Below are 141125 nucleotides of genomic sequence, written 5' to 3' on the forward strand. Positions count from 1 at the left end.
TTACAGGATGATAGCGAGAAGGATGATAATCCTGACTTTTTGTCTCATTAGCGGGGTTTGGGTGTTTTAGAATTCACGCATGTTTGATTCTTGCACAGAGGCAACGTTGAGCCATCATATTATGACAATCTGAAAACAGTTCTGTCCGTGATTTGAGGTGCTTTCACACCTGAAGGGCTGGACTAAGGATCCGGTTTCTGTTTTTTGATGTTCTATCCAGTTGGATTTGGTTTGTTGATGCATTTGTCCAAGCACATTAAAGAACATTCATCATGACATATCCTGTCATCGTCATTTATGTGGGCTGTGTCTCTCCATACCCGACGATTGATCAGCCAGAATGCAGTCCTGGGACCAGTTGGTAAGCCTGTCTTGTTTTGACTTGGTTTTGTTCCATAAAGCAAGTTCAACACAGTTTAAGTTCAGTTTCTGAAACACTGACCTGAGAGAAATGTTGATTTCTCATTGAGATCATTTTTAACATGCCATATTTTATTTTACTTCAAGAAACACAATCAGTCAGAAAATCAAAGTTCTGGGAGAAAAAACAAAAACTTTTAAATGAATCACAAAACGATGAAACACATTGACTGAAACTTTTGAATGAATCCTTTTAATTTCCGTTATTTTTCCAGTATTAATCCATACTGTAATTTGGGGGAAATTTCACTAAAAGCCACAAATGTTCACCTTGTGGTGGCACAGAGAAAAGTCCCAGTCAGGCAGATGCATCCTGTCGGGATAATCAGAGTCTGTTTCAATCGAACCATGTAGCTGTTTCAGACTGGACCAAAGGTGTTTTCCTTACATGGTACCCACAAACAGAACAAAGTATTTGCTTTGGCTTTGAACAAAAACTTGAGCATTTCTTTCAGCGTAACCTCGGGCTACAAAAGGAATGCAATGAAGCACACAGCTTCTCTTTTCTCCTCAAACATCTTTCATCAATTCTGATTAATTCAAACCTGTCTGAGTGAGAGACGCTGATGACACAGCCTACGCAGAGACAACTTGACTTGAAAATCTTGACAATGATAGATTTTTTTTTTTTTAACTATCCATCCAGCCATCCCCTTTCTTGTAGAGGAGAAACGCAATCATCTCGTCTACAGCTGCTTATCCGCCTTGTGGGTCGCAGATGTTGCTGGAGCCTATCCCGTCTGACCACGGGAGAAAGGTGGGGTACACTCTGGATGAGACGCCAGCTCATCATGGTGGCCACACGAAAGACAAAACAACCATTCACACTCACACTCACACCTACGGGCAATTTGGTGTGACCAATTCACCTAAGCTGCATGTTTTTGCAGTTGGAATTTTTATTAACTAAACAGTTTTTGAATCTTAAAACTTTAAACCTGAAGGCACCCAGTCATGGAGCCACTCAGACCGGACTGCCAGTCGAGGCCCTGAGGGCTAAAACTGCAGAAACCACATTTAGGACATGGTGAAGGAAGGGATTGCATTGAAATAAATACATTTCATTTTTTTTTTTTTTTAAGTCAATATTTTCACTGGAGGAAAAACCTCAGTTTGGCAAACGCACAAATGGTTCCATCCAAGATTTTTCCAAATGGATGTGTGCATTTTTCTGAAATCTCTCAAACCTGATACTGCAGATTAAGGGGCCAGACCACCTTTTGTTTCATGTTTCACAACTCCCGCAGTCCCTCACCACCGCTCCCTATTTCAAGGCTGTCGCTGAATATCCAGCAAACCCTTTCCTGAAGCGCCGAGGTCACTGGATAAATGATGTTTTTCATTTGACAACCTCGGGTCGCCATTAAAGGCGGGTCTTCAGAGAATGCTTTTTTTGAAATCGCAGTACTGATGAAGCGTGAACAATTACAGGCACTTAGGAGTGATTTCACAAGCGAGCACAAGAGCGCAGCGGGACCACCCCCTATGCAGCCTGGGTGAGAGGGAGTGATGGCAGTTGATGCACAAAACACGTAAACAGATTTGAGTTTGCAGATGCGCCATGCAGAGGATCCCCCTTCGAGGATCTTCAAATGCATATCATGTGTACGAGATTGCTCACATGTGTGCGTGATAATAAAATTGACCGTCAAGTTTTAAATATACAGTAGGATTAAATGAAAGTCATATTCAGGAGCCAGCGCTTGTGTTTTTTTCACTGCTGGAGTTATCCTAATGGAGATCATGTCAGACAGGCGATGCCGGAGGGCCACTGGTCCCGCTCCACCCTTCCTGAGAGAGGGCTCTTGGTCTGGATGAGGTTGGGAGGAAGGCTCCGGTTTCTGCCTGACTCTTCGCTAAATCAGCGCAATGTAGAGTCGGTTTGGACCTGAGCCTCAACAATGATCTATCCCTGGAGCCACTGAAGTGCAATCATTTTCATCATGGCCTATACTCCGCTCTACCTCACAGCTGGAGCTCCCTCTCTCCTTGCCTGTATGAGATTTCAAACTGCCATAATTTCATTTCGCACTGACTACTTTGCAGATTTTTAAAGGCTGTGGCACCAGTCTAAGGCTGAATCATGTAATCCAACCGCTCCCTGCTGTAGCACCGACCCCAGAGATTGCAGAGCCCCTCATTCAATAGGGAGTTTTCTGCACACAACAGTGTTTTCTTGCTTTTCTGCCATAGAGGTTACGCTCAAAGCTCTCCCACTGTGTCCCTCTGTTTGCTGTCTGTCTCTGTTTGGATTCTGTTTGAGCCTCTCCTCCCTTTTTACAACCTCTGTCCAAAAGTGTCACTCACCTCCAAGTTGAGCAGCAAGTGCATTCATACACACGCACACACGCACACACCTACACACACACTCTCCCGCTGCATGACTTCATGAGACTTTGTGTGTGATTTAATGAGCGCTCCACATGGAGACCCGGTCATGTTGATGTGCAGCAGTGTCCACCGTAATTCATCGGGTCCATCCATGCGGGTTTCATTAAGGGGAGTTTGGCCTTGCGCTTTTTAGCGCTCATTTTTAGCAGCATTTGTTCCTCCATCAACTGCGCCCACGTACAAAATGACAGAACCCACGAGAACCGGCGGATCGCGCGTCCGGAGCCGTAACCTCCTCAAACACCACGTAGATCAGCTGATAGGAGGAAACACACGCACGTCACACGAGCCCTCAAAATAAATGTTCCATCAATTCAGATCATGTTCTTCGTTTTGTTTTGTTTTTTATTGTAAAATGTCTGGTTTATTTAAGGGTATCGCGGGGTGGACGGAACCATCGTGGGGGTCGCCCCCCCCCCCCCCCTCACATTCAATTTAGAAACACGCAGGACGCAGGTATTGAAACACCTGTGCAAATCATGAGCATTGGCGTGCATCAGTGTTACGCGTTGTTGTGACAACCAGCGTAAGTTAGTCACGTTCAAAGCGTCAGTTAGTGGCAGACGTATATAAAGCTGTGGAAACCTGCAGACTCCTCAGTGTTGGCCAGTGGAGCAGAAGGTCAAGAAGCACAGCAGGAGAGAGAAAGAGAAGAGAGATGGAGCCACAACATGTGTGGTGAGCGATCTCTGTCTGGTGATGCGCGTCGGTACCGCAGGAGAACGACGCGCTTCAGTGCGCGGCTCGATGGACGCGTGAAAAGTCTGTTGAAAGTGAATCGCATCACATCAGAAGTGATCTGATTCACTTTCAACACATCAGATACGCAATATTTTTCAAAAACGAGGTGCAAAGTGAAATGTTTGGGTGGTGACTGGGTCAATATTTGATAACAACTTTGTTTTGGATGTTATTAATTGTGGATCAATAAGAGTTTATTTAGATTAAAAAAAAAAAAAAAAAACGTCCTGTCCTCCTGAGCAGTTTATTCAGGACAACGTTTCAGTCCAAACATGATTTCATTAACGCTGTTCCAGAAATGAGCTAACGCTTGATGTGTGTTGCCGGTTGCAGCAGCAAAGCGCCCGAACACGACCTCAGTTATGAGACTGAACAGTCGAAGCGTCCGGACCCACAGAACCAGAGTGCAGACAGTGTTTCCCTGGAGGCGGTACTGAACCTGCTGATGGAGTCCATGCAGGAGGGGGATCTGTGCACGGCGGCACCCAGCAGTGACCCACCAGAGGACCAACAGGGTGCAGCGTGTCCCCCGCAGAATGTCCAGAATGCGGTCCACAGTGACCCCCCCGCTACTCCACCACAGGACATGCCGGGTCAGTTGGGTGAACAGAACCTCCCGACACTGGAGATGTCCAGCAACCCTCAGTTTGCTGCTCCAGAAACAGTAAGTCCAGCCCCAATTCATTTTCTTCTTCTACTTCAATGTAAATGTTTAAGGGGGGGGGGGTAACCCAGGGGACACCTTGGAAGCTCATCTAAGCACCATGTTCTTGCTCATGCATCCAGGTTCAGAACCCCCTGGTGGTGAACTTCCCTGGATTGATGGACCTGCCCATTGTTGGAATGCTGTAAGTGCCAGACAGAAGAATGAAGGCAAGCCGCTGACGGTCTCACGCTGCTTCTGTGATCTAACGCTTGTCTCGTCTCTGTGAAGGAACGGAGAACCGCTCTATGCGCTCCCACCGAACATAGTGGAGCAGTGCTACCGTCCTGCTGCCCCTCCACAGAACCTGTGGGGTCAGTGCCCCGTGCAGAGCATGCCAACAGTGGAGCAGTGCTACCCTCCTGCTGCTCCTCCACAAATGAAACGCCAGGCCCCAAAAACCTCCAAACGGTGAGTTCCCTCTCTCTGGGAATGTTCATCCTGAATGGACTCTTCTTCATTTTCCAATTCAGACTAAAATGTCTTCTACCAACACACGTTGTGAATCATTCTGTTGACTTGGGCGCCCTAAACGCGTGACATGATTCGTACCTACAGCAATTTGGACGACGGCCGTCCCTATGTGAAGAGGCCTCCAAACGCCTTCATGCTCTTCCTGAGGGAACAACGGCCGTTTGTGGACCCCAGCATCAGACGCCTGGGGAGTGGCGCCGTGAATGCAGCGCTGGGGCAGCAGGTAAGACGTTTAGTTTAGGACGTTTGGGGGACGCTCACCTTTCATCAGTTTCGTCTAACAGCGAAATACGCTGCAGAAATGAAAGCCACGGTTTGGACAGAGGCTCCGTCTGCATCCGTGCGTTTTGTAGCGCTGAGCAGAAATGAATCTTTTCCTGTGTTCGCTGCATCATCGCTGCATCATCATTGCGTGTGCTAGTGTGTGTTCCGCGTTATGACCGACTGTGTGTGTTTGTCATCCGTCCACAGTGGAAATCGCTGTCATTGGAGGAGCAAAAGAAATACTACGCTCAAGCAGACGGAGAAAAATTACTGCACCAGCAGCAGCACCCTGAATGGACAGGAAAAAATAACTACGTGAGTAGCGTCACCTCGACGACAACATCGACACCGGTCGTCTGAGCCGAGATCTCACTTCATGTTTGCTTCTGTGCAGGGCAAGAAAATGAAGAGAGAGAGACAGGGAGTGGAACAGAGCAAGAGACAGAGAGTGCAGTGACTGCAGTCTTTAAGCATGCAGATGTAATTCATCTGCTTGAAGACACAACTGTATATAGTCTTTATTGTATATATTCTTTATTGTTATTTGTAATTTTTTTAAAGATCATTTGAAATAAATTTTGTTGTTAAATATTTAAAATCTGGATTTTCCCATTTACTTATAATGGAGGGTATGCATTCAAATTCACTCAGCAAAAATCCCGGCCATAAAGGGGTCCGAGATGCGCTATCATGAAAAATGTCTTCCGGATCTGATCCAGAATGAGGTCAGGAACAAATATTACATTTATTACAAGTCCATTTATTGATTCAAAAATCAGTTAAAAATACACATCAACACCCGATTCACTTTTACATTTTGTGGTTGGTGTATAAAGATGCCGAGAACAATTTAGAACCTTTTGGTGACGATCCAGATCCACCATGTGGATCCAGGAATGTTTAAATACATGACCGGGTTATTTATTTATTGTACCTTGGTGGAGTTTTATCTAACACGTGCTTTTCTACTTATGATTATTGATCCCTACTCAGGAAACACAGGTGCTCTTTCCAGACATTAAATGTTTCTAGCTGAGCTCAGATTTACTGTTGATGTTATTTAAGGCTTTATCTTGGTAGCCAAGCTCTTCCTCCACCCTGTTTGTGTTTATCTACTGATGCACCCCCCCGGCCCCATTCCTAAACCACCATCCACTGCTATCAGGGATATGGAGCAACTTCGTGACTCAAACGTAAAGATGGGGACTCATTACAGAAGGCGTGGTCCCGTTTTTAATCAACATGCCTCATTTTGTCTGCAGTAAACACACACTAAATACTAAACACTTTTTATTGATTTGTCCCTCAGAGGGAAATTTGGTTTACAGCAGTTACAGTCTAACTGTAGTCTGCTGCTGGTCGCCGCGTGCGCATGCGCCCAGGCAATGTGGGTGAAATGTCTTGCTTAAGGACACAACGACAGTGTACACATGTGCCTGAGCCGGGGATCGAACCGCCAACCTCTCGATCATAGGACGACCCAACCACCATCGCCAAACTAAAAAAATGTTTGCACACTCAGAGGCTAAACTGAAAATGTGCTCACATTTTTGAAGAATGTTAAATAAGGGGTTTTTTTTCTTTTTATGTTTGGTTTTATTTTGTTAATTCATGTTGAATCGTTTTACTATGAGGTATGAGGTGAAACTTTGTAATCCGTCTTTGGCCAACTTTCTTTCCGTCCAACATCTCGGACATCTCGTATCCGTTGCTGCTGTTGCGTTTTGTTGGCTGGACTAATGATCAGGAGACGCAGGAGGGAGCCAGAATTGAATACCTGTTGCTTTCATCTTCAAATCTGTAATCTACATTAAGATTTATGTGTTTATATTATTACTAGCTCCAGACCTGGATCCAAACGACTCCCCTCATCAAGCCTCTGAATCACCGGAAGACAACAACACATCTGGCCTGGCGTGCTCCTGGCGTGCATGCGTAAACGCTGCGATACTGTAGAAACGTCCTCATTGGCCGACGCCGTGACGCATTTACCCCTGATTGGCCCAAAGTTTTGGATTTGATCTGAAGTGCCGACATTCTGGAGGTCCCATATAAACGATGAGCGCACGGCTCCGGAGCTCAGACTGAGAGGACCCGCACCGTGCTCGCTGCGTGTTTGGAGTTTTTCGAGATGGCGCTGTGCGTCACAGGTTCCCTGCTGGTGATGATCGCCTGCGGGCTCCCCATGTGGAAGGTGACCGCCTTCATCGACTGAAACATCGTGGTGGCGCAGTCCCTGTGGGACGGTCTGTGGATGTCCTGCGTGGTGCAGAGCACCGGTCAGATGCAGTGCAAAGTCCACGACTCCCTGCTGGCTCTGCCGCAGGACCTGCAGATGGCGCACCCTCACGGTCATCTCCTCCGTGCTGGGGGTGGTCGCCCTCACGGTGACGGTCGCCGGTGCCCAGTGCGCCAGCTGCATCAGGGACGAGCTGGTGAAGGCGAAGGTGGTGAACGCCGGCGGGGTGATCTACATCATCAGCGGGCTGTTCGTGTTGGTGCCGCTCTGCTGGATGGCCAACAACATCATCATGGATTTTTACAAGCCGCAGGTGCCCCCCGTCCAAGAAGAGGGAGATCGGGGCGGCCATCTCCATTGGCTGGGCCTTGAAATCACTCCCGGTCCCTTCTGTTTTTGGACTCTCAAGGAAGCCAAATGCTATTTTTTTTACACTCTTTATAATATTTATAATATAAATCTGTCTGTCTCTCTGGTAGCAACATAACTCGAAGCGTTACGGACGGGTCTCTGACTGCTTTTCTAGTTATGTACATGTAAAGATGCGTCTGCAAAGACAGAAGAGGAAGAGCCTGGTCTCTCTCTCTCACACACACACATACACACACACACACACACACACACACACACACACACACACATGCACACACACACATGCCAACTCTTAAAGCCCTTGATAATGGGATAATCCCGGTAAGATCCAACTGCTGCAAGTATTTGCAGAACATTTGTGACATTATTTTCTAAAAACAAGTTTCATTTCACTAAATTTGGCAGTGACTATGGTGCCAGTTCTCTTATTTTACTAATAGAACAAAAGAATGTTGAAGTATGCCTTTAATCATGTAATCGCCCCGTTTGTTTTTCCGTCAAGATACCTCAAAAGGTTCTGGACGGATCTTGACGAAATGTTCACGAAATGTTGCAACTGTTAGCAGTTGATTACTGACCGATGTTTATGGAATTTGGCACAGTCATGTAGGGTGGGGGCCTCTATCCTACCACCGAGCTTTATCCGTATTAGATCCGGAATGAAGTGCATCATGCATCAAAGCCCTGCACTCATTATCATTCCATTGAAAACCTCATTTACAGATTCAAAAATCTGTTAAAATACACATCAACTCTGATTCACTTTTACTTTTCATGGTTGGTGTATAAAGATACCAAGAACTATTTAGAACCTTTTGGTGATGATCCAGATCACCATGGGGACGGTGTAAATCTAATTAGGAGGGGAATGAGCTGCTCGGCGGAGGCCTGTGCTCTCTGAGTGCTTTTGTAGTTATTCATGTCTCAGTTCTCTGATTAGATGATCAATCACTTTATCACTTGTCTTGCACAGTTCACTGACAGAAATGCTCAAATAATGACCTCATAAAACATCATAGACTAGTCTCCTCCAACACAGAGCTGTGCATTGATGGCAGGGATACGTCCCTACCGCTATGTGAGTGAACTCTTTGCACTGTTTTGGGTGAAGTCATACTTGGCTTAGTTTTTAAAGCTGCACTCTCCCACTGGCTCGGTCCAACAGTGTGTCCACATCCGTACCAGAGACCAAGACTGTCTCTGTCCACAGATGAATGGGGAAGCCTTACTCTCACAGACATCATTCACATGAGCACACCTTGCAAGAATGCTCGCAGCTAGGTGCTGCCCAGTGCCCATAACATAATACTTTTTAAAAAAGCATTCAAAGAGATAATATGACATTTTGGAAAGTGCTTATTCACGTTCATAGTAACAATGATCATAACAATGATAGTAACAAGATTATCTCATTATGAAAAAATGCTGTTCCAGCAGCTCTGATGCTCCATTCTAGTCATCAGCTTTATATTTAATCATAAAAGGGTAAAGAAAGTGAACTGAAGGGGAACATCCAAGCCCATGTTTCCATGCTTTTATTTTGTTAAGGTTTAAACCAGACAAAGTGATCGTTGCTGGTGTTGGATGTGGATGCTGTTACCGTTGGCTAACTGCTACTGCCATGTTTCCAGTCTTTATGTGGAAAGCTAAGATAGAAAATATTTTTTCATCTTCAGCCTTCCAAAAATGAGAGTGGTGCCAATAAGCTCTTCATTTCATGATCGGCGAGAAAGCTTTCAAAAATTCATACATTCCAAAATGATTATTAACTGTTCCTATCGTGCGCTTGATGAAATCTGTGACCCTCTGAGACTCACAGAAATCTGCCTTTTCAGAAATTCAGAAAGTCGAATGCAGCACGCAGCCGAGGCTTAATGGGTTGTTTAGCGTACTTAGATGGTCTTAACTGCTCACATGGGACTGAGCAGTACATTAAACTGTGTAGTCAAACTTGGATTCGGAGCCAGGTCCTCTGTGGGCTCCTGTGATTACTGCACCACTTACCTCAGCGCTACATATCTGTCTCCACTTCTTACCCTGCTCCATGTGCACACACACACACACACACACATATACAAAACGCACGCATCAAAGCCCTGCACTCATTACCACTCAGAAGATAAACACGGACAGCCCAGCAGATGGCCCGGCTCTCGGATAGAGGTCTCTCTCTAAATGTATACTCGTGTGAGTGTTTGTGAGGAGGTCTCCTGAAGCCTGCTGGAAAAAATAGAAGTGTCAGTAAAAAAAAATAATTCCATCCAAGAGCAGAGCAGAGAGCAGGAGATTCTCTAAAGGAGCCAAGGACTTCACGGCAGCTCTTATTCACACGCAGGAGAACATTTGAGCAGAGCTGGCCAACTTTATTTGTAGCACTTTGCAGGGATATCCATGACTCTCCCGCAGCTCTCTGGAAGATCCTCCACATTATTCCAGAGCGGCGGCAGGTTAATGGAAGCCAGGTGGAGCCTCCCTGCGTTTGCTCTGGCCGGGAACGCTGGATCGACAATGAGTTGTGGTTGGCGAATTTGAGTTTAAGCTACCCAGAATCAGGGTCGCGATGGAAACGTGGCAATTCAAGAGCGACAGCGGCTTTTCTTAGCCACAAACGAAAGAGCATTTCCATTCACCTGCGAGACTGCTCTTAATTGGAGCGTGTGGATACGTGCACTGACGTGCGTCTGGCTTTTCTCTCCGCTTAGTTGTGGTTAGCTGTCTAATGGTTAAATGGTATTGCGAGTCACCACTTCTTCCAAAGTTGAAGCCTGTTTTTTCCACGCTAAGATGAGGGTGTCGGTGAAAAGCACCAACTGCTGTAGACTAGGTGGGATCTTTAAGAGCGTACCATCTTTTTTGTGTGCATTTTGAAATAGTGAAATAAATAAAAAGAATATTGTAGAAAAGACAAAAGGAATGATTTTCATTATTTTATCATTCTAAATTTTGGGAGTTAAGTAGAACTCTTATTTAATTTAATTGCTTGCTGTTTTTAAAATGTTTTTTTTTAACGCATTTGCTCTCTGAAATTTTTAATCCCTTGACAATTACAACACAATTTTCTTCATTCTGGAAACAGAACTCCAGTCTCCTCAGGCTCATGATTAGTGATTAAGAAGCTACACCAATTTAGAAATAGCCTCTAGTATATTCAGTCCACCATGTTGTTTTTACAATGTTCCTACAGTGGCCCAGAATGGACAAACCAACCTCTGGCTCTGCAGATGGTCTTTTCAGTTTATATGTTGCTGGTTTCTCCTGTACTCTTCGAGAAAGAATAACTTTTAAAAGATGAAGCACTTAATTGTTCCTCATACGACGGTGGTGGCGACGGTGACACCGGTGGTTGAGCGGGTCGTCCTATGATTGAGAGATTGGTTGGCACATGTCCACTGTTGTTGTGTCCTTGGGCAAGGCGCTTCACCCACATTGCCTGTGTGAATGTCGGTGGTGGTCAGGAGGGCCGATGGCGCAAATTGGCAGCCTCGCTCCTGTCAGTCTGCCCCAGGGCAGCTGTGGCTACAACAGTAGCTTCAGTATGGAGTGAATGAGTAATGCACAATGTGGAGTGCCTTGAAAAGCGCTATATAAAATCAATGCATTATAATTATTATTCTACATGAGAAAAGTCGAATTTCAAAGCAATAAAAGAAACTCTTCCTCAGATTTTACAGTTAATTTACTGCCTCTTTGAACAACATTCTAAAAATACTTTGAACACAGGTGTTTTACTACACTGATGAAAGGAGTAGTAAAACATACTGTGTTTATTGAAATGTTTATCAGGGACATGCCTGAAGTTCAGTGGCGTATTCTCCCTCACAGAAAGACGGTGGAGTTTGCATGTTCAACGGAGGCAAATTTGTGATGCTAAAATGTGACCCGCGTTTTTAAACGCTAAGCGCGTGCACGCGTTTTCATTCCCGGAGACACGACTGTAATGTTAACGACTTGGCAAAAGAACATGACACCCAGAGTGACGGAGGGATTACTCATACTATATTTAGTGTTTATGTACAGGAATATTGGCAGGACATCTCTGGACACGTGACACACACACACACACACAGCTATACAGTGATAATAACACAGATCTCCAGCACAAAACACAATTTACAAGATGGGCTCTACAGCAAACACTGGCTGAGATACACAAGGGAAAGTCTGGACTACGACAGCCTCCTCATAAAACTGGAATTTCCTCGCAATCGTTATTATTGTCATCAAAAAAAAAAAAAAAACAGACAGTCAAAAAGAGAGAGACAAAAAAAGTATAAAATAATTTAAATTTCTTCCTAAAACACGTAGTGAATATGCAGCGAGAGATCTATACAATGCGGCTACTGGACCTCCTCCGGTCGACGCGATTTCAAACATAAATATGACAAGACAAGCGCGAATGTCGTGCAGCAACGAAGAAACGCACAGGACGAGAGATGATCTTCTTTGAAGTTCTGCCTCCCCAGTGGCACCGTGGTGTCAAGAAGGACGAGGCTGGCAACAAAGCGCCTGGCGCCGTGGGCCGCCCGGAGGGGCCAAGATGAAATGTAAACATAAATATACAGGTGGATCTCTCTCGCTCTCTCTACAAACAGTTCAGTCACTGCCACAGGCCCCTCCGCTGTGTGAGTAGTCAGTCTGTATACACTCTTTAGTAGAATATCACTTAGAGTTAAATAAACTTATTTCATATATATATATATATATAATAGATTTATCCTATGCAGAGTCGTTTAGCAGTACTTCCTTGTTTTGACCAGTTTGCTCTGGTATTTCACCGAGTGGCCGCTGTGTCCCACCACGTAAACGTCCAGCAGGTAGCTCTTGCCCGGCTCCAGACCCGTGATGGTCTCTGTTGTTACGGCTTTCTGCAGGTTGGGGCTGTGGAAGTACTTGCACAGGACCTTTTCTGACTTCCTCCGGGTCTCTGGCCCGGCGCACTGGTTTTGCTCCCGCCGTCTCTGCTCCTCGCCGTAATTGTCGCCCACCTCTTTGCGGTAAATGCAGTATTTGTTGCGATCCTGTGTGCCCAGCCAGGCCACGGTGGCGGAGGAGCAGGTGCGCAGCTTGTCAAAGGCCTTAATGCGCGTGTCCTCTGGAAGCGACGGGAAGGGGTGTTTGCTGCTGGGTCGTGTGGTGGCGAGCATCTTCAACGTGGAGGCCCCTTTCCTGCTGCCCCGCAAACGGATCAGGTACTTGGCTTTTGGCTTCCCCCTCAGCTGGAATTGCCGTACGCCCTCCACGTTCTGGGAGAGCAGCAGCTTGCCATCGCGCCTCACCTGCACCTGCACGGCATCCAGACATGTGTGGACATAAAGAGTGACCCTTTGATGGGAGGACACCGGGGCAAAGCGCAGAAACTTGGTGCCCTTCCTCTTGATGAACACGTCGGACACTTTGCCGTCCTTCAGCTCCACTGTTTTCTGGCGAGCCTCCTCTTTGGTGCGGGCGAATGTTCCCACGTACGCTGTGCTTGTATTGGTTGCCGAATTCACGGCAAACACATCAAAGTAGTATTGCGTGTCTGGTTTCAGGTCTGAAACGGTGAAAATGTTCTTATTGCCAATACACACCTTCTGAATGTCGGAAGCTTTGGGTCTGACTGTGTAAGCCCGTGAGATTTTGTTACTGGTGAGGCCTCGGTCTTTGCCGAAACCAATGTCGGCGGGAACAAAGCCAAAGTGAGCAAAGTCAAATGGGCTGAAGTCTCTACCGGGTTTTGGAGCCAGCATGAAGGCATCATCAATGCTCATCTTAGCTTCGGCTGCACACATGCTCTTGAAATTGTGCTCTTTGTTGATCACTACACAGTACTGGACAGGCTGTCCCATCAGAAAGCCCGTCGGCGTTGGCTTCCAGGCCAGGGTGACAGTGGTACGACCCAACGCGGTCACATCCACGCGAGGGTCGTAGGGCAGCTCCGGGTAAGGCTGGTCAGACTCTGGGGTTGTTGTGGCGTACACCTTGAAGTTGCTGTCTTTCTCTGTGGACAGCAGCTCCAGCTGGTAGAGGCCAGAAGGCGTGCTGGTCGCCACGTAGGACTCCACATCGTTACCCTTGTAGGCAAAAAGCTCCGTCCCCTCGTCTACCGTCACCTGCTGCCTCTGCTGGTCCAGCGGCTCAGGCTCTCCTGGAAAAGGAACACAAAGAGGCACAGCATGAGCTCTTTGATCAAGGTAGTACATTTATAGAGCAAAACCTGACCGCTCTGGTATTGTGGCCTTTAAAATATGTTTCTCTGTTATTTATTTTTTTATTTGTTGCTGTTGTTGCGTTGATGAAAAACAAATGTCCACCCATGTTGAAATTTTCAATTTATTGATGCTTATGAGGCTATGATAAGGTTCTACAAGCCTTACAGATGATTAGCCTCTCGCACAGCAGCCATGTTTTCACTCCAAAACACGCCCGAAGATCACAGGCCCGCATTCACTCGGCCCTTCTAGGGAAGCTGTGCAACAAAGGGGTGCCTTGTAAGCTCCTACGTGCGAGAGACAGCCAAAGCGTAATATTATTTTTGTCAACCAGAGAGTGTGCTCAGTGGTGTACTAAAAATGAATACTCCAAAATCTACTCCCACAAGACTAACAAGAGCAAGGAAGACAGGAAGAGGTTCACTGGTTCAGCTATTAATCCAACACCTCTGTTCAACGGCGCTGCGTGCGCCGGGTCCAAATCGGACATTTTGTCCTCTGCTTACGGTTGAATTCTTTTCTCTTGAGGCAAAGCCCACGTTCTTCGCCAGTTTAACAATGCCATAAATCATCGTGTGGCATTTGATCTGACAAGAGCACAGACGCGAGTGCAGGTGCTCGGGTATTGATATTCAAATACATAGCTCACATCACACATATCTAAAACCACCACACTTTGGTCATGCGGCAAGATCTCCTGTGCTGACGGACGACCTCCAGATGGTGAAAGTTGAAACGGGGCATAGGAAAGAAGAAAAGAAAAAAAGGAAAGGATGGGAATAGGGAAGACAGACAGTCAGAGCGCATCAGGATTTACCTTATGAAAGGCAAGACAGCTTAAGTAAAGGGACGTAACGTCTTTGATTCAGTTGGGTGACTACTACAGCCGAAAGGGGCCCCTCTTTGAAATTATAGACATCAGGCTGAGCCAAGTCAGACACATCATAAGTGGTCAGACTAGACACTGCGACTGTGACTTAATTAAAACCCACCCAAACACAAAGCCTAACATCACTGCGTAGCTTAATTGTGTGTGGGGAATCGTGATATTTCCACATAACGTGTCATTAACCTCTTCCACTATACCTGATCCCTCCCCACTGGCCTCCTCTGGCAGCTCCTGAAGGGTGAGTTTCCACTCCAGGGGCGCATCACAAGGTGTCACAGTAACAGACAGGGGTGTGTTGTCTTCCTCCACCACAAAGTAGTACCTGTGGAAAATAACACGTATCACATTTCGACATTATCCAAACTAACGTTGGGGGATAAGGCTGAAAATAAGGCACACCATTCTATTAGTGCTACTTACCTTGAGCTTTCTCTGAGCTAAGCAGAGAATCAAGGACTCAAGCAAGACCTTGTCATTTATTATTTAGCTTTGCACCTACCTAACAGCTCGCGTTACAGAGCAACATGCGATGCTTCCGGTCTATTTACAGGAAATGTAAATAGACTGGAAATGTCTTACTCTGAAATCCGCTCCGTTCTGCGCTAAAATATATAGACAATGATAAGGATGACGTACTTCATTTAGTACTGCTTGACTGACCTTTTGGGCGTGTCCCTAAAGAGGTAGCCGCTGATCTCAGCTCCATCGGGAATGACAGAGGAGTCGTGGAACAGGGACTTGTCTCTGATTTGCATCTGGAATAGTCCTTCATCTCTTGTGGGCAGCTTCTGGGCCACCGTTCCCAAACCCAGCAGCAGCAGCAGCAGCACTGCCACACTCCAAACTTTATACTGCCTCATTCTGGAAGACAAAAAAAAAAAGATGCCTCATTAAAGAGCGTGTTTTTCATTTTTAATTGAATAGTTTTTGAACATTTGACAAACACTTTTATGTTGGATTTGCTAACAGCTCGCCTCGCTCGGGGAAAAGTCTGGCACATAGCTATACCTAGAACCACATTTTGTCATTGCATCTCTACTTTTAATCAAGAGTGAGATTTAGAATAATAACTGGCCAGAGCTGTAGGTGCACGCTAAGATAAGTGTAACCGGATGGGATGTAATTAGGCAGGCAGGTGTGGGAGGGAGCACCTGTGGCCCATTTGCCACTGATTGGGGGGGGCGTATATAGGTGCTTCCCTTCCCTCGATCCTGTCTTTGTGTTTTCCCCGTCAAAGGCAGGTTGGCCGTAGACTGCCACTGCCTTGTCTCTCCTTTTCTTCTGTTTGTAGAGTGTTTTTAGAGCGTTAAATAAATATTTTGAATTGTTGAGTGCCGTGCTGGTCGTCACTGTGAGCGGACCTGTGGTTGGGGAAACCCGCTAAAACGAACTGGGGACCAAAGGAACAAAAAAATAGATCTTTAGGTTGCAAGTCCTAAAGTGGCGTTGTCGGCAAAGGTCGGACCGTTCGGCCCCATATTCCCAACGCCACATAAGCTAATACAGTCCTGCAGAGGGATATGGAAGTGCTGCCAACCTTCTCATCTAGCTCTTAACCAGAAGAAGACCTCAAACATAACTGAACAGTAAACGCAAACAACTTTAGCGGTCCTGGCATTGTTAAGATCCAACTGTACGGTTTGTTCAGACGAGGTCATGTTTAGACGCGGGGAGTCAAATCAATCGTCTCACGAAAGTTCTTTAAAGAAAATAAATGCTGTTATTCTCAAAGTGTCTTTTTGTGTGATGATAAATGATCAATCAGTGCATCGGTGTCGTAAATGTCTGTTTTTGGTGTTGTTTTTATTTCCTCTTTCCCAATTCATTTTAACCTGAATCAACATTTCACATAAAAACCGAGTGGCAGCACAGACGACGTCGTTCAGGGAATTGCTGTGAAGACGCGGGGAAGGTGCAATGAGTGCACCCCCGCTCTGATGAGGAAGGGAGCTTTAAATGCTGAAGCACAAGACATTCCTAGAAACTCCAGGGAACCACACGATTTCATAAAGCTCTTCATATAAAACATCCCCACATCCATGCCATTTAAGTTTTATTGATGCAAATACAAAAATGCTGAGTGTTGTGGTCCACAGATGGAGCTGTGGCCCACGATGAGGTGCGGCTGACCGTGGCTGAGTGCCTCTCACGTATCCCCTGTCTATTGATTTTGCCCCATTGATTGCAGCTGATGGGAACACCAAATCCCTTGTGATTTAATCAGTGTAATGATGGCAGATTAGCCAGATACTTTACTGCCATTTACTGCAAGCGAGGTGGTGTCCTTTTAATGACCCCCCTCTCCCTTTCTCTGCTCGCCCTCCCTTGTCTGTCTCATTCCCTTGATGGCAGTTTTTCATCACAGCAAACACAGTCTTTCACAAATATTACAGCCTTTGCACTTTACTTTGTGCGCCTCTGTTCCCTCCACACAGGACCCAGGTTCAAAGCTCCACCCGACAAAAATGGCTTCGTTGCTTCATTACGTGTCTTTAAATTACGGGACCAGGGGGAAAAGCCCTTTGCGGTGTCTGTCAGTGTATCTGTCGCTGCTCTTGTCTGAGCCCAGCCTCCCGTCACACCGCCAAACTTCAGAAGACTAAAAGAAAGCCATCTAAGTGGTACTTTGAGGTTTGACTCACACGGAGAGTGGAGATTCTTATCGCCCCGGCGTGTCTCTCCACTTCAGAAGCGTGTCGGTCGGAACAAAGACATGCCTATTAATACTCAAGGCGGCGCTGAGGCTGCATCTGCAGAGCCATTCAGAGCTGCCTGTCATTACAACATCCCCAAACACCACACAGGACCAGCGAAGGTCCCGACCCCCCCCGGCCCCCCCGGCCTGCTCTGTCCACCACATTGATGTCATTACACGTAATGTCTGCTATCACTCCCACAGTCAGGGTTTTATCGCTACCACCATTAGCACATTTGATGTGTGCTGTCAGGGCACTCCTCACATGGCTGAACTTCTCCCACATTCACTGAACCCCTCAGTCTATTGACAGTTCATATTGCAGAGAGATGACAACTGAGCATTGGCGCGGTTGTGCTGCAGGGCCGGTGCGGTTGCACGGACCAGCGCAGAGTCAACATGGTCACAAAAGGCTGCATTGGATCCGCTTTCACATGCGAGGACTTTGCCATTCTCGTGCCACAGAGTTCCCTCACCGAAATAACACATCAAAAAGGCTGCATCTGGAACATATAAAGGCTGATGTCTAATTAGAATGGCAACGAATGTATGATCGCAATGTCAGGAACGGATCATTTTGAGGCGAAGTCTCCCACATTCATGTCAACTTTGTTTAGCCGTTGTTGGGTTGTTGTTTTTTTATCTGATTCTTTTTGCATTCAGAGTTTTTTGTTTCACTTTTTGTGGACGTTGCCAAGCATTGTGGGCTAAAGACATCCTGTATATTCTAATTCTAATTACAAACTGTGCACGGTGTAATGGGATTAAAGGACAAATACCGCTTTCAGCGATTTCACCGAGGGAGGAAATAGCGATGATCTTCTTTCCCATGACTGTCTTTTAGGCTGTCTCAATACCACATGCATAGATTTCGATAAGTCCTAGTTTAAAAATATATATATATAATTCATACGCCTTTTGGTATCATGTTTAAAAAAAATCAGATACACAAAATAGCAATGTTTTTTTTCCTTAAAATAATAAATAAAAATACAACCTACAGAAAGATTCACCAAACATTGATTGTTGATACTTGTGCAGCTTTAGTTCTGTTTTTTTATGGCTTTGGTGCTTTTATTACTGTCAAATGCTGATAAGGTATCACTTTGAGCATGTGGTATTATAAAAAGGATTGAAATATCATTACATCTGACAACATCACCAAAGTATCGACTAAATAGAGAGTTGTCCGGCCCCTCTGCATTCCTCTGTGAGGACTACATTTCAATCACTGAGCTAACAGCTTCGACCCACTAGTTCGGGGTCATCACAAAGTAATCATGAGCAAAGCCGAAAACCAAATGTTCACGCTGTCTTTTACCTCTCCCAGATGGACGCAGTACATTTTCTGTGACCTCAGTCAATAGCGTAATTAAAATAATTCACAATGTACTCATGATTAAAGCAAAAAAATATATATGTTGCATGTAATAATTCAGCCACCTGATCAACCCATGCGAGTGCGCTTTCCTGCAGGAGCACGGTGATTATAAGTGCTCTATTTCCATGCTTGGAGATGGAACGCAGGACATGCATGTATCCCATGCCCTGTCGTGTGCATGTGTGTGCACCAAGAATGCCCTGACCCCCCCCCCCCCCCCCTTTCTCTCCTCACTTTGTTTAACCGGTCTCCCGCTCTCCTTCCCTCCAGCTCCTTGTCAAATCGGATAAGGCTCCTGCCTTCTGCCACATGGAGCTCATTAGCAGAACGGGAGGGAATAAAAGACAGTTTAATTTCAACACAAATAAAGAGACATTTCAGATTCCACCCAACAAGACGCCTGGCGGGGCCCGCGGGACCGAAGCCTGTGTGTTTTCTTTGAGGAAGTCTGAAGGCAGATTTATGGTGGGTCCTCGGTAGCAAGCTCCATCACTGCAGTCACTTCAGGGCCAGTGGTGGGGATTGGAGTGGGGCATATACTTATACACGGGGCTATGAGCCATGCATGGAACCAAACAGGACCTGTGCTATAGGCAGGCCAAACCAAAGCTCTGGTGCTCTTGGACGGCTGAACAGCTCATTCATTAATTGGTAGGGACTGTGGCGAGGGCTTGTTTCCAATGATGGATATTTTTATCTGCTGTGTGTGTGTTTCCACATGTGGGTGTGATTCCAAACCCCTCACATTCCGGCATTCCACTGTGTATATAAGTTAAAACCATCACTCGGGACCTCGCCATCCGCAACATCACTCACAGTTTGAGTTTCTGAGCCGTCCACATCTTCAGAACCACGAAATCTGGCACAGTAACATGACAGAGAATAGAGCCCAGTTTCCTTCTGCCCCGCCCCTCCCTCCTTTCCTCTTTATAGTCCATCTCTGGAGCTCGCATTTAGCCCGCATCCTGGAATGTCTCTGTGAGGAGGGTCAGGTCGCAGGGCCGCTTTCTGCCTTAGAAAAACCCCATTCAGATAGGAGCGAGGATGGGGGTGGGGGGGTGGGGGGGGGTTGTGGTGGCTCTGACTGATGCGCAGGCATTGTTGGCTGCAGGGGTGATTAAAGATTACAAGAGAAAATGCCCCATGGGAAAGTCATCCACCCACTGCCCATCATCCGGGGCACACATGCCACCAGGCCTGGCGGCGTCGTGGGAAATGAGTCAATCACGCTCCGTGATGTTGTGTTTGGAGTCAGAGAAGGGGAAGCACAGACAGAAAGCCTGTTCAGCAGCCAGTGTGAGGGTGAGCCGCTCCGGCCTCTGCCTGTTGTCCATCTGAGGCAGCATAATGGGGGGCTTTGCAAAATGAATGCGCCAGGATCGGGGAGCAGAGTGTGGGTATGATGAATAATGTAACAAGGACATAAAAACTCGCGTCCTTAATCTTCCAGCAGTGACTTTGGGTGTGTGGCACAAAGGCGGCACGGAGGAGACAGTATTTACACCGCAGCGTGTCACTTCTCTGGACGCGCACGGCTACAGCGACGCTGGCGGAGTTCTTTCAGCCAGCGCGTTTTCATATGCAAATCGTGGTTTAGTTACGGTATGCCACGCAGACCTTCCCATTTTTAGACTTTTTTTTTTTTTCATGATTCGTTCTCATGAGAAAGTAGCAGGGAGGCAGCGTGCGTGGCGTCATCGTGCTACTAAATGCATGTTATTCCAATCCCGCTCCGGGTATGTCTCATTAAACACAGGCTGGGATGAGAGCGCCCACATGGACCGGATGAGGAAAACAACTCCCAGCACGTCATCAATCTGTCTCCATTCATTTTTATGTTTTTTTTTATTGAGGAGACGGTGCACTTCCTCTTATCAGGCGCTCCTCCGCTCCGAAATGCGCGCCTGCGCTCCTACAGGTGCGTGAGAGCGCCCGAAAGGTGTCCTTGCGCGTTTAAACTGTGCGCTATCCTTTTACGCTTTGCAGCAAAACACTTGGATGGAGAGAACACACTGTCGCCCGTGGGAGCATGGGAACCGTTTTGGAGGGTTTTTAAAAGTTCGCCGGTTTGACGGTCCTCCTCGGCGGCGGCGGACGCGATCCAAACCACAATAAGGTCAGATTTAAGAACCACGCGAGTTCGGGCTTGATTGAAATGTGTTGGAAACTTCTGTACTTCCCGGAGTTGTAAACCGCAAAACCTCTTCCCCTCTCTTTCTCTTTCTTTCTCTCTCTCTCTCTCTGGCAGACGCTTCAAAGGCATCACTTTAATCCCTCAATTTATTCGGAGCGCTTGGAAAAATAAAAAGTCCGAGAAAAGTTCAAATAAGTAGAGAGACGTTTTTTTTCCTCCCACCTCCTAACGCGCGCTGGATCAGACGCGCCGCTGCACCCCAGATCGATAATGCGAAACAACAACAACAATCTTTACGTGAGACGTCTTACCTCTCTGCGGACGTGACGGCCACGTTATCTGGAGGATGTTTCTTGCTCCCAGTCTCTCTGCTATGACCCGAGATTAAAAATGCGCCTCACAACTCAAAAGGAAAAAAAATCAAAAGTTGTTGTCCAGTAGTTCCCTCAGTTTTCACTTCTATTGTCAGTTCTTATCAATCGGATTAGGCGCAGCGCTGGTGCGTGTTTGCAGTTTCCTTGAGGATTTGACTGGTCTCCGGTGGGCAGGAGTGTGTGTGAGTGTGTGTGCGTGTGCGTGTGTGTGAGTGGGTATCCTGAGTGCTGGCAGTGCGTCCCTCCCCTGCCGCGCTGCTGCTATTGAAACCTCCACTGGATTGGAGGCAAACTGGTGCGAACTTCTTCCCTGCGCTCTGTGTAGGAAAACTCTGAGACACAGAGCCAGCCCACCCCTTCAGCACACCACGCACACACACACACATGCGCACACACACTTACGCACACACACACACACATTTAGGACCGACTTGCTCCAGGGTTTGACTGGCCCTTTGGAGCAGGAGTCCTGCATGCAGACAGCGTGGAGGCACCGGAACATACATCTAGAGGCGACCGGCTTTCCCCCCCACTTACTTTTTATTTCCTCTGTTTACTCCGAGGCTCCTTGAAATTATTACTTAGGGCAGAAGCCACTTGGAGAAGTCACGCAAGCCTGGCGGCTCTGTCTTGTGGGGGCCTGAGAGCTGGTTGCGCACGAAAGCATCTGAATGCGCGCCCTCTGGGTGAAAAACCGCTTCCTCAGTGACATGTATTGGGGCCCCATTGCAAAGTCCTTGACTATCAGATGCTTAACAGTTAGGTATTAGTGTTGTTATCTCCTGCCGAGGAAGCAAATGTTTACCCGCGATAAGAACCAATGACTGTCTCGGAACTGAATGGCCCCAAATTTATGACTTGATGGGGGGTCCGTGTAGGATGAGCAGACTATCGAGATTTAGGGGATGCTACCGTTTCCCCCGCCAGAAGGACATGACCTGCTGCAGACAGCATTCAGATTGATGCAGGATCTGGATTATTGCGTCTTAATCTGCTAATTAGACTATTTATTAAATGCTGCATTCACTTGGGCTCCCAAATGAGACATCAAGTAGTTATATCTTGTTTGAAACATGAACAAAAAGCGGCTCATGTTAATAATTAAATGTTAAATTTACTGTTTAAATAGAGCTGTTGGATTAGAAGTATAGAAGACACATCTTCATTTATATGTTTCAGCAGGAAGTCGTGGTTTAGGGGGCAACATTCTTTAAAACATCGAAATACAGCAGCCTTCTAGTCGCTATTCAATAACTGCGTTAGTACATTCACTGAACTTCAGAGTGCTGCACAGTGTTGGTGCAAGAGCGCCATCTTGCGTCTGATGCGAGAAGCATTGAAGAAAACGGATTATTTGATATTGGCATGCACATTTCAGATTAGAGATGGTTTAATATTGACGTCACATGATTGACTTGTTTTTTGTATTTTGTAGCATTATCTCGTGTGTCTTGCCCCCCCCCCCCCCCCCCTCACACACTCACACACACACCATCCCTCTGACAGCAGAACCTTTTAAATATATATACAGACAGGGAGTACTGATGCATTATTATTATTTTAGAAAGCAGCACACAGGTGAACACATGTTATTGATGTCTGGGTTCATGATCGATGCCATCCTTGGGATTAAAAACAGATCAAACTGAATTTGTTTTGAATCAAACCAAAAAGCTGTAAAAAACAAAGCCACTCTATATCCTCAATAATAACACACACACACACACACACAATTACTGAAGGATATTTTCACTAAACGTTTATTCAACTGAGACACTTGTGCTCATTTCTAGCAACACACGTTCTCAAGTTTAGGAACCCATATTATTAAATTGTTTCCATGTGTCCTGAATGCAGCTAATCTTGAATGAATGTAAAGTAGCTGTGAGGTAACGATCATTAATTGACACCCATCAGTCATTGACTAATCAGTCGCCAAAGTTGGGCCACTGGACATTTGACCAGTTGGTATTCACCCTGCCTTGATTCATGCATTAATAACATTCTATTAGCGAGCGCTTACGTTTAGAACTATGATTTTACTGCCTTGAGCACTGGCTGCGGAAACAGCCCCAAACATTGACAAGTGAAATCAACAATATAATCACCGCCTGATAAAAGACAGTATTTTTCTCTTTCACAGCTATAGTGCCAAGTAACATAAATGTATTTTGTAATTTGAGTAAAGCGATCCTTTTTAAACTAAGCAAAGTTCAAAGTTTAAATCTCCTGAATGCCGTTAAAGCTTTATCACCATCGTGAAACCGGCCGACTGTGAGTCTGACTTATTTGCTTTTAAGCTTGTCCTTTATCCTGGTTGTTTGCAGCCATTCCTAATCTGAACCGTCAGCAGTGTGTTTGCTCGCGTTTCCAGCTACATTTGTCAGCCTGGTGGTTTGTAATGAATAATGTGCACTTATCTTATGGATTCAATAAGTTATAATGGATATAAATGTTACAAACCCAAGCGAAGCACGTTAGGTTATTCAGAGGATGTGTGCATTTTATTTTGACTTTTCCTGAGCAGAGGCACTCGTCTACAGAAAAAGATAAATACAGCCATCGGGGAGTTTTAGATGCTAAATTGCTGCATCCAATGTTTCCTCATCTTATTTTGGATGTTTTATAAACTTCTGATTTAACACAAAAATGGCTCAATTGTGCTCCACATTTATGTAACAAACTGGGTCAACCACGAAATAAATTAAAAAAAACAGCTCTGTACACGAAACGAAACATTCAAAGTCTGAATGATGTTCAACCACTGAAGACTTACTGGACACCCTGCTGAGCTGCAGCTAAAATGAATCAGCAGCTGCTCTCAGGTGGCGCTAAAAGAAAAATGTTCCGCTCCCTTCGCGGGTTTGTGATTCCTCATTTAAACCTGTGACTATGGGATGTTTGCGGATCAGCCGGGAACACCAGATGAGTGATGCGAGTCCTTTTACGCTGACCTCAGTTTGTTTTGTTTGCTTTGGGGATAACCCTGTCACTGCAGCCTCGCCTAAGTGATCTCCTTACACCTCCCCCCGCAACGCAGGTAAGCCATTAATGCAGGCAGGCAGGGTGGAAAGTAATATCTCATCAGTCTGATGTGCATTAATATGACGCTGAGAGGCGTCTGGGAAGTCTCATCTTCATCGCTCACCTCGTGTCTGAGAGACAGCCAGAGGAAAGGAGCAGCCGAGCGGCTAATACTGAGTTCATCATTAACCCAGCCAGCTAAAGCGCTTACTCCAGGCAAACACACACCCTGCAAACATTTCACCCCATTCTTTTTTTCCCCAGGTGTCTCTTCTTGGAGACGGGAAGGGAGGAGAAACAAAGCATGAACTCCGACCTCAGCTGGAGATGTTCTGAAAGACACCGAATGCAATCATTGCTGGGTGACAGCGAAGGCATCATCCTGACGTGAAGAGCGGGATGGAAGGGAGGAGAGGCAGAGGGTTACAGTTCAAGGGAAAGAATGAGGGAGTGAGGGATGGTGACTGGAAACCGGGCTGAGTGGAGCGTTATCCCACTGCGTGCCCACCTGAAGGCCTGAAGGGTTCCTCACTAAACCTTTTGAAGGTCTTTTGCTCCCCCCAGTGAGTGTGTGGTGGAAAGATCCATTATGCTGCAAAGATAAACATGCATTAGGGAAAAATGAGGGGTTCAGCCTAACTAAAATTAGGCCATAGGACAACCTTAAACTGGCTCATTTACTCATCCTCTCTTCAAAAGCTCCTCCAGCTCTTGATATAAAGAAAGAGACTAAAAGCCACAATTGAAACCAGATGAAAGAGGACCTGAGTGAAGAGCGCATGCCGTGTCAGCGACTAACTTCCTCTTATTATCCAATAAGAGAGCGGCAGTGTCGGCGTCCGACTTCATCCCATTATCCGGTGCAGGAGAGGCATGTCGGTGGTGCCTGGAATACTCTGGGGACAGGGAGACATAAACAAAGAGCAGGATTTGGACTCACAACCGCACACAGGATTCAAACAGGAGTCTGTCCCGAGCCTTATTGAGTGTAACTCTAGAGTGCAGCAGCTCCAGGCGTGGTATGCAGATTGTAAACACAGCCTTCAGGAGACAAGCAGAGGAGGATCCAGCTCTCCCCTCTCTGCTTTCTGTCCGCAGACAAGAGGACAAACCGGGAGCAGCATTACATCATCTGCCACAAGCTGCATTTACACACACGTACCAACCAAACGTCAAAATTAAAAGCGTCGGCTTTAAGGTTTTCATCAACATGCATTATACACTCAATTTACATTCAGTATTTGATTTTCTGCATGGCGGCCATGGAGTCCAGGGGGCTTACCTACACACATGCGCCCCAGCCTGGCCGCCTGGTTGCACTTAAATGGATAAAACAGCCGCTCTTCTTCTGGCTGCATGACAGCAGCCACGAGTGTGACAGAATAAATAGCCAGGAATGAATTCTTGGTGCATAATTTTGTAAAAAAAATCAGCTGCAAATGCATCATTAGTATGTTATTGCATGTATGCAGTGTTATAATACCTTTATTTGAACAGTCAGAGCTTCTTTTATAATCCAACTGTCTGGAGAGTTGTCCTGTTTTGAGACAATGCGCTGCGCCCGTGTTTCACGCTTCATACTGGACGCGATGCTGTAACCCCGTCTCACGCGTATTTAATTTAGGAATCTGCTTATGCTTTGTATGATCATGTTGAACCACAGGTGGCGCTACAGATAAGGAGGCACGCATTTGCTCATGCCATGTGACGTGAATCAAGTCAGTATTCTTATAGTATTTATGAAATATAATAATGGCGTGTTGGAGGAGCTCTACATCCAGAGCACTGCCGAGGTGCCCTTGAGCAAGGCACCAGAGTTCAACCTTCTTGTCTGTGACTCTGCAGGAAAAGCACACAAGGAAGATGGTCCTCGTCTTCAGAGCAAAGTCAAGCACTGATTCAGGAGACGTTTTGTTGTCATGTTTTCAGCTGCTGCTGCGGAGGAACCTGATCCAGAGGGTGTTCCTTTAGTTCCTCTCTGCAGCCCCACTGATCCACGCGACTAAATCCTGTTGACCTTCGAGACATGGTTCTAAAGTGCTGCAAAAAAAAAATCTGTTATTGCAGTACTGACTTTAAAATTCCTAAAAGCTCACAGTCAGCTCATTCTTATCTAGACATTTGAATTTTCGTTTTTTTTATAGTTTGGGCCTATAAACAAAAACATTCTGACTATTTTACAACCCCCCCCCCCCTTTCTGAGGAAACATATTTATTTATAATAATGAAACCTTATCAAGAATCAGTCAATAACTGATGCAGCTTTGGTACGTTAGAGCAACTTTGAGACTCAAACGGTTTGTTTTCTCTTTAAAGTTGTTTTTTAATCGGATTGTATCTTATTTTGATTTCTAAAGATTAAAGTGGTAAAATAAACCAGAAAGTACGTCAAAGAGTGCAAACAGTTAAACTTTGACAGGAATAGGGCGAATATTGCTGAATGCAAGTTTTGAATTTCCAACTTTCTCAGGTGACCTGCTTAAAATGGACCATTTGTATGGCTTTTCTCTGCAAGGTCTGTGTTTCTCATTTGTCAACCACAGATTCAAAGTCACGGGATTTATGTGATTCCTTTATAGAGCTGCAAAAAACAGTGAGCAAAATGGAAACTCGCGTCAGATATAAATCATAAAATCCAAAAGTGGATACATTTGCACCATAACAGTCATATTTCATTAAAATAGTGATGCATCAACCCGCACTTTATAAGCATCATAATGTTGAAAAAAAAAATGATGGGGCCAAAGGTTTATCAATGCAAGAACTGCAGCCATGCAACAGATATAACAGATATTCCATAATGCGGGGCAAAAATACTGCAATCGTCACAGAGACCTGAGAGAGCCCACTGAGGTGCTCAGACTTTATTAGATTTGTTCTGTGGTTGTCAGGGGGAACTTCTACAAAAATACTTAAACACCCTCACTGTCTGTGGAGGACGATTTCCAGTTTTATGGCCTTTAACAGGAAAAGGCCATAAAATCCTTTCAGAGAACATTCCAGCAACAATATCACAGTCTGCTGGAGCAAGTCATGTTTATGGGTCTGATATGAAACGTTGGCGATGAATTTACTCTGCGCGCACACACACACACACACACAGCCCCAGAGGAAAATTCAGGAACATGGAGACCTAGTTTAGTGGACTGAAAAAATATATAAATGAAATGCAATATAAAAAGATGTTTCATTAACTTTATTATGATCAGACTCAAAATGGCATTAGAGCAGTTCCAAGAATGTAGTTCCTTACTCCCAAGTGTCACGTCTGGTAAGGCAATTCCTGAAACCACTAAAGCAATAGCAATGGAAACACTGCCCCCTGCTGGTCAAAGGGATTCCTAGCTTTGTAGTGCTAAGAGTGTCAGTATTTCTTTTAAAAGAAATAACATCTTCAAGCATTTATTTTTGGCATATATCTATTTATTCAGTAGGTTAAGTTTTTTTTTCGACATGTGGTATAAGGAATTATTTTGTTGTGTACTTTTGATGCATAAGGACTAATTCACCTTGAAACTTGAATCTCAAAGAGTCAAATAAAATGAATTTAAAGATGTAAAAATTACTTGTGATTTAAAAGGGGAGATGGTTTATTGCAAATTGTGTGTTTGACTGAAAGCTACTGTTATTCTCTCCATATCTGCTGTTTGCTCTGTTGTTGTTTTTTCTATTTCTGTGTTCTTGTCACATGTTTCAAGACAATATTTCTTCCAAGGCATTACAATCCAGATAAATGATCACAGTGATCTCAGACCTCTTCATTGTAAGGACGATAAACTACCTTTAAAGTTAACTATCAATCCCAACAGAAGCATTGAATGTTCTGAATTAAGACAATATTATTATCAGCAGTAACAACAATTGCTGCTTAATAAAACATTGCTTGATTTGTGGGGTTTTTTGGGTTGTGACACATATAGATAAATCTGAACCAAATATAATTAGTTGAGACATATTTGCCGGATAAAGTGTGACTTCTGTATCACAAAGCTAGTTTCCACTTTTTTCCATCTGAAGCAAACCCCAGAAATAACCTGCTCAGGACTCCATCTGGCCCAGCTGCTTGTCTGCATTCACCGCCTCCAATCCGCTGAGCCTTCAGTGATAAACTGTCCAGCTGAGCTACAGACGAGTCAACAAAGCAGAGGAGGGTCGGTTGGGGGAAGGGACTGTTTACTATACGTCAGATAAAGCTTGCTTTGTGTGTTCGTTCACCTGGAGAGAAGCTATCCAAGCGCTGGCAGGTGCTTCTCTGATATTTGTGCAGTCTAAATCTATACAACTCAACTTTTTGTTGGTAATGGGGAGTTTGTGCCTGTAAATGATACCTCCCACCTTGGAGAATATACAATACATTGCTTGTTTAAATGAGCCTTAGAAGACACCAAAACATATTGTTGGGGAAAAAATGTCTTTCTTTTGCAGCATGAGACAAAATGTAATGAATATATATGTATCTGAATGTTATTGGAGGTACGGGAATTTCACCAAAAGTATTAGAGGAGAGACCACAGTGGGGTAGAAATGAAACAGTTGGGTTTGCTTGAGCTAAAATATGGTCTGAACTTTAGACAAGCCTTTTAATTCAGAGATTAAAAAACATGTGCCCTGTTATTTTACATGTAATACCAATCTCACTACTAGGTGGCGGTAAAGTGCAACACCCGGTTCACAGTCCCTGCAGCTCAGTAGAGGAAGATGTGGTAATTACATGAAATATAAATGTAGGGGCTGCTATTTTATCTATTTAGAAAAGGTACAAAGACCAAACAGAAATGACAGTTTTTCACAGTCGCTTCGGTGCTTTTCTCAGATCAGAATATTTCATCATTTGTACACATCATAGTAGCAAGTTCTCCTTCCTCTGAGCAAACTAATGAATGCTTTTGGACATGTATCAGTTGCTTTCATAGAATTCTCTGCTGTTTTATAACATTATCATTTGTTTATGTCATGTCGGTCAAAATGAACTACACTTATGGATGCTGAATAGTCGTTCCCGTCAAACACATTTTATACCGTTCTTTATCATTTTTTTGTGGGAAATATCTCCTAAATTGAACAATTGCTCTCAGGTGAACTTCAGCTTTCACTCACGAGGAGGTGTGTGAAGCATTAGTCGTAACCAATGACAAGCCACTCGTTCACAGTCACTCAGGGACCACTCAGGCTGATTTCTAATGAAATTACGGCTACAGTCGTGGACCACGTTGTCAATCACGGCCTCACAATGGCTGGCCGGAGGGTGCAACCAAATGTTGGAAGATCCACTGTGAATTCAGACTCAGCAAGCATATTGTTGTGTGGGATAATGTCCCTTTTCACCACTCACATATGGTCAGACAGTGTTTTGCAGCACATGACAGGATGGAGGTTGAATATCTCCATCCCTACGCCCCATTCCTTAATCCCATGAGGGAGTTTTTCTTTGCCTGGAGGTGGAAGGTTTATGACTGGCGTCCACATGCGCAAATGGCCCTGCTAGCAGCCATGGATGCAGCATGTGGTGACATCACAGCAGAGTCATGCAGAGGGTTGATTCCCCATTTCAGGAGATTCTTTCCTCGCTGCATTGCGAGGGATGATGTCCGTTGTGATGTAGTGGAAAATATGTGTCCGGCTGTACACTACTTGTACAAATGTCTGTACAAGTAGTGTATAGTGTCTTGAGTATTTTCAACTAGCATCACCAGAGAGAATAAACTGTCATAATGAAAACATGACAAAACGATGGTGTCAAGACTTCCCATTTGACGACGCTGGCAGCTTCATTGACGTGAAGACTTGCTTTTGAGCAAGTGACTTGCATTTGCAGGTTATCCACTGGGTTTTGCAGTTTGTACTAATTGATTTGAGAAATGCACTAACTGCTGTGCAAATGTTAATAGTGATGTGAGAAAAGCACCACAGCGACTGAGAAAAACTTTAAATGGCTATGAAAAAAAGATTATTTCTGTCAAGCATTCAATCAAATCCTAAACTAAGATCACATTTGTTTGAATAATCATCAATAAATTAAATAAAGAGCGTTTCTATGAGTCAATGTTGCTCTATATAGTAGACGAAACAGGGAGGAACAAAGTCGCTGCCATTATCCTATTTGAGCTGAAAGTACGGAAGCCTGATGCTGCCATGACATGAAAAGAGAAGTGGATCAGTGTGATGTTATGACATAAAGGTTTTATTTGTTACAACAGGATATTGTCTTTTTATTATCGCATAGACGAACTCTAAGATGCGGTTTATGTAGGTATAACATCAAATGTTTCGTGTAATGACTTGATGACAGTCTATTTATTGTCGGTCAAAAAATATAAGGTTTACGATAGATAGATAGATAGATAGAGAGAGTGCATCTGGAGGCTGGGGACACCTGTCACTGTTGACCTCTAACCCCAAGTTGCAGCTCTGTCCTGAAGACACTTGAGATGCCCTGTGACAATGCATGCATGGAGCATGTATGCAGACGCACACAAACAGACCCATGTAATTACATTACCTGTAATAATTCAATACGATGGAGGACAGGTGCTTCCACAGACGGGCTAAGACAACCCCCCCCCTGTGTTTCTCATCTAAACAGCATTAAGGCATCCCCAGATGTCTGAGACCTCTGTCGTTGCTTTGCATTGCTCTGTGTGTGTGTGTGTGTGTGTGTGTGCCAATTGTGTATTTGTGTGCAAATAAACGGCCCTATGGAAGTCAGAAGGCTGCAGGCTGTTATCTGTTCATGTGCATGTTTGCTGTTACAACAGAGCCAGAGCTGCTGTACAACAACCAATGGAGATTTGTTCTGACATTAAGATAACTCCGACTCTTTCCCTCTCACACAGTCACACACAAACTGAAGCTGGAAGTGTACACAATGAAATGTGGGCGTGATCACAAGAGAGTACTCATGGGAATATTGAGAATAGGATTAGCGACAAGAGCACTAGTCTAGCAGTAAGACAAAGGAAATGGGATAAAGTTGATGAAAGAAATTCAGCAGAGTGTTTGATCTTCTGAGATAAATACAGTCCTGTAAGGTCATGTGGATGGATGAGGAGGCTCTGGTGAGGACAACCGTAATCTTCCTCACTTTTGTGATGCTCAAAGTATGAGAGATGTGCCTGCCTGGTTCCAGCCCTCAAGCAGAGAAACCAACCACCTGATCAGTCCAGTGAGCTTTCTGCAGCAGGCCATAAAAGGCAAATGCACGCCGCTCTGGTACCGACACGATGCTCGGTCGATCCTTCAGAGGAGCAACAATCATAGATGGGAGGGCCTATTTTATTGATTCTGCAGCAGTAGTAGCTTGAGGGCAGGTGTGATCACAGGAGACGGTTCGAACAAGACATAAGCTTATCCATGCATGACATCGTCGACGACGTCTTCAGCCGAGTGTCTGTGTTTGGGTTCCACGGATGTGAGAGGACTTTCTGTAGAAGCCTTATCAGCGAGCAACACAAAGAACTATTCAGTGCCCAGAGAGACACAACAAAGGGCCAATTAACGCAACAAAGACGTCTCCATCCTCGAGGCCACACGGGGTGCAAATCGGAACAAAAAGCCTCCCATGAGCTGACGTTGAAACCACAGATCCCCATGCAACATTCTCACCTCAGGTAAAACAAGCATGGGTGTGCAAAAGAGAAAACTGGTCACAAAGGGTCCGTTGCAAAATCTGCCCTTACAGTATAAATCGGTTTTCCTGAGGGGATAATCCAAAATCGGGATTTGATGGAGACGTCTGTTGAAAATGAGACTTGAACATTCAGCCAAATAATCTGCATCTTATTCTGGATAACGTCTGTTTTCTAATATCTGCCATTGATCCGATGTCCAATGTTAACAGCTCTGTGAATTACCCAGAATAATGGGTGCACATATTTTGAAAGATATCTTGCTGCTTAATTTTAAGATGTCAATTTTTCAAGGCTGTCAGGGTTAGGGTTAGGGGACAGACATTGTCGCCTCCTGGACAACGTAGACTAAAACAATCCACACACAAGTCACCATCACTGTAGCTACTACTGTACTTCCAGCTTGTCCCATCAGGAGTCTCCACAGCAAATCAACCTTCTCCACTTCACCCTGTCCTTTGCATCGTCCTCCCCAACACCAGCCACTCTCATGTCCTCCCTCACTACGTCCATGTATCTTCTCCTGGGTCGACCTCTAGCCCTGTTCCATGGCTGCTCCATCCTCAGCATGCTTCTACCGATATAGTCCCTGTCTCTCCTCTGGACGTCCAAACCAATGAAGTCTGGTCTCTCTGACCTTGTCTCCAAAACGTCTAACCTTCACTGTTCCTCTTATTGTCTCATTTCTAATCCTATCCAACCCTTTCCCTTCATCCTCGCTGACACTCTCCTCTCACAGAGCACACCTGATACTTTCCTCCACCCGTTCCAGCCTGCCTGCACACGATTCTTCACCTCCTTTCCACATTCTCTCCATCACTCTGCTCTGTTGACCCGAGGTACCTGAAGTCCTCTACCTTCTTTACGTCTATTCCTTGTCACGTCACTGTCCCAACTGGGACCTTCTCATTTACACACATGTACTCCGTTTTACTCCTGCTCCCCTTCATTCCTCTCTTTTCCACAGCAGACCTCCACTTCTCTAAATTCTCCTCTACCTGCTCCCTGCAGATCACAATGTCATCTGAAAACATCATATTCCAAGGGGCTTCTTGTCTAAAGGACTAAATGTCTCCTCTGACTTGGTAAATCTTTAATAAATTAAAAGTTATTACGGATATACTGGGGGGGGGGGGGGACTTGAACGCATTTAACTTTTGCCACAGCGAAAGTAGGGCAATGACATTTCTGCTCAATGACATCCATAAAATATGAAGGATGTTCTTAGTGGCGTGCAGCAGGCATACTTCCTGTACACCGTGACGGGATTATAAAAGGTGCAGCACGCCCCATGACTCTCAGAATAGAGTTATCATCAGTTGATGGATGGGTCCGTCAAACAGGATGAGCTGATCCATCTTATCCATCAAACCTACTGAGAGTGTGAGACTGCAAGAGAGCCCTGAGTCAAGAGTAATCAGCCAAACAAAAGGAAATGCAGATTACCTGTTGCTATGACAACTACAGCTGCAGTGTGACAGCAATCCACTCTGACAGAGACCTAAATAGAGCCCGCTTTCCAAGCAAAGTGAAATTTGATATTGCTCAGTGGCCAGGTGCTTCCTAATAAACAACAGTAACGCGGTAACCTGGTTAACCTGGAGGCTGCAGATGCTTCTTTTCCTCATGCTCCTTTGCTACATCCACACGCATGATCAGAAAACGTGTCCGTGCACACACTGATATCATGCGAACGCGTGTTTGAATGTGTTCTTGATATGCTCCAGGGTGAGAGCAGGGAAACTAAACACGAAGATGAATACAAACGTGCAGAACTTTGGTAGGTCCATCATATTGTGTCATGCTCTGTGCAAGGCAGCTGGGAGTCAGAGAACCCCCCCACTCCTTAAAATTATCCCCACCCACTCTGTCCAACCCCCTCCCCCAGCCCATCATCATCAGACACCAGCAGCTGGCAGCCTGCCCCATTTAACTCCCTCCAGCACTCACTGGGCCCGGGTAATCACTGGTGCTCAGCACCATCCGTGGCCACCACACCTGCCCCTTTACTGGCAGGACTATCCCATCTGGGACCTGATGGTGGGGCATCTGAGGGGGGTGTCTTCTTACTTCCAAAAACAGCTCACGATGCTATAAAAAGGAAGGAGAAAATCCAGTCGTCAGTGATTGGAGTCAAATCCGGTCACAGATGAGCTTCGTGTTGTGTTCAGGCTCTCATCTGTAAACCTCCAGTGCATGCAGGGATTGATTCACTGCACTAATGGCTGTAGTAATAATGTATGTGTACAGCCTCTGTAAACTCCCAGGAGGCACAACAGCAAACTTCAGCAAATCTTCAGTCTTTTTCCTGATTGCTCTGCGAAGGTTGTGAAATTTCCATTGCTTTCCTAATACAGGTGAATTTATTAAAAATGCATCGCATGTGTGACAATACAGAGAGGGAAGCTGCGTGTAGATTGTGCTGCGATAAGCCCTCGTCATTAGCAGCAGCCAGATGGTAGGTTGATCATGCACATTGCTTTGCTACTCTGCCTTCCTCATTAGAAACCACATTCGCACACACAGAGAGCAGTGATTTATTCCGCTTCAATCTGGGAATGAGAGATGACCCATGTGTCTGTTTCTGTTACACAACATATAAGAGTTCACACCACTGCTCGAGGGCAATGAAACTGTTGCTGCTGCTGCATTAACTGTGGTTTTGGTGCAGGCAAACAAGGAAGTCAAACTCAGGTGTTACTCCTTTACGTCTCCCACACCCAGCCTTAAAGTGAATAGAATAATGAACTACTCATCGGCTGGCAGTGACCCCTCTGTCAGTTCCTGCTTCATCCTCAAACACAAATAAGCAGTCTACTCGTGATGCACACACACACAAAAAAACACTCTTTCTCATGCTCACTCAAATATCGTTGCCAGTAGCCATATAGTGCTGCGGGGCGGGCGGGGCTCTTTAATGACGCAGATCATATGGATGTGTGTGTGTAGTCAGCCGTGAGTTCCGTCCAGACGAAGAGGAATCATCTCCCTCGACACGGGCTGACATAGAATCTATATTTAGCAGTTGGCGTCCGTGCGTAAAATGACGCTGGCGCAGACGCACGCAGAATGGTGATGGGCTGAATACTGATATAAGCCAAGGGTGGAAAAGGTTTTAGTTTTTATTAAATAATTTACGCCCCCCCCCCCCCCCCGCAAAAAAAAGCCATGGCTGTCATTAAAATATGGGCCATAAATAAGTTCTGAAAATGCATCCATTCTAATCTTCATCACTGAGATATCTAAATTGAATGAGTTTGACTTCGAATAAAAATGAAATAAATCTCTTATGTGGTTTTGATATCTCCTGAGCTAAACTATTAATAATGTTCCATACACATAAGTGGAACCTTATTAATGTGGACCGGACTCGTTCCGTGTCCCCACAGAGGTATTAATGACTCTTTAGTCTCTAATTAGGCCCACTGTGGGGGCCAGTCTACTTCCTGGGGCTGGGGTTGAGGGTGTAGACCTGCTGCACTTTATGAATAATGAAAGCATGACGTAAACAATGCGGTCCTCTCTTTGCAGCTCCGGCTTCAGCGGGGGGGGGGGAGAGGCGGGCGCGCTGAGGCGTGATGCGTCCGTGACGTGGCTTCAGCCGTGGATCTTTAATCCTCTGCCGCAGCAGCACAGCCGGTAAACCGGTGGAGGGGGGTAGCACGGTCGGACAGGAATGGACCGCTCAGGCTCGGTTACTCCAGGGCCGAAATAGCTCGGTCTTTAGATAGATGATAAAAACACCGACTAAACCGGAGACTCCGTTTAAACCGAGGAGACTTCAATAGGACTGACCCCCCCCCGCGCCCCCCTCCTCTCTCTTTCTGCCTCATTTTCCTATTAAAGAGACCTCACTAAGAACCGGTGTTTAGAATATGTCTTAGGTCCCCGCCTGACGGACACGACGCGTCGCTCCGATCCGACTGATCGCGTTCTGGCTCCGGCTCGCCCTTCAGCCGCGTCGCCGCTGTTCCTGTCAGCTGCTGCGCATCAGCGAGACATGCAGGATGATCTTTCGGGGGTGACAACCACGCAGATACCCCCCCGACAACAGAGGAAAAGGACATCAGCAGCAGCACCAAACCGACGTCGCTCCGGATTTTACGCGTCTCAAGCAGAAGACGAGCCTTTCCCCGAGCCAGATTCCTTTTCTTTTTTCCTCCGACGCAGTCGATCCGTGACCTTCAGCAAATACACCAGGGTGAAGTCCGCACGCTGAGTTTAGTCCGCCAGAGTCGCCCCCCCCCCACCTGCCGCAGAGGCTGCTGACCCCTGCTGCGGCGCTCCCGTGGAAGAGGCTGAAGCTGATGCTGCGTCGCCATCGCCCACTTCCCTAAACCCAAACACGATCCAAATGGACTCCCCCATCGCCCACCATATAAATGGCAATGGCAGCAGCACCGGCAACATGTTGTCCGGAGGTCTCGGTGCCGCTTTCCCGAACCTCCCCGCCCAGGAGATGCAGAGTGCCGGCGTTGGCTCGCCGTCCCCGTCCCTCCCTGGCTTCGGCGCGCCGTGGTCCGTCCAGACCAGCTCGTCGCCCCCCCCTCCCGCACCCAATTCCATCAACCCCATCCACGCGAGCGCCATTAACCAGATGCCCAACGCGGATTCTGAAAACGGCTTCTACCCAGGTGTCCCCTCCTCCATCAACCCGGCCTTCTTCCAGAGTTATTCGGCAGTGTCCGCTAATCCGTGCGCCGGGATTAACGTGCAGGGCTTCAACGGACCTTTCTCGCCCCAGATGAGCGTCCCTCAGCAGGCGCAGAGCCGCAGGTCCGTCAGCCCGCAGATGCACCCCCAGCAGGGTGCCTTCCTGCAGCAGAGGAACAACTACAACCAACATCAGGTGAGCTGGGCCTAAATGGCGTGAAGACGCTCCCCTGTCTAGCCATGTCTGTCTGTCCTCTGAGTAGTCCCATATTATAGGACATAAATAGGCCCCGTATGAATCCAGATCTAATGGGCTGAGTGGACATCAACATATAGGATGCCCTTAGGCTATAGGGGCATCATGTGATACTGCTGAGATAAGCTCTAATAGTACTGTGTATGAAAATGTACCAGTTAAAGTGTCCCACGGTTATAATACGTCCATCATGTCCTCTGCACAAACAGCATAGGCAGGTCGAGCAGGGCAACGAGAGAGATAAACTGAATCTGTTGTTCCCTCCTGGAAGCTGACAGTGGGATGCAGTCACATGGCACCGGGCCAGCCGCATCTTGAGGTGCACTCAGTGGGAACGCAAAGCCGGGCAAAGGTCTGATGTCCTATATTGGATATTTATCTGTGTGTAATGAAGACATCTAGTGTCTCGGTGCGGTTGTGTTTGTGTTTTTGGCCGAGGCAGTGAGGGGATCCGGAGGAAGGACCAGCGACAGCGAGGCTTACATGAAGCTGCAGCTCATGCGGCAGCGTTGGGGCCTAAGCATTAGCATTCTGAGGCATCAGGTTTCTCATGTGATTTGCACATTGGGTGTGTGCCTTGTGAGCATGTGTGCTAAACCCCTTGCTTTGAATAGAGTGGTCTGTTGATGTATTTCGTAGAGCAAAGTCCCTCCTCCTCTGGTGGCCCACAATGGAGCCTTATTTCGCCCCCAAAAAAAAAAATTACACACAGGCTTATCCTGTTTGAATCATGCCTTGAAATGGAAATGAAGATAATGTGGCACTCCAAAAAAAAAAAGTTGAACTTTGTCATTGAACTGTTGAAGTAAATGAAGAAACAGCTAATCAGAAAATGTGCCCCCCCCCCCAGTCAGCCAAAAATATGTGATGCCCTGTTGTTTTATCAAAACCCAGAATGGGGCCAGTCCTGCTTTTTAACTGGTTTATGAAACAGACTCCCATCATATATCTGCAGCAGGCAATATCTACAAACCTATAGTTACTTTAACCTCTTTAAAATCATTTTTATGTACCAAAATGACACACATGTTGGTCATTTAGAATTTAATTCTAAATAGTGATTAACAAAAAAACTGTGACTTTGATTCAGATGCAATAAAAACCCATTTGTCTCTCCCAATGTGTAAGTGTAGAAAAACACTTTTCATAACTGATTTTATGGTTTGTTCAAAACATCTTCTGTGCAAGAGAAAAACAGTCCAAAACCAACTTCCCCTGGTTTCCATTTTATCTTTGTCATTTTATTCCATTGTGGATTGAGATAATAAAGAATATTGTTTAGACACACTCCTGTCGGACATTCCATAGCTGAGTGCAGTTTGAAACAACGAGGAAAGGAATTTAGATCCGATTCTGCATGGGGTGTGTGAGAAACAGAAACTCTGTTGTCCCCTCGGTGCCGGTTTCACGTGAGCGCATGCAAGATTAGGAGTGATGTGATTTAATGTGTGATATTCTTAAGAATGGACAGAAAGTCCAGGTTGAGGGAGAGTGTGTAACTTACGCTGGCTGTGCTGCAGTGCACGGGATACTTAGTATTAGACTCAAAGCCCTAAAGCTTCTTATCCGCCTGCCTGTCACAGGAGAAGATAAAGCAGGGCGGTGCCCGACAAAGAGAAATGAAAGGATGAATGGATATGGAAAATAGATTCTAAAAGAGGTGCTGCCGCTTTTAACCGTCCGTCTTTCTGCCCCACTCCACCTGTGTGCAGCCGATGGTGAAGCCATCTCCGTGGGCCAGTCACCAGGGGAACGGCTGGGGTTCCGCAGGGATGTCCTGGGGCCGTGACCACCGCAGAGGGAACGGCATGGGCGTCCCCGGCTCGGTCAGTCACGTCTCGCCCCTGAAGAAGCCCTTCTCCAGCAACGTCATCGCTCCTCCCAAGTTCCCACGCTCCGGAGGATCTCTGGGGCCTAAGTCCTGGATTGAGGAGACCGTGTTTCGCACAGACGGCAACAGCAACACCTTGTTGCCCCTACAGGTAAATATTACTGTTTTGATTTGTGTTTGTGTGTGTGTGGCTTTAGAGGTGGGAAATAACCAGGCAATGGAAATTATAGAGTGTTTTGGTGTGTGTGTGAGAGAGAGAGACGTTCTTTCTGTATACGTAGCAGTGTGCAGAGTACCACCGATTTAGTGCACAGGTTTCACTTAAGGGGTGACACAGTGGGGCTAAATCAGGACGTTAACATCATGACGGTGAGATCCATTTCAAGAGCGCTGACGTTCTTTCTGTTGACACCTGAAGGAAACAGGTGATAGTCTTATTGAATGTTGCGCATGGACTCAGGCGGCCCTTCAGTCCCTTCAGGCGAACCGTTCCGTCAGACGTGTCAGTCGCATGCTGCTGGTTCGTGCTCTGTACAATGCGGACTGTTAACGCCTGTATCCTTCCACTGAAACAGATCGAGATTTCCACCTTGTGATCGCCTTGATCACTTCTCTAATTTATGCTATCGGCATTAGTAAAGCAATAATAATCAGTTTTCTTGGACACTCTTGATGGTATGCATTTAATACAACCACATGTTGCATATTCATTTTACATTGCATTGTCTGCAGACAGAACTAAATTTAACCTGCTGCATTTAATTTTCAAAGGTTTTTAGTTCATATCATATACTATTAGCTTATAATAATAATAATAATTACTGTTCAAACAGCATTTCTGTAGTTTGTAGTCATATAACTGGATTTATTTTTCATAGCTATGTGTGATTTATCTGTGGTTTAGCATTTCAGACTTTTTACATCACTGGTATTTAGAAGGCTGACATCTTTATTATCTTGTTACAGTCAGTTGCAGCCCTCGAAAGCCAAAGTAATAATAATAATATAATAGTAATACATTTTATTTATATAGCGCTTTTCTGAAAACTCAAAGACTCAAATATAGATGCATATATGGTTTGAAGAACGACTGGACTGCTTGTCTGATACTAGACTGAACAACTGTGACAGAAAGCATATTATTGTGACTCACTGACAATAAAATAATGGCATCACGTAAATAATGGTGTCACCAAACGGTGTTACTGTGACTGAGCTAAAATTATTAGCGATATCACTGCCAAGAAGTATGTAAGCACTTCCTATTCCAGGAAACGGGCCTGACTCCATGGATTGTTAATTTCCATAAACAGTCTCAGATTCAGAATCTTTCCAGATTCCAAGTCTTTTCCTTCCTTCCTTTCTGTTTAACGTTCAGCAGCCGGTGCCGGCACATCGCTGCTGTGTCATGTTCTACACGTCACAAAGAGGTCGGACGAGAGAAATACCATGACTGAGTACTAAACCTTAACCTGACCTCTAAATGTGTTCAAAAAAAACTTCTACCATGTGTCTGACTGATAGTACTTACTGGCCCACAGTTTAAAGCCCATTCTCTTTAGGATTAAATGTTACCATCATTACAAAAACAAAATATTTAGTTTAAGTCTACATTAGTGTGTGTCTTTATTTGTCCAGTTTTAAAATATATGATCTGAGTTAGTGTTGTTGTTCTAGTTTCTGCAGAGGACAAAGGATTGGCAAAAATGTCGACACAGATATTATTAATGAATAAGAAAATCAATCTTATTGTAAGCTGGTTGAGCTCGCCCTTTAACGAGAGAAGCTGTCGAACAGTGATGATGACTGGGAGTGTACATTTTCTTTTATTAACACAGTGTTGAAATAGATGCTGGATTATATTCCTGTCTATTTAAGGATCATTTCATCCAATCATCAGAGTCGCTGGTTTCACGAACTGCTTTGTCTGCTGTGCTAAATAAAACAAATGGGATAGCCAGACAAAAGTGCATTTAAACAATCTGAAGTGTGTCACGATCAAAGTATGAAGACCTGACCACGATGCTGCAGGTAAGGCGCTCTGTGGTTTGAGCCATTGCCATGACCTCCTTTGCAGATCTCCGGTTTGGGGTTCCTATCCCTCTCTCCGGGAACAATTTGAGAGGTCCCACAGGCTGCTCCGAATGCACCTCGGGACTGTTAACAGGAGAAAAACCACGGAAAGAATGTTAATCCAGGCATGAGCTGCTCCCATCTCTTAAATCTTCTCCACGTTAAGCCAAATGCCCACACCTCAGAGGATTTATTATTCATAAGGCTAATCACAAAGGTGTGTTAGAAACAGGAGGAATCGGCCCCGATTCTGGTTTGATATAAAGTTCACACCTGTGTGTTCTTCAGGACCGCTCCAGAATGTTCGACAGCCTGAACATGCACTCCCTGGAGAGCTCCTTGATTGACATCATGCGAGCAGAGCAGGACCCGATGAAAGGTAAGCCTGCCTTTCCCTCTCTATCGCTGGTCATGGGGGTTCAAAAGGAGGCGATCGTGTTTGGTGAGGAGCCCTGGCATCGCTCCGAGTGTGCGGGCGCAGGGGCCTGTTGCCCCCCCCCCCCCCCAGAGCTGTGTTGTTTTTCCACGCTGCAGCTTCATGTGTCCCCTGCTGAGAGCTTAATACTTCTGCCACCAGCTGAACATTTACATGACCTTACAGCTCTGATCCTGTCCCTGCTTAACCTGGGACGTGCAACAGAGCCGAGGAGCGAGTGGAGGAGAGGGAAGGAGGAAACAAAGGCGTTTCGCTGTAAAAATGAGCTACATGCGTTTTCTGACAGGCGTGTCACATACGACTTGGAATTTTTGAATGAGAGGAGACATGAAGCGGAAGGCTCTACACGGTCTAGTGTTTCTTTTGAATTATTTCTCTTGGTTCGGCCTGTAGTGTGACACTGCCCCGGCCTCCTGGGCTCAGCTGTTGGACATCAGAGGAGCAGTGTCAAATAGCTGCACCTCCTCTATTAGAGATGGTTGCTTGCAGCACATTTAGAGCCTCACAGGGAATAAAGATAAATAAACAAATGTAACATTGACATATAGAAGTTCTATATACCTTAAACAGAGCTGCAGTACTCTTTAGTCATCAGGGGTCGATCTTTGCCCTCATTTCACGGGCGAGTTTCTTGTTTTTGCTGCCGGATCAGATGGGGAGGACATGGGCCAGTGTGTCCAGCGGAGAGAAGGTGATCCAGACTAATTTTAGATGTGATCTATACTTTCGCTCACTGTGCATGACAGCCAGAGAGGAGATGGGAGGGAAGGCGGGCTTGCAGGGGTGGGCTCTGTCATTTTTAGCTTTGACACAGCTTTGCACGACTGTGTCCAGTTTCAAAAGGCACAACCTCATAAACCAAACTTTGTAGAGCTGCAAGTCAATATGGATATAACATTTTCAACTGTGTGCTTTCATTCAACAAAGAAATCTTGAAATTACTAGAAAAGCACTCCGAGAGCGCAAACCTCCGCCGAGCAGCTCGTTCCCCTCATAATTAGATTTACACCGTCCACATGGTGATCTGGATCATCATCAAAACATTATAAATTGTTCTTGGTGTCTTTTTACACCAACCATGAAAAGTAAAATTGAATCGGCGTGATCTAGAATCCAGGGTCTCTTCTGGATCATCATCAAAATGTAATCATCTGTTCCTTCTAACATTCCCCACATTTCCTGAAAATGTCATCAAGATCCTTCCAGAACATTTGCGTTATTTTGTTAATGGACGCACGGACAAACAAACGCCAATGATTTCATAACCTCTGTCTCAGCAGAGGTAAAAATAGCTGTGTATTGTATTTGGGATAATAATAATTTATTCTACTTTTAATGCGGTAATGTAGAATTTGAACATTTCTGGCTTAGATCAGTGGCCCAGTGGTGGAAACAAAAGTGATGCTGGCCGGCAGCATTATACATTTATATGTAAAAGCTGCTCGATAACAACACAAAATCAATACCAGTGGTCTCACAAAAAACAACAACATATGTCCGGACAATAAAGTGAGAGATAATAGAAAATCACAGAGAGCTCGTCTGTTGCAGATCACCTTCCAGATTTAGAGATAATGATGAACCGAAGGACATAAAGAAATATAATATTATAATAAGGTATGAGATGAACCAGGTATGCTTTAGCCTTATCTCATTATTAATAAATATGTTTATTATTATTCTGTGGTTCATAATACTGACAGAAGAAAGTGAAAAATATCAATTTTTAATTAGTTTAGCTAAAATGTTCAATTTTCTTGAAATGCGTCACCCAACAATCCAAATGAGAGTGTGCAATTAAACATTTAAACAGTTAGCTCTTCCAAATCCAGTCACATTAAATTGTATTTGTATTTGGGATCAGACTTGATTAAAGATAACCGGTGGGTCTTGCTCTCTCTTTACTGAAAGACATTCTCATTTCATTACAGCTAGTTAAATAAAATATTACTTTGGTGCTTGTTTGCTATTTCTGCTGAAGATCAACTCAACCTGTATCTGCATCGTGTGATTCAATCCAATCCTCGCAGAATCACAGTGCATGTGGAAAGGTCCTGTTTAGAAGTCATTAGCGCTCCTCGCGTGGGTCTGAAAGAACAGATCAGCTCATCCGTTGCCAGCCTCCTTGAGCACTATCTGAAGGTATATTTGTGAGTAAGTGTTCACTGCAGACACGTGAGCAGGAAGCTTTAACACATCCACACCCAGACATTGTAATACGTGTGTTCTCACCAGCATGTATGCACATTCGCCTCGCCCTGTCCTCTCCATCCACTCCGTGTCTCATCTCTATTTCTGTGTGTCTATTTCTCATGTCAGGCCGTGTGGGATGCCCTAACCCGGGGGCCGACGGCCTGCTCATGCTCAATGGTAATTATCCCTCCAACCATCGCTCTCTCTGTTGCGTGTTCTCAGCTTCCATTCTGATTTATGCACACAAAAAAGTGTAGCAGTGGAGAAAATCAGGAGAACTGGATACTCAGCTCACCGGATGTCTTTCACACACAAACCCATACAGTCCTGTTTCTCATGCGGCACCTCTGGACTTTACATCCATCATTTGTCATTTAAATTTGTGCCATTAATGTAGTAATTGCCACTGGTGTCTTTCCTTCTTAATAAAAGCTTAACATCAACCACACTTAAACATATATGTGATGTAATGTTGCTGACCTGGCAGTTTCTGTTGATAAACAAAGTCACCTGAGGACCCTGAACGCACCACCATCAAGGCTTTGTCTCACCCTTTCATTAAGATGTACATTTAGCAGCGCCACTCAGAAATAATGAAATCCCTGCAGACTTTCTTTGCCTCACAAGTGGACACGCATGATCCTGTTGGTACCAGAAATAAAATCTTGTTTTATAACAGTCCTAATTGGACACAAATCTGGGCTGGACATATTTTCCAAATAATTCTGAGCTTTGTTTGTTTTCTGTTTCCTCTGGGGATCCAGCAGTCAAGCATTTATCCATGTTCTATGTCACACGCTAAAAACTCTGAGAATGAACATGGTGCTGACGTAGGATTTGTCCCTGATAGAAGACACGCCGGGGGTTTCAGTGATGTAACACATGTGGGTTTATTTGTCCTGGTTTCCCTCACAAAGCCACAGGTGGCACACATTTTATGGAAAAGATGAAGGAAAGAGTCCACAGAAAGGCCAGATGAGATGTATTTTTCTGTTGTTTGTAAAGACATCAGGTATTACTATAAGTTTCCTGCACCTTGTACTTAATGACAAACCAGTGGAACTGTAACACTTCATATGTTTACTCCTCCTCTTAATGACCTTATTAGAAGACAAATGTAATTTATAAAAAGACAATCTAACTCCAGGTCTCTGGAGGATTTATGTTGCTTTAATGTTTTGACAGTTTATTTTTATTTTATTTTTATCTCTGCTGGTTAAAATGATAGGTGCTTGTTAGATGTCAGGTAAAACAGGTAACATGCACTGTTTAAAAATGTCTGCTTAGCTCAAACCAACAATCTCTACTTTTCCACATGCAGCCAGGAGCTATGGGAGACGTCGAGGTAAACTCTACATGTCTTTTTCCTTGTGGCGTATATCCCTGCAGCATGATCAAATGCTTGAATGGATACCAAACCCAGGCCTCGAGGCCAGGGTTAGACTCAACATCACCATTATTTTCAAAATTAAAGTATTTTTATTGTAATGTTATCATACAGATATTACTTGACATGTGACCCAAACCTTTGCTGGCCATCAAAATGATGGCAGAAGTAGTTTCTGGTTGTATTATTTTAGTATCCAGACATGCATGATGCTCGGCGGTCATGGCTTTGTTTCTGAAACGGCTACGTTTACATGGACACATTTAATCGGATTAAAAGCACGATCGGAATAAAAATGCTTCATGTACACACCAAATTCAGAATAGTCTGACCCGATCAAGATTTTATTCCGATCGAGAGGGGTGGTTTATGACGATTAAGCAGCACGCATGAAAACACTTCATCGTCCTTACTGCGCATGTATGTGACGTCAGCATATTTGCTGCTGGATTTGTGTCTTTAGAATCGAAACATCTAAACCGATCATAATTTTAATTCAAACTCTGATCGGATTAAAGAAATGTTGTCCATGTAAACGTGACATTTTGTGCTTCTGCTCCAAGGAACCCCAATGTCTTCAATATAGCATCATAAAATTATCTTAAAACTCGGCTCATTATCAGGAAATTTTATTTTATATAATTTCCATCAGAATAATTAACAGATTTATTGGATGTAATTTTCATTTTTTTCTTATTTCTAAATTCTCCTTTTCAAAAGTCTGTTTTCATTTCATCAAAAATAAAATAAATTAATAAATAATACCATGTTTTATATCAGTAAGTTACATTTTATAATGACAGTTTTCATCTTTTTTTTTTCTTTGCCAACTGAAGCCAATAAAGTCTAAACTTTATTACTGGGTTGGATGTTAATAAATTGTTCCAACGTTATAACTCTATACCCTATGGAGACTTGGGGCCTGTGCAATTCTCAGTGATGTTATTAACAGCTTCTGTCCACACAGCCTGACCTTCCCACTCCTGCTGCTTTATCTGCCCCACTGTCCACAGTGGAACCCTTCTCATTAAAATTGTGCTTTGACTCACAGCTTCCTAAAGCTAACATAATACCAGAAACACTATTTCACAGACTTCCCATTAATATTGATTGGTATATGGCTCCGCATACAGATCTTCAGATCTTTTCTCTCCACCAGGCCGTTCCTCTCTCTTCCCTATTGATGACAATCTTCTTGACGATGGCCACGGTAACCAGGGTGTCCCAGGAGTCCTCGGCTCCCCCAATTGTTACCCCCACCAAAATGGGGAACGCATTGAGCGCTTCTCTCGCAAGGTGTTTGTGGGTGGTTTGCCCCCTGATATAGATGAAGGTGAGTGCATCAAAACGCTCTCTCAGGATTGCATTACATATCTGGAATTTGTTGCATCAAATATTTTTACATTTATTTATTTTTATTTTTTATCTCTGCATCATCTATTGTTCCTCTCTTCTTCAGATGAAATAACCTCAAGCTTCCGTCGCTTTGGACACCTGGTGGTCGACTGGCCACACAAAGCAGAGAGCAAGTCCTATTTTCCACCGAAAGGTAAACTGCAAAGGCCTCCATGTTAAACGCTGTAGATGCTCTGATGATCAGACCTGGTAATGTTTCCTCCACGTTTTTATTTCTATGTGCTGAATACATTCACTGAAGCTAGCGGATGTGTGTGTTTCCCAGGATACGCCTTCCTGCTGTTCCAGGAGGAGAGCTCAGTGCAGGCTCTGATTGAAGCCTGCATGGAGGAGGATGGGAAGCTCTACCTGTGTGTCTCCAGCCCCACCATTAAGGACAAACCAGTGAGTTCAGCTGCACCTCACACCAAATTCTCTATTAGGCGCTGTTCTAGAATTCTTCCTCAATTAAGAGAGTAGACTTGATGTGAAATTTGACCTCGACTCCAGGTGCAAATTCGGCCGTGGAACCTGAGCGACAGCGACTTTGTGATGGATGGATCTCAGCCCCTTGATCCCCGGAAAACCATCTTTGTGGGTGGAGTCCCGCGTCCACTGAGAGCAAGTAATTACACATCCTTTGTTGCTCCCTGAGTGATTTAAAACTAAATCTAGTACGCATTGCAATAGATGGTCATCAGTGTGTTTGATGATGTGGACATCTTTTCCCCTCCAATAGAGTGACCTCATAACAACCGTTACATCTTATCTCCTCGTCTCTCTCATCTAAATGTATTCTCTTCTCCTTTTTTTCTCCACCCTCTGACTAGTTGAGCTGGCCATGATTATGGATCGTCTCTATGGAGGAGTGTGCTACGCAGGCATCGACACCGATCCGGAGCTCAAGTACCCCAAAGGGGCGGGACGAGTGGCCTTCTCCAATCAGCAGAGTTACATAGCTGCCATCAGCGCAAGATTTGTCCAGCTGCAGCATGGTGACATTGACAAACGGGTACTTGCTGCTCCTTGTGGCAATTCCTTGTTCTTGTGTGTCAACCCGCTGCAGCCTCTCATGTGCACCTGTTGTGCTGTATCATTGCATGCCTTTCTTCTCTGCTCTGCGTGTGCAGGTGGAGGTGAAGCCCTACGTCCTGGATGATCAGCTGTGTGATGAGTGCCAGGGCGCACGCTGTGGGGGGAAATTTGCTCCCTTTTTCTGTGCTAATGTCACCTGTCTGCAGTACTACTGCGAATTCTGCTGGGCTAACATCCACTCCCGCGCCGGACGAGAGTTCCACAAGCCGCTGGTGAAAGAGGGCGCAGACCGCCCACGCCAGATTCACTTCCGCTGGAACTAGAGATGCGGCCGCAGCTCACGATGACACAGTCAGAGGGAAGGAAAACGAAACGTTGGCTGGCGGGAGAAAAAGAGGGTCGCTCTGCTTCTCCTGCTTTCCTAAGCTATCAGTATAATCGAGTATGTAACACTATACGGTATGTGCTATATATATCTATATATCTTTTGTAGCAGCCAAACACCACAAGCCTCAGTTTTTCACCAAAATCCCCCTCACATCTCAGGCTCTGACAACTCTACTACTCTTTTGTGGTACCTTCATCTTTTTCTAAGAGGAAATTTAAAAAGAGATTGATTTTTGTAGGTTTTTATTATTATGATTATGATTATTATTATTTTTGTATGTGAGATTTAAAGTAGCCATCTATGGGAATGTTTTTGCATGGGGGCAGCTTGTCTGTCTGATTGTCTGCTGCTAGCCCCCGCCCCCTATACAGTGCGTGTAAGTGCACACTTGTTTCTGGGAAAACCGTGACTCTCGAATGAAGACGCCCCAGGTCATTAACCAAAGGTAGCAAAAAGATAGCAAGCATAAAATTGACACGTTTTCTGCTGCAAAACAAAACTGTTTTTTTTTTAATGTTATCATGGGCGCTTGCCTTTTGGTCAGAGGGTTTATTGTAAACAAAGATGATATGGTCATTTCTGCGCTCATACTGACCCATAGAGTGATACCTCAAAAGACTAAATCTGGTTTCTTGCTAACTGTATTCAACATTTATACGTAAGGTATTTTAGAAGCGTTGCTGCTATGTATACATATATCTTAATATATGTGTAGGGATTATATTTAATGCCATTTATAAACCAGAATCATGTAAAAGGAAATGCAGTATGCACTCATTAATGGCCCCCAATGCCAATGGAAGTGCATGTTAGAATAGGCTTAGTTACACAAATAGCATATATATATATGATAGATGTGAGAAAAAAAGCAATCCACTGAAATAATAATTCAAGTCAAGATGTAAATGTCTAGTAGCATGACCATCTAATACAGATTCCTAAGAGGGGGAAAAATCAGACAACAATAAATATGGGTTTTTAAAAAAAAAAAAGAGATTTAAACTTGCATGCATCAATGTTTATCTGTTGTTTGATTCGTTTACATACGTAACAATACAAAAAAAGTGATATTGGTTCTACTGTAGAGTTAGTAAAAGCCATCATTTTGTGGCACATGATGAGCCTGTGTGGCAAAAAAAACTAACAAAAAAATCCTGTTAAGAAGCAGAGTGCTGTTCAGTGGTTTCTGTTTGTGTCGTCCCTGTGCTGTGTGACTGTTTTAGTCGAGACTGAGGCTCTAGTTTAGTTACCGAACGGCTATGTAGAGGAGAGTTGCAGCATCAGGCCTGTTCCTGCCTTCACCCTTCCTACCCCGTGTCTCTGTGTGGTTCCAAAGGTTGCAGAACAAATGCAAACACACAGACTCAATCAGCTTGGATTTGACCTTGAGGAGGCTGAAGGTCAAGTTAGCAAGCCTCCTCACAGCTTCTTGTAGTCTAGGGAAACTCTACAAATGGGGACGACGACGGCCTCTCGGCTCACGCTAAAACTGAGTCTCCCCTCTTTGTTTGCCTGCTTGCTTTCTACCATCACCCTTGAATTACTCAAAAGAAAAAAGAAATACATAAACATTTAGGGACAATCTTTCTGTGAGGATGGTGGCCCCGGCCGTCCGTCTGGTACTGTACAAGTGTGTCGCTCTTGTGTTGTGGTTTCTGTGCTCTGTGCCCTGGTGTATGCTCCTTGGTACTGGTGTTTGGGCATCGTGTGTTTAACAAAACCTTCATGAAACTGAGACTTCAAGATTATCAACATCTAGCTGTCATATAACTAGTGTTAACTTACCCAATCACTGGCCCTCCAATATGTTTTTATAGTTTATATTATGCACAGTTTTCTATACCCCTCAGTCATTTGGTTTTGTATCCACCCCCCTTTTAGTGATTTCAGTGCAGATGTGGTTTCTCTGAAGTCTTCACCTATTTATAATTCTAAATATGTTTTTTATTTTTTTATTTTATTGAATTATTTCATGATTACTTATTTAAAATGTAGCGTGAAGCAGTGGTCTTAAGTTATCTATATTCTGTAGAGGTAGAGGAGATATGTTAATATATTCTAACGTAGTGTGGATGTTGTGTGGTGTGGGACGGCGATGGAGGCGAGAGTTACAGAGCGAGCTCCTGTCGTCTCCCTGTGGCTTTAGTTCTCATGACGTGAACACGTATGGATATCGTTACCTGTAACACTTGACTCTTGCTGTTTCTGTGAGGTTCTATTTTCTACGTTGAACACTGTTCCTTTGGTCTATATGCGTCTTTGTTTTTGTAAAAATGGTATTTATTTCACTATTTTTGTAGACAAAAAAATTATTTGAGTTTGATCGTATTTTTCTATTTAAATAGGACTATTATACAATTTATTTCCCCCTACCCAGTACTAATTATGTCCAAAACTTCTGTTCAGAAACAAAGAATCCCATCATTAGCAACCACATCAAAGGTTTTTATATACTGTTGCTTTTTATTTTGATACACATGACACATTTAATTTGAAGGAAGGAAACGTGACGGTTTTATTATATTCTTGGAAGACACTTGAGATTCTCCCCTGTTGCATCGAGGCCACAGCTGCCTGTCCTCGTAGATGCTATGAAACTTGAATATAACACATTTTGAAAGGCTGACTAACCTCGAATCTGTGTTGTGATGTGCAATACTGTTTCTAATGTTTGTATAAAAGTAAGAACTACAGTGTAAACCTTTTTAATGCAGATTTATTTTTTTCATTGCATATTTTGCAGATTTCTGATCCACAGTGTCATTTTTTACTGTCAGAAAAATAAACCCCGTTTTTTCATTGCAACTATTTTTAAATCCAAATATCTTTGTACTGATGTAAATGATTGTAGTTATTTTGGATAGTGTTTTGCTAACAAAAGGAGAGACTTTTTCATGCATATTTATATTTCATTTAATCTTGTTTTAACCCATATTTGACTTAATTTAATAGCAGAATTCTTGGAATAATTTTTCAGATTTAAATGTCATTGGTATTATTTTGTATTTTTATGTGAAAATACACTATATATGAACTTAAAATGCTAATTGCTAAAATATTATTTTGGGTTCATTTATTTTTAAAGCTAAACATTTGTAATTTTATCGTGTTTAATTTCTAAATCAGAGTTTGTGTTTAAATTCACAAAAGTGGTTTAAGAGGTGTTTGGATTGTAATTATTATTGAATGGTTCTTTGATATGCAAAATTAATATCATGTTTATTTTTATTTTGTTGGTTTTGTATTTAAATGGGGTGTTGATTACAATCTTTTGGTTTCTTTCACTTCCTGAATAAATACCCATTCTGTTTGGACACAACACTGCTGCATGCTGCATGTGTTTTCATAAAAACTCAGAGAATAAAAAATTTAAATAGGAGAAAATATTCAACAATTACAGATGCATTGCTATGGATACATTTAAGCACATGAAATGTAATTATCAACAATATTTACATAGCTTTAATTTAGCTTCCTATCATGATTGCAGTCTGGTTAGAATTTTTCAAGCATATTCCTAATTTACTCATGCAATGTAAGAAAGTACAAGTACTGCAATAAAGTACAATTTGTAAGCAGTTAAAATGCACATTTCCATTTTCTGATCATTTACCACCATCATGATAAAGTTCAAAGAGTTACATGGTTCTTTGTTTCATGATTCATGTTTCAGGTGTCAATTCAGGTGTAAATGTTCATCCAAACAAACCTCTTCTTGACCTTTTCAAGGTGGTCACTTGCCCTTGTCCCCACCTCCTCCCCACATAGTCCCTGCCCACATCACATCACCGGTCCTTGTTCCCGCCCACGCTCCTTCTGCTGCAATAGTAGCGAACGGGCTAGTGAATTAACATAACATGACATCATCCAGTCCCTTCTTTCACCTTTCATACCATTTTTTTCTTTGTTTGGCACACATTTTTTTAAAAAGTGACTGGAAATGACATCACAAATCAAATTCTAATTTTAGGACAGGTTACATGCTGCTAATAGAGATACGGGGTTCCTCTTTAAGATATGTAGTGAGCACATTTTCCAGAGTGCTAGCACCACTGTGAGAATTTTAACGTGTGAGATTTAGTTTTTATTGCACAGTCTAATGGGAGTCTTTACTATTGGTTCTGCTTCTGGTCTGAAAAGATGGGGACATTGTCTCGAGGCAATGTGCTACTCATGAGTTCTGGTCTGGTTCTGAATGAAGGGTGTGAATTTCAACCTGGAAAGAATCAAATCATATTGCCAGATTGTGTGCCAATTGGGTCATGGGTCTGCATCTCATCCGGGGTGCACCCAGAGAACCCAAAGAGACAGGGAGAACTTACAAAAGCCACAAAGAAAGGAATCTGGAACCTTCTTGCTGTGAGGCAATAGTACTACCCACTGTGCCACTGTGCTGCCCACACAGACAGCAACAATCTGTAGAGCAGAAGATAAACATTCTCAAATTGGGCCAAAAGATAAATGGCTCCTTGAGAAAGTTCAACTTTCATAAATCATACATATGTGTACAATCTTAGTGTTTTAAGAGATAAGAAGTAGATAGAAGTTGAAAGATTTTAGTTTCTCTGTTTTTTCATGTTGTTTTGAATAATTGCACTCCTCCAGAAATACTGCAAACCTTCACCAGACTTTTCATCTGCATTTATGTAAGTAGATAATGACTGATTTTTCTTCTTCTTGGTATCCTCCTATATGCCATGGCAACCCCAAAAAAAGTCCCCCAAACACCTCCATCTAGAGGAGAGAATCAAAAATACCAGTGACATCAGCACTGAGGTCAACATGGCACAAATGACTTGGAACCTTTTATGCAGTAAACAAGCTGCAGAACTGGTGCCTTACATACAAGGAGTCTTTATCCATGACATAAAGGAGATGATTCTGTTCAAGCTTGGGTGATAGTTGTTTGCCTTGGGAGGTTTATGAGGTACAAAGAAGGAAGAGGATGAGGGGAGGGGAAAAGAGAGAGGAGAAAGGGTGCTGGTTGCCTCACTAGAAGACGCTGTCAGCGACGAAGCAGCTGAGAACTGCATGCAGATGTGGGAGAGCCCTGCAGGAAAAAGATGAATAGCGTGTTAACCGAGGCAGCCAAGGATCAGAGGGGCTGGGATCCTAGCAGATAGGACCAACACGCTCAACAGTGGGAATTTAATTTTAGGTTTGGAGATGAACAGCTGCCAACCGAGGGGTAAGAACACCGGTCACATACCTCTGTCTGCACTGCCCATACAGAACGTGCTTCATTCACGATATTAACAAGAATGACAGGAATAGTGTCTTTAAGAAATCCAGTCGAATTTGATGAGCGGATACCTTCAATACCTGCTTATATAAGTCAGCACACACACACACACTGTATATGAGGTTGGCTGTGTTTTGAACTTGTTTTGTCATGTACAGAACAGGATCTGCTGAAATAGACTCCAGCTGTTTGTCATGGTCTGACATAAATTACAAACACCTAGGTTCTATCAAAAGGCGTCGCTTGGCCACAGACATTTTCCGTAAATGTTATCCAAACAACTTGTCAATGATGATACTCTGCCGACTGCTCTTTCCCAGGGAAGGGATAGAACAGTGTTTGTGCAGTATCATTATCAAAGCATACCAGCAACCATTAAATAAAACACACTGTATTTAAGACTTGACAGTATTTTTCTTTTTATTGTTTAATAGCAATGTATTTGCTTTTGCAAGGGAAATTTTTGTGTGTGTGTGTGTGTGTGTGGATTTGATGTAGACCACTTACATGACTATATTATAAATAATTATATGAATGCTGACTTTGCTGCAGAAAAGCATTAGCAGGCAGGACCTCACAATGACTGTGACCTCAAAATCAAATACCTACATGCCGCAGTAAGTACGTGGAGAGGCTATGTATGTAGAGGCAGGCAGGCTCGGCTTGCTTGTGTGTACTTACTGACTTCCTGTTTTTCTCATCACAAAACAAGTGTACAAATCCAAGAACACATGTTGCATTAAAAAACGCACTTAATTGAAAAAAACTGAGAGTGGTATGAGCGGTTTGTGTAAACCTGACACACATGTTCCAACGCCTTCACTGATCAGACATCTGGGCCAGATGCTAAAGTCCCATTCTCCCACCCACCTGGGCAAATAACAGATATATGTATTCAGAAAGTCGCAATGTTAATGTCAAACTTTTGTGATCAAATCCCCTGACGGTTTTTTCGGTCGAAGAAGTCAACCCGTTGGGGAAATTCCACACATGGTTTTATTATTGAAGCGGAAAGTTTGCCAGAGTGGATTTAAGTGTTTCGTCTTTCATTCGGCACTGCTAGATTTTCATTAACGTTCCTATTTTGGAGCTAATCCTGTTTATGAATCACAGTTAGACACACCAGACAGAGACTGTGTTCGACTTTTTATTGTGTAAATGTTTCCGTAGGCTCCAATACCATTGCTTCATGATTAGGTTCCCTTGCGCTTGGCTATTATGTCATAAGTTTGGAATGTTTTGGCAACGCTGCAAACTTGGAACGGAGACAAAGCTTTTGTTTGGGATCTCACAGGCAATTCTGTGGTGAAAAAGAACATCCGTGTGCGAGTCAGGGTCAAACAGCAAGAGTCACAGCTGGCCTCATGGTGTTTTTTGATCAGTTATTATTTTCCCTAATATGCTCTTCTTCTGTCTCCGCCCATGACCGCATGTCTGGAAGTGGTTTATTGTGCTGTTACAAACTGATTACAACTTCCCACTTGTGACTCAGAACCTGTACAACATTCTGGTGCACATTACACTGCAAACATAAAACTACATGCAAGTTTTTTTATATTCTAATATAAAGTAGATACATATTACAGATGTCCTTAAAAATGAATTATGCATTGCATTTACAGATCTGAAGGTGTGGACACTGATGGGAGTAGTCTGTCTATGCCACTGTGCCTTTGGACAGCTGTTTGGGGCCAAACTGAAGGGAGGACCACGACTGATCTGCAGCGTCCCTGGGGCACCGGGCCCGCCTGGAAAACCTGGTCCCAGTGGGCCTTCTGGAGCACATGGGAATGTGGGTATCCCAGGAAGAGATGGCAGAGATGGCAGGAAGGGTGAAAAGGGAGAAAAGGGAGATCCAGGTATACCTTGAAAAACAAACAGCTACAGCATGGATTAATGTGTGCAGATGAATAAAAGCTGGCAGAGAGACTCATACTCACTCCTTCCTCACTCGACAGCTGGTGCAGAGATGATGAGCTGATAAGTTCCTCGGGAAAAATGCATTGCGATTATTAGCATAGTTGTGAAATGAAGTGCTCGGCACATTTTGCAGATGTTCAGAAAAGAGAAAGAAAATGAGAAGCCGGATCATCGCAGGGCCATACGAAACACAAAAAATACACACGCTTACACACACACCTGTGGACAATTTTATGTGTGACAAATTCACCTAAGTTGCATGTTTTTGGTGGTGGGAGGACAGCGGAGAACACGGAGAAAACCCACTCAGACACAGGGAGAGCATCCAAGCTCTGTACAGAAAGGAATGTTATTGATAATGTACCGGCAAATGTATTATTATTGTTATTATTATATTTCTTATGTAATATCATATAAATAACTGTGTATAAAAGATCCCAGAATGATGTTTTTTTTCTCTTTCAGGGATGAAGGGCAGAGTTGGCCTAACTGGTAAGATTGGAAGTCGTGGAGATCGCGGCCCCGCAGGCAAACAAGGCCCCAAAGGAGAGCATGGAAATCAGGGCCTGAATGGCTCTATAGGCCGTGATGGGGAGAGAGGGGAAAAGGGTCAAAGAGGCCCACGTGGAATTGCAGGAACCTGCAAGTGTGGCAGTTTACTACCAAAATCTGCCTTCTCTGTGGGAATCACCAACAGTTACCCCACAGAGTACAAGCCTATCAAGTTCAACAAGGTCTTATTTAATGAGGGTGGACACTACAACCCGCTGACGGGCAAGTTCATCTGTGCATACCCAGGTGTATATTATTTCTCTTATGACATTACACTGGCCAACAAACACCTGGCTATCGGACTGGTCCAGAATGGACAGTATCGCATAAAAACCTTTGATGCAAACACAGGGAATCATGACATGGCATCTGGGTCCACTGTATTGTACCTGGATCCAGAAGATGAGGTGTGGCTGGAGATTTTCTATCGTGACCAAAATGGTTTGTTTGCGGATCCAGGCTGGACTGACAGCTTGTTTTCAGGCTTTCTTCTCTATGCAGACACAAACTATTTAGATGCACTGGCAGACGACTATGCCTAGAACCTATGGAACATAAATCAGTCACTGTTGTGTTTCAACAGGTATGGTATTGTTAACCTTATTTTTGTACACATTTTTAATTTAGCTAAAAAAAGCCTGTATCAACTAATTTTATTTTTATATTTTTTTGAATAAACTTTATCTGACGTTGTGATTTATTTGTTTTACATGGAAGTTGATTCAAGAAAAAGTATAAATGAAGTAATTTTGACACCAAAATATTGAAAAATTAGTCAACTGTAATGTTTATACCTGAATTAATGTTAAAAACAAACAAACAAATACAGGGTAAGACAGTGTTTTGGTATAAAAGCAAAACGCCTTCTCGGACTCCGTAGTGGGCGGAATCCTTCCGGTCAAAAACTATTGATTGACAGCAGGTTGGGCGAATGGTCTTCTTAAACTGCTTTTGCCTATTTAAACTGTGCTTATTTTCAAGGTCGGTTGAGGAGTTGTTTATCTCGTTACCAGGTAGCGATAGCGGTGCTCGTTTGCAATGTACAGGAAGAAAAATATAAAAAACTACAAATCGGGTTATGCACGAAACGACCGCAGGGATTCTTAAACTGGAATAAATTCGCTGGCTATAATTAACATTAGATCACGACAACAGTGATCAGTCAGTCCCCCCCCTCAAGAATTATTTTAAGTTGCTGAAAATAAAAATCTTACTGCCACCCTGGCCTCCTCAAGGTAATGTTAGATTTTTATTTATTGGTTTGTGTTATTAACTACTTGAGTGTTGCGTCGGTGGGCTATCAGCACATCCCTCTTTAGCTAATTAAGCTAACGAAAGCTAAACAACTACCTCTTTTATCCCTTAGTGACATTCGAGGCAAACTGCGAAAGAAACACCGTGCAGTGCAGGAAACTTTGGCAAAAAATAAAAATGAGGATGACATTGAGGTAAAGTTGTTCAGTCTTGAATGAATGTCATTGCAGTTTTACAAGCGTGTTGTTTCTGTGGACCGTCTGGGTTCACCCGACACAAACTAAGTAAGCGCCTTGTTCACAAGCATCAACTTGATTTTTAAGAGGGGTGGCTCAATCCATTCACATTCAGAAACACGCAGACACGTAAAGGAGCTACGAACACTTTAGTGAGTGTAACTATGCTCAACAGGCTCTGGTACCATCTACAAAATTGAGGAAGGGGAAGCTACAAGCTACAATGGAGGTTGGTGTGTGTTTAGTAGCAGACTAGTTGTCCTTCTATGTGTCGCTTGCTGCTCAACAATCTCTTCCCCGCTCCCATTTGCACTGTAACAGCTGTGTGTGTGTGTGTGTGTGTGTGTGTGTGTGTGTGTGTGTGTGTGTGTGTATTTGTGCTGTAATGGCAGCGTGGATAGATGTACAATTTGTGCATTAAGTACTGCTGCTGTACTTTGTTTTAACTGGATGCTTTTGTTGCGCTAGGATCCACAAAGTAGTGAGGAAGACCCTGGAGAGACCCTGAAACGCACACTGAAGGATCAGAGACAGAGGCGAAAGAAAAGGGTACCTGTTCCGGTTGTGCTTTTCTATGATCTCATTTATACATTTCCTTCTTGGTTTAGGAGGACATGTACACATACATAACTATTCCATCTCCCTGCATCGGTCAGGTACTTGAACGGTCTTTAGCCCAGGAGTCCCAAGACGATGATGTGGAACTCTCCACTATTCAACACCCCAGAGAGGATGAAAGATCAGCTGAAAAGGAAACCGCTCCTGTGGTTTTGTCAAGACCTCCAACTGCTTCTCTGAGAGGTTAGTGTCCATGCTTTCTCTACGCTTGTTTCTCTCCTTCAGTGCTTTAAGATTGCTATCACGGGGCAGGATAATAAAGTCAATAATAAGTGAAACTTACCCTCTGATACTTGGCAGCATACAAGGATGTTCTGGTAGAGATTTCTTTTTTCCCCCCCACAGAGCGATCCAAACATTTCAGATTGTGCCACACCTTTCCCTGAAGCATTAAAAATGATCAGATTTCAAAATTTTAATTATATGTCAACATAACTGAGGGTGAGCAAGGTCTCACTGCAAATATTTGGAACTAAATGTAATGGAGTAATTTATTTTTATTGGTGTTGTTGATGAATTATGTACGAAGGACTTTCAACAAGGGCTTTTTTGAAATGCTTCTCTTAGACAGGGTGTTGTGACTGTACTTGTACCGTAATACACATACTATTGTTTGATTGTACCTGTACTGCTCTAACATTCTCTCTAATAAATATTTCATCATAATCAACAATGGTAATAACAATATTGTTTCATGACGTGTTTGTTCTCCAGGTCGCTCATCACCTGTTCAGCTCACTTCTGACTTGCCGGGTTTAGAAGACTTTGTGAAACAACGTTTAGAAGAGAGACTCAGAGCAGCCAGAGTAACCTTTTTATTTTTGCATTGAGTATAACATGTTTGAACAAGATCAGGAAAGACGAATATGAAAAATAGCATACTCCAAAATGACCTGCTTTTGTTTTTCCAGGCTAAAGCTGAGAGCCGCCAGCAGAGGGAGCCCACTCTTGAGCTACAGGCTCTCAGAGACCGAGACACTGTAAGGTTTGGGAGAGGTGAACATCTAACATCTGTGGCTGCAAATTGTCCTCCAGCCATGATTATACATATGTAACCCAGTCCAGTAATGGAGGTTTAACTCCAAGTATTTTACAGAGTGATCAGGACAGATCTGGAGGACATGATGTCTCTCTTGCTCTCACTACCAGGGACAAGTTCCAAAGAGCAGCGAGAAGAGTAAGGCTTGATACAGCGTTGCACAAACGATATTTTTTTATTTATTTGAAAGGATAATATGTGTTGTATTTATTTATGTATTCTTCACAGGTAGCTAAAGACCTGCCGACTGCTGAGGAGGCATACAATTTTTTCACATTTAACTTTGAGCCAGACCCTGAGGATGCGATTGAGAGGGCTAACGGGAAAAGACAAGCATCCGAGGAGGACAGAGATGAGGACCAGGAAGATTCTCGAGTAGATGAAGATAGTAAAGATGATGATGATGATGATGAGCAGGTTAAAAGATGAAAAATGACCTGTGTGTGTGTGTAATGATCAGTAACTGTAGTCGCATGAGTACATTTGCAGTGCCTCCTATTTATGACCATGTCACAGAGAGGTGGTGCCCCATTACTGCGTGGTGAAGAGGAAGATTTATTTATCAATGAAAGAACATCGAAGGACTTCCTGGAGCTGAAGAAAGCAGAGTATATGGGCTACAGGAAATGTATTCAGCGAGAAAGTCAGCTTCTATTCACGCCGAGTGTTCAATCAGGTACTGTACCATTTCTGACTGTGCCTGATGGATATGCATAACTCTGAATGAGTGTCGTGTGTGAATTCATTGTCACAGTTCCAACCGCCATTAAACTGCCTGAAAACGTGAAGCCTCGCTATCTGGAGGATGAGGGCCTGTATGTTGGGAAGAGACCTCCTGTATCACTCACCAACGAGAACATTCTGGAGAACCGCATTTTGCAAGTGGAGGAGGTAATGTCAACCGGCTCGACAGTATCCCTGCTGCTAACTATAAAGACAAATCCATGATGGCAAATATTTCATTTGAATTCATTTTTAAGGGAAGGAAATGGTTTGGAGATGACGGCAGGATCATGGCTCTGCCCGACCCCATAAAAGAATCATCCACGAGGCCCCCTCTCTTCCACATGGAGCATGACCTGGACCCTTTGCTGCAGACCGTCTACAGGAAGGTCAGACACGCCCACTGCAGCTCTAACTTCAGTCAATCCATTCATTTACCACACCTGAAGCAGCAACCGCTTTCTTACGCTGAACGTCTTGTGGTTCACTGAGGTTGGAGCGTTCGCCCTTTGCCATTTCGACAAAAGCAAAAGGGCAATTCTGCATTTGGTGCAGAGGAGGTGCTTGTTGTTGGCAGAGGTGAAGGCTGAGACATCTGAGAAATAAACGTTACAGTCAGTATATCAAAACTACAGATGGGCTTTGTGAGCAATGTGGAGTTATCTTCTGAAGAATAGACAGAACTGAGATTGATTCTAAGTCAGAAAACTCCAACACACACTTCATAAAGGGTAGTAAAGCAGACGCGCTGAGTATATAATATATGAGTACGGTATATGATTTTCCTGAACATGACATGATGGTTGATGTTCTGTCCCCAGTCCAAACATGCTAATCTGTATCTTGCTGGTGCAACGGACCCAGAGGGTGACTACCAGCTCGATGTTGATGTCTCTGGGCTGATCTTCTCCCATCATCCCCTCTTCAGCCGTGAACACGTGCTGGGGGCCCGTTTGGCTCAGCTGTATGATCAATACCTTACCAGGCAGCACAATAATCTTACAGGACACCTTACCGACAAGGTGAACTTCAACATAAAGCTGTCACAACCACTCTGGAAGGGATTTCTTTTTTTTTTTTTTACATTATTTAATAGGTTTAGAAATGCACCAAATCAGTCATAAATGCATCATATTAGTTTTGCATTAACCGTGTGCTCTAGTTGAAAGGATTGAGGAGGGCACTGCAAAATATGCTTGAGAGCCACAGCAGGCAGAGCCTCACGCAAGCTATGCAGCAGAGGACATCTGAGTACAGTCTGGAGATCAGGTGAGTCCGCTGGATCTTTCTCAGTATAGACATAGATGCTGGACCTTTCAGCATCAAGAGTTCAATGTTGCTGTTGTGTTTTTGCCCTGACAATGACAGGAACACTCGACTGCTGCGAGACGGTGAGCAGGAGAAGGACAGGACTCTGCTGAAGAACATAGTTAAAGTATGGAAGGAGACCAAAGCCCTCAGAGACTTTCAGAAATACAACAACACACCCTACAAACTCTACCTGAGGAGGTAATTGGCTCATGTCTGTAATAGTACATTTGCTATAAATGTAATCTATAAATTAAATGTGCAGACACACAGTATGTGTTCAGGAGAAATATGGTAATTGTATGTCTCTCTCCAGGCCTGCATATAGATCTTGATAGATAATGTGGGCATTGTATTCTACAGATTCTACTACAAAGCCTACATATTACAATAACTTTGTCCATGATGTGATTGTGTGTGTGTGTTTTCTTGCTGCAGAGAGAATGTGGACCAGGCAGCAGATAATCAACAGTGCGAGGATGAAATCTTGGCAGAGGTTGTGGAATTGGAGGCAGAGAGCGAGGAGGATTACCAGAGGAAGCTGGCTGAGTACAAGAAACAGCTGGAGGAATGGAAGCTGTGGAGAAGGAAACAAGTACCTGCTAATGCGACACCGATAAATGGGATATGATTATTTAACACTAGACATATTGATACTGTTACTCAATAATAAATTACACGATAAAAGTAACAAAGGACAGTATGTTTAAAGTGATGTCCGAGACAGCAGTGACAAGTAAAGTCGAGTTTATCTGTGTCTCAACCGAAGAATGCTAAAGTACATACCGGTACCTGTTTCATGATTATTCAGCTTAGCTTAGTCATATATTACTTTAAGAACACCATATGTTACCCATAACAAAGCTAAATTGTCTAAAATGAAAATGTCTTTGTGCTGTTTGTGATTATGCATGCAGTAAAACATGCACTTTAATTCACTACAATACGACACAATAATATGCTATGCGTTCTGCATTCAGAAAGCCAAGAAGAAGCAGAGAAAGAAGAAGAAGAAGGAACATGAACAGGATGACACAGAAGAGGAGGATGAAGACCAGGAGGCTATCGAGTCAAAGGGACCTGTTGAAGATGGCCCCCCGAAGCCGGATCCACCGGAGAAGCCAGAGTTTGATGCCATAGAGCAGCATGTCAGAGAGAAAGCCTCCAGAATCCGTAGGAAGCCAGGAGAGGCCATCTTGATCCCTGAGCTTACTGCATCTGGAACCATCACTGTCAGTGAACTCTGTCCAAGGTATGACATAATGTGATTTGTGAAGACAAGAGCATTGTCGACATGTCTCATGATGTTGTCTTACTGCTTGTCTCAGGGCGGAAGTGGTTCGAAGAGAGGACGTTGCGAGGCGCTCTCTTTTCATCAAGATCCTGTACAATGACAAAGAAGTTTCTCGAACAGACAGCCGCGCTCTGAACACAGAGTTCAGAGTGCACTTTGGACAGATTTTTAATCTCAAGATAGTTAACTGTCCCCAAAGCATCAATTTGCAGGTACAGTGCAGAAAACGTTATACTGTCACTTTGTCAAATCTACACATCCCGTCTGATAGATTAAATGAACTAAATGTAAATGCAGTCTTTTGTCTTTTCTGTCCATGTATGTGTGTGTGCGTGCGCGGATAGGTGTTTGAGGCGATCGGCTTGTCATCCTCCCTTCTGGCTCAAGTGTTTGTTCCAGTGCCAGAACCCTCGATTGTAGCTGGCAATGCCCATCTGGAGGAGTTAGAGTTTAGTAGCAACCAGAGAGTGATGTTTGACCACGAGGGTGTTGGGAGTGGTAAACAGCTTGATTTTATTTGGAACAATGCTGCCCAACAAAATGTGTTCCCTTTCTAGGATAGCATGGATGCATGAATGCAATTCATAGCCCTCATTTCTCAGTCCTCTGTGTGCCTCGTCAGATGTGCCTCTCTCCTTTGAAGCCGATGGAAGCAACAAGCAGATCCTGCTGACCTCTGGGAAGCTCTCGTGCTGCGTTTCTTGGGGGGTTGGCGTGGACGGTGTTCCACTTGCCCCTCCTGTGTCTCAACAACATGGTGGTAAACACAGGTGATTTTCACTCGATGGCACTAGTGGTTTAGACTATCAGCTCATTATTCTGTGTGATTTCACTCATTGCTCGCCGTGGTCCAAACCACAATGTTTGCAATCAAGCATGGAGTTTCCAACCCTGCTTGCAACGGGTGATTTCCGCATATGTCAGCATAAATTTGGGAGCTTGCTCAGACCATAAAGTTGTTTGATATAAAAAAAAGTCATGGAAAACCATGAACAGTCCTGTTTAGTGATGCATTCAAAAGATTTGCGGACAAAAATCACATTCATGTCTTCACATTACCACAGAAAATCCCACGATGGTGCCTGAACATGTAAGACTCTTTATAAATAGTGCTGCCTTAGTTTAAAATAAGCTTCAGTGCTGTGCATGCAAGCATTACTTTACGGCCTTTGATGCAGTAAAATTAGACCTAGCAAAAAAAGAATTGGTAGAATCTGATCACTTATTGTGTGTTTCTTAGTGCCTTGGGTCACCTTGATGCAGTCGCATATATTGGGGCATCTGGATTATATGACATGAAAAAAATTGGAGAGTGGGCCACACAGTCACGATTGGACCCCAACGATCCAAAGAACGCCGCCATCATGCAGCTGCTAAAGGTTGGTGTCTGAAATAAGTACTTTGCACAAGCAAATGGTCTCAGTAATTTCTGACATTTGAATTGTTGCAATAAAAACATGTTGTTTTTGACCAGGTGGCCAGCAGTGGAGCGGTAACAGCTCCAGAGTACTTCCGTCTAGAACAGCTGCAGGAGGAGTTTAACTTTATAACTGATGAAGAGTTGGAGAAGTCCAAAAGATTCCGCCTGCTCAGGCTCAGGAACAAGGAAGTTGCCGAATTTCGCAATTACAAGTGCGTTCCTGTTCTGGAGAGGGAGATTCATGATAAGGTGTTCCAGGTCAGACTTAAAGTAAAACCATAACTATATTCCAGAATATTATTGATATTGTAGAATGTGAATTTTTTATTATTATTATTATTATTTGTATAAAAAAATATTTCAGGAATATGAGCAAAGACTGAAAGAAGATGATAAGATTGACACTAAAGAACATCTGGATTCACACCGAGCCTTAGTGGCCAAATACCTGCAGAAGGTCAGTAGTTTAAATGACGTATGTTTGTATAACTAGTCTTTAGCAGCATAAGAGCACTAAGTGTCGTGTGATCTCACCGTTCCCCCACAGATTCGAGAATCCGTCATCAACAGATTTATACTTGCCGAACATCACTACATTCTGTCTGACTTGGTGATAGAAGAGGAGATTCCAAGCATTGGGTAAACTCTCCCCAGTCCTTTATGACTGAATGTTTTACTTTACGTTTGACCGCAATCTTTCTCAAATAATATTCCTTCATGTTGCTGTCAATTATTTCAACTACAGACTCGAAGTTCATGCAAATATAAAGAGTGATCCTTCCCATGTTGTATTTTTATCAATTCTGTGTATCGTCAGCTTGTTTCTCTTGTAAAGATCAATTGAAAAATCACAAGTAGTGTCTGCACTTCCTGCCCATTTCATAAAAGATGAGATGGCTTGGATTAATTTGCATTGTGGGTTAAAGAGCCAAATCAGAGAGAGTGACAGTGCCTATTTAAATCACAGGCTGGTGTTAGTATATTTCTTGGCTTGGTGCTGCTTCAGCCTGTTTGATCTGGAAGTCAACAAGGAATTTCCCCTGCCTGAATACCACACCCTTCTAGAACTGTTCAAATACGATAACGATAACAAATAATTAGCAATTCAATTCATATCCTCAATGGCAGATTTGAACACAGTAATGTCAATATCAATCATGTTTTTGGGTGTTTTTGAATTGCCATTGATAGTGAGTGTTGTAATCCATTCTGTTCCATTCTTCACAGTGGTCCAGGTTCAGGGTATGTGCTGAGAGTTTCTTTCTTTTTCTTCCAAACTCTGTGTCCATGTTCCTTCTTTTAGTTTGAACCCTGAGTATCACTAGAGTAGATATGATAGATTTTGTGTAGTATTCAGTCCTTTCAGGATTTTGCATTATATGTTATATGTTATAATATTATAATTTTATTATAATTCATTTATTATATAACCTGCAAGAATTAGTCAAATGTGTACCTCATATTTTACAAAGCAAAATGTGTAGCAAACCAATATAATGAATCTATTCCTCATCAAATAATGCACTTTATTGTCCATATAATAAACAAACATCAGACGTTTATCACATTTATGCAGTGTAATAACAAAGCCACAAAAATGCAAAGACCTGTGGGGACTGAGTACTGTCGGTGATAATAATCCTACCCCGTGCTTTGAATGAAAATGTTTTTAATCTCTGAATAAATAATCTGCTTTTGATATGATATAAACTTTAAATACAATCACGTTTGGCGAGTACATACGGTACCTTCGGCAAGGCAGCTAAACATTTACTGGATCCCCACCTTGATCCAAATCTGCCTCAAAATGGAATTACGTTCTTTTCAAAGTATCATATCTAAATTTTAATTTAATTGAAGTCCATTAAAAGCTACTGGAGATATTTTGCTAACTAACATACAAACAGACGGAAAAACAGCGCAGAAAATATAACGTCTTTGGCGGAAGTAATGATCAAGTTATATTACCTGTAGGTTGTTTACTAAATGATAATGGCTATTTGTTGTTACAATCAGGATTCTGGGAATAAAGCTTTTTAAGATGGCTGAACCCAAACGACTGCTGAAACCACAGAAGAAGGAAAGAAAGAAGGTGGCTGCTCAGAATCTGTCCGATGGAGACATTAAGCTAGTGGTTAACGTCATGCGGGCCTATGACATCCCGACCCGCAGACCCCAGAGCAAGTGAGTGTCAGATTCAGTTTTCATACAGAATGCATTTTACCTGTCAGTGTGTTTATATTTTTACTTTGTGTTCATTTTGTTAACTTTGTGGATTTTATTACAGTAAATCAGGACAGGAGTCCCAGAGTGCCATCCAGGACAGGGACTGGCTCGTCAGTCAGGTACAGTACAACTTAACAGCACTCCCAGTGAATCTTCTTCAGCATGGGACCTATATATATACGAGTGATTTTAACGGTGTGTTTTAGGTACAACTGAGGCCCTTTGTGGAGGTTTCCTTCCAGCGTACCATGATCCAAACAACCACAGCAGATGGGCCGAACCCCATGTGGAACGAGGAACTACACCTACCATTTAGGTGACAACTGTATATTTAGAATTGCACTACAAATATATTCTTTTGCGCAAATTTCTAGCTACCTGAGGAAGCTTAAATCAGAAGTGATTAATGAAATTGAAAATAGTACCTGGCTACATCACACATACATTTTGAAGACAAGAAATCCAGGAAAAGATTCCAGAGAAATAATTCAAACACTCTTCACCATATTTGTTAGATGACAAATATATGTTAGATAACAAATATGAACAGATAAACAGAAATGTTTAGTGTTGTGTTTTATGGCCAATCTCAAGTCAGGTTACATCTACCTGCATACACACAACCCCCTAGTACAGGGCTGTCAAATTCATTTTCTCCGAGGGCCACATTAGCATTATGTTTGCCCTCCAAAGGCCAAATGTAAACCGTAACACAGTAAAAAATGTCATTTAATGTAAAATAAATGTAACTTACTCCTTAACATGCTGTTAAATAACTATTTATTTTTTATTTAACTCTTTAGCCACCACAGTAATTACAATAAAATATTCAGTTTTGATATCACTTTTTTCAAAGGTTGTAACTTAAAAATTGTTAGAGATAAAGCCATACTGTAAATGAGAAAAATCATAAGTATGAGCCAAAGTTTGTGATGGGAATAAATTAACACATCTAATAATGTGGAAAAGTTCCATTCAAATGCAATCATCACGCAGGAACAAATATAATCGATACAAAATCAAAGCAAAACCAAAAAGCCACCACCTTGTTTTGTCATGGACATGCGCAAAAGATAAAGAACATTCCCTGAGTCAATGCAGCTGAAAAGATGGCATTTTCAGGATCAGCACTGGACAGCGCCACATGTAGTCGGCTATATATGGAACTGTCCAGTGCTGAAGTTCGCCTTCAGGATCAGCACTGGACAGCTCCATATAGTATAGCCAACTTTGACACATGTGCCCTTGTACATACTGTGGCTAAGCATAATCGACACAGTAAGAACTCAAACAAAGTGTATTTTTCTCCTTCTGCTTTTTCTTCGCAGAGCTCCAAATGGTGACTACAGCACTGCTCGCCTGCAGTCGGTCAAAGACGAAGTGTTCATTAACTTATTTGATGAGGTAGTTCATGAAACTGCAGTGGTGAGCAAAATACCGTTCGCACTATCTCGCCTTATGAATAGTAGTAACATCAGAAAGTGTGATTTGATTGCTGCATAATAGAACACATTTTCCTCCTCAGAATGACAACGACAAAGGGAAATCAATACACACCCAGTTGGAGAAGCATTGGTTGGGCTCTGTCAAGATTCCTTTCAGCACCATTTACTCTCAGTGCAAGGTGAGTCTTCGTCGTTATGTCTTTATTGGCTTATTGGCATGTTGACTGCCTTAACTAAAGACATGTTGTTGTTTTTTTTCTATCGGGAAGATTGATGGCACATTCAAGGTGAATACACCCGCCGTGTTGCTTGGTTACAGTACAGAGAGGAACCACGGTGCTAATGCCGGTTATGATGCTTTCCGGAGCCTGAGCGAGGGAACATTTATGACACTCTACATCACCATCGAGCCCCACCTGGTGCCTGGAGACTCCATTCGAGAAAAGGCAAGTCATGTTAAAGTGGAAAACTCAAAGATGGATGCTGTCAGGTGGCGTCATTGTGTGCTAGTTTGTCTCAGGCTAACGTGATAGCCACGACACAACAGAAACTGCTGACATGTTTTCCATGTTGGTGAAGTACAAATTATTCTTAATTATCATGATTGGGGAAAGGAATGTTTCTGCCTGGTTTCTTAATGGTTTCAGAGATCGCGCTTCAAGAATCACTATTTTAGCATTCAGAAAAAACTGTAAATATACAATCTGTGTACTTTCCTTTTTTTTATGACTCTCATCGAAATGGTAATATGACGCAATCTGGCTATCTTGCATTTACTCTGATAAGGCTGCCACGTCTTTGGCAGAGAGATCAAGTTAAAAAAAATATGCTGTACTCTGCTCTCGGATGCATTATAAAATACACATTACGCAATTACATGTTGTGAGTAGGAAGACACAATGCCTTGTGTATTTAAGTGTCCTTTATGATGAGAACGTGTTCAGACTGGCCCACATTGATTTGGTCCACAGTGGACCTGAGAGCCACTCCACTAAAGAAACTGCTTTGCCCTGTCCTCAGCGCATTACATTTCTTACACAAGACAGCTTCTGATTTTGTTGATTATGTTCTTTGAGATGAATGAAATCAATATGTTTTTTCAGTTGTGTTTTCATGTTTGAGCTGCTCTCCTGATAAATTGTGAGAGTCTAGAAATATTTTGTGGGCTCACAATTGTGGGTGAATTGTTTTAAATTCTGTATCAGAAAGGGACGGGGTTTATCTTTTAAACTAATTCCTGTTCTAAGTATGTGCTTATGAAGCAATGTTTTTATTTGTTCTCATATTTTTGGTTCTTGTATGTCACTTATTTACTTGTGATCTGCTGCATGTGCTAGATAAAGGAAATGAAGGTAATACTCCTATTTCATTCACTTTGTTCACCACAGCTCTTAAAACATGCAAATCCTTTGACATTGTTTTGGCATCTATTCTTGTGTTCTTACCTTTGACATTTTTTTTGCACAGTTTGACAGCCAGGAAGACGAGTATTTGCTGCAGGCTTCAGACAGATTTGAGAGAGACGCAGCTCGGGCTCACCCAGACCGACCCTGCATTACAACCGTCACAGACCTAAATGGGAAGTCGGTCTTCATCACACGATACATTCGACGACTTAACCCCCCGCAGGAGTTACTGGATGCATTCCCCAATAACCCCCAGGAGACCACAGTGAGTCGATTGATTTAAAAGACATGCAGAGAGGTCGTGTTTGAACGTACTGACAGCCGATTGCATCCTCTCACAGGCCCTGGTTGCCCGGTTTGTGTCACTCGTCCCATCTCTGCCGGACAGGGTTTCCTTTTCTGGCGCCTGTGATCTGTGGAGTACCTGTGATGTGAGAGAATGCTCGCTGACCTATCGGGCTTGGAGATGGAGGGAAATGCCCATCTCCATTTGTGTTAATCTGTTTTTTGTTAACAGCAATTCCTGATCCTCCTGGCGGGAGACGAGGAAGAGCATGCTGTATTATTGTGCAACTACTTCCTGTCAATGGACAAGAAGGCCTGGCTAATAATCGGCACTGCTATACCAGAGGTGTGTAACGGTCATTCAAGTCTATGATGGTCTCTGTTGTAGCAGTGCCCCTAGATGTAGTATTGTGTAGTAGTAGCTGCACTGCCATTGTTGATCTTTTTCTGTCCTAGGGACCCACAGTATATGTGTTGACTTACGAGCAGAGCCGCTACCTGATCTGGAATCCCAGCAGTGGTCAGTACTATGGACAGTATGACACCTTCTGCCCGCTACACACAGTTGGCTCATTGGTCAATGCCAACAACGTGAGTAAAGAGAGAAAACTACACGTAGCATTTAAGTTTCGACTGTCACAGCAGAGTGAATGTTCTCTGAATTCTTATTCAGGTGTGGCTAAATATTCAAGAATACAAGTCGCCAATGATGATGAGTTTCGACATCACCAAAGCCAATTTGTGGAAGCCGTTTTTCTCCCGGTCCTTCCCTTACCCAGGGTTGGCAAGTGTACAAGTGAGCGTGCAACATTTCTGCACGGTTTTGTTAAATGTTCACTTGCAGGCTTCCTATTTTCTGTCCTCCTTTTGCTTTCCTTTAGCCAGAGGAGCTGGTATATCGGCGCACAGACAGAGCTGCTGCCGCAGAGCTTCAGGACAGGTAATTCTTGGTTGTGACTTTGATTTGTCACCGATCCATTCCAGACAAAGCCCAGTAGCCACCTCGCTCTCTGCAGAATAGAGAAGATCCTGAAGGAGAAGATCATGGAGTGGCGGCCGCGTAACCCAACCCGCTGGAACCGCTACTGTATCTCCACCTTGAAACAGTTCCTGCCCAAATTGGAGCAGATGAGGGGGCGTGGTGGGGATGAGGGTCATCGCCATGAGTTACAGAGCCTTCTGGGAAACTACAGGGTAAGAGATTACTGTCACTCACTACAAGATGTGATCACTCATTTCAATGGCTGGCAGAAAACAGTTTATTACAGTAAAAACAAAATAATTCAGCAAATATATTTTTTCTCTCTCAAGATTTCGGGATTCCCCCTGCATCTACCTTTCTCTGAGATCCGGCCCATTATAGAGGCCGTGCACAGTACTGGGGTTCACAATGTTCAGGCATCAAATGTGGAATTTGCCCTTGCTGTGTACGTGCACCCCTACCCCAATAACGTCCTGTCTGTGTGGTTGTACCTGGCCTCACTCACGCGCATGTGACACAAGACTTTCGTCTCACTGCTGCATAGAAATTGATCTTAAGATGATGTAATAACATTACTGCAACTATGTTTGCACAATATTGTACTGTATAATCTAATGAATACAGTGTATATTTGGTCATTCTGCTTTTTCTGTACAGCGAATCCAAAACCTTTTCCCTTGAATTAAATAAGATCTTTGAACACACTCAATGTTTTTACTGTCAGGTAGCAGTATGTTTTTGGACCTATAAAATGCTTGTACCATTGTACTCTGTTTAAATCATAATAATTCATCAATACATCCACACATATGGGAAAACAGAGAACAAAATGATCGACAATCCAACATAACTGAACTAGCTTAAATCCCCGGAAGTTTAAAAGCAACACAAAAACATTACATTCATCACAAACATGAGATGTATTGCTGAGCTGTTGTGTTGTACTGCATTAGAATGTACAAATACTGATGACTCAGTGTACCTGATTATGAAATGTTTCCTACTGCTCCAGCACATTGAGATTCAATTTCCATTTTCCTAAAATGCATTGACAGAATACTTAAAAATGACAGACAACAGAGCTCACAGAGCCACCTTTTTTATTCTGTTTATTAATTGAACATTTCCACTTGAGTTCCTCATGCAAGACTTATGAACAAGCAAAGATCCTGCAGGAGAATGATTAAAGGTGAAAGACGACCTATTGGAACCTGACCAATTACACAGACGTCTCACAGTCACTCAGTAGTCCCAGCCCCCTTCAGGGTAGGGACCCGCTTTGTTGTTGTTGTTGTCCTTCTATGGGACAGTGGTGCATTTTTTTTTCACCCTTGGAGTGTAATGACAAAAAAATAATCTAAAAATTTGGTGATTTTGAAAATCTGGAATTACAAAACTGGACAAAATTCAGACTAAACTGAACGATGTGCTAATTCCTATGTTTGTGCATCTACTGGCTTTTCAGTGACTCGATCAATGACGAACGCCTTCATAAAGGTGTTCATCGTTGACGACATATTGATCAGTCTGACTGGTAACCGTCGACAACAGAACAGCCATCCTCAACAATCGGCTTCAATCAAAGGAAGGCAGCTAACCATTCAATTCTGTTCCCTTTACTCACCAAAAAGTGATGAACTTATTACAGGTTAAAAAAAAAAAATCTTCCTCGCTGATTATAAATAAATGGACCATCTAAATACTAGAGGTTTAAAACAGTCGTCAGGACAGTGAGTTTCTGTGGGAGAAGAAACGGGGATTAACCAGCACGCACTTGCGGTTTACGCTCCTCTAGTTTTTGATTTGTCGAATCCAAAAATGGAACCAGAATGAACCTATTCGGACACTTCAAATCCATTAAGTTAACTGTTATGTTCTCCTTTTTTTAAAAGACCATTTACATTTAATATAGATGGAAACAAAGGGAGGAAAGTTACAGTTTAATGCAGAAACAGTTTTAGGGACACAAAATACATCAAACGGTATTTCCAGAATAAAGTGCAAGAAGGAGACGTGACATTTCATCCTGCGATAGGATCACTCTCCAGAGCGACAGCAGGCCCTGAAACCACACTGCAGGTTCTGGCAGCCACTGGCCGTGTCTGCATGAGGACCTGGAGACAAACACCAAACAGTGGTCATCTCCTGAAACTCCAACTATCACACAGGTAGAAAGACTGATCAGGGACTACCGAAGGCGTTACACTGGCTCCCGTAATGCCCACTTACCTTCCACCACAGTAGCACCTGTTACTTACACTCGGACACATCCTATGCAAGTGGGGTCAAGTCATGTTTGATACAAATATGACTAATAAATCTCACAATGTTTCATATTGTCTAGAACAGGGAATTTAACAGAACACCTTAATGGAACGTCAACGAGTAGAAGTGAATGCTTGAGAGGGAACAGGACCCCCCCGTCGAGTGCGTTACCATTGATATTATCGCAGTAATAGAAGTGTTCATCATTGAGGGAAGGACAGGCCGACACCAGCTCCTGCAGTCCCACCTCAGTGACGAAGACACAGCCAGACAAGTTGAGATGCTCCAGGACAGGAAGCCCTCCGTGCTGTGACAGAGCCCTGAAACACAGAGTACAAGAACGTCGACATGAGCACGAACACCAGGCAACACCAGTCCTAAACCAATAAAGGCACCGCTGTTGACAAGACTGCAAGATCTACTGCGTGAGTAACCCCTCATAAACTGCATCGCACTCAAACTGTGGACGTGAGAAGGGTTGCAGGGAGGAGTTTACCCAGATAAGCTGCAGACTGCTTGCACATATTATCACACCATTTTCTGTGCGCAGAAATTGCTACACTTTGTTGAACACTAAACTATGTTTGAAATATCAGCGATAAAAACTCACAAAATGTTGTGGGAACCCTTCTAACAGCGTCGCAGCAGTTTAAGGGGCTTACGAACTACTCAACAGATGAAGTACCGGTACATGATAAATACGTAACATATAGTTTTGTATGTTTTGCAGCAAACCCAATTAATGAACTTTACCTCAAGCCCAGGTCTGTGACCTGATAACATCCAGAGAGACTGAGAAATCTCAAAGAGCGTTTCGCTTTTGAACGGTTAGTCCTGTTTTCGTGACACTGCAGGCCTCCTAGCGAGGAGCATTTAGTCCGAAACTCTGCAGTGCCGTTTCCTGTCTCGCACTGCGGCCCAGCAAAAGTCCTAAGGGCTATGTCATTAGTGCAGCAGGTGGAGTGACCACAAAATATTTCCCCAGACATGGCATACTGCTGGTGCAAATAGGAGGTGCCGGAGCCAGTCCTGTGTCCGTGTCTGCTGTTCCTCCTGCAACAGCATGAACCTCCCACAAGCTGCGCCTCTACGAAGTGTTTTGTTCCAGGGAGAAGCATCCAATCACGACGGCTCCACTCCGCAGCATCCTCGATATCAGCCAGCTCTGATGGGTCCAAGACCCACACTTGCGTGGGGGATGCGGCAGCACCCCAACGGCCAGTCCCTTGCTTGAAGATGATGGCCTGCCGCTTCCGCACAGCCGCATCAAGGTTCCTCTCTCCCATGAGAGCGACTGGAATCGGGACGCTTTTGAAAAGCTTGGCTCGTCTGTCCGAGCGTTTGTCAGAGCAGGTGGAAGACGCGAGGTCACCCAGCCCGACTGACAGTTTCCTCAAGGTGTAATCGGTAAGCTTCTCACAGCCAGACAAATCCAGGTGCTCCAGAGACAAACAGGCTTCAAAGGACAACCAGCTGAAAGAGGGAGGAAGACGGCAAGAGCATGCTGATGAGTCCCGACATCCCGCTACGTGAATGCAAAACACCGATCAGCATTGTCTGTATGTAAATCACTGACTCCCTTTGGATCTAGTTCATGAAGCGCATCAGTGATCCAATAAGCACCGCGAATAATCAAATACGACTTACCTGTCAAACGCAAAATCTGTCACGTCAGTCTGGGTCAGGTCCAGATGAGTAACATTGGGGCACAGACTCAGGATCTGCCGCACCTGAAAATAGTAAAAAAGAACACGACGGCTCAGAATGACCTTGACCTTCAGGTATTGTGTGACCACGCCCAGTTGTAATTTTGTGATGAATACCATTTTACTGGAGACTGTAGAACTGTATGCCAGAACAATGGACTTGACAGATGAGCCGACGGCTGGCAGGAGGTTCTGAATGATCCCATTCAGAAGCCTCTTCTCTCGCTGAGCGGTGCTAATCGCCAGGGAGCCATGCGTGTCGCCCGAAACATCTAAAAAGACAATGAAAAAGAATAATCTTCTATATAGAACTCATTTTAACCTACAGCTTCATGTCAGGTTAATATTGGGGAAAACACCAAGATGAAGGCAAACCCTCACCAGACTCATCGACATCAGCATCCTCATCCCATTCCTGATAGGCTCGACCCTCATTCTGCCGACTCTTCACCCAATCCTCATCCGGGTCCTGGTCCAGATCACCAGGGGGGCCGTTATAATAATCACCTTTAAAAAAAAAAAAAAAAAAAAAGAGAGAACACATTGAGCAGCACCGATCACCAAGATGAAGTCATTTTCACAGAAATATTGAGCCCAGAAAAGAATTTTCGTTTTCTGTGTAATCGCCATCTTACCTCTAGCCCAACGGACAGGGTAGAGATGCCTCCAGAGAGAGCCCATCTTGGACAACTCTGACCAAGAGCTGCACACCTGACTGCAGCGACACAGATCTTCAGGGCCTAAATAGTTGAAAAGCCTCAGCATGATTTCTGTAGGAAGCTGGGTGATGTGGGTTGAAGAGTTCCTGTCCTTTTCCAGTTCTGACAAGAGGACAAAGCAGCTTAGCTAAAAGACCAAAATGTTGAGAAACACCTACTAACAACATGACAAATTGCTAAGCAGGATGCTGCACGGGCCTTTCAAAATAAGAGATATTGTGTCAACATCCTGATGTTGTGAATTGTAGATTATTGGGACAGAGAGCCATATCAACGGTATAGGCAACATCTGTAACGAGACATACCGAGAGAAGCAGCTACTCATCCATTGGCTGTACTCACAATGTTGGCACAGTGGCAATAATGAAGTGTGGTAATATAGCCGCCCCAAAGCCTGCGCATGACCTTTGTTCAGGGATAAGTACTGCTAACACTTGGTAACCTAATCACTAACCATAGTCTGTCTTCTCGTGGTCGGCGTATTTAAAGGCTTTCTGCAGCTCCTCTGCTTGACTCCACAAACTGAAGCCCTTGAGCACCACACTGGCGCAGTCCCACTGCTGTTGGCTGCAGTGCTGCGCAATGACCTGTTTCTTGATGTCCTTGAGCTCCTCGTAGGAGAAGTACTGCATGAGCATTGGCTGAAATACCTGTAGAAAATCTCTCCTTTGAAACACCTTACAACAGCACAATTCAGCCAGGCTATTAAACGTTTTCTGAATGCATTTCCTTTAGCTTTTTGCCTTGATTATGAAGATAACTTGGTCTTACCCATAATTCAAGGACTTAATTAATGGACATCAGCAATTAAAATACATTTGAACATCTTATACCTCCTCTTCTTCCTTCATGTGTGGCAGAAAGTCTTGTGTGAAAGCCTCTAGTCTCTCCTTCAGCTGCTGAGCATAATTTAGCTGCTCATATTCACTCTACAAGACATAACGATACACAGCATTGAAATTCCTTTCTATTCCACTCAACATCTCACACATTTTCAATAACTTATCAAAAGTGCAGTCAATGTTTTTACCGTTTTCATGAGGAGATTATAATTTATAACCTTGAGAAACCTATTCTATTCTAGTTTTTCTTAGCAACATGAACATTTAAATATAATGTCTTCAAACAAAACAACAAAACATAAATTACTATTCACAGCATTATGCATCACACAAACAACATCTTTAGGAGCGAGTGCATGATCTCAGGTCAAAAGAAAAGTTCCATTACAGTATTTCTATGTTACAAAGCAAAGCAGAAGTTTGGATCGATTGCTTCATTCTGGAAAGGTCATTCGTTTGAGTTTGCCTACATCCTGAGTCATAAAACAGTCATTATTACACACTTCCCGCTGCATTTGTGTAATATGCAGCAAATGAAATATCTCAAGCTCTAGTCTCACATAATGAAAACTATTTCATGAAACTAGATGCAAAAAATCCATCGTACGTGCACACATTCAGAATATTTATTCTATTTGATGCGTCTGGTACTGCAATCTCAAAAAAAGCCTTTTTCTAATAACAGCGTGCATCTACCTTGACGCTGTGCAAGCCCTTTTCAAAGAGGGATAACATCTCGGAGAGTTTGTTGTCAGCGTGCACGTTGTACGCGGTGCAGCAGCGCTGCTGCAGCAGCCCGATGATGTACTCGTTCTCAATTTGTTCGTGCATCTTGAACTCCTTAAAGGTGGCGCACAGTGACTGCAGGAACGACCGGAAATCATTGTTGTTGGAGAAATTGGTTTTTGACAGCTGTGGAGAAACAAGAAAACGTTGATTTATGATACTGAGATCAACTTTTCACTTAAAACAGTAACGCATCGTTAGCTTATGTTAGCCAATGTCAGCCAACAGAGGGAGTCTAAACGCGTGCAACACATCCAGTAGGCAGTCTGAATAGCTCCAGTGTCATGTACAGTTTGTGTTACGATTGCTAACTTTGTTTCTCTTACGATAGTATGTCACATAACAAAATCCCTTGCGCATAAGTTAAGCTAACAGTTAGCAACTTAACCAGGCAGCACGTCTCGACTGATTTAAGGATAGGTTATGGCGAGTTTAACTAAATACGTGAGCCAATATTCGGATTTAAAAAAAAATCAACTATGATGCTAAATTCTCGACCATATTTCGATCGACTGAGCTTCCAAACGCTCCCAGAGGAGTGTTGAGAAAAACATCCGATAGTTGAGCAGCCCCGGACTGAGTCAAGCTAGCTCGTGTTGAGCTGTCCGATGGCCAAATACCTCCACTGATCCCTTCGTGGAAGTCCAAATGACCACCGACATTTACGCGTCCGTACCTTCTCACAGTACAGACCCACCAGCTGCTTCATTCGCCAGTGAGGCCCAGTAAAAACATCCACCTCGTCCGGAAAAGGAGCCATCTTCAAAAACTGAACCCCACTGCGTCATCCGCCTCGAACCGACACAATCAAAGGAGGAGGCGGGTGCCTGTGGGTCACGTGACCACACCTTACAGTCTTTGACCAATGGCATGAACTCTAGCCTATATGGACGGAAATGCATCATCGTCACAAGCGAATAAAGTTTTCCTACATCCATTTTCATATTCTCGTAATTGTTTGCCATCTAATATAGGCAATCTACAGTATTGTGTCTTTGTAATGTGTTTTTTTCTTTGAGGTAGCATCTCATCTTTTGATTAATACATTCCGTTAAACTACAACATCTATTCTACTCCATTGAAACAGTATCGCGTTACCCCTATCTGCATCTGCAGAATTAGGGGAGAATTCTACGATCTATACACAATATCGGAATACATCTCGAGTCTTGTTACAGAAATAGTATCTCATACTTATGCCAGGGCTATCGTATTACGCACCCCCAATGATATTCCGAATCAGAGTTTTGTTGTTGCCTCAAGTCACAAATATCTCACCACCAATAATAACAAGAACATTTTATTTGATTTTAAACACAAACCATATCCCGCATTTTATTTTCTCAGTTATTTAATAATAACTATTATTCGTATTATTATTATTATTATTATTGTTATTATTATATTATTATTATTAATGTGTCAACTTTTTAGATATGCACATACTGAAAACTTATCCATTGTACTACCCTAAAAGATTCAGTTAAGAGGTTAATATATTTAATAGGTTGACATTCATCGAACATTATGATCATATATCACTACTTTGGGCAAGATTACAATTTCTGAATTAATTTTTGTCATCAAACAAGGTTATTTCCCATTTTTACAACGAATGTTATTCATAGGGTCAATTTTGTAATGTTCCATTATGTTCCATTATGTTTTTTGTACCAGCTTGTTGTTTATAAAAAATATACATACAGTATTGTTATTTGCTGCACTTTGTACAATAAAGGTTTAAAAAGAAAAAAACATGTCTGGCATAAAGAACAGCCTGTGGTTGCTATGGATCATGTCCACATCAATGGTCCTGTTGGGGGTGGAGCCTAAGACCGTCATTCGCTGTAAAAGTAGATGGACAGCTCTATGATCCAATTGACGACAGGAAACTACAGCCACAGCCAATTAAAATGCAGCATATTTGCTCGATAGACAGCGCGAGGGCGGAAGCAAGTACCAGAGTCCACAGACGTGAGACAGCCGCGAGAAACACTGATGGTAAACCAAATATTAGCGTGCCAGTATTATCTGTATACCACTGCCCATTGAGCAGCATTAATGGCATTATTCAGTGCTGCGTGCTCTCACCGGGCATATATTTTACATCAGTTTATTTTATTCTACTGTTTTTATGGAGGTACTATCTATCGGTATAACGAGCTATCTTGCTACCAGCTGTATTGTGTTGTTTTAGCATCACACACCGTCTAAGCCTAAGGAAAGACTATTTTCTGTCGATCAAGCTGACATTACTGTGCGTTTACAGGGCGGCAGATAAACATGATGTCTTGAGTTAATACTAGGTCAAAGTGTCGCCTATTATGAAACAATTTTCCTGAAGCTATATAGCCATGCAGGTACTATCAAATTATATTAAAGCATATTAAGCTCTTAGCTTTTTAATATGTAAATCTCTGCAGAAGCAGCACGAGGAGTCAGGCATTTGACTAACATGGACAAGTATGAAAAGGTGAAGAAAATTGGGGAAGGTTCTTTCGGAAAGGCCGTCCTTGTCAAATCCAAAGAGGATGGACGCCAATATGTCATCAAGGAAATCAGCATATCTAGAGTGAGTTCTTATGCGATAAAGCACTAACTTCACATTTTGCTTTGAGTGTTTGTTTGATGTTTGTTTTGTTTTTTTGACAGATGTCTGGTAAAGAGAGGCAGGAATCTCGGAAAGAGGTTTCTGTTCTCGCCAACATGAGTCATCCCAACGTTGTTCAATATAAGGAGTCTTTCGAAGGTAGTCACTCATTCAAAAGATCTTAACCATTGGTTGAAAGTACATTTATAATGCCACAATCCCATTTCTCTAAAACGGCATCCATTGATTTCAGTGCAACAAGAAGATTACGACGCATAAGGTGGCATTTGGAAGGCTTAGATTTTCTTGTCTTTGTTGGGGAGACACATTGGCATAAGGAACGTACCGACACTGTATGAGAAGAGACAAGTTATAAAATACATACATAATAGTACAATAGTTTTCATTAAAAAACAAACATTAGATTTAAGTGCCCGTTTTGACTAGTTATTCATCTGTCCACTGGAAATAAGTCGATCAGTCGTAAGATGAATTCACTCAAGTTAAACTGCCTTCCTTTATGCCACCGTGCCTTAAATAAAAGCTGCAGAGCTCTTAAGATTTCTTAGTGTATATTGAAAGTTTTATGACTTACCGGTACATTTTTGGTTTTTAGAGGGTGGCTGCTTGTATATAGTAATGGACTACTGTGAGGGAGGAGACCTCTTCAAGAAGATCAACTCTCAGAATGGAGTACTGTTCACAGAAGAGCAAGTAAGACACAGTGGAGATAAAAAGTATTTGGCAGCCATCGATTGTGCAAGTTATCCCACTTAAAAAGATGAGGTCTGTAATTTCATCATCGGTAAACTTTAGCTGTGAGACAGAATGTGAAAAAATCAAAATCTAGGTAATCACATTGTATGATCTTTAAACAATTTTTGTTTAATGGTACAGAAAATAAATATTTGGTCAATGGCAAAAGTTCAACTCGATACTTTTTAGTGTAACCTTGCTTGGCAAACATTTCCGGTAGTTCCAGACCAGGTTTCCACTCCAGCCAGTATTTTGACCCACTCTTCCACGGAGATCTTTTCTAGAGCTGTGATGTTTTGGGGCTGTCGCTGGGCAACACAGACTTTCAACTCGCTCCACAGAGTTCCTATTGGGTTGAGGTCTGGAGATTGGCTGTAGGTCACTCCAGGAACTTGACATGCTTCTTACGGAGCCACTCCTTAGTTGCCCTGGCGGTGTGTTTGGGATTATTGCCATGCTGGAAGACCTTGATGAACACCAATGAAGCTGGGACTGCCTCATGACCTACAAAAGCCTGCCTTCTGGAGCAGCTGGTCCATTTAAGATGTGAAGACCAAGACGGAGAGACACTGGCCTGGAAGAGAGAAAGATCCATCTTTATGATTGAAGCAGGAAGTGAAGGGACAATGAGAGGAAACAATGTTGCAGGAGAATCATGGAGCCCTCTGAAACGTTTGATCTTCACAAGGGTGGAAACAAAGTTACTAAATGAATAGCTGCACCTGCTGAGTTTTATACACATGGGCTGAAATCATCTTATTCATCCATGTTTCTCACCTTTAAATTTTATTTCCCCAGGTTGTATATTTCTGAATGATAAATATTAATATAAAGTTGATACTGTATAACATGGCTGTACCATTTTCTCGCATTCTTAGATCTTGGATTGGTTTGTGCAGATTTGCCTGGCACTGAAGCACGTACATGGTCGAAAAATCCTCCACAGGGACATCAAATCGCAGGTGCTGTTTCAGGTTCATCTTCTCTTAAGAAGTTATTTATTTGCTATTTATGTATTGCCTGGTTTACACGTGTTTTTGGAATGCCTTTTATAGAACATATTTTTGACTAAAAATGGGACTGTACAACTTGGAGACTTTGGAATTGCAAGAGTGCTGAACAGGTGTGTCATCACCTTAATGAATGTGCAAATATCTGTAAAGCCCATCTTTGGAAATGATAGGATCTAATCCCATTTGCTTCTCATGTGCAGCACTGTGGAACTGGCAAGAACATGTATAGGAACACCATATTACCTGTCCCCAGAGATCTGTGAAAGCAAACCGTACAACAACAAGAGGTACTAACTACTTTTATTGTTTGTCTCACTTGCGCTGTGAATTAAAATTTAATTGTAATCAAGAGGACAAGCTCTGCCCCACCGTACAGGGTTAGGCAGTGGCTTCTGGGTAATATAAAGGTGTTGCATTTCCTATTAATTGAGTGAAACTGCTTGCCGGTAACTACAGCAAGAAGCTAGTGTTGACTTCCTCTTAGCATGAATAAGTATGGATCCAGGCCGCTTGAGTTACAACCAAGCTCGGTGTACATTTAGATATTTTTATTCTTTAATATGAAGGTTTCTTTAGAAATAAATCTAAATATAAAGAAAGGAAAAGCTTATAAGTGACCTTATAGAATGAATGTAACTTATCCTTGTTTATCTATTTATATGTTCTCTTACTTTCCCTGCTTTCCCCTCCCTTTGCAGTGATATCTGGGCCTTAGGATGTGTCCTATATGAAATGTGCACCCTCAAGCATGCAGTGAGTATTCTGTGTGTAAACTGTTTACTGAAGGTATCGTAAATGCTCTCTTACATACCGATCTTCTCCTTCAGCACTGTGTTAAATGTTGAGAATGAAGAATGTGTCTGAGGCTCATAATGAAATTCTTAATTCATTGTATTCTAAACCACCCTTTTGATCCCTGCCTTACTTGGCCGTTGCTTATTTTTCATGCATAAATTTCCCTGCAGTGACCATAGTTGTGTTTTGCATATATTTTTTCCTCAGTTTGAGGCTGGCAACATGAAGAACCTAGTTCTGAAGATAATCCGTGGCACTTACCCTCCCGTGTCTGTTCACTACTCTCAAGAGCTGCGCTCCCTTTTGGCACAGCTATTCAAACGCGATCCCCGAGAGAGACCCTCAGTCAGCAGCGTACTGGACAAACCTTTTCTGACCTGCAGGATAGAGAAGTTCCTCACACCACAGGTGCAGCACACAGTCAGCCATTTTTGGTAATTTACATAAACAAGAACTTTGTAAAGTCTAAATAAATCTGAATTATTTCTTGATTTTTTCAGGTTATAGCTCAGGAATTTCACCATGATTTTCTTCACAAGCAGCCTAAAGTGTGTGCAGTACAGGGGCCACCAGGTGAGCAACATGCTACTAGATGCTGCTATCCTCTGCTGTGAGGCAGTTGAAATGCAAGTCATCATGTCTAATATGCACTAACCCAGGCCCTGGAACTCTGTTTAACTTTTAGTAAGCTGATCCTACCAGTCTAAGCTAACTGAGTCCAACTTTTGTTACTCTGGCACATGCAGTCATGTTTATGTAGAAAGGGAACAACATTCTGTATGTTGTGTTTGGTTGCATTTAAAACTGGTGAAGATTCAGTTTAAATGAATACAAGTTGAGTATTTAATGATTACACTCGACACCACAGCCTATGCTTGTACTAAATATGAGTGTAGGATGCAACAGTTTTAGACAGTAGAGAAATGTAATCGAACACTTGCAACAGCAGACTACAGCCAGGCAGCACAAGTTTTGGATGAGTAGCAGCATCTTAAAAAAATAACAAAGAAGGAAAGGAAAGAGCTCATGTTCTCCTAATCTAACCGGTGGAAAGAGAGACAGAGGTTGTGACCAATGGGACTGTTATGTGGGCGCATTTGGAAAAGGTGTCCCGATAAACGCTGAGCGTCCTTCTCGGGGTATTGTACCTTTTCCACTCCTAGACCCGAGTTCGCAGCTTCTCCTTTCTGGAGCTCAAAACAGCAGTGACACAGGGCAGCTCCAAATGGGAACATGACTGACTGAGCACAGATATAAACTCATTTGGTTCCAGTATAAACCAATAAAACGTAGAGACACTCTGGCTGGAAGCTCTCATGGCCAGCCGGGAACCGTCACAGCTGCTTTGCCAGGCAGGAGAGTGACGGGGGGGGGGGGGGGGGGGGGAGTGGAACATGGAAGCAAACCCCAACCGCCAGATTGAGTTCCCACAGGAGAGCATGACCTACAGCCAGGCATCACTCTGTGGTCCACCTCCACTTAGATGGCCATTATGGTTGAATCATGGCAAGAAGGAATGGATGCGGTCTCTGAAAGAAAGATCAGCGGAAAGGGGAGCTGGACGGTGGAGTTTCAACAACTTCCTCTTGCTCAGTGGAAAAAATCCAAATTTGACACACCACTAAGGTCACATCCTTAAACAGAAAAGCCCAGCGGTGATTCTTCAATAATGGGGTAGTGGGGGGGCGAGTGTGTCCCTGGTGAACATGCACGGTGAAACTACTGTTTGCTGTTTCATTGCCGAGCTAGAATAAAGTGCTAATCCGCTACAGTGGGTGTCATGTCTACATTTAGTGTGCTATTAACTCTAATAGAGCATACGCAGGGAGTAATTAGCTCCTATGCTGTGGTGGTGTTTTTTGTTTTGTTTTTTCACATCAAGTGAGCGAATCAGCACTATTTGATTTTTTTTTTTTCATTTCTGTTTTGTAGGTTGAAATGTTTTATGTGTTGTGTTCCTGAGGTAATGGTGCTGATCAATTTATTATTAATTTTTTTCCTGATTTATAAAATATACTTACTTATTTTTCAGTATCAAATGGCTCAATTAGTTGGTTGAAATGTTTTTTGTAGTTTACATAAGGATTTCATTTTCTTAAATGTAACACAAATTGATGAACTCTTGATATTTTCTGGTTTGTACTGGAAACGAGGTGTATCAAGATATTTTATGTTTATATCTATGTCTCCCCCCCCTTTTTTGTTTTGTTTTCCTTATTATTTTTAGGGGGAGGAGGGGCTGGTCTAGTGTGCAGCAGTAGAGTATTATTCTTTGAGATGTTTCCTTTTAGTGATTTGCCAAAAACGTTGTCACTGTGTAAATGGAGCAGACCCATCGTGGTCCTTCCTGCGTTTGAATTGCACGTTTGGACATTGTCTTTCCTGATGAATGTTTTCATATTGTGATCTGTGTGACCAGCCAAGCGTTCTGCCCCTGGCTCCATACCATTCCCCCCCCCGCAGAGGATTACCAAACCAGCTTGCAAATATGGAGTGCCTTTAACTGTGCGAAAGGTGTCAAGCACTGCCAAAAAGCCTGCAGAGAAGAAACCGGCTGTGAAGCTCAAACGGGTTAGTCCTACAAATTGCTTTTTTCTTTTTCCTTCTATGTAGGTGCGTTTGGGGGGGGGGGGGGGGGGAATATTTATGAGTGAGCTTTTATTCCTGCACGTCAGAGGCCCCTCCCCCTCGTCAGTTTGTGTTTTTGCATCCTCGTGTGTTGGCGAGCTCTGAACCACAGTGTTATATGTTGCTCAGGCGCCTCTCCCAGCAGGCCCCAAGAGGAGAGTGAGTCAAGTGGAGGAAGAGAGGAAAAAACCTGAGGTACAGCTGAGAGGCCCGCATAACTCCCAAGTTTACTATGAGATCTCACTCCCTTCTCTCCACATTTACTCACACTTGAAGATCCCTTCAGTGTTTTTCTCCATCCAATTACGCTTGATCTTTATATTCAACAATATCCGTCTGTGTTGTTCCTTACTTTAGACAGACTGTCTCTGTTAACTAACTTTTCCCTCCCCACCTCCCGGTCGAGTGGCAGAGCAGCACTGCTGCCTGTTTTCCTGAAAGGTGATGTCTTTTAAAGGTGCTCCCTTTTATTTGTATGTGATGCTTTTGCCTCATGCTGCAGGATGGAGGTAGAAAGAAAAGGATGGAGCTGATTGAGAAAGAACTGAAACAAAGAGAGCAGGTGAGAACATTGTGAAGTTCATCTGTGAGGTGTCTGATCCTTTTCATGTCACTCTTTTATCGTTCTGCCTTTGTCTTAAGATGCTTCTGTTGAAAGCGGAACAAATGAAGAGATATGAGAAGGAAAAGGTCAGTGTTAAAATACTTCATCATTTCTCTCTTGTGTATCAAGTCGTTACTTTAGTAAGTGGGAAATGCGTTGCTATGAATCAGTATCCCGCGCATCAGCCTCTAAAACTGAGAAAAAGATCAGCGTGTGGTCTTTAACAGGTTAATCGTAGAAACCAAGCCAGGGAACAAGGTTGGAAGCATGTTTTGAGCTTGAGCGGCGGTAGCAGCCCAGAGAAGAAGGTACTGGCTGATCTGCCTATTTTATTTAATTTGTTTGTTTATTTGAATGAAAATTGTGTCATTGCTTGAATCACTACCATCTTTTTCTTGATTGAATTGTGTCAAACCGCTCACAGGGTTTTTTTTTTTATCCTGGTAACTCAGTGTTATGTAGGTGGCGGAAAGAGGGCTGTCCCAAGCTCTGTTCAGGGTCCTCCTCCAAAAGTCCTCAGCAGGGAGGGGTCCTCAGCAGGGTCAGGCAGTCCCATTGGGTAAGTCTCGATGTCTGTGTTCTGTAGGGGAATTACCTGTACTGAACTACTGTCTCAATGACGTTGTCTCTGTGTGAAACAAGTGTACCACCTGCTGCTGGCCCGGTGCTGCCCAGTAACCCCTCAGTCCACCCTGAGTCGGTCAAGAGGGATCTGCGGAAGCTGCTGCATTTTTCTAAACAAGGTCATAATATTAATAGGTCAGTCAAACAGCATCTCGTATATTACCGGTAAATTGTGTCACTTTTCAGTTTTAAAAGATGGATTACCCTATTCTGTTTTCAGGCAGCATGATCAGGTGCCTCCCGGTCGGGCCTATCAGGTTGAGGCGTTTTTACAGCGGAAAACAGAAGCAATGCTCAACAAAGTTCGTGCTGAGGGACAGCTGGTACGTAGCCGTGGCTCCTGCTTTAAACTTCAGGGTAAACTATCGACTACTTAGTCCAGTTGCTGAAGCGGAGAACATTTTCCACCTGTGATTACAACCCTTTCCAAACTGGTACAACGATGAAAAGTCACAAATATGTAAGTGACTGAATTAGATGCTTTCATGTATTCTGAATGGTCTGCTATTACTGCCGCGAAGCATCAGCCGGGTTTCAGCGCATTGTTTCAGTTTGTCTTTGAGTCCTTCATTCCCAGTGTCATTTTAAACTGTTTTTTTCTGTGTGTTGTTTAAGCAATTGTTGCACGCATAAACATCAAATAAGAACGCTGAGGTTCTCTTGTATCAAGGTTCTGTTGATGTCGAGCTTTTTCTGACCCCCAGTGGTCAGAAATGATATGCCACTCCATCAGAAATAATTCAACATGATCTGTTCTTTGAGAAATAGTTTCTAGTTTTCAAACAACTGGAGGGTTAAATGTCTTCACCATGTAGGTGCTAACCATTGCTTTTTTTAATTGCTCTTGAACAGCTGTTGAATGCTTCTGGAAAGAGGGATGATATGTCCCTAACGAAAGAGCTAATAGTAGATCAAGCAATGAGCCAAAATGGGCTAAAATACAACAGAAATATGAAGGGTAGGGTCACATCTTTGGGTTCAGTTTATAGCTGATCCTTTTCTTTGAGACATCATGAAGAGAGAGAAAAAAAGATTTGGACTTGATCAAATTTGGTATAAGACGTTTCACCTCTCATCCAAGCAGCTTCTTTAGTTCTGAGCGACTGGTGGAGAGTTTAGATACTTATACCCCTGTTGGAGCAGAAACAAGGAGGGGACTGAAACCACCAAGGAAAACCAGACTCCCCAGGAGTGTTAGCATTTCCTTTATGAATGCTAAATGCTCCCCGGCAGTCATTAACCTGACTTCTAAACCTCTACCAGTCTCTCAGAACTGAAGAGGCCTCTTGGATGAGACGTGAAACGTCTTCAATCAAACTTAAACAAGTCCAGTTGATTCTTCTTCTTTGCTCTTCATGGTTTACCATGACCTGCAGGACTGAGAACCTACACAGACTTTTCTTTGAGAGTTAAGCCATTTCATTCCACTCAGCTTTGCCTCTTCGGCCCCACTGATGACTATTGTGGCAGTTTGATGTGTGGGACTGCAGGCTTCTAAAATGTGGTTGAATTGAATGGTAAACAGGGAACTCGACAAAACCTCGCTGCAATCTATGGAGGCCGGCCGGGTTCGCTGCGGCGCAGGAGGCCCAGAGCCAACCGAGAGGAGGAGGTAGGAGCCCAGGCCGGAATGCCCATCCTCACACGCCGCATTACTCACAGCACCGTCTGGCTTGGCTCATCCTCCATCACGTGTCGGCTCAAAACTTCCTTTAACTCCCCTATAATTCAACCCAGCACCTCGAACCCATGCACAATTTATTGAATAATGTGCGTTGTTCTGTTGTCCTGTTTCAGCTCTCGTATTTATTTTGCCTTTGAATGTAAAGGTATATTCACAGCAGTCGGAACCATTGTTTGTGTTTCATTTTTGGATTTTGCATCAGTTTTGAGTCGTGTATTTCTGCTTTTTTTTTGCTTTGAATGAATGCATGTAAACGCATCTATATTTTACTGTTATCTGCATAATGTGATATTTTATTCTTACTAATGTTTTGATGTGCAGCTGCATCATATTTTTCTTCTGTGTAAACCCTTTGACTTTTGCAGATGATGCCCATTTGTCCTTTTTGTCTTTGATTTAGTGATGATCGTCTTATTCTGCTTCGGTTTATACATGTGTGCAGGTGTTTCCAACATGTAGTTTGTATCTCCTCTGTTCTCAGGAGTACTTGTCAAGGCTGAGGCAGATCCGCTTACAGAACTTCAATGAACGTCAGCAGATCAAAGCTCGGCTCAGAGGAGAGAAGGTACACTCCTCCTCTGTCTGAGAGCACTTTTAATGCATCTTTTCAGTTCCCTCTGATGTTTAGTTTCTTGGCTCTTGTTGTTTTGGGTCTCAGTATGATACTGATGGCTCTGACAGCCAGGAGTCCACCGAGGAGGCAGAGCTCAGAAGAAAGGCTTTAAAAGTGAGTCTGTCTGAAAATGATGTCTACATATGTAACATTTCGATGATGTACGGAACAACATAACATGGCGTTCTCCAGACTCTCGGCCTTTGACCTGGTCTCTGGGTGGTTGTAATGGGGATTATAAGGTATAGAACTTAAGCATGCAAATGACTAGAAGGTTGATTTGCTGTGGCGACCCCTGATGGGACAAGCCGAAAGAAGGAGAGGGTATAGATGGCTCCACTCTTGACCAGCCTATGAACCGAGATACAATCCTACAAAAGAGCACATGAGGTCAAAGAAAGTTTTCTGACAAAGTTTTGTACTATACGTACTTAACTAGTAATGCCTCTGCTTTAGGCCATTCTTTAGCTTGATGCATGACTTTGTGTCATCCATGCTGCTTTTCATGCGCCTTCATTTTGAGTGAGCACAGACAAAGGATATTTGGTCATGATGTAGAATTGTTTTGAGTGCATATTTTTGGGAAAGTATTTAATTGAATGAATAAACTTGAGAGAGATTATGCCAGTAAGCGGTTAAGTTCTAAATGTTCTTTTTCCTTTTGTATGTGACACCTGCCAGGCCCAAGCAAACGCCCGCGCTGCTGTGCTGAAGGAACAACTGGAGAGGAAGAGGAAAGAAGCGTATGAAAAAGAAAAGAGAGCTTGGGAGGACCATGTAAGTCCATCATTCTTTCCCCAACTCCAACATTTGTCAGCCTAAGCCTCGTTTTTAGATCGTCAGGAGTTTATTTCCAAATATTAACTTTTATCATCAAAGTGCTTGGCAGGATGCTTTTTCACTCAGCTCAGGGTCAAGGAATGGTTTTAGGAGACCTGCTGGGATAGTAGCATCAGTCGGCTGTCACCCGGACGACTCAAGTTCAAATCCATGCGATTGTCTTTCTCAAATATTATCAGAGATTTAGGGCTCAAAGTCTTGTTTCTGTGTCTCCTGTAGTCAGCTGGTAGAATGTCCTCAAGTACTAAAAGTGTAAGGATAAATAAATGTTTTTGTTTTTTTAATTTTCTAATATTGGGTGTGTTGTATTGTGGAAGCTCGTAGCACGGGAGGTGAAGTTTGGCATGGCGGCAGGACATGTAGCACCAGTAGCACCATCATCTTCCTCAGACAGTCCTCTTCCACAACCCAGCCCCTCTCCTCAAGACCCGGCATCCAAACCTCCAGCACTGCCTTCATCCCAACCCCAACCCACCCCAGACATATCCATGACCGCTGCCCTGAAGAACGTCGGAGCAGTCAGTATACATTTGCAAAGAGTGTCACTTTGTATTGTGAGAATCTATTTAAAAATCTACATTTTTGTTTGTGTTTGGCAGATTACTCCACTGAAAGAAAGTTTGCCTCATCCAGAAACTGCTACGTTAATCCACGTAAGCTCAAGCGATGCTTGTTAAAGTCAGGGTGCTTAATAAAGTCCGTCTGTTGTCGTCAATGTTGCGACTATAGTGTTGATTCTTTGTAATTAAGAAGTTACTTATTGATTTTCACGTAACAGAGCGAGAAAAAGCAGATCCTGCGTAGACTGAACCAGAACCTAAAAGCCCACGGCCCGGCGGAGGAGGCGGAGTCGTCATCTTCACCTTCTGCAGAACCGTGTCCTGCTCTCCAACAGAGCCAACCCAGCACAGAGAAACGCCCCCCTTCGAATGGAGAGAGGAAGAAGTGGGAGGCAGCAGAACTGCCTGTACTTCCTGTGGCTCAGAAAACACTGGAGGAAACGTGTACAGCCACAGCTGGTAGGTTGAACCCTCTCAGGACAAAAGGCTCCTGAATTTATATATGGAGTAATAAAGATAATAAAACCACACCCCTTTTTTGATGTACTGTGGAAGTTTTGCTGCTTTGGAAAGAATTGATACACATTTGTGCTTCTTTTGCTGAAATGTTCTCACTATTCTTCTATGTCTCTAGAAAACAGACCATCTTCTGGTGGAGACAGAAAGAAGTGGGAATCAGTCCCTCTGGTCTCTGTTGCCCAGCAAACTCTAGAGCAAACATGCTTCACCACCATCGGTGAGTTGTCTCCCCTCCGAGCGATCAAACACACACAGGTCTCCTAAAACTCTTAACATTGTGTGCATCGAGAATGTAAGCCTGTGTGTCGTGTCCCAGAGCAAACAGCAGGTGAAGTCATACAGATGGGTGAGCTACCTGAAGACGCCCCGAGGAAGGTGTGGGCAGTGAGTCCAGCCTCTCAGGTGCTGAGAGCGCTGCAGGGGGCGGAGCTTCAGACACTCACTCAGCATTTGAAGAACACCTCCATATGCGAGGAAGACGTCCCTTGCCCCGGTTAGGAATTTGTATTTACATTTTACTTGAAACCTTTACATTCACATAATAAATAACATGATCTAAAAAATTATTTAACACACAAAAAAAAATTACAAAGACCATGAAAATGTCTTTTGTTAATGTTTTCTGTGACAGAGGTCTCCCTCATCGGCCCTTTGACACACGAGTGAGGATTGTAGAGTTGAAGCGGTTGTCGATTTTAACAAATGCCACTTCAATCGAATGCATTATGCCAGCCCTTGGATTTAATGATGTTAAATTCTTCTTTTAGATAAGCCTTACCAGATGGAAGCTGCTGAGACTACGATGACATCTAATGAAGGGTTTCCCTGTGAGCCGGCGCCGTCTGCGCAGCTACAGAGTGCAGAGGTTCAGAAGGACGTTGTACACACCACGGAGACCTCGCATCATGAAGCGTCTGTGGCTGGTCCGGTGGAAGGCGTTCCACCGCCATCTCGTCTTACTGAGACGCAGGGTCAGCATTATCGACTTTACCTGGATGTGTCAGCTGTGACTATATTTTCAATGGAACCCTGTCTGGTCCGACTTCTTTCAGATCCAGCAGATATGGAGTTGGTGGCTTTAGAGGAGGCGCCTGAGCAGGCCTCGCGCCCCCAAGCTGATGTGATGCCGGCGTGGGAGCAGGAAGCCCAGCCGCAAATGTGACTATTCATCTTTAGTATTATTGTTAGAACCATATTTAATATGGTCCTCATTCACTCACTCTCCTATGAGTTCAAAGTTGATGTACCCAGTCCACGTAAATTAATAAGACTTCATAATTATATTCATCCATTTGGGAAATGAAGTCAATTTCCTTGTAGGCCACCAGAGGGCAGCACAAGACCAGCAGACACAGGTCCAGAGAAACCAAATGAATTTTCAGGTGAGCTTCATGTTTACTGTGGTGGTTCTGAAACTCTCTCATCAGGGACTTGTGAACGGATACAGTTCACATTACAAGCATCCAGATATGGTGGATCATTTTATTTCAAAAAAATTCGATCTGATAAGATGTACAGAAAGTTATGACAAAATTGATCACCCCTACTGGCATTGTGTTGTTTAGTGATAGCATTATAGTTAAACTACATTTTACGCTCTGCTGCTGGTGATCCTGACTCCACTAGTGGGCCATTCATTTCCCACTTTTCTCAGTGTGTTTATTATCTTAATTAAATCTGTCTTGCTCCTCTCTCCCAGGTTTAGCAGCGAGCGAGGAGCCTCTGTTCATGAAGTTGTGTTCCCCGGCCCACCGACGCACCGCAGTCTTGGCAATCCTTTCAGCCCAGTCCTCTGTTGATGAATCGTCCTCCTCGCTGGCCTCTCGCTCACGCTCTGTCTCACCTCTGCGCTCCAGACATCAAGAGGCCCTCCTCATTGATCTCTCTGCAGGCATGTTTGATCTCAACAACCCAAAGGTGATTTACTGGCTGCGTGTGAATCCTAAATAGACCCCTCTACTCTTTGACTGGGAATGAAAGGTCTCAGCATTATTAGATGACGCATCACATACAGCAATATGAATATGTAGATGTCTGTTGCTTCCCTGGAGGAGATGCGAACTTCTTGTGCCTGGTGCGATGTCCAGGATTGTTATTTTTAGATCATGTTTCAATCCTGTTTATTAGTGAAGGTGCCCTTACACAGTGTTACAGCCATTAATCTCACACAGTCTGGACCTGCAGTCGGTCTGATAGGACAGGAGCGCCCATCGGCCTGTATCTCTCATCAGGGACACTGATACCAGCAAATCCGGCTCGACATTTTAGGTCAAAGAGCAACTTATAGCATGAATGTAAGCTTGTCGGTCAAATAATTGTAGCACGGTTTGGAGGGCATAGTTGACATTTTACTTAATTGCAATTGATTATGATTTTTGTCAAGCACAACTGCCTGTTAACCCCACCATGATGGGATGTCGTGTTGATTTTCCGTGTCAATGTTTTTTTGCGTATGCCGTATTTGTCAGATGTTGCGGACCTGCTCTCTGCCCGACCTAAGCCGTCTCTTCAGCGTCCGGCGGGACTCCGTGGCGACTGATGCCAGTGTTGCCCCAGACAACAACTTAGAAGTCGCGGACCTAGATGCTAAAGACGAAGACCAGTCAGAGACTGAAGAGTAAGAAACATTAATAATGAAATCGCAAAACCAAAAACAAGCCTGGACTGCAGTCTAGGGTTGGCTGGTTGTTTTAACAAAGACGTTTGCCTTGCCCTGCTTCTGCCAATCATTTCCTCGGCATGTTGTGCATTGCATGTTGCTAGATAACAAAAATGCTGCATGTCATATCAATATTCCCTGTTCCCAAGAGGGTATGAGGATGAAGACCTGCAGGACATCCGAGCCTCCATGGAGAGACTGCTGAAAGAGGAAGGTGACATAATGAGGAGCCTCCCGCAAGCTGCTGCAGGAGACTTCAACGGAAACCCTCCGGTGGGTCCGGAGCTGTTCAGCAGGTTGGGCTCTGGGGTTGATCAGGACAACAATCGGATAGCTGTAGACGATGACGAGGAGGGGGATGACGAGGAGGAAGAAGGGGAGGAGGACGAGGAGGAAGAAGAAGTCTCCAATGGGAGTCCAGATGATGAGGAAAACAGTAATGGCCAGCTCAATGAAGAGTGGCATTCAGGTAGGAGTAATGTTTGTGTAAAGACATTAAACCATAATTCTACACTTCTGTCCACAGTCTTCTTTTTTTAGGGTTGCTTCATAGCAGCATGGAAATCAAACTTCACTTTGAATTAGTGTTGATGTCTTATTTTTATAAGTACCGGTCGCTGTGTAATGAATTTTTAAAGCTGAGCAGGTGCAGCTTTGTGATGACTGAATCCTGCTGCGCCGCAGATGGCAGTGGAGAGGACCAGGGCGGAGAGGCCGTGTACAGAGACAGCATCTTCAGTCGTCTGGAAGAACTCCGCTTCAACTTGGAGCAGCAGATGGGCTTTGAGAAATTAATTGAGGCCTACAGTAAGATCAAGGTATTAAATGTTGCATAAATATTGAGAGTGTCAAGTGAGAGTGAACAGAAGGCACAAGTAGATTGTTGTTGTTTTTTTTACTTTCAAGGCTATACATGAAGATGAAGATGAGAATATTGACCAGGGTTCCAGTTTAGTGTTGAGCATTTTGGGAACTGAGCAGCAGCATCTGTACCCCAAGATCCTTCATCTGGTGATGGCGGACGGTGTATACCAAGAAGGTTAGTCACTGGAGATGGTCCTCATTTGATTACAGTGAGCGTTGTTGCGCCTCCTCATCCATACAGAAATCATGGCGTATATGTTTCAAAATGAATGAACCATTTAATGCAGGAAACAATGTCTCTACTCTAGTCGTGCATGTGTTGATTAGTCACAAACTATTCATCCACTCATCCAAACCCAAAGTTTGGGGATAATTATTTGTATGTCAGTTTGGGTTCTACTTAAATGTCAACAGGAAATGACTGTCAAGCCGTGAAAGAAATGTGAGAAATGTTTATAATTCTATAGCAAAATGTGAGAAAAAAATGTTAGGCGTAAAGTGATGCACAGTCATCCAGCATTGCAGTTCTCACAAATGTCATTATAATGGCTAGAAGTTCAAATATGTGTTCAATGTATTAAGTTAAGGCAAACATTTTGTGTGACTGACTGAACACAAGAAAACAATGTCTGTCATTTCTGATTTAGAGATGTGATCTTATTCTAACCAGTATCCTCTGCCTCTCTAAAGAGTGCTCTGTCCCTACATGAATCTTTTCTCTCGCTCTTTCTTCTAGATAATGAGGAGTAGTGTTTCGTGCGATGGCGCTTCACGCAGCCGTGACAATCTGTTATCTATTAGATGTCCTCCCATCGTGCTCGTCGCCATTGACGGGGGATCTGCGCATGAGGTGTTGCAGCCACGCATCTACAAGTGTTTCAGGCGCACTTTGCATGATGAATAACTGGTACACTCTGGGCTGTAGTTCATAGTTTTGACTATCAGCAGTGCTCATTTAAAAGTGCATTATCAAACATGTGTTGGACCAAAGTTATCTTCGAGGTTCTGTCAAATATGGATGAAAGTCTGGAAATTGATGAAGTACATGTATAATTGATTAATAGTGTAAGTGTTGCAGTTTGCCTTTAGTTTGGTAGCATTTTACCGTGGCGGACAAAGATCCGGTCCTCTCAGGTGCTGTCTTCACATGCTCCATCATTAGTTTCAAAAACGCCAACCAGATTGCCCTAAAAGTAGCAAGAATGATAGCAAGAATGATGACTTGCTGCAGGGAACCAGTTAAACCTCCTTTGTGTTTGTTTAGTTAACACAAACTAAATGAGAGAGATCTGCGGTGCTGCTGCTGCATGTTGCTGAGATCCTATAATGAGACTGACGCCAGAAGGCTGGGTGTGATGGAGTGACAAGTCAGACTTGTCAGGGCAGAAAGGTGATGCAAGCAATGTTATTGTTCATCTATGACTTCAAATTTAATATTAAAATTTTTATATGAAATAAACTCTTTTATTCCATAATCAAAAGGCTCTTGTTTTCAATTTCCTTCTGCTACAAAACCAAGCTGTGTCGGCGTGAACACAGCAGTGCTTCTGAATTCTTGTGAAGTCATTCCGTCTCTTAAAGGTGCTTTTTTTTTTTTTTAAGTCTAAAATTATTGTGTGGGGTGTCAGACTGCGGCGATGATACTGATGAGTATGCAAGACTATTTTCATCCACGGCCCTTCAGCAGACTGTTCATCACTCTGTCAGCCAGCCAGATTTATTTGTAGTTCTGCTCCAGGTGGAATAATATAACGAGAGCTCCGGAGTGCTACCACCACGTGTAATTTAGTGTGATGGGACAGAAGGCGTGTTTCCTCGGTGTGGGAGCAGAGCTGAAAAGCAAACCGATGTAATGATAATGGTTTTGCAGCCTTTCATGAATTTAAGAATAATGTAATGTGATTTTATTCTATCATCGCTTGTTTGTTCTCTTCAGTTCTGCCGTTGCTATTTTGTTGCGTCTTCGTTGTAAAGCCGTGCTGAGAAACTAAGTCATAATGAAAGTGGCTGTGGAGGAACAAGTCAGTTTATCTTTGAGGTTAAGTCAGACAGGTGAATGTTATCCACTGATGGTTTTTGTTTGCTTGTTTGTTCTTTTTAGATCCAGTTCATTGACTTTGATTAATGACACTAACAGAGTTTAAACACCACCCTTGACATGAACCCTCACTTACTGGCATTAGGTGGAAACTGGAAGACGCATTTTGCCAACTATGCCACAACTATGGCATAAAATCTAAATGTGAATCCTGAGGTTGCATGCTGTACCATAGCCATAGTGAATATGCAAATACAAAATTCAATTTCACATCAGGTTTCCTTTGAAATGTGCCATGGCTATGGATTGGATTATATTGCTATACATTTTATTTTTCATTTACAATATGTATCATGGTTTTGTGTGTGTTGTTGCATTTCAGATTTAGAAATTCATTTTTATTTCCTTTGCTGCACCTTGTATTTTGTATAGGTGGTAGTTTTATTCTTGTAGTTGTATTCATTTAACCTATTTTGAAGAATATTTAGTGCAGGAAAGGAAGCATTTGTCTGTTCAGATACTGTGATGAGAGCATGACCTGTTCTGACAAAGTGCTTCTGGCTGTCTGAACTATTCAGTGAGCAAAGGGCTCTATATGCCCCTTTTTTGAGTCTTGCTATAGAATAACTGCTGGTTTGGTCCCTTTCTCTTTCATTAGAATGGCAGCTTTAGTTTTTTTTATTTTAAAGTTACTGTTTTTTTTTTTCTTTTTACCATAATGTATCTACATGGTTCAAAGGCCTCCAGGAGATAAACACATAAATACATAAATAGTGGTGTGCTTAATTCCATCTTTATAGGGAGATGCAGCAGATCTCTTCAGTCCTTTGTTCATGAATTCTCCTAGATATAATAACCACTGAAATTAGATTGTACCATGAGGGGAAAATAAAGAATCATATTAAATTATTTAAATTTTTGTCCTGAATTTTCATTAGACATGTATTTGGCTTGATCTCAGGGCTCACAGAGAGACAACTAAAAATAATCACCCCAGAGTGAGAAAAATGAACTCAGGCTTTCCCAGGCAGCGTTCATTGACATTCAGCTATGGTCCCTGATCTAATTTGAAGGAAGGTCGTCGCAGGCAGCGTCAGTAATTTGGAAGCTTTATCAAAGTGATGCAAATTGAGATCACTGGATGTGAGTATCCGGATTTTATTAGCATCTGCCAGAGATTTTGCTCTTGTGTTTGAATTTAACGCTTTTTTTTTTAATGAGTATCCTATTGTCAGCTTGTAGGTAACATTATATTAACATATCTCTATAGTCTATAGTATACTATATATTTTGCTTTAAAAAAATGTTTTTGCTTTGGGGATTGCTGCATTGCAGCAGTTTGCACCTTGAACATGTGTCTACAGTAAAGGAGATTCGAGATGGTGCAATATTTCTGTCAAATTTTATTCCTTCAATGGAAATTGGAACATGTGTCTTGCCATGACCTTTCCTGCTTTATATGTTCCCGTTAACAGGCAGTAACGCAGCTTTCTGCTCCATCACCCGAGGGTGTGTGCAGTGATCTTGTTTTTTTCCCATCAGGTGCAGTCGTTACGGTTCATTGTTGGCTGTCAGAATCTACAAATCGTTCCTGCAGCCTTTATGAATAACATGAAGCCAGGTCAGGGGCATGGAATGTGTGTCGAATCTGAGTGTGTGTTAAAACATAGATGCAGCTGAAAGGGAGGGCAGAGGCCATTGTCTCAGCTGAGGTGGAGGGCCGATTCATTGCCTCTTCACAGGGAGGAAATATGACCAGAGGCCTCCTGCCAACTCCCATAGGATCACATGTGACCGAAGAGAGCCACCTCCATATAAATCTTCATTATTGCTTTTTTTGTTTCTCCTTGTCATCTCTTCTTCTTCTTGCCCAACATGCAGTGTCCTCAGAATGAAATAAATATAAATCACATGTTTATGGTCTGACTTTGTCGCATCTTCTCTCCCCCAAGTCGTTTTGTGGTTGCGCCATCACTCTGAAGGTTGTTAGAAGACAAAGGCCCATTATAAATCTAAGTTTTATAATAAAACTGTGCCTTTGGAGCTTTTATCTATTTTTATATCAGTAAGAGACAGACCAGACACTGGAAATATTATTTAAAGAAGGTTATTTATTTGTTATAATCATATATTTGCTAATTAAAACTCAAATTTCTCCAAAGCTGCTATTATAAATAGATTTTGTCATCTTTTATAAAGTAAGTCCTCCCATTTCCGACCGTCCCTGAAGCGCACATGCGCCCTCCCCCCCCCCTCTCTGTAGCGTACTAGCATGGCGCTCGGTGGCGTCGGAGTCCCGTTGTCTCGCCCGTGTCATTTCATGTGAGGTTTAACTTTACCGTCTGAGAGAGGTACGTTTATACTTTAAAAAGAACACCTTTCTTGGGAGAACAATTGTATTTGGCGAACGCTCCAGACGAGTGGCTGGTATTTTATATGTAGCTTGCTATCTAAGTAAGAACGTTAGCAAAACAATCGGAGATACGATACGGGGGAAGCAGGAGGAGTTCTGTTTCGGGGGAGGTAAGCTCTATCACAGTTCTCGGTCCATTCATTATTAAGTATCACAGATATACTGAATTTGTTCGAGAAGTTATAGATTAGTTTTTCCAAATACACACTCTGCAAAAAAAAACTTTTCTTTTTTAATTAGGGTGGCAGTGGTAAAGTAGCCCCTGCGAGCGAGCAAAGTCTGCTAGCGACCCTGACGCTACTTTAATTGGTACTTTAATTACTTTCTTTACCGCGTTACCTTCGTATCGCTGTTGCTCTGACTTCCACTGCCCGTAATGCGTCGTATTGTTATTTTCTGTAGTGTGACGCTAATTACTGCAACCTCTGGCAACGATTAATAATCAAAATGACCTGATCATTCCGGATTCAGGATCATTGTCACGCCATCAGTAAGTCTTTCTATTGTGGGACCAAACTGCTGCAGGGTCCGGGGGGGGGGGGGGGGGGGGGGGTTTAAGAAGGTGTGATTAGCCACTATTAAGTGAATTAAATTAATGTGTTTGTTCCCACATTGTTTAATAAAAGGCAGACTTTGTGTTCTAATCACAGATCTACAGTAGTAAACGTGGAAAGTACTACACGGTTATACTATGTGACGTTTCCTGTATGCATGTTATGACAGATCTTTTTCCACACAGACGGGTGATTAATTTTCACCTGTTTTATAGCCGATGCAGTTGCCATGGCCACAGCCGAGGTATGGGAGTGACGTGACGGTCCTGGTCCTGCTTCTAAACAAACCCTTCGGCAGCATCATGATTTTCAGCTGAAGTACTGACCAAAAAAAAAAAACCCCCACAGAGAATGGATGAGTCAGTTTTGTTGGATTTGCTCGAGTGCCCCGTTTGTCTGGAGCGACTAGATGCCTCAGCGAAGGTTCTCCCATGTCAGCACACCTTCTGCCGTCGATGCCTGCAAGGAATCTTGGGCTCGCGTGGAGAACTGCGGTGTCCAGAATGCCGCACGTTGGTGGAGTGTGCCGTGGATGAACTCCCCAGCAACATCCTTCTTGTGCGCCTTTTGGATGGCATCAAGCAGAGGCCTCGAAGGGCTGGCGCTGGGGCAGGAGTGTGCACGAACGGTACGTCTGGAGCCGCGGCCCGAGCGCACAGCGGTGGAACCAGGGAGCAAGGACCCCCGGGAGCACAGCCCCAGCGAGTTCAGGCTAAGAGCACCCTTGTCCGGGTTAGTATACTCACTGCGACCGTTCGGGGATCACTAAGCAGGAATCTGTGTTTCCCATCGTTGGGGTCAAACTGAAACAAAACGAAGAAAATCTGCGTGGATTAAGAGCAGCATGTGGCGTTGCTGGTTCTGTAATCTTTTCTGCAGATTATCTGTCATCACGGAGAGCTGAAAGCCAGCCAGTTGACTAGAAGCCCGACTTTACTAATCGCCGTGGTTGAGACCGGTTAGCGGTCGCACCAACATTTGATTCTGCTCTGTGCCGGCTGCAGCTGGGCTTTCTGTTTAAAGTCCCTTCTTGGTGGCTGGCAATGCCTTTTAGCCAAAGTCTTTCTGACACTTGAGATTTCTGCTGTAGCTTTTATTTTGAATATACATAAACAATTTGCAACTGTAATCAAATTACAATGTATGAAGTATTTATTTATTTTTAATGTAATTTCTTTGACATTTTTGCATATTGAAAATCTGCTTGCAAAAAATGTGATACAACATCAAAATGTAGAAAAGGGCTTGGTCCCCTTTGAACGCTTCTCGTCTCCATGAAGCGAGGTTAGTTGAGATGAAAAGATGTCAAGGTCCCGTGTAGAATCATTGAGATTTCAAAGCGTCGATAATGTATCTGCCTAGCCATGCAGGTATGAAGATCAAAGACTCGTTGCAAATTGCTACTGGGGTCCCGCCTCATTTGCCATACAGTAGTATCGCTTCAGAGGATGCGTGCTCATTTCAAAGCGTTTGGTGCATTGTGGAATTCCCCTCTATTCTGAAAAACCTGTTTGTTGCACATAAAGAGGGGGGGGGGGGGGGGGGCATTTGAAACTACCATGTCATTTCATCTTTTTAAAACTGATTATGGCTCGGCGTAGATATGGAGGTTATTTATTCTAAAGCAAAAAAAAAAATCAAATGCCATTTCTTATTTTTCTTGAATTTCCAACTATTTTGCAAAATGTCATATTTTTTGATTAAAAGTATCTCAGGTCTGTTGTGCCATTCGGTGGGATTCTGCTGATGAAGAAGAGGAAAAGGCATGACTTTGCAGGTGCAATGTTATAGAATATACCAAGCGGTGATCAGAGCGCTGACCAGTGCTCCATGCGGACTGAGCGCTTGACTGCCCCTGGCTGACACCCTTAGCTTCTTCTTTATTGTTCGTCATCTGTCCCTAAATGTATGTGCTCATCTCAAGGCTTGAAGCAGCTCGTCTGGTGCGTTACCCCCAGTCCAGGGCGAGCTCCACCTCCCGATCCTTATTTCTAGAGAATGGCTGGGACGGGAGGGTGCTTGTGACAGATGCACAACAGGCTTTTGTTTCACCTCCCCTCTGATCTTACTTACTGACCGACACGTGGAGCAGGCCAAAAGGGATGTGTGTGAGGATGTGAGCTACCAGTAGCAGAAACAGATGAGCGCTAAGCGAAGGCGAATGACCAAAGGGACAAACGTATCGTGTGTAACTGCAGCAGTTGTTTGATGAAGTGAGTAAACACGCTCGTCTTGGCTGGCGGAGCGCTGTGGCTTTCTGTCCCTTCACAGTCTGGGTGACGAGACAACAATACGGTGCGCGGTTACATGGATGTTTTGTCTTCCTCTTGGTCTTGTTGACTCATAACACAGTGTTTTGTTCACAAAGATTGAGAACAGATAGCTTCGGTGGTTTTTTTTTGCTTGAGAGCAAGAAAATCCTTTGGAGCTGTCTGCAAGTCAAAGGTCAGGGTTCAGGAGTCACGGGAGTCAGGGGTCGGAGCCGACCAAGTTGAGAGAGAATTAGGGAAGGATTTCTGAGGATGTCTTCAGTTATTATTAAGGTCCCCTTGGGAGCTTCGACATCACTCCCACATGCTCGAGTAGCTTCTCTTGTAATCACTCCTGTCTCACTTTAGTGTTTAATTTTTAATGGTATTGTCCATTAGCTGCAGACCAGGTTGCACTTGAAATTCTGTTTTGTAGGATAATGGATATGAAATAAGCCTTTAATTAACTATCCGCTTCACTACCTGCTGGATATGTGTGTTGATTTTCAGTATTTAGTTGATGGGAAATGAGATACTATTCTTTCCTAAGCTCCTTGGGATGTAATTAGGTCTTTGTTTTTTCTATGGTAATGAGAGTTTCATACAAGGAACCTTTTTCCCCCCTTTTTATAATCCCCTTGCATGCCATTATTTCTCATCATCCTCAAATCCATCGAAACAGGAAGAAAACACAACATTTAATTTTGCATTTGCTGCTGATTGAAGGACGATGGCTCATATCTTGCCCCCAAGACATGACATTTTTTTGTTTTCCGTTCATGTTATCAACGTAATAAATTTTTGCTGCGCTTTGTCCCGGTTCTTTGTAGTTTGTTTTTTTCTTGGGAGAAAAGGAATGCTGCTTATGGGTTCCTTGTGTAGAATTATCTCATTAAAATTCTTGTGCACCTCCCTCATCTGAGGTCTATGAGTCATGCTGGCCCCCTTTGATGACATCATATTGTTGTTGAAGCTTTAGCTTTTGGCCGGCTGGTTGACCTCTGCCTGCGCGACACAACCCCATCATTACACCCTCACGCTGCCCACATACTGGCAAACACACACTTGCTGCTTTCCACTGGGAATTTTTCAAGAAGGCCTTGGTTTTTCATTCCTGTTCTCTCAACACACTCACACTTTCCCCCTTCCTCCTCTGTGTTTCCCACGGACATCTCCCGGTACATGGGGTTATGACCTTCTGGACCGTGTGCGTCGGGAATTCTGGCCTTTACCTGTACTTTCTTCTTTCTTACATAGGATGTCTTTTCCCTGGATCTCGGCTGTCTGCTTCCTCCCTCCTTGCTGTCTAAATACAGACGGGACCCTGTTAAAAGCCTAATGAGATTAGCGTTGATTAGACAGCGAGCCGGCACTGCGCCCTGTTTTCTTCTGACTGCTGACTCGCATTCTGAGGAAACAAAACGCCACTCATTTGGTGAATCCATTTGCGTCTCTGGTTGCCATTATATGTGTATACACACTTATTTTTATTCTTTGAAATGAATGGTTTCTGACGATGTTGTCGCGAGTATCCAGAAAATAGGTGTGAAATTGGAGACTTTCGCACCACCGACTCACAAACGGAACAAAATGTGTGACACAGAATGTTGGAAATTCAACCATCTACCGTTTTTCATCCGACCCATCCTGCAGGCTAGCTCATTGTACATTGGGCAAGCAGAGGGACAGCTAGACAGACAGTATGTGTTTTGGAAACAATCAATTAGCAATAAGCTGGTTATGCTGTGGGAAATTACAGACCCCCCATGTATGAGTTTACATAATATACAAGGAGAGTTTCAAAAGACACTCCATCACATGATTAAGGTGCATCCCCCACTTCATCGTAGAGACAAACAGTTCCCTCATGAAGCATGAGTGCCTGTCTGTCTTTTTTGGGGTCTTACAAGATTTGCAAGATGCATGGAGGGAAGGTTAGACGTGTTCTCCCCAGACAGAGGAGGATGTTTTGTGTCAGTGTGCTGCTGAGGAATGCTGTGAGTGGTTGCAGGTCACCGTTTCACCTCTAAACATTGGGCTTGTCTACTCTCGTCCCACTTGCCAGCTCACGTTCAGCTTCTTCACTAAGCCCTCTCTAAGTTACAACACGTATTTATGCATATGTGGTTTTTGCTTTTAGATGTGAAGTGTTGTTTTTTTGACTTGGTTGAATGTAGTGATTTGAAAGGAAAGTAGAGGCTTGTGTCTGTCGTATGCGTGTCTGTAGCTCTGCTGATACTCATGCTTGTGGGGATTTGCCCCTGCAAATGAAAGCCCTGGGGGCAGTCTCAGCCACAGGAGTTCTATCTTGTTTTAAAAACATATTTTCAGATTCTTTTAAGGTCTAGCCGTGTGTCCATCTTTTTCTCCTTGCTCTTTATGTGAACAGATGATTAAAATTAACCTCATCACATATGTTTTCTTGCCAAAAATGGGTTAATGTTTGTGGTGCTATCCTGTAAATTCTGGGTGGTCCACAACCAAAAATATGTCACATTTGCCAGTGGACCCCACACCCCCTGCTGCTTCCGCCCGTATCTCATCTCCTTCCAAGTCTGTCAGCATGACAATAGTAAAGGAAGCGTCCATGACTTCCTTTGTCACCTTCTTGTGGGGGCCACTGAGAGCCTTTTAACATTCTTGTAATGTGTTGGTCACTGGTTGGTGCACCTTGGGAAACCTGTCTGGTAGTGTGTGTTGTTCAGCACTTTGAGTATGATTGCTGTGCTGTAAGGTTAGACAGCAAATTGTTTCACAGATGTTTTCAGCGCAATTTATTACTTGGGCTGTTTTGTCAGCTGTTAGACAACATGTGTCGCACTATATTCCTAACTGCCCCTAATACCTGCCCTCAGTCGAGCAGTTTGACCTCTGAACCTTTGTTGTGATTGGTGGCCCAGGAGTGGTTATCCATGGGCCGTTTGAGTCATGGCACGTTAACTGTTCAGTTCTCATCCCTAAGGCAGGATCTTGATTTGCTGGGAGTTTCGTTTTCATTTCTTTGACCTCTGATTTAAGAGCCATGACTGGTTTGTTGCGTGTCTCCCAGCAGCAGCGGCTGTCATTGGCTCACCTTGTTGTTGAATGAGGGATGTGTGGGCCCACACTTCCTTCTGAGTTTTGGGGAAATGTTTTAAAATATTTCCTCAGATCTCTGGCTTTTCTTCTTTCAACCATGTGTTTTCTGTTCTAGTGCGCGCTGAGAACTTTCTTGTTTTTGCTTCGAGGCCCAGAGCTGCAGTTAATCTGCATTTGTCCCCTGAGTGACATCTTTGTCTCAACTGTGAGAAGCTTTGGAGTGTCCAGCACCGAATCCAGATGATTCAGAGTTGCATACATCCAATCAAAATAATTCTGCACGTTTTCTGTGTATCTGCCCATATTTTGCAGTGCTAAAGACATTTGAGCTATTTTTTTTTTCTTCTTCTTGTCAACAAACTTGTGCTTGATAGTATTATCTCTGTGGCATTTTGTGATCATTTTCCAATATCAGAGATTAATTATTGGATAATCATTTCAAGTTATATTACTAAGCTCTAATACAGATGGATAAACTAACAAAACACCGCTTTTTGTGACAAGAGAATGGCACAAATCTTGCAAACACATCTATTGAAAACCCGTTTTGTCGGTTTTACTACATGTGTGGGGTCTCTCCTGCTGACAGTGTGTGATTAATTACTGAAGTCGACTTGAATAGGAGAGTGCTGACAAAGACTCTGTGTTTCTTTCATCCATAATAATCTGTGTGCGCACACATCCCACCACCAACACTCTTGAGAGTGCCATACACACTCTCCTCATACCTGCTCTGATTATAGGCAGATGCACCTTGAGCAACGTTTTACACAAACACAAACCTGTGTGAGTTTGGTCTGTTTGTTTTAATGAGTCACAGACTGATTTCCTATCCGCAAGCAGCCTCCTTATACAGAGCACTCCCACAAAAAAACAGGTGTGTCGTCAATACACAAACAGGCTTCTGATGACATTAGAAATGTCAGTGTGGGTTTTAGCCAGCTACCCTCGGTGGAAAGGTGTGATCTTCGCGCTGATCGTGTCGATGAGAGGCCCGTTAGCACAATTACCGTATATATGGGCATCCTAATTACCGGTAGTTTTAGAGAAACCAGCAGCTGTGTCTCCATCCCTACCGTTGCTTAATGTGGGCTGAGTAACCACAGCAACTTGGATTTATGTAATGTGAGTGTGTGCCAGCAGAATTGCCCGCTTGTCAAACGTCTCATGTGAGCCCTCGTGCGTTTTCCTCTAATGGCGAATGTGGTCAACGCAACACCAACCTTGGAACGCACTGATTCTATGATGCAAGTGTTATTTTTGTATTATCATGGTGCTAAAAATGTGACATTCAACAGGTTTTGAAAAATACATTTCGCAAAGTAAAATCTGAACTGTGCTAGCCGTAATAGTCTTTAAATGACTTTTATGACTGAGTACTTTATAACTAGTAGAACTGGACTTTAATTAGGGTATTGTTAATATTACAGATTGGAGTTCTACACTGGTTTATGTCCACCTCCCTGGGATACAAGCGTTTGTGAGTTGGATCTAGTGGGAGAGCTCTTTCTCTACAGCGCTCTCTTCCCAGTGAGCGTTGTCTCACCAAACGCATCAAACTGTGAAGAGGTTAGAGATGAGCCAAGACTAACCGCTCATCAAAACTCTGCAAAAGAACTGCAAACTAGTGATTGCTCCATATGCTGAGCTTCTTCCTCCATTATGTGATGCATCCTGGGCATAGTGGGCATAAAGGACAGCTAGCAGCTCCACGCTACATCGGATCGGAGCCAAGGATGGAATGGACAAACACCACCCCCCCCCCCCCCCACTTTGTCAAGAAAGTGAAAAATGGTCAGTGCTGTGCTGCTGCTTCAGCCAGAGAACAGATATAGTGTTTGGGCCGTGGCTCTTCGCCAGCCCTGTGTCAATATCCTGGGTTTGTTTGTCCTCTGTAGAGGCGCACAAATACCAGGAAATGCAAGCAAATATTCTTCAGTTTACCCACAAGTCTGACAAGCAATACTGAGCAATTAAAAGATATTGATAAATGGAGTAAACACAGTGACTCTAGCAGGTTTATTTGGGATTCAGCGAATGCAGAGTAGCAAATGGTCCATTCCCTTGTCACATTTCCCCTTGAGTTGCAACTGCATAAATCAGAGCAGAGCAGGTGGCTTATCCTGAATGAGGAAAAGACCACAGACACTGCATGCTTTCATCAGCACAATAGAGAGTAATGTGAGGAAATACTTAGTATGCAGCTCATATTGACTGGTATTCAATACTCTGATACTGTGACATTTGTGTAGTAATCCCTCCGTAGCTTGGATACAAGCTAGCCGGCTTTGTACAACACTTCTGTGCGTATGTAAACAGCTTATGAGATACCTTTTAATCACAATTATCAATTAACATAATACCTTTTGCTCAAGTATTGTATTGAGTATTACACAGCTATTACACAGAAACACAAAGGAAACCTTTTATCTTTAAATTTGCGTTGTACATTAATACGTTTAAGTAAAAAAACAACGACGACACCCTCTGAGGAGAGCTAAAGAGTATTTTAGGCCGAACTGAGTTTAATGATTGCACACTTCTTGTCTTAACAAAGAACGACCATACCACAACTCACAATTATTTGTGCCTCCTTCCAAATTTCAGTGTGAAAAATGGTTTTAGTTTTTTTAAATGGAAAAAAAAAAAAGTCAGAAATACAGTTATTGCACAGATATAATTTATAAAAAATACTTAATCTCTTACTTTGTATTGTCTGAATTCTGGAGTAAAAAAAGTGATACTTTTATATGAAGAACAAGTAGCCTTTTTTAAATGGAGCTTGAAGACGTTTCCCCTCTCATCCAGGAGGCTTCTTCAGCTCTCAACGCGTTCCAGATACTTAAGTTAGTGGGAGTCGTTGAGGTCATTAACTCATACTGAGAGTCACTGAAAGCCGGAGTCCCCCACCCCAGGGGAGGTTGGAGTCGCAGTCGTCCGGATGATGGTTGGGTCACTTTCTCCCCACAGTCATGCAAATAGTTTTTTAGCTTCCTGCAGTGGAGGCCTCCTCCTCCAGTTTGACATAGATATTGATGTCAAACTCCCACAAGGTTAAATATCTGAAACTCCCCATCCACCGTTCGGAACTGAAGAAGCCTCTTGTACGAGAGGTGAAATGTCTTCAATCTTATTTTACAACTCCAGTTGACTTTAATGAACACAGAGTTAGCCTGATGACTGTCGAGTTTTCACAGACATGATTCCTCTCTGATTTTGCACTCTAGTATGTGCTGTAAGTGAAATGAGACCACGGATGTCCTGGCTGAAATACTATTTACTACTATCTATTATTGAATATTTCTTCATCTGTAAAAGGCTTTTTATCTTTTCCTAAAATCCACAGTACACTCAGAAAACACTAATATGGTCATTGTTGTCCTGTGAGGGACTGATAGAGGACCAGTGTGGATCACTCATATTGAACACTGTCGTCCTCCTTACCTTAAAGTCCTGCGTATAGTGTCTGTCAAGTCTTCATGCTGATGTTTATTACTTCCACTATTGACTATGCAAATTAAGCACACTGGCCTCATACAGCATGTTGCAGGGAGAATAAATGTGTACTGTTCTGTTTAATCATCACATGCCAAGCAGCTTTTCTCATTTATGGTAATGGCATCTTTTTCGTGTATGATGTATGTCTCGAACCATTTGCTGAACATAACGTGCAACATATGTCAGAGTCGTTCAGGATATTGTATGACGGTCAACCGACAGCAGTGATGACATTGTGATTGTAATCGTTGTCACTTCCACAAAACATGAAACATGGCGCCAGGCTCGTTCGTGTGGACAACAAGGAGGCAGAATTGCTCCTAAATGTTGTTTTGGAATACAAAGTCAACAAATAAGCAAAAAGCGCCTGGACAATTGTTAACACCAACAGTGTTGGAGGCATCCATGCTGTTTCTGAATGTAAACGCAGGTCGCACATGTGACGTCAGAGCAGTTGTAAGTCGCAGGCAGTGATGTTTCGAAACCGAAAACCCCCGTTTCTGACGTCCACACAGAAACGCATAAACGGATTTCCCGAAATCTTCACTGGCCGGAGTTTTCAGACAGAAATCTGCAGTTTTGTGTGGATGAATAGAAAAATATCTTTGTTTTTTGAGATACCTGCTACATGCCTCTGGGTAAGCCTACAAACTCTATATCTTTGTCACAAAACCATTGATAGGTTCAAGACCAAAAGCTTTGCCTTCTGCAGCTCGTTTTCTATTCAGGCTTTTGATCTCATACTGCTTCTGTCTTCATCCCTTTCTCGTTCTCTGGCTTCCTTTTTCTCTGCGTCTGCCCTGAAATATGAGAGCGTTCCTGTGAGATTTCTTGTTAAGCCCGATGTATGAATTGGCAGAGAGTTAAAAAAGTTGCATTCTTTCAACTTTCTGTCAGAGAAGCAGAATGGGTGATCCCTTGGCCACCCAGAACCAGCCTTTACCTCTCAGCCAGCCAGGTAAGGAAGCCGGTTCATGTGCAGTAGACTACACAAAGAGGTGTACCAGTTCATGTGAAAGTGGTTTCGTGCATTTTCACAGTAGAACACACTCGGCAAGAGCTTCATGAAAAGCACGTGTGTGACAGCTCTACAATATGTGCATATTCTCTCACATGAATCCACGCTCCCTTGCTGCTAAAATAGTTTTTTTCTCATGCCTAATCTGTAGTTTACTCAGTGCACTCCTCTCAGAAATGTTTTGACAATACGTCCATGTGTTGATTGTTTTTACAGAAACCACCACCGCTGTAAGACAGACCTCTCAGCGCGGTTCTGCTTTGTGGCATCTGTTTTTATCAAAGCCAGGAGTCTTCAGGCTTCGCCTACAAGATGACTTTAAAACAGTAGATCGATCGTTTCACTGAGGTGTGTTTTGTAAGTGGCACTTAGCATCCCTCATAGTTTTAAACCTCATTCACAAAGCATTTTCAATGCGGACGCGGTGCGTTGACGTTGCCTTTGCCCATAGCGAGCTGGCATAGGCTCCAGCATCTCCCGTGACCTGCAGATAAATAGGCAAAAAAAAAATAAAACTGCTCCTATGTGGACTGTCCATAGAAACCAGAGAATGCATTTTTCTTTTGTCTCAGACTAAGAGGTATACAGCAGCTCCAAAAAGTACCGGTAAGCAGTATCCAGGTTCTGTTGTGACTAGAGCAGCTCATCTGACGACATCTGTTTGACAGCATAATTATTCTAATTATAAGTAAGTGAAAATTGTATTTATCTGAACCTCAATCATTCCTGGTGTTGTCCATGATTATGGACTGGATTGGACACGCCATTTAAATCAGACAAGCAAAACAATTGTGCAGCTGTCTTTCACCACCATTGTTCTTTAGCCCAAATGAAGAAATGCAATCAAAATATACAGCAGGAATAAAGACTCATTGTTTCAAAGTCTGTCAAAATGTTCCACCCTATATATTGAAATAGTCTTTCTCTAATATACTGTCTTCATCTCCTCTTTTATCATCTCTCTAACACAAAGACATCATCAGGCTTTGAAGCAGTGTTGTGGAGACAGTGAAGGAAGCCTGCGCTACAGCGGCCATTTAAAAAGGCCACTAGGGATGAATTCAAACCAATGCAACTCTAATGGAATCACAATGGCCCACATCTTCCTCTTTCCACTCATGCATCGGTACCCGTGGCACAATGTTCAGATCTTCACTGAACGGTGACGTAGGCGTTAACAACAAATGTCTGATGTCTGGTGCCAGATCCTGCCAGTCTTTACACCAGCAGAATGTCTGAACGTCTGCCCTGGAAATGCATGCTGTAGGGTAGATCAGACAGACCTACCCCCACCCTTACACACACACGCACACGCACACACACACACACACACGCACACTGTTTTGACAGTCGTATCCCCTCCTTGCTCTCCACCCCCTGCTGTGCTCCTGGACGTGTCCATATGGGAGTGGCGTCATGTCTGGCACGCACACACGGGGGTGAGGTTTTCTGTCTGCTGTTGTGTGTAACAGAACCGTAAACCTGTAACCTCGACGTCTTCAGTGTCAAGATTTATTGCTCTTTGGGAGTATTTTTATTTTCTGATTGCAGTTTACGGTGGCTTTACGATATGTTAAGCTCTATCTCTTCCAGGCAGAAGACAGAAAAGCTGTTGTTGCAATGATCCCTATTTGACCTAGTCAAGCGCTTTGTGTGTGCTCGCTGGTTGTTGACATTTGGCTGTGTTGTAGAACACAACACTTGGCTAATGCATTTATAATCCAGGGCGGTGGAGAACACTATAACAGCCAAAGCCCTTTTTGCCCACAGGTTTAATTGCATGATCCGAGGTGCAGGAGTAATTCCACACACCGGCTGATACTCCGACTGTGTATTTTTGAATCCTTTATGTTAATAACAGTTGAAGGTGGCGCGACGATAAAAGCATGCGCGGCCCTCGTTAGGCCTGAGAAGTCGTCTCTGATGGATGGTCCGTTCTGATGGTGCTGCAGACAGCGTAGCCTTTCTATTTATATATATCTGTTGTATTTATATTAGTGACCCATCATCATACCCGTATTGTGAATATCTGGATATTGTATTTTATTATTATTGTATTTTATTTTTACCCAGCTCAGCTGCAGCCAGTGTGAGCAACAAAACCTTTTATCCTATCAGGAGTGAGATTGGTTTCCTTAAACTCTCGCAGTGGAAGTCGGTCAGGAAAGGTTCAGTTCCCTCACTTTTACCTAGCCACCCAGCTAAAAAGATATATTGTTGTAATGTGTTTTATTCCAGCCAAACTTTATTTCCTGACACCTTTTGTTTGCACAAGCACTTTCCCTTCATGCAACGATTATGTGACAATGCTGACTTTGGACTCTGTTCTGCCGCTTAAGATTTTAGTATTGGCATCAGTCAATAGAAGAGACGAACAAGTGCTTACAAACGTCAGTGTCAAGGGGACAAGCATTTCATATTTGCCATGTAATTAGATCCCACTGGCTTTGTGGAGTCCGAAACCCCATCTGTCTTTTGCAACAAAAATGGCAGCGCTTGTACCTTCATTAGCATTTTCACCACTAAACTCCCTGCCAGGTCTGATTGGGCTCAAAAAGCCCGTTCTCCACTGAAGGGAGGCCCATTTCCAACGCTGTGTTTCAGCGGGCTGCAGCAGGGTAATGTCACCCTGGCTCACTGTCATGGCTCATTCTGTAATTTAATTCTCCTCTGAGCTTTTAAACGGTTCATTAACCCGGAACAAGACTGCAGCGCTTCTTCCAAACTCTGCTTTTACCATCTCTTGCTCATTTTTCCTTCTACCTCTATCTGTGTCTGAGTTCTGGCCATTTCATTTAAATTCTGTATTTATTGTTGACTCTGCAATTTCTGTTCTGAAGTTTAAATCCTGTCAGGTGGGAGTGTTTGTGATTCTGATCACTGTGCAAAATGGCTAACAGCAGTGAGATAAATGATGGGGGGGGTTGGTTTGGACTGAAGCCTTCCTCATGGACACCCACCCTGAATGGAGTACATTGATGCCTCTCTAGCCTGCTACTCCCCCTCTTCTTGCTTGCCCCCTTTCCCCGGATTGTCATTCCCTGAATGGGCCTTTCAGGGCTCAAGGCTTGCAGGCTGAGATACAAAACCTTCCTCTGAAAGATAAAGTGAGAGCGCCCTGGGCCCTCTGAGCGTGTTCGTCAGCTTATCACACCCAACCACGTTCATAACACTTGGACTGTGAGCACACATCATAAAGTTGTCACCATCAGTGAACAAACAGGAAGAGAGAACTCAGAGATCCTTCGCAGCATTTTGGATTCAGGATTCTAAAACATAATAATAAATCCTCATAGGGCCGGGTTTCACATTAATTAAGGAACTGCATAAATTACTGTAAATATTAGTTTTAAATCTGATGGTCTTTATATGACTGTTGTCAGACTGATTACAGTCTGTGGGGCTCAGCTTGTACATTTTCCTTTTCATTGTTTGCTACACTTCTATGTGACTTTAGATTTTATAAGAATCCTACAGCTAAGTCTGATCTTTACAAAGACAAATAAGAATCTTTTTCTGAAATTGTGGTACATTATTGATTGTTATTTTTGTACTGTGAGTTTCCCCAAATCTGACCTGCCCCCACTGAAACTGTCCTAAATTTAAGAAACTATGAACAGCTCTATTTTGTTACCGCTCCAAGTAAATTAATTGTTCTCGCATTGTCCACTTATCAGAGTATATGATGACTGGGTAGAATAAGTACTCTACTAACTGTCCGACTCTATTGTTAGGGTGTACCCCAGCTCCCTTGTGCCAAGGCCCTCTATAACTATGACGGCAAGGAACCAGGAGACCTCAAGTTCAGCAAGGGGGAGATTATCATTCTGCGCCGGCAAGTGGATGAGAATTGGTACCATGGCGAGATGGGAGGAGTCCATGGCTTCTTCCCCACCAACTTTGTCCAGGTCATTAAGCCGCTGCCACAACCTCCACCTCAGTGTAAAGCTCTGTATGACTTTGAGCTCAAAGATAAGGAGGCAGACAAGGACTGTCTGCCCTTCTCCAAGGTGAGCCACAGTTCATCCACATGGCCCCTGTAGTAAAACGTAAATAGCTCTCATTACAGTCACACTCTGTGCTCTAAAGCTTGAGTTTTCTCTCGTTGGGCATGTTCCGGAATAAGCTGTGCAAACAAGCCGGTAGCCGAAACGGCCAGAGAAAGGGTTTGCATTTTGAGCCAGACTTCTTGATAAACAACTGTAATTAAGCTGGAAGCAGTGGAGGCCGTACAAAGCGAGGCACGACATAACGGCAGTAATTGAATGGTTGAATGTCTGCACAGCTGTTTGTGTAACGCTTTGATGTTTTTGTATTCTGTCATCAGTTGTTTATGTGCCTCGTAAGCAAAAAATAGAAACAAGCTTACAAAGTAGTTTTCCCCGCATGGTGCTGTGCCTCTGACTGTTCGCACCTCATTATCTGGCTTCGGTGTTTGTTCCTCAAGGATGACCTTAATTAGGATGTTCTTCACGGAGAGCCCTTTCTGCCTTGAATTTCAGGATGATATCCTAACTGTAATCAGAAGAGTGGATGAAAATTGGGCAGAAGGAATGCTGGGAGATAAAATTGGAATTTTCCCCATCTCATATGTTGAGGTAAGACCAAGAAGCTTTTTTTTTTTATTGTCAAACTGTAACCAATGTTTAGAGAAGGAGCCTCAAGAAGACCGGCAATGTGCCAATCCTCTTGAGTTTAATGTTCTTGAATTGTGCATCCTGCTCAATGTGTACAATATGTCTCCTCCATATGTTCCTAAGAATCACTAAACATGTCTTTGAAGATTTAGGCAGTGACGGGCTGTCTGAGCTCCGCAGGTCTCTCTTAAAGGCTTACGGCATAATCCGGACAGAATGAAGCTAATCTCTGTCATTTAAAGAAGAATCCACTTTTCATTTTAAACCCGTCAACCATGGAGTGCATCCTATTGTGAATATTGTGAGCCTGCAGAACAATATTGCAGTGTGCTGATGTCAGTCTAAAGAAGAGTACATATTTTGCTTGTCATTCTTTTAAGCCATTCGTATTTGTTTATGGTGAGTATTTTGCAGAGTAACTCAGGACTTTGTAATGTTTTTTGTAATCGTGATTAAACCGAATGAGGTAAACTCACCTGGTGTTTCGTTCTTCTTCCTGCCCGTGTGACTTGGTGGGCTCCTGGTGTCTCCTGGTTTGGACTGAAATGCTTTGCTTTCATGTCTTTAAGTAGAGGGGGCTGCTCAGGGCAACATGTGACAGCAAGTGAGCGCACCCTGTGATTAGCTGGAACCCTTTTAGTGCTCCTTTGATTTTTACCTTGCAGGTGTGATGAAGGGTCACAGAGCATTTGTTCTCAGAACACTTAGCAGGCTAGAATGTTCAGTGTAAAAGCTGTCTGCTGACTAGAAAAAGATGGGGGGGGGGGGCTTCCATGCCAATCAACTTTATTATGAAGAGTGACAGTTTTCATGATCATTTTAATACTCCACCCCTCTCTACCCTCTGTCCGTTACTTCCACCTTACGACTCTCCTCATTGCCCCCCCCTCCTCTCCTCCTCTCTCCTAGTTTAACTCAGCGGCTCGTCAGCTTATAGAATTGGACAAGCCATTGGACGCCAATGGAGACTCGGGTGAGGGGGCCTCCTCGGGGCCCCAGAGCAATGGTATTCAACGGCCAGGGGAGAAGAAGAACAGCAAGAAGCGCCATTCTTTTACCTCTCTGACCATGTCCCACAAACCCATGCTAGCTCCTCCCCCCCAGCGCCACTCCATGGAGATCAGCGGTCCAGTCCTCATCAGCTCCAGCAACCCCACAGCGGCTGCCCGAATCGGAGAGATCAGTGGGGGGCTTTCCTGCAGTGCACCTTCACAGGTAAGAGGGAGAGGGAGAAGGGGAGTGGGTGCTGACATGCAGCTTCCTTCCCTGGTGCTTTACTCCGTGTCAATTGGGACTGCAGCGTGATAAATGAGCTGCCTTTAGCGTTGTATGAGACTTTTTATCTTTTTTCCAGTGTACAGTAGTATATAAACATGAACTTTGGAAATGTGCAAAGCAAGCAGCATTATTGTTGTAGCTCTTTTGGGTTGCGTATTGATCATTATGCTTCTACCAGCTGTGATGCCTCTCAACCAGCTGATTTATTAATGACCTGTTCAGCAATATTTATTTCCAAAACTGTGAAACACCGGAGAGAATTATTGAACCTATAAAATCCAGCTTCATCTCTTTTTTGTATTCACGAGATGTTTGTTGTCTTTCAAAGTCTCCACTCTCCTCCTGTTAGCAATTAGGCTGACTTCCCCATCATACCAAAAAGCCCATTGCTCCATCCAAGCTTTTGAAAATCGTGGATGCGTGACTCCACTCGGCCGCAAAAAACGACTCCAGCTCAGCCCTCAAGGTTTCCACACCAATCTCAACATGACAGGAACTCACAGCTGCTTTATGGTTGCTGCCCACTGGAGATTGGCTTTGACTTAGTGCTAGTCAGAACAACAGACGTGCACATTTACAAGACAAGTTTCCCGCTGCGTTGCTTCTGAAGCTCTCCACGAATGGGACTAAAGGATGAAACTTCTAATTATACTACAAACAGAATGAGTCATATTCATCAAATACAGTATATAGTGTTTCAGGATGAGGAATGTAAGATATGATTTAGGCTGTGTATAACGTAAATGTTCACTAGTCACTTCTGTTTGTTAATGAACAACAGAAAAGGCCTGTAAAATGCGTTCTGGTGGGATATACTGCAACGTTGTTTAATAAAGTATTCTATATTGTTTGTACCGTTTAATCAGCGCTTCATCTGACGGTACATATTCTGTTTTGTTTTTATGTAACACGGTAACCGGTCTGCAGCCTGTTGACTTTTACAAGAATATAATCCTGGATAAAGTAAAAGTTGTGTACACAGTACCCTAATACACACTTTTTGTGGTACAACTTAAAGGCATTTTGTTAGCATTTCAGGATTTACGCTCTGTCCTGTGGTGCAGTTAAGATGCTATCATGTATGCTCTCACTCTCTTATCACATATTCTCACCCTGATGGCTCCACTGGAACATGCAGACACTGCCTTTCTAAAAATAATCAGGATATTTGAAACACTGTAAGGGTGTCGCTGGGACCGTGCTGATGACGTGCCGGTGTTGATGTGCGTCCCTATTTACCGCAATTAATCAGTAAATCCTTCGACATCTCTCAGTGATCCTGTAATTGGATAGTTTGAGAATAAGCTTAATAATGTGAGGGATAATGTTATTTTTATTATTCCCCACCACAATCGAAGCTGGGGGGGGGGGGGGGGGGGGAATATATTACATTGCTCGGCACATTTTGGGAGCACGATGGAAAAAGCTTAATTTTCTTTCTTCCCAAACCTTTGTATGCACATCAACAAATCATGAAATGATTCATTTTGCTATTCAGGTAAGATGAGGGTTTCCAGGTAGAACTCAATTGCTGGCCATTTGTTTTTTGTGAAATTGAATGTCTTTCATGTATTGGAGAGTTCATTTAGATTTTTGGAACATCAGACTTTAACTCGGGTGTGTAAATAACCTCTTTACGTCTTTCTTAAGTTAAATGCAGCCTTGCCAGGGGATACTGTTGACTTTATGCATGTCTTTAATAATGGACTACATGGCAACACAATTTAAAGCACAACTTTATTTAAATTACGTACATATTTTGTGTTTTATACGTTGCAATCTGCAATTTTTATCCCACTTTGAGCATATGGGAACTTTTTTTCCCCCTATTATTTTCTGCCTTTTTGTTAGTCATTTTTCTTTGGAGCACGCTTCCTGTTTTGTCTGAAGGCAAAGACTCTCTTAAGTGCTATGTTCCAAACCTCCAAATGAAGCTCATCAATCTTTCATCTCCAGATGTGTCTATGCAGTTGTTGTTTTTCAAACTCACACTTTTTATGTAAATGCAATTTATGTATCATCAAACGCTTCCCACAATGTTTGGATAGTCTTGAAGTTAATTTATGTATGAGCCTGAAATCTAATCATCCCCAACGATCACACGGCTTAAGGTACATTTGTTTTTAAGATTTTAAAGATTACTGTGTTCAATAACAGCTTAAAAGAGGCCCCAGGCATGGCATACATAGCCTGTCTTATTATCTTCTTACTCATCTTCTACCGCAAACACCCAGCCTTGTCACCTGGGGGGGTGTCTCTGTTTTGGAAATAAAAACACCTTTAATCTAAATATGAAAATTGAACACCTGTAGAAGACATTTCTCCTACCTGTTCTTTACTTTACTTTAATTTTCCAAGCACCTGATTTGCTAACAGGGTCTGTTGCTGTTGTGTGAGAATTGTTTACAGACTGGCAGGAGAGAGGGAGAATATTTTTAACACGCCATGTTCTTCATGAAGGAGTGGATTCATTATGATATGTTTGATGGCCCGCATTTCTTTTTTGTTAACAGGTACACATTTGCACAACCGGACTGATTGTGACCCCACCCCCTAGTAGCCCTGTTACTACAGCAACAGTCTTCACATTTCCCTCAGAAGTGAGCTACACATCTATTCCTGTGGTAGGTGGAAACTGCTGCCGGCCTGATAAATCTCCCAAAACACGAGGCCCAAGCCGCACAAACTGCTGACAAAGCAGTTAAACAGTATTGGATTATTGGCTTTATCGTCGGTTGCTAAATGCTGAAATGCTGAACGAATTGAATGTGTCATGTTATGACGATCAAAGAGAATAACCCTGATGTTTTTACAGGCTAATTGCACAAATTGTTCTGTGCATTCTGTTAGACATTCACGCTACATGGAACTATAATCATAAAATGATTTAAAGGTACACAAAATAAAATGACATGCTAATATTTAAGTTATGCGCTTGCCAAACTTCTGCTTTGCTCTGAGAACATGAGTTTGTTTAGACGAGGAAGCTTGTTTCATGACGCTTCCCATCTGCTGCGTAACATCTTTACTTCACATTGTGCAGATGTGTAACACTGTTCATTAGGATTCTCTCCCACATAAGATGCAGCAGCTTTATTGCTTCCCAATTTGCCAATAAACTTGATAAAGGCGGTGAGACGGAGAAGTATTTTCAGCAGAAATTAATTCGCCTCTGCTGGGGGGGGGGGGGGGGGGAATCATTACATCTAAAAAATGTCAAGAAATCCCTTCAGCCGACACAGAACAGCAGGCCTGCTTCCTGTCTGTCTCTGTGTATGCTCTGGCATGTGGAGTTTGTGAATGAGCAGGAATGTGGACACAAAAGGTTGAGCTCTCTGTTTCACTAGGGAACACGACATGATGTTTCTGTGCAGATGATTTCTCGAGCCCACAGGCAACCTAATTATCTCAGCTCAAGCGTCGGCAGCGAACCGAAACGCACATCGCTGCACTCACAAACGCACGCAGGCCTGCCACGCCGCTCCACCGTTGGTCATGGAAGCGATCACTCCGCTGCTCAGCGCCGGCAGCGTTTGGGAGGACCGCTCCTCGTCGTAGGATTTGTCCCCGCCATCACTTAAACGTGTTGTCTTTTAGTTTTTCACAGCTTTAAAAATAATGTGCCAGCTCCCATGTGTAATTTAATGCGTTGTTTACCGGGGATTTAATTTGGATCCCGTAATCCAGTAACACACAAAAGACTGGAGGGTTCATCTCGGAGCACGCTGAGATCATTAGCCCCGAGTCGAGGGCTTACTGCACTGCAAACACACAACAAGGGACAAGTGGCGATGAATCAACGCGTGCTGCTTTTCGTAGTCACTCTGAAGTGTGTTCGCAGGCATGTTTTCTTCATCCCATATGTTCCCAATTAAATAGTGCAATGAATTATAGCTGCAAGGTCTCCTAGCAACAAACAAATAAGTAGAATAGGAATTTCTCAGATGTGAGGGGAAATTGGGGACAAGACTAAAGTGTCTGCCAAACCAGACACTCCCTTAGCGTCTGCAGACCGAAGGGAATATCCCAGAAGACAGATGATCCTTTTCTCTCTCTGATTCTCAGAAACAAACTGGTTTCTCCACTTGTGCAAGAAGTGCTGGTGTTTGTTATGGCTCATGCTACTTGTTTTTGTTTTTGGGGCTTCACATTCAGAGGGGCTGAAAGATGAATTGTTGTGAGACTGTAATAACTGCTAACATATTTTCTATTGCTTTATCACAGGATGCGCTCCCACCACCCCCGCCTCCTCCCCCACAATCCTCCGTCGACGCAGCAGCGTATTCATTGGCTGCTGGGCAGAGACCCTCCCCCAGTATAAGCGACCAAAGTGGCAGACAAAGACCCACAGTGTGAGTTATAAAAACAGTCCCGCAGAAAAATATGCTGTCTTCTTAAATGTGCAGTGAAATGTCAGGATCGGTTTGTGCAGCGATGCCCCGGGGCTCGCATGCAAATGCTCAGTTCAAAGAGGGGGAGGTCTTCTCCCGCCTGCGACTCCCACAGCTGTCAGTGTTCGGTTGCAAACGGTGACCATGTGCACAGGTGAAGGGTCAAAAACCTGAGCATGAGGATCTCCTGGGCCTCGTTGGAGATCGTATCTGTCACCCCTGACTTCTGACCCTCCCAATCCTCTGCCCCCATTACTCCTTTAAGATACCACACACACCACACACACCTGATAAGAGTTAGATCCACTCGTGCCTATTTTTCCTGCTGTCGCCCATCTGCCTATGCATGCACATCTGGTTCGGAGACATTTCCTCGCCCCTTGACAACATCGAAATCGACTGAAAACATCCCATCTGGGACCCATGTCTTCTTGGCTGCTCTTTCAGTGCTGTGGAGAGATGACCCACAAATTGTTTTGTCCTCGGGTGTTGACTTTCTTTGGGTCAGAGGACAGAGCCTCTAGTGGGGAGGGTCTCAGAGGACTCTGACGGATGTACAGCGAGACCCTGATTTCCACAAGACAGAAAATCTTCCACGGTGGCGCCGTGTTAGTGTGGGTCCTTTGTTGTATAATTCTTTGTAAGATTCCTGTCATTTTGCTCTTATTTTCCATCCAGATATGTGGCTATGTTTCCCTACACGCCTCGCAAGGAGGACGAATTAGAGCTGAGGAAGGGCGAGATGTTTCTGGTGCTGGAACGCTGTCAGGACGGCTGGTTCAAGGGCACCTCCATGCACACGGGCAAGATCGGAGTCTTCCCGGGGAACTACATGAGCCCGGTCAGCAGGTTAGTCATGAATCCATGGACGTTCTTTCCTTTCGTACGCACTCATGCGCCTGCTCTCACATTCATTTGTCTGTAATGCAGCTGTTTTTGATTTGAAGATAAATTATTAATTTTGTATTGCATGACAGTTTTGGCAATGAAAATTCTATTCTATTTTTTTTGGGGGGGGACATATATTAATACTAAAATGGCATTGGTTATGAAACGGTTCCCTGCAGTGAAACCTAATACTTTCACTAATACATTACCTGAGACAGGTCCTTACTTCTCCTAATCCTCTCTCCTCTCAGGACTGTGCCAGGAAGCACCCAGCCAAAAGTACCCATGAGTCTGTGCACTCAGGCTGGCCGCAGCATCACCATCGTCAGCCCCTCATCTGCCCCCCTTGGGGCCATTGTTCCGGTCCCTGATTTTAACAAGCCCCCCACCTTGTGCTCCAGCTCTGTACCTGCCAGCTCCCAGCCTGCAGCTGCGGCAGCAGCAGCTCAGACAGCCACAGGTCAACAGCCAAAAGTCCCTTTGCATATCAGCTCTCAGATGACCGTGAATCAGGCCCGCAATGCAGTCAGAACAGGTACACTGACTGTGAGGGGTAAGGGAGATACGACTTGGTGGTGTGAAATGGATTTTAAATATGCTGCGTTATTCTGCGTATCATTGGCAGCTGCGTGTCACAGTCAGGACCGGCCCACAGCAGCAGTGACGCCCCTTCAGTCTGCAGCAGCCGTGACCTTTCTCCCACACCTCGCCGTGTGCCCCCAGCCCTCCTCCGGTCCAGCCCAGGGTTGTACCCGGGCGGGAGTGGCAATGGGATGTGCCGCTGCTTCTCTCACCCCGCCCAATGTTAGCGCCGCATGCTTGGAGGGTGATGCTCTGAGACCCGTACCCATCCTGACTGTCAGCCCTGTGAACGGCTCTAACAGACTGGATAAGGATGTCAAGGTTGGATACGTCTACACATTTCCACGAGTTTATCCATCAGCTATTTTCAGCTGACGTTTGATCACGGCAGAGGATTTGTCTTTTGTTCTTGAATGTTTCTTGGATGGTTGGGAGTGGCTGAGATTTGACAGCTTCAACAAGGAGGAAGTCTTACCCTGCACAATTTGTTCCCGTCTTTATATCTTTCACAAACGATCTGTGGCCATGATGTTTCTCACTTCAAACATGCAGTTCGGAACCCGTCTGTGCTAATAGGAGCCTCCTAGCACCATCAGCAATTAACAATCAGGCATGAGTAAATGCTACACCTCGCTGTCACAGGAGACATTTCTGACAAAAAAAAAATCTGTTTTTTTTGTTGTTGCCACAGCGAGAAAAGAAAAGTCTCCTGAAGCTGCTGTCGTCCAATAAGAAGAAGTCTCGCCCTTCGCCGCCCTCCTCCCCCACCCTTGAGGCAGAGCAGGCTCCTGCTGGGGAGGCGCTACATGGTGCAATGGGCCCCGAAACCTCCACTCCCTCGAGCTCCGTCAATTCCGTAGATCCTGAGCCCACTGTTCATGTTGCTTTTGCCTCTTCGTCGTCATCTTCCTCAGCCACCGAGCCCTCCTATCGAAAGAGCAGCCCCCTTGATGGATGCGCGCCCATCGCTCCGCCTCCCCGTCAGCCATGCTCCTCTCTAATATCCCAACAGCATGACGCACGCCCTATCATATGTGAGAGGTATATTGTCTTGTGCTCTGCCCTGTTCATACAAAGTGTAACACAATATTACAGCCGTCGTGATTTACCGCTTGTCACTGTTGCAATGCGAACCCAGTCACTGATTGTCTCTGCCCCACGTCCCCAGGTACAGGGTGGTGGTGTCATATCCTCCCCAGAGCGAGGCCGAACTGGAACTTAAGGAGGGCGACATTGTGTTTGTTCACCGGAAGAGGGAGGACGGCTGGTTCAAAGGCACGCTGCAGAGGAACGGCAGGACCGGCCTGTTCCCGGGCAGCTTTGTCGACAGCATCTAACACACGGGATCAGCACCAGCCGGGGGGCCGCCAGCCTCCCTCCCCGCACGTCGCCGTGCAAATGAAACGGGCCGGCGCTCAGAGGCGACTGGGACTGGACCTCACTTAAGATGGTTGTTGCTCAGTCTTCACTGAGAAGAAGCGGCTCATGAGGAAGAAGCATGCTGACGAGGAAAGCACAGCGGACAAAGTTAGAGGAGAGCACACTAGCCTAGAACATTTCTTATTCATGGTTATTTATATCTGTGTAACAATTCAGCTGTTAAATGTGTGCCTTGTACTGTTCCTCACTTTATTGTACATAAGGACACGAAGATGATTCGTCCTTAAACAACAGATATGAGCTGATGATATAGATATATTACACATTTTAACTTATTTCATGAACTGGCCATGTTGTAGTGCAGCACAGTCGGGTTAAGCTGGAACATGGCTTATTCTCTATATTACCACATTTAGCTGTGCTTTCCTGCCTCTGACAGCCGGTAAAGGTCTTAATGCCCGTTCAGACCATCAACTTGCAGGAGGACGTATGTTAGATGTGGCTGAACAAACGAGCCGAGCCGTCAACCTGAGGGAGGATCACCGGACAGATCTGTCATATTGCACATTCAAGCACTCGAGCTACATTTCACAACCATGTGAACATTGCACATCCTGAAATATCTCGTAGCTCTTCACAGACCTCCACCTTTTGCTCCAGGTGTGGGCGAGACTGCAGAGCTGAAGTCCTTCACCTGCACCGATGGACTGTTTGCATGTAGACGGTACTGTTTTGTGGGAGACGACAAACCAAGACGGACTTAGCAGTCAAATATCGCTTACTATGAAGCTTCTTCGTACGCGCTGACCAGAGTGGCTTCTCCCCACACCCAGACGTCGCTCTGCACCGGTACCGGTGCACAAGACATTCTTCTTGGTGTATATTTATGTTGGTTATAAATTCCACAGAGGCTGGCACCTGCTGCTGTCAGACCGTCATATAATTAACCTGGACGCAGCAAGGCACACACGACCGCAGTCGCCCTTCACCCAGGCTCTGTGCATTATATCTCACTCCCAGCACAACTTGTGGCATTAAAAACTCGTCTAGCTAGAGCAACAATGTTGGCCTGAAGTAACGGATCATTGTCTGTCTGGAAACTCTAAAGAGATGACGTTTTTATCGGGGGGGGGGGGCGGGGGTTGTACATTATGTCTCTACAATGATTTGAATGTAAAGTGTTGTATTGACTTCAACTATTGTGAGACTGATTGGTGATTGGTGGGGATATGATCATACTTAGTGCTTGACCAGAAAGAATAAGCAGTTTGTGAATCAGTCCATCTGATCAAATACGTCAACATGTCATTTCTTTATTCATAACGTGTTCGTTGGATCCGTGAATGAAACTCTCTGATGACATAGTGTTGTTAGGTGAGATTACAGACGGACCTCCTGCCTCAGCATTTCATGACTTTGTGACTTATTCATTTGACCTCCAGTCGGACCTTTGACATCTGAGCTGGTCGTTAAACACTTTAATGTCGAGGCAGTCACTGAAATGGGACGTGTTGTGGCTTTGAGGGCGAGTTTACTGACCAAATTGGACCCATAGTGTAAAATGTGCGAAGGTTTTTTTGTTTTTTCTTCATCGTGTTTTATTAATTGAGGGGGACCACTGTGTAACTGACTGCTGGAATATATTATTGTATTTTGTTTGAAATTTGAGGAGTCTGGAAAAAGATGGTACGAATCACTGTTGGGACCTTCTGTGTCTTTCCGAGTATTCTCTTAGGATTAATCTGTCTCGTTGTCTTGGCAGTCACTGCACCAAACGCCGGCTCCGTGCTGAACTCTGCTGGGCTTCTTTACACCTCCGAATTGATGTCCCGTACATATTCATGCATTGGCTGCACAGTTCTCAAAACATGAAGCATTTCTTCCAGTTAATCAAATATATTTTCTTTTTGGGAATGCATGGTAACACAAAGTTTGTTTGATCCAACTTAACGGTTGTTCCTCATGCCAAGGTGACTTACTTGATTTTTTTATTTTTTTTGTATCTGTAGTTATTATGTTTGTCTGAAAATGTTGAAACTTTATTTCGCACAAGTCTGTTATGTGAAAAAGAAATCTGAAGTATGTGTGGGAATAGCACATTTTGTAAAAAAAATAAAAAATCTCTATAACAATAAAAGCTAATGGTTTCCATAGATGCTCAGGCTCCGTCATTGTTTCATGCCAGATATGCAGTGCTCTCTCTTTTTCATTTTCTCCTTGTGTTTCGTAGTGCTGGCGGTGCAGAACTGTCTAACAGGAAAAATATCAAAGATATAAATCACTGCTGTTGTCCTCCCATCTCTTCTTCTCCCCGTCCCAAACCCTGGCAAGCACGAGATGTATAGAGTCTCAGGTTGACAGAAAGCATTCACTCACTGTGAATGTATTGCAGAAAGACATTTGTTCCTAATTAAATGTATCTGGGACAAGTCAGGGTACATGTGGCCCTTAATGACTGGAGGAGTAAATGGTCCTTGCTCTAAAGGGGCCCCTCCTGTGACTTACAGAGAGTCGAGCCTTCCCAGCGTGCTGAGCTGGGAAACGCTGACTGGAACTGACAACCACCCAGAGAGGTCACCGCGCTGCACACGGTTCCCTGCAGACCAAGGGTTACCACGGACATGCATTGTTCCAGTGTAAGAGTGAAAAGTGTGCATGTTTATCCCTTTCTCTGTCTCTGGCCACTTTACTCGTTCTTGAGTTTTGCCATCTGACGGAAGTGTGAGTTTAAGAGGTGCAAGTGTTGAAGGTGCCTGTTTGGTTAGCTTGCACGTGGGTAGATTCTGTGTGTAAACAGTGTACATAGAAGTCAATATTCATAGCTGCAAAGGCTGTGAAGAATTCAGGAATTGAGTCCCAAGGTCAGGAATTTCTTGATAATGATCTACCCCAGGGTGTGTCAGCCAGTTCAAGTCAACCATTGAGAGGAGCGCCATTCCCTGCACCAGATAACAGAGTTGGCATTCACTGTATATCAGGTATATTCTTTGAATATACACTATAGCGGTTCATTGTACCATTATGCATTTGCATGAGAAATTATTTTCAGATTCAAAGAAATTCTCAAATGCATCTCATTTGCGGCTTAATTGCACGGAATTGAAAATGTGCTCAAGTGAGCAGGCAAGAAATACTAGTAAATGAGTGTAGATGTAAATGGTTGCAGAGGCATATCTAGTGTGTGTGTGTGTGTGTGTGAAAGAATAACATGGATCTATTGGTGGTTATCATTCGATCATTTTAGTGTGAAAGAGGACGATATTGTCTTGGTGTCCTGGAAGTTTTCAATTTTTTGCAAAGCAAGAACACATTCCTATACTGTGCTTGTATTTTTCTGCTGCAGTGTGGATATAATTCATGCAGCACATCTTGTGGCTGTGATTTAACCTGAGCACATTCAATCCTGCAGCTTGTCTACATCTGATGGACGGTCCAGGTGTGTAGGCCATGGCCACCCACTCTCAGCATTACTCACCTTATTTTGTAGACTAGAGACAGCTTTGCTTTACTAATGGAATGTGTGTCCTCTGAGAACAATGATCCATAAAGAGAAGTTGAGAAAGAATGACTGTAATGAACAGTCAGTAGCCTATTGCATTGTGTGGTAAGGTCACTCTGGCCTGTAGGTATAAATAGATTATCTAAAAGCTAACACTGTGCTCAGAGACAAATTTAATTCTTCCTGTAAAATCAGAGCATTCTCAGAAAGCACTGTAATAAATGTAAGCCCTGTTTGGCAGTATATTCTTGCGTAACCAGAAATTAAAATGAATAATGTGCATGTTATGATGTGGAAAAGCTATTATCATAAACTCATATCATTACATTTTCATGTCATGACAAGAAACCTTCATTATATTCTTAACTATGATTTTTAAGCTTAATAAGCTTAATAATATTTATATATGTATATAAAGTAAATATATATATTGCTATTTCCATGGTAATGTGTAGATTTAACAGGAAAGGGTTTCCATTATAATCAGATGAATGTTTTGGGAATAATGTTGAACATTTTGCTGTAAAATTTGGCCTAATGAAGCAAATCCCGCCGTGAGTTGGATGTCAGATGTAGAATATAAAGAACACGATAAAGTACAAATATAATAAGGGCAATAAAAATGTCACATGTTTGCATACGTGGAAGTTACACAACCATGGTTATAACAATAAAAATGCGGTGACGTGAGGTTCTCTTTTATAACAACAAACAGGCTTCCGTACATTTTCCAGAGAACAATGCGTAACTGTTGGCCTTTAAATGACGTCATTAAGTTACTGTTTTGTATACACAAGCGTGTCTTTGTTGTATACTGTCAGCTTTTTGCATTCAGGTTAAAAAGGCTAGTAGTTTCCGCTGCGGAGGCTCAAACATGAACGCACTTTAAACGCTTCCAGATTCACAGAAACAACCTGGAGACGAGCGACTCTGCGTCCGCAGCGCCATCTATCGGCCAAAGACGAGTAGCGCAACAACATCGAAAACAAATATGGCGGCGTCCATGAAGTCGCTCTCCTCTCGTGTCTTATGTCTTTATTCTGTCATTAAACTTGTTTAATGCGGAGCAGGTTTTCCCCCACAGCAACATAACCATCGAAAAAAAGGTACGACACAGTTATATGTTTAAAATTTGTGTTGCAACATTTTTCTTTAGCTATAAAACTGCAAAGACAACAAAATTAGTCGTTAATGTTGAGCTGTTCTTGACATTCTTCGAGTTACACACTACTTATTTCCTCCATAACAGCATTAGGACGCCTGTAGTGCATTTTATTCTCGCTATTACATGTTTTATAGTTGCAGTTATCAATAGATTTAACCGGTTCTTATACGGTGTAATGCAGAATATATGTATCTTCTGATTAAGTCTTAGCTTGTCTTTTTTACACTGAAGGAATCAGTTTAGCTCACATAATTTGAAACGATGACAGGTTTACGTTGAGTGTTTTTGGCATAATCAATCCTTCAATCAAAGGTCAATAAACTCTTAATTTTTAATTTCCATTTTAGGAAAATGCTGTAAAATAAATAAAATGTCATATCACTTGCATTTGGATGGATCATGTGATCGAACAGGGAGAAGATCTATTTCACTATCATTTGTAAAGTAACCTATACCACTCTTTTGGTAGTTGAAGGACCCAGATGGCTCTACTGAGCTGGCCTCTCCGTGCCTGTTAAATATCTCCTAGATGGTTTTTCCTGTAAGGTCAAAAGGTGGTTCAGTCTGAAACTCAAGGCTTTCTGCGGCCTACGTTTGGCACAGTTCTAGTTCTTACCACACCGGTGCAGTGCCGTGATGATGTGTGTGTGTGTCCTGCAGTGTCATGTCCAGGCTGGCAGTGGTGTGTGGCGGCTCCAGGGGCATCGGCAGGGCCGTGTCCCGCCTGCTGGCAGAGAGGGGCTGCAGGCTGGCAGTTGTCTCCAAGAACAAAGATGCTGCCTGCGCTGCAGTGGCATCTCTGCATGGAGGTAGAGGAGCATGTCATGTTTGTAACCATGAATGTACTCACAGACCTGTATCTGCTCTCCAGCTGACCACATGGCTCTGAGCTGTGACGTCTCCAAAGAGCAGGAGGTGCAGAAAACCTTTGAGACGATCCAGAAGACCAGTGGAAACATCTCTTATCTTGTGAATGCAGCTGGAATCAACAGGTGAGCTTCAGTGGCTCCTTATCAACAAATCAAAGACATTTACATGAGGTTGTAACTAATGGTGTGTGTGTGTGTGTGTGTGTGTGTGTGTGTGTCCGTTCATTCAGGGACGCTCTGTTACTAAGGACCAAACCAGAGGACATGGTGGCTCTGCTTCACACCAACCTGCTAGGCACCATGCTGACCTGCAGGGCGGCGCTGCGCAGCATGCTGCACACACAGGGAGCTGCCATTGTTAATATAGGTATTGATCACTGAATCCAATCTCGTTGTATATCCACTATGCAATGACAATAAAGGCTGTCTATTCTATTCATGATTGGGGTCGTGTTGTCAGGTCGGTCGCTAGGGGGCAGTGTGCATCAATCCTACTTTCTTCATTCATAAAGCATTAAAAACCACTGGTATGTCTTAGCTTTACATGAAAAGCATACCAGATGTTTATTTATTGTGTTGACTGTGATATGTAATGTAAAGTAGCATTTTTAGGTAATTCTCGTGTATTTATGGCATTAAATCTGTGAGTTTGTACATCTCCAGATAATAATTTATGTTTTTTAGCAGCTGTTTGAAATGAACTAGAGCTACAAACACACAACTACCAGTAGACGTGACACTATGCTGATTGCCGTTCTAGTTAATATACTGAGATACGTTGTACTCGTACGTTGTCGAGTGTAGAGAAGCTTCGTAAATCTTTGTGCTATGCTTTTCATTATAATTCATTCATCCTCCTTGTGTAAAAGTTGTAGTTTCACACGTCGCACTCTGTAGTTTTGACCAGTGCCCTTTTGCAGGCTCTGTTGTTGGTCGGAAGGGGAACGCTGGTCAGTGTGTCTACAGCGCCACTAAAGCGGGTCTGGAAGGCTTCACACGCTCTTTGGCAAAAGAAGTCTCTTCACGCAACGTGAGAGTGAACTTGCTGGCTCCAGGTGGGATACCGCTTTTTCCTAACTTCATTCTATGATGTCTCTACTTCTGCCACCTTATTGTTTTTGTTGTTGTTGTTGTTGCTGCGACTCCTCTTACATTCAGGTTTCATCCACACTGACATGACCGCCGGCCTGAAGGAGGACGGCAGGGAGCGTACCATTCCACTGGGCAGATTTGGCGAGCCGGAGGAAGTAGCCCAGGCTGTCCTCTTCCTCCTGGAGTCCCCCTACATTACTGGACAGGTACTGGCGGTGGATGGAGGGCTGCAGCTGGTCATGTAGGGAATGAGGCCTTCCTGTGGAGTTAACTCACCACTCAGGACACTGGCAGCGAGGATGGTGAACCCTCACTCTGCATGGAAACTCTACGTCTTGATTCAGGCATAGGATTTTAGGGGGGGGGGGGGGGGTCGTTTCAAATTGAAATAAAGGGATGCGTGAGGAGCGACTCGCTGATTAAAAAGGGAATATTTACAGCTCACAAGCCAACATGGCTGAAGTTGGATGTCATTGAGTGAGATTAGATATACAGTTTGTATTGTAAGAATCTTAATGGTTAAAATAAAACTTGTGCATGAGCGACTTGTTTATGGGAGGCAATAATCAGTCAAATCTCTATCCTGCTGCACCATCTTTCTGCCGAGTCACTCTCTCCAGCCACAGGAGGCCTGGCCTGGTGTGTGTGTGTGTGTGTGTTTGTTAGAGAGACAGTCCTTTGTGACTAACTGCTGACTCCAGAGTGTCTGGCCTCTTCCAGACCTCCATGCCCCGAGGTCCTAAATTCAATCAGTAAATTGACATTTTTTCCATGACTGTAAAGCGCCCATTCAGGATATGTTCCCCTACCTCCACATGGAGACCCCCCCCCCCCCCCCCTCACAGCCAGCACGTTTCCTGTCCACCAGCGGCCCCCTGAACCCACCTCTGCAGGGGCCTGTCGAGAGGCCTCATTGGGCTGCAGCTGGAGGAAATTAGAGGTAGTGGTGGGGATGGGAGGGGGTATTTTTAGCTCTGGGAATGTTTTGAGTGTCCAGTTTCAGCTACGGACCTGCGGTGTGGACGGATGGGGCTGGGGGGGGGGGCTGCCACGATGAGGCCTGAAGTGGCTGCATTGCTTGTTCACGGCGTGGAAACATGCTGTCACTGCGTTCTGTTTTGCATTGTCTTTTGTACCTGTGGCCTAAATGTTGTTTTCACTTTAAAGATTGGATTACATTCTTCTCTAGTTGGCATTCTTAGCAATAAAGGTATTTTCCACTGGCATTTTGGCATTCCTCTCCCTTTCAGGAAGAGCCTGCAAGTCTATAAAAACACGTCACGCTGTCTCTTAAGAGTTTTATTTTTATTAACTTTCATAACCTAAAAGGATATCAGGAGAACAGTCCATATACAGGCATGGGTTGGCATAGAAATGTGCAAAAACAGTCACGGTCAGCTGACAGTCGATAGTAGTAGTTATAAATATACCTTGCCTTTCACTTGTCACTAGCGTCGTGTTTTCTACCCCTGAATACTGGTAGCATTGTGGTGTTATCACCAATCCTGGAATAAAGTTTGACACTATACACGTGTCCAAAAATAACATGCAAAGAAAGTGTGTTTGTATGAAGCCTGAAAGTGACTCAAGGCAGTAAATATATTTATAAAACCTTATGATACAGAAGATATTGTTTTATCGGTGAACAAAGGGTCGATTGTCGGGAAAGTAAAATACCAGTAAATGTTTTTTTTCCATACAAAAATAAAAATGGTCAATCTGTGTGACAAATACACCGAAATCCTTTCACAGCACCCTCTGAGTGGAAAAAATTCAGTCCACACTTAAAAAAAAGAAATATTGGAGAAGAATAGAAATCACCAAATTGAGACGTCGTCGCCGAAGTCTTCTGTTATTTTTACCGTTCTTCGCATCTTTTCTCTCACGAGGTTAAAGACGTCACAAAAACCTGCTCTTACCTTCCCTGTCTGTTCCGACCTTCCTATTCTTTTCACCAAACCTCATTTCTTTTCCTAAAAAAAAAAAGAAACGACACTAAACATACCATTTGTAAGGCCCGGCCTTTTCCACAATCTGTGAGCAACTCTCTGACCTGACAACACCGAGACTGACTACAACAAGATACGGTCGGTATCAGCGCCGCGCTGCACAAGCCCACACGAAAAACCTTTGTGATCTCCTTCGTCAAAAGAGACTCGAACGGTCTCCATTGAGTCTTTTTCGGGGACGTCCCTCTTCTGCATCACAGCAGAGCAGCGTTCTGCTTAGATACGGTGAGAGTCTGTCATTCAAATGGCACCACATGCATTTTGTGTGTCATTTTTAAAACTGTGTTTTTTTGTTTTTTATTTATCCCTACAGACATGAGAGCCACTTAATAAGACAACCTAATGCAAAACAGTTCACTAAACACTTCCTCATGGAAAATACTCAACCAATTTCCAGGTCCTGTTGACCAAATGAAACTTGATGAAATGTGTAATATTGTGTTATTTGTCGTTTGTTTGTGTCGTACTGTATAAACATGAAAACCACGGCCCACCCTCCCTTTAGTTCATGATCTGAAGTTCAACGATAGACTCCCTCAGGCAGACAAGGTTATATATGTCTCAGGAGTGCTGGGAGCAAGGGCAGCTTCCAGGGTGGGGTGGGGGGGGGTCTACAGGTCATCGCTCTCCACCAGGCCTCCGGGCTGCAGTGGGCTCGAGTCAGGGAAGAACGCCGCCTTGACGTCCAGCCCTCTCTCCGTCAGTGCTGCGTAGCGGCTGGTGGAGGGGCGCACCTTCTTGGGCTTGGGGAGGTGAGGCTGCTGCCACTGAGCTGTGGGTGGAGCAGAGCTGGGTTTAGGAGTGTGACTCGATAAGAGCGTGAGTTCCTGTCCCCGAGTCTGAACTCACTGTGGACGTCGAGGCGAGCGGTGCTGGAGACGATGCCGGCTTCATTCTTGGCTGACACTGTGTACCAGCCGGCATCTTCTTTCATGGCCGGCTGAATGATCATGCACAGGTAGCCACAGTTATCCTGGTGCATGCTGGGAAGGGACATAGATTTAAGGTAGTATCTACAAAGACTATTGCTCATTTTCAGCTACAAAGCCCTTTGGACCTTTTATTCACCTGATTCTGTCTGTGTTGTGAGTGAACGACTCATTCTCCCTTTTCCAGAAGATCTGCGGGTAGGGAACGCCTGCGACGCGACACTCCAGCCGGACAGGATGACCCTCAGCCACACTGGTGTTCTGCAGCTTCTCCGTAAAAGTAGGCACCTTGTGCATCTCTTTGGCTGTGAAAGGAGTTGTTGCTCAGCCGTTTCCCCGCTTTAAATCGTGCCAGCATGCATCGCCGGCCCGTCGGCTTCTATTTACCTGCAACAATGAGCTCCAGGTTAAAGGAGTTCTGCCCGGCTCGGTTGCTGGCGATGCAGGTGTAGATGCCGGCGTCGCGGCTGGTCACGGGCTCGATGACCAAGGAGTGAACACCATTTTCCCTCACGAGCATCTTATGGGCAGAGTCAGGTCTGATGGCCTGTCCGTTCAGCTGCCAGACGAGGTCAGGGGTGGGGAGGCCGCTCACCTGCAAGCGGTGACAGGAATACAATCGGTTTATTAGCTGCATGTGGCCAGCGTGGGAGATTATATTATATGAATCTATTTTTTTTAATCCAGTGTGTAAAAGGAGGACAGCATTGATAGATATCAGAAAAGAGATCAGACTAAGCAGGGAGTATTTCTGGAAAGTCTGGAAAAGTACATCTGATCTGTAAATAAATCTTTGCTATGAATATCCTTGTCCTTCGAGGCCCAGAGGAAACAGAGACTTAGTTTATTTCTGGCTAGCATAAAATACAGTGTTTTTATAGTGAGCTGATTGCGTCTTTTTATTACATGAATCGGTTTTTAAAGAGTTTCCAAGCGCTGCAGGCTGGAGGAAGGCAAGGTGATGATGAGGAAGATGAAGAGGAGTACAACCAGCACAATGGTGAGAGGGGAAATAGACGTAGAAAACCTGATCCCACTTAATCCCTGAAAAATGACGTCTCTGCAGTCACTAAAGAAGTTGGAATGCACAGGGAGGGAAATTCTCCTTCGGCCATGCAGACATGGAGCCTCCATGAAAGCAATACAGACACTGAATTAAAGGGCGGAAGCAAACTGCTTCTCTGCATTACTATGATTAACATATTCTCTTTGGTGCGGCCATTTTCCTCTGAGTCATGTCTCAGATATTCCAAATCGCTCCTGCCCGCGTCGAAGAGCAGCAGATCAGGTGCCGTGTTCACCTGCAGGGTAGAAGCGCAGAATGCTTCGGCAGAAGGCGGCTCGAAAAGGCTTCCGCCAATTTAAACCCCATCCCATTAAACAGTCAGTCAGATATAAAAAGACTTGAGCACATTAAAGTTTATAGCTTGACATGCCAAACCAGACCAAAAGCACAGTGTATAATTTCACTTTTCTCTTTTCAAGTTTAAAAATGTCCTTCAGTGACATTGGCACTGTCTCACGGGACTTCGATGGATATGTGACGGGCAGAGGAAGCAGCATGATCCTTAACCGGTCTTCATCCTCATCAATAAAGAACCGCAATAAAGACTTTGACCTTCCTTCTGCCTTTCATCACGTTTATGCACCCATGTTGGTGCAAATTCACACTCTATTAAGGACGAGTATTTACCTTGCAGTCCATCCGACACAGTCGACCCTCCTGGACGATGAGGTCACCGGGCGCCTGCAGGAAGTGGGGGCGGAAGTGACGCTCTTGGATGTTATCGTTCTCATCGCCGCTGTCTCTAGACCTGGACCTGGGTCTGGCGGAGGGGAAACCACGCAGTATTAGGGCTAAATATCAGAACCTGGATGACAAGTATCTTTAATGTGTTTGTAAGACTTGGAATGAATTCCCCTTTCAGGTAACGTGATGATTCTTACATTTTGTGAATATGCAATACTCTTGTATTTGTATGTATTTCTTTTACATTATGCACACGTTGGTCTGTTTTATGCTCTGGCGTCCTTTCCACTCGCTCTGCTATGCACGGTTTTCTGAAACCAAGCATAGCAGGTCAGAACCCACCGATGATCACGTGACACTGCCCTGCAAGGACGACATCACAAATCTGCACGCCAAGCAGGAAAGAGGGAAGGAAGGAGCGCCGACTTCTATCTCAATCTGCCCTTTCCATCAAAACATCTCGGAGCTCAGTGTTGTTCATCTAGATAACAGCTCACAGGTGCTGCGAGGAACATCTGTGGTCTTCTGATCTTTTTTCGACTCGGGTGAATGCATGCTGTATATATACAGAGTGATCGGACCAATGAGGAACAAAACAGCAAGCAGGTGTTCCCTCTCATTGACATGGAATAGAGTTGTTTTCTTTTTCACGGTGGTCAACTTGGACTGAGCTCACAGCAAACGTTTGTGCAAACTGCAGCCACATGGAACATTTCACGTCAGAATAACACGCAGCAGAAGGGCGAGTGAGTGCAGACTCGACGCCGCTGGCCATCAGCACCTCAAAGTTGAGCAAGATTGCCGTTGCTGGTTGCGGTCAGACAGCCCTCACCTGCGCATGTGTGCGGGCGTGGAGCGCTGGCTGCGTCCTCGCTGGTTCACGGCCTGGACCATCATCCTGCCGGTGCAGCTCACCCTGCCCTGAGGGGAGGAGTGAGAGAGAGTGAGGCGCTGACAGTCCGCCGCACGACCAGCAGCAATCAGATCAGGAGGAGGAAATGACAAGTGTTAGAGCATAAAGAGCCGTTAGACGGCCCGTATGCACATGAATGTTTGACCCTCTTTGGGGTTTCAGGGATCTCCTGTCTCTTCCGGCCTGGAGACTGTGGACTATTTATCATATCTGATCGTGTTGTGTTGCCGCGCTGCTCCTGCACGCTCACCTCGGGGTTGCCAGCCATTATGGTGTAGTTGCCGTCATCATCCAGCGAGGCTGCGGCGGTGTGCAGAGAGCAGGTCCCGTCGGCACCACGGCTGATCCGGTAGTGCTCGCTCCTCTTGGAGATTTGCTTGCCATCTTTGAACCAATACACCTGGGAGAAAAGACGAGACCAACGAGGTATAAGAGGAGCTCTGATCCAGAAGACTGAGCCTCCCCTCCCTCTCTCTGCTTTCTCAACCCTCGTTCTGAAGCCTGTCATCGCCGTTTCATTAGCGTGGCTCGGCAGCCGTAGCCAGAGTGTGTTGTTGCAAAAGGCCTTCCCTTATCATATCGCAGAGCACATGTGCAGGACACGTTCTATCACATTACACATCAGCAACTCCCACAAAATGAAGCCAATGACCGAGAATGACATCATCATAATTATCCAGAGCGATGACCCGCATTGGTACCTTTGGCTTGGGGTCTCCCTTGACCTTGCAGGAGAAGGTGACCGGCATGCCCTCAAATACTTTGTAGTGTTTGAGCTTCTGATTGAAGGACGGCGCCACCCCCTGGCCGGCGGTGTCTTCGTCGTGCTGCACATCATCGTCTGATTCTTCCACCGATGAACGCTCCAGCCGGAATTCAATCTCACTGATCAGGCGCTGCTCGAAGCTGGAGACCTTGTATTCCTGCACACCGGTGGGGGGGGGGGGTAGAGGCATTTAGAAAGAGGCCAAGATGGAACTACTACGGCAGGATTGTGGGATCATGTGGGGGAAAGGCAAGAACATCAAGGAGCATGCAGAAAGCAACCAATCAAAGTACGTTCGTCCCGATTTCTCAAGCACTCGTTAACTCGTCTTCATGATCACCAAACTGCCAACTTTCGCTCGTTTCTCTAATTCGCTCGGCCTCCTTCCCAACATCTCCATCAATCTCTCATCAGCGCAGCTCGGCTGGAGCAAAGGGACCATCTGCAGAGCTGCGTGGTCTGACGACACATCGTGCGGATAATGACAGGCCTCGGACGCAGCTGCACAAGCAGCATTTATCCTCCTGGCCTCGCTCCTCCGCGGAACGGCGGCAGCCACGAACGTGGCCCATTCTGATCTGCTGAGGCGTCATCCCGTAAGAGCTCCGGGACAGCTGCAGCCTCAACGCACCTTTGTAGAACCGCACGAAAGCCCAGCGTGATTCCTGCTTCAAATTTTAAGCGTAATCATATTGCAGCATGCGTTGCAGACAGATCAAAGTGCAGCGTGGGGAGAAGCAAATGTGCTGACGTGCGTTTTTCGAGTTTGAACATGCTTCGGTAACCGAGTCCTCTCTCCCGAGCCGAACTCGCTGACGACAGCTTAAAAGGTGCAGAGATCATGTTGGACGTTGTGCGTTCCGTGTGCACACGTCTGCACTTTATCTGTCAATGTGTAACTGCAGACAACACAACACAAATTCCGCACTTCTGCCTGTTGTGTGCTCTTGTTCCCTTATCAGCTGATTCCCAGGCCGATCCTGTGCCCGGGTTTTAGTGCGTGACATTTAACACAGAGTGAATTGGAAAAACCCAGAAGGTGGTGAAGTAAACAAAGGCTTCAAAAACCTTTTGAAGGAGCGATTCTCTATCGGGCGGTTTGTCTTCCTGTGGAGAGAGACAGGTTGTGTTGTGTTGTGTTGTCGTCGCTGTGCATCACACAGAGTGGGAAACACACGCAAAGTCCACCCGTGTTCACAAATTCAATCTTCCCTGCCGTCACAGATCATTCAAATTGTTTTAGATTCAAGCAAAGCGATGGCGCCTCAACCAATCAGAATGCTTCTGATCGCGCTGGGATGACGTGGTGCTCAATTGCTGCTTCAGATGTATTACTGTGATGGATCATACCACAGAATGAATAAAGGGTTAACATAAAGAACCATTTGCCATGTGAGTGGAGACACGGAACGTTTTGCACGCCGGCGGCTAAACGGGCCTTCGGATGGCGTCATTCCATCGCATGTTCAGCAACACTTGTTTCTTTCTGTGTGCATAAACAGAGCTTTTCACGGAGGGCTCTAGAGGACTTACAGTGTTTATGCTTGGGCTTCATAACCCACGTAAGTGTTTACAGTGACTGTGGGTGGGGGCGGGGGGGGGGGGGGGGGGGGGGTGTACTGATTCCACAGTGTATGAAGGAAAGCCAGTAATCCCATGATCTGAATGACTCCAGCGATCGTGTGGTGCATGTGCTGCGGTCGCATTAGTAGGTCAATGTAGAATGTAGTAGAATCACAAGTGAGTTTGTGAGTGTGTGGTTTTGCCCCCCCCCCCCCCCTCCAGGTGTGTGAGCCCACAGCGCCACCCACCGTACCTGTGTGACGGGCTCCTCCTCTGTGTCCTGTGTGTTTAAGACGGTGGCGGCGTTGTCAGCACCCAGCAGCCTGCGAGCCATCTTCTCCTCATAGGTTAACCTCTGGAAGCAGGGATTAATGGGGTCAGCCGGGTTAGTGTGTGAGTGGCACCACCAGCGAGCTACCGGTACCGACACCCCGTGTTGATCAGGGACGTAATTACGGATGGAGAGGACACTCCTCTGTTGACGGCGTTTCAGAAACACGTTTATGAGTCGTAAAAGGGCTCACTTGCATGAATACGTGGATGATTTGTTAATCTGTGTTACTGAACGTGTGCAGTCCCTGCACACACACACACACACAGCTGTTTCAGTGACAGACAAAGCACACTGCAACACGCACGCACACGCACACACACACACCTGTTGGCCATTGCTTATGCGCTCCTCTTTAAAGCGCAGTTTTCTCTCCAGGTCCTGGATGACGGCGTCCTTCGACCCTTGGATGTCCGAGTCAGACGTGATGCGAGCCGTTCTGCTGACTGGAGACCGTTTTGGGAAGGCTTTACTGAAAGGACGAAAACATGACAGAAGTCAGTGCACTCCGCTCTGTGATGGTATCTCTCGATATAGCAACTCCTCTTCCCTCGCTAGCCCTCTCACATCCACCCTTATCTGGACATGTCCAGCTAAAGCATTCCACAGCACGTCCGCTTATCTCTTACATGTGCAGCAGGAATGTCAGGGTGAGCACGGGGGGGGGTTGACGGTGGACGTGGAATGCCAATATGGATGAAGAAATAAATAAATCTCTCCCATCAGAAGGGGATTATCTCCAAAACAAGATATTTTTTATCACTGAAACCAATACACAGAGCCCAAAACCTAAATCCAGAGGGGGTTCACATGAAGAGCTGCGTGAGGAGCTCTGTGAAGCGATGGATCCTGACAGCCGGCGCATCAGTCAGCTACACCTCTGGGATCCTTGTGTATATTTAATGCCATAAGGAAACCAACGCTCTCATCCCGGGGAACGCCTCTTGCGTCTATGTGTGCGCTTTGGTACGTTTAAAAGGGCTTTTCATTTAAACACGCTGTGTAAGAATGTAAACACGTCGTCTTCCATCCGGCTGACATCCTGCTCGCTGGCAGCAGGTTCATCTGCTAGGGAGCTCCAGTCAGTGGCATGAAGAACCACGCGGAGGCAAGCTGAGAGACATCGGTGCTGTGTGTGAGGGGGCGCTTACACGGTCCCGTTGCCTTTAGGAAGGCCCAGGGCGTTGACCGTAGGGCTGCCGGGAGATGAAGGTGTGGCGGGCAGCACGGAGGACAGGAAGCTGGACGCTGGAGATGGAGGCACCGATGAGAACGGCGAGGAGATATCTGAGTAGGCTGGAGATGAAGAGACAGGTGGAGGGGGGGGAGGCGGGGGAGGGGGGAAATCTTGGGCGGGACCCGATGGAGAGGACAGGCTGGAGCTCAGGAAGGGCGGAGGAGGAGGTGGGAATGAAGGAGAGGTTGGAGACTCCACGCTGGCCTCCTTCGTGAAAGGGGGCATGGTGAGCCTGTTGAAAGGCCTGTGTGAGGCGGGGGGTGATAGGGGGGAGGACAGACTGGATGCCGAGGAGCCGGAGGACTGGGTGACGTAGCCCGTCCCCCCGGGGGACTGAGCAGCAATGAACTGCTTGGGCCGGGCGTAGTTGAAGGTGCTGGCCTGCATGGCTGAGTTGCTCTCCAACTCCTGGAAGGATGGGGGAGGGGGAAGAGGTGGAGATGGCGGCGCAGGTGGAGGAATATCCTGAGGTGGAGGCGGGACTTCCTGATTCTGCTGCTGCTGCTGCTGCCAGTTGACTGCTTCCTGCTGCTCGAATAGAATCTGGTCGTGCAGCTGCTTCAGTTGGGACGCGTTCCTGCAGCAGAAGAGAGCCGTCGTTAATGACAGTCAACAGAAACGCTGATTTCTGAAGAGACATTCATTCTTTATGAGGGGGGGGGGGGGGGCGTGAGCATGAGTGACGGCGAGTCAAAATGTCAATCAAAGAGACGACTGATGTTAATTACCGAATCGGCACATTGGCATGTGCACATGAGTCTGACCCCTTTAGCAGGAAGTGAAGAGCTTTTATTCTGGTCCGAAGGCGATAGCTGGACCTCAGGTTCAGTCTATGAAGTGTGTCGGCAAATTGTGCGTGTGTGTCGGAGTGTGTTCTGGGAAGGAAACCGCTGCACCAGCAGTGCGGTCTGATAGGTTATCAGCCCCCAGCGCTTCACAAAGACTTGTTAAAAAGCCAGCCTGTTGACAATACGTCAAGCATGCTGCAGGAGTGAGGAGATAAGTGCAGCAGTGAGAAAACCAGCTCTGTCCGAGCAGCCCTTTATCCTCATGCTGGGTGAACTGGTCGGAGCCCAGGCGTGTTTTTCTGCCCGAGGCACTCGAGGTGTGGCTTTCAGTGGAACTGTGATGAAAGAAAAACAAAATGCAATGTTGTTTCGTTTTGCCAGCGATGTGTCCTGATGATGGGCGGTGTTTTCTCAGAGAGGTGTAGTCATCCAGTCGCTCCCCCAGGTTCGCGTTATCACGTCACCGTGGGAGGGAGGGATGGTTTCCAAATGTCGTCGCGTCATCAGCTCCAAACCAACACTTTTTATTTTCCTCGCTGAAACGAGCTCGGGCACACTCCAGGAAAACCTACAGGCTCTTGTTGAGGGTGTGTAAAAGCATACCATGTGTGTGTGTGTGTGTGTGTGTGTGTGACCCTGATGAGTTCTTCATAGGCTGCCTGTTGAGAATACACTGTGCATCCTAGGGATTGATGTTGTCAGGATTCCTCCAGGGCTGGCTTCACAAGTCTAAATCTGTTCCAGATGTTGAACAATCCCCCCCCCCCCCCCCCCCCCCCATATACATTTGCAAACAACCACACAAAATACTTCACAGAACTGACAGTTGTAGCATAGCGCAGCAAATCCACCACACAAAATAACCACCTTCTGTCCCAGGCGGTTATTTTGGTCATATCTCACAAACCCAAACAAACAAAAAAAAAGCCTCCATTGTGATTATTCCAACAACCTGGATCTCACCCTGCAGGATTCAGGCGCGTTCGACGTGTCCCTCCTCTCTGTGTACATTTTGGCTTTACATTCTCAGGCCTGCACCGAAACAGAGCTTTTACAGGAATCGCTTGGCACAGCTCTGCGAGCCTCGCGGTTGCTCGCCGCCGGTTTGATTCCTTTTTTGGCTGTGTTGTCAGAGCATCGGGGAGAAAGAAGCACACGGGCCGTTTGCTCCAGCAAAGAGGAAGCACACTTCATTTCCTCACCGCGTCACCCCTCTCAACCCGAACCACAGCTTTACTGCCTCAGCATGAAAGAGCTTCCAGAGCTTTACAGAGTTCACCTATGCATCCAACACAAGGGGGGGGGGGGGAAACAATCTGGTTAGAGGTTCTGCTTTTTGAATATGCAACGGTTTTACCGGGAGGCAGAGAGGGTGCTGTGGTGACTGGTACACAGCTTTGCCTTAAAAGGTGCTTTCTATATATAGAACCTGCGGTTTTAGTTTAGTCACGTTAGCCTTTTCATGTCATTGACACATTCCGTGTGCTCACGTGTGATCGCGTTGCGTGAAACGGTCAGCTCGTATAATTTGCAGCTGCATGAATAGTTTTATGGCCCACTTAAAGATCGACATCAAACGCAGGACAGGGTTCACCCAGACCCTGCAGCTCGGGGACGAGGTCGCCGTGTGCACTCAACGTCCTGCCTTTTCATCCCAGCTGTGCTCGGTTGTAAAAACCTGACCTGTGCGTTGTGTAAAGCATCACCAGCTCTCTACTAACGGGCCGAGCGGCAGAACAAACCTCCACTTCTCTTTTGCTTGCTCATCGTCTTTGTGGTGGATGAATTAGGAGGGGCAGCATTATTCCTCTGTGGCCATGCCAGCAGCAGCAGCCTTGTGCTTTTACTGGTCTGGCCCGGTCCAACTGGCCCACAGAGCGAGAGACATCGTCTGTCTGTCGTCCCGTAAAACAGAATTTCCCCTTGTGTCGCTCCCTCAGTGCTTCTTTCTAGCCCCGATTTTGGTATAAAAAAAAAAAAAAGCAGTTTTGTCTTCCCATTTCGATCCTGGGAAATACTTTCCTTGGGCAGGTCCCTGTCTATAAATGATTTATTGAGGCAAAGAAAAAGACACGAGGGTAGTAAATGCAAAGATGGCTCTGGTCTGGGGTCAGTTTGTCTCTCTGGGTTCTGCATGGGGAAAGCTCAATAAACAGACCCAGGAAGGGGCTTGGAAGCAACATAACTCAGAGTGAGTTTTACAGGCTGCTGAGGTGTCAGTCAGCCGAGGTGTTGCCAGATGCAGCGGGTCTTAACCGGCGGCATCTTGGTCTCATAAAAGCGTCACCTAAATATCTGAATTGGTCGAGTTTATTTGGTGCTGCTTTGTCTTCCTGAACAATAATGACCCACGGTACGTGAGAAACGCATCCACTGTTGCACCACCTATTAAGTACCCCGGGAGCCTTTATCCGCCGCCCGTCTCCTTAACTCTGCAGGAAAGACGGAGACTTGGCCAGTTTACGCCGGGAGGGGTAGGAAGCAGCCGAGTGGACGCACACACAGGGAGTAATGAGGGAGTTCCTTCTGTAAACAACAACATGAGGCAAACTCAGGATGTGCCTGTTCTCTTTAAAAGTCTGAAGGTGTTTGGGAACAGAAAAAAAAAGTGAGCTCAGGAGTAACAAGGCACTTCCTTGGTCGTGCAGCGACTGGAACAAGGTCAAGGCTTCAGTGCGTCTGGTTTAAGCCTGTAGGCCTGCTCTATGTTTGTTTCTGCAGACAGCTGTAGCTAGGTAACAGCGTGACCTTAGGAATTGTGTCCAAATAGTCAATTGGAGCTCTGTTATCACACCTACAACACAAACACGGCCTTGGAAACCCTGCTCGAGATCATTACACACACACACACACACACACACACACATCCTCCAACTGCTTTGCCGGGACCTTGAGTCAGACCAGGAGGTCACGACAGCGCGCACGCAGGAATAATCGCCCAGAGGCTGTCGGGTCACCCACCTGGTTCGCAGCTTCCTCATCCGTATTGTTGCCTCACACCACAACAGCGTGGGCTTGTTTGATGCCCCCAAGCAAGAGCACCATGCGTCACAGAGCTGATATCTGTCAGGCTGGCAGACTGAGAGCCAGAAGGGTCGCTACAGCTGAAGACTCGTTAATACGAGGACGCGTACTTCGTGTTTGGGATGATTACACGTCTACCGAGAAGATGGAGACATCTGCTGCGTCAGATCTGAGCTGTCACACAAGACGACGTGGAAAAAGCATCCAGAATGATCGGGCCTCGCCTCCCTCTACTCTCAGAAGGCAGAAAAGAAAAAAAGGAGCCGCTCCAACTTTCCAAGAACATCTCGCTATAATCTCCCAAAAGCCTGGCTGCTGCTGGGTGAGCACAATACTCAGTATGGCCATGACAGTGTTTTATTCTTCCTCTGCAGCCTCTTCCTCATCATGTTCTCTCACTCTTAGTTCTCCTTATTTTCGACTCCTCTCCTCCCCTGGTACCCCAGCTCTCCCTCCTCTTCATTCTCTGGCTCTAATTGCGCACAAACCACATAAAACAGAACCAGACTGTCCCCCCCTCCTCTTAAAATGTAGGAGCAGAGTTTTTTTTCTTGCGTGTGTGTATTTTATTCCAGCGCATGCTGCAGCTCTCTGCTGCTCTGTTC

General features: G+C 44.2%; 10 protein-coding genes and 1 pseudogene across 10 annotated transcripts in view; 8 read left to right on the forward strand and 3 right to left on the reverse strand.

The window, feature by feature from the left end:
- Nucleotides 1-3865: 3865 nt before the first annotated feature.
- LOC137899545 (lymphoid enhancer-binding factor 1-like) lies at nt 3866-5353 on the forward strand. The gene is made up of 5 exons (XM_068743582.1): nt 3866-4216; nt 4339-4400; nt 4487-4666; nt 4814-4952; nt 5201-5353. Exons 1-5 carry the CDS (start codon nt 3866-3868, stop codon nt 5351-5353), a joined length of 885 nt encoding a protein of 294 aa, XP_068599683.1.
- Nucleotides 5354-7097: 1744 nt separating this feature from the next.
- Nucleotides 7098-8136, forward strand: LOC137899546 (claudin-9-like; annotated as a pseudogene).
- A 4198-nt stretch (nt 8137-12334) lies between these two features.
- ndnf (neuron-derived neurotrophic factor) lies at nt 12335-15544 on the reverse strand. The gene is made up of 3 exons (XM_068743871.1): nt 15345-15544; nt 14882-15006; nt 12335-13731 (listed from the first exon to the last, which is right to left on the reverse strand). Exons 1-3 carry the CDS (start codon nt 15542-15544, stop codon nt 12335-12337), a joined length of 1722 nt encoding a protein of 573 aa, XP_068599972.1.
- A 16098-nt stretch (nt 15545-31642) lies between these two features.
- cpeb2 (cytoplasmic polyadenylation element binding protein 2) lies at nt 31643-47499 on the forward strand. The gene is given in 15 exon segments (XM_068743583.1): nt 31643-31700; nt 35802-35949; nt 36036-36118; nt 36121-36174; nt 36177-36766; nt 38539-38808; nt 41019-41109; nt 43486-43536; nt 44681-44704; nt 45906-46079; nt 46206-46295; nt 46428-46546; nt 46652-46766; nt 46972-47153; nt 47272-47499. Coding segments are annotated over 15 exon segments (2277 nt in total).
- A 5088-nt stretch (nt 47500-52587) lies between these two features.
- On the forward strand, nt 52588-55965 carry LOC137899344 (complement C1q tumor necrosis factor-related protein 7). The gene is made up of 3 exons (XM_068743375.1): nt 52588-52752; nt 54429-54665; nt 55192-55965. Exons 1-3 carry the CDS (start codon nt 52731-52733, stop codon nt 55818-55820), a joined length of 888 nt encoding a protein of 295 aa, XP_068599476.1. The 5' UTR covers nt 52588-52730; the 3' UTR covers nt 55821-55965.
- Nucleotides 55966-56991: 1026 nt separating this feature from the next.
- On the forward strand, nt 56992-70202 carry cc2d2a (coiled-coil and C2 domain containing 2A). The gene is made up of 38 exons (XM_068743585.1): nt 56992-56997; nt 57237-57317; nt 57425-57569; nt 58101-58192; nt 58298-58371; nt 58422-58563; nt 58654-58842; nt 58942-59101; nt 59180-59316; nt 59406-59546; nt 59970-60170; nt 60311-60417; nt 60517-60657; nt 60895-61051; nt 61226-61234; nt 61437-61708; nt 61785-61962; nt 62095-62248; nt 62373-62520; nt 62991-63129; nt 63225-63428; nt 63535-63627; nt 63718-63809; nt 64398-64412; nt 65187-65354; nt 65458-65515; nt 65603-65712; nt 66725-66821; nt 66922-67020; nt 67111-67287; nt 68309-68512; nt 68589-68678; nt 68765-68878; nt 68989-69123; nt 69206-69328; nt 69414-69472; nt 69549-69726; nt 69844-70202. Exons 1-38 carry the CDS (start codon nt 56992-56994, stop codon nt 70027-70029), a joined length of 4875 nt encoding a protein of 1624 aa, XP_068599686.1. The 3' UTR covers nt 70030-70202.
- Nucleotides 70203-70611: 409 nt separating this feature from the next.
- On the reverse strand, nt 70612-76625 carry fbxl5 (F-box and leucine-rich repeat protein 5). The gene is made up of 11 exons (XM_068743372.1): nt 76509-76625; nt 75743-75958; nt 75038-75133; nt 74659-74854; nt 74121-74306; nt 73867-73992; nt 73603-73757; nt 73427-73509; nt 72533-73252; nt 71951-72099; nt 70612-71628 (listed from the first exon to the last, which is right to left on the reverse strand). The coding sequence occupies exons 1-11, from the start codon at nt 76590-76592 to the stop codon at nt 71552-71554; spliced, it is 2088 nt and encodes a 695-aa protein (XP_068599473.1). The 5' UTR covers nt 76593-76625; the 3' UTR covers nt 70612-71551.
- A 1662-nt stretch (nt 76626-78287) lies between these two features.
- nek1 (NIMA-related kinase 1) lies at nt 78288-92761 on the forward strand. Its single transcript, XM_068743245.1, is given in 35 exon segments — nt 78288-78404; nt 78485-78581; nt 79039-79136; nt 80057-80140; nt 80234-80301; nt 80392-80478; nt 80890-80944; nt 81194-81394; nt 81487-81559; nt 83406-83557; nt 83744-83809; nt 84117-84176; nt 84257-84304; nt 84446-84526; nt 84671-84777; nt 84861-84977; nt 85063-85174; nt 85176-85199; nt 86368-86454; nt 87008-87091; nt 87185-87253; nt 87821-87916; nt 88297-88497; nt 88579-88632; nt 88758-88998; nt 89174-89275; nt 89375-89551; nt 89826-90029; nt 90111-90216; nt 90379-90440; nt 90758-90975; nt 91527-91675; nt 91867-92186; nt 92402-92535; nt 92624-92761. Coding segments are annotated over 35 exon segments (4089 nt in total).
- Nucleotides 92762-97937: 5176 nt separating this feature from the next.
- On the forward strand, nt 97938-120542 carry sh3rf1 (SH3 domain containing ring finger 1). The gene is made up of 11 exons (XM_068743718.1): nt 97938-98318; nt 111164-111439; nt 111932-112027; nt 112976-113281; nt 115858-115968; nt 117569-117696; nt 118414-118584; nt 118875-119158; nt 119249-119526; nt 119897-120246; nt 120374-120542. The coding sequence occupies exons 1-11, from the start codon at nt 97938-97940 to the stop codon at nt 120540-120542; spliced, it is 2550 nt and encodes an 849-aa protein (XP_068599819.1).
- A 4527-nt stretch (nt 120543-125069) lies between these two features.
- Nucleotides 125070-127455, forward strand: cbr4 (carbonyl reductase 4). Its single transcript, XM_068743163.1, has 6 exons — nt 125070-125190; nt 125910-126058; nt 126121-126241; nt 126349-126485; nt 127039-127173; nt 127277-127455. The coding sequence occupies exons 2-6, from the start codon at nt 125914-125916 to the stop codon at nt 127453-127455; spliced, it is 717 nt and encodes a 238-aa protein (XP_068599264.1). The 5' UTR covers nt 125070-125190; nt 125910-125913.
- Nucleotides 127456-128500: 1045 nt separating this feature from the next.
- Nucleotides 128501-141125, reverse strand: part of palld (palladin, cytoskeletal associated protein) — a 52009-nt gene continuing 39384 nt past the window's right edge. The window contains exons 12-23 of the mRNA XM_068743162.1: nt 136623-137285; nt 135799-135943; nt 135394-135495; nt 134646-134684; nt 133513-133734; nt 133062-133211; nt 132731-132819; nt 131842-131974; nt 130536-130743; nt 130288-130453; nt 130069-130202; nt 128501-129991 (exon numbers count right to left, since the gene is read on the reverse strand). Coding sequence (XP_068599263.1) covers nt 129831-129991; nt 130069-130202; nt 130288-130453; nt 130536-130743; nt 131842-131974; nt 132731-132819; nt 133062-133211; nt 133513-133734; nt 134646-134684; nt 135394-135495; nt 135799-135943; nt 136623-137285 — 2212 coding nt within the window. The 3' untranslated portion in view covers nt 128501-129830. The remainder of the gene's footprint in view (nt 129992-130068; nt 130203-130287; nt 130454-130535; nt 130744-131841; nt 131975-132730; nt 132820-133061; nt 133212-133512; nt 133735-134645; nt 134685-135393; nt 135496-135798; nt 135944-136622; nt 137286-141125) is intronic.

Source organism: Brachionichthys hirsutus, chromosome 9 (assembly GCF_040956055.1).
Source record: "Brachionichthys hirsutus isolate HB-005 chromosome 9, CSIRO-AGI_Bhir_v1, whole genome shotgun sequence".
NCBI lineage: Eukaryota > Metazoa > Chordata > Actinopteri > Lophiiformes > Brachionichthyidae > Brachionichthys > Brachionichthys hirsutus.

What these genes read in the sequence shown, in the direction of transcription:
- LOC137899545 (XM_068743582.1), top strand. Translation starts at nt 3,866, where the DNA reads ATGTGTGTTGCCGGTTGCAGCAGCAAAGCGCCCGAACACGACCTCAGT. An exon ending in CTGCCCATTGTTGGAATGCT is followed by an intron (nt 4,401 to 4,486) that starts GTAAGTGCCAGA and finishes GTCTCTGTGAAG; the next exon opens with GAACGGAGAACCGCTCTATG. An exon ending in ATGCAGCGCTGGGGCAGCAG is followed by an intron (nt 4,953 to 5,200) that starts GTAAGACGTTTA and finishes ATCCGTCCACAG; the next exon opens with TGGAAATCGCTGTCATTGGA.
- ndnf (XM_068743871.1), bottom strand. Translation starts at nt 15,544, where the DNA reads ATGAGGCAGTATAAAGTTTGGAGTGTGGCAGTGCTGCTGCTGCTGCTG. An exon ending in TTTAGGGACACGCCCAAAAG is followed by an intron (nt 15,007 to 15,344) that starts GTCAGTCAAGCA and finishes TATTTTCCACAG; the next exon opens with GTACTACTTTGTGGTGGAGG. An exon ending in GGCCAGTGGGGAGGGATCAG is followed by an intron (nt 13,732 to 14,881) that starts GTATAGTGGAAG and finishes TTCCTTTTCCAG; the next exon opens with GAGAGCCTGAGCCGCTGGAC.
- LOC137899344 (XM_068743375.1), top strand. Translation starts at nt 52,731, where the DNA reads ATGAACAGCTGCCAACCGAGGG. An exon ending in GAACAGCTGCCAACCGAGGG is followed by an intron (nt 52,753 to 54,428) that starts GTAAGAACACCG and finishes TTGCATTTACAG; the next exon opens with ATCTGAAGGTGTGGACACTG. An exon ending in GGGAGAAAAGGGAGATCCAG is followed by an intron (nt 54,666 to 55,191) that starts GTATACCTTGAA and finishes TTTCTCTTTCAG; the next exon opens with GGATGAAGGGCAGAGTTGGC.
- cc2d2a (XM_068743585.1), top strand. An exon ending in CAACATGGTGGTAAACACAG is followed by an intron (nt 62,521 to 62,990) that starts GTGATTTTCACT and finishes TGTGTTTCTTAG; the next exon opens with TGCCTTGGGTCACCTTGATG. An exon ending in CATTGGTCAATGCCAACAAC is followed by an intron (nt 69,124 to 69,205) that starts GTGAGTAAAGAG and finishes ATTCTTATTCAG; the next exon opens with GTGTGGCTAAATATTCAAGA.
- fbxl5 (XM_068743372.1), bottom strand. Translation starts at nt 76,592, where the DNA reads ATGGCTCCTTTTCCGGACGAGGTGGATGTTTTTACTGGGCCTCACTGG. An exon ending in AGGGCTTGCACAGCGTCAAG is followed by an intron (nt 75,134 to 75,742) that starts GTAGATGCACGC and finishes TATGTCTTGTAG; the next exon opens with AGTGAATATGAGCAGCTAAA. An exon ending in CCCTGTCCGTTGGGCTAGAG is followed by an intron (nt 73,993 to 74,120) that starts GTAAGATGGCGA and finishes TTTTTTTTAAAG; the next exon opens with GTGATTATTATAACGGCCCC.
- sh3rf1 (XM_068743718.1), top strand. Translation starts at nt 97,938, where the DNA reads ATGGATGAGTCAGTTTTGTTGGATTTGCTCGAGTGCCCCGTTTGTCTG. An exon ending in CTAAGAGCACCCTTGTCCGG is followed by an intron (nt 98,319 to 111,163) that starts GTTAGTATACTC and finishes CTCTATTGTTAG; the next exon opens with GGTGTACCCCAGCTCCCTTG. An exon ending in TACATGAGCCCGGTCAGCAG is followed by an intron (nt 118,585 to 118,874) that starts GTTAGTCATGAA and finishes CTCTCCTCTCAG; the next exon opens with GACTGTGCCAGGAAGCACCC.
- cbr4 (XM_068743163.1), top strand. Translation starts at nt 125,914, where the DNA reads ATGTCCAGGCTGGCAGTGGTGTGTGGCGGCTCCAGGGGCATCGGCAGG. An exon ending in AGTGGCATCTCTGCATGGAG is followed by an intron (nt 126,059 to 126,120) that starts GTAGAGGAGCAT and finishes TCTGCTCTCCAG; the next exon opens with CTGACCACATGGCTCTGAGC. An exon ending in AGCTGCCATTGTTAATATAG is followed by an intron (nt 126,486 to 127,038) that starts GTATTGATCACT and finishes GCCCTTTTGCAG; the next exon opens with GCTCTGTTGTTGGTCGGAAG.